General features: G+C 39.6%; 2 protein-coding genes across 3 annotated transcripts; one reads left to right on the top strand and one right to left on the bottom strand.

Annotated features, from left to right (window-relative positions):
- The first annotated feature begins 4,078 nt into the window (after nucleotides 1-4,078).
- On the top strand, nucleotides 4,079-26,789 carry LOC108700487 (thyrotropin receptor). The gene is made up of 5 exons (XM_041575213.1): nucleotides 4,079-4,379; nucleotides 6,150-6,424; nucleotides 20,550-20,627; nucleotides 23,620-23,808; nucleotides 25,394-26,789. Exons 2-5 carry the CDS (start codon nucleotides 6,249-6,251, stop codon nucleotides 26,787-26,789), a joined length of 1,839 nt encoding a protein of 612 aa, XP_041431147.1. The 5' UTR covers nucleotides 4,079-4,379; nucleotides 6,150-6,248.
- Nucleotides 26,790-42,044: 15,255 nt separating this feature from the next.
- gtf2a1.S (general transcription factor IIA 1 S homeolog) lies at nucleotides 42,045-143,536 on the bottom strand. 2 transcript variants are annotated; one of them, XM_041574134.1, is made up of 17 exons: nucleotides 143,384-143,536; nucleotides 143,150-143,240; nucleotides 123,886-124,014; nucleotides 121,672-121,902; nucleotides 119,440-119,622; nucleotides 93,804-95,594; nucleotides 89,252-89,454; nucleotides 77,518-77,581; nucleotides 57,609-57,649; nucleotides 51,392-51,493; nucleotides 49,506-49,707; nucleotides 47,323-47,387; nucleotides 46,925-46,991; nucleotides 45,645-45,778; nucleotides 45,159-45,470; nucleotides 44,967-45,056; nucleotides 42,045-44,552 (listed from the first exon to the last, which is right to left on the bottom strand). In XM_041574134.1, the coding sequence occupies exons 3-17, from the start codon at nucleotides 123,950-123,952 to the stop codon at nucleotides 44,445-44,447; spliced, it is 3,660 nt and encodes a 1,219-aa protein (XP_041430068.1). In that variant the 5' UTR covers nucleotides 123,953-124,014; nucleotides 143,150-143,240; nucleotides 143,384-143,536; the 3' UTR covers nucleotides 42,045-44,444.
- Between the last annotated feature and the right edge of the window lie 643 nt (nucleotides 143,537-144,179).

Here is a 144,179-nt window from a genome sequence, read left to right as displayed (position 1 = left end):
TAGTCGCCAGGCGACAAAATCTTCCGTGTGGCCTTATCGTAAACAGACTACTTTTTTCTGCACAAAACATTTTATTTCTCCTCAAATAACCTGCATATTTGCTACTCATTAACCATTTGTAAATTGGCTTTCCTCTAAAGTTAATTGAATTAGTCTTCTTTGTTTTTTCAACACAGTCATTTTTAGCCCAACTCTGGTAACTAACCCTTCTGAAAGGGCTTGCTCACCTTCCAACACTTCAGTTCAGTTGTTTTCAGATTGTCCACCAGAAATAAAGACTTTTTCCAATCATTTTCTCTTTGCAATCGTTTTTCTAATATTGGAGTTGAAGATTTCATTTTTCACCATCTTATGTTGTTTTTGGTGGGGGTGGGGGGGGTCACCGACTCTGTAAACTGTTCTAAATCCATACATTAGTTGATACATTTCTTATCTTTGGCCCTGCCGAGCAGAATCCTAAGTTGCATTAAAGTCTAAATTCCATTTAGAATTGATATAATCGTTCCTAACGTTCCACAAATGGTGCTGAGAAATGTAGCAACTAATGTAGCAAATTATAACTGTTCAGAATCTGGATCACTGAGCAGCCAGACTGAAACACTAGAAAGATAGGAACATTAAACTTGAATTTTTGTATAAAATAAAAAAAGGAAAGCAATAGAAAAAACGGTCTTTATTTCTGGTAAACATTCTGAATACAACTAGGCAAAATGAGCCCCCTATAAGATATATTGGATCATTCATCTGACATGCAACTCCTGAATGAAGACAGAATGAGGAGAAACAGAGCTGAGAGTGGAATTATGAAGATAAACTTGATTATTTCAGAAATGGTACAGATTTTTTAATTGATTGTATTTAGAAAGTTTCTTATTTCAGTATGCCAACGCTAATATTACATTTTCATTTTTAGCAATAGATCCCCTTTTAAAATGAAACTGCACTCACAGACCATTATTTTGTCAGAGTTCTTTTTTAACATACACTTCATAATGTTGCCTTGGAGTCTACAGATTTATTGTAATGTAGAACTCGAGTGTCCGTGCTTGTGCTGCCCCAAACAGAGCTTTGATGGTTTCCACCAACCTGCCAGGGAAAGGATGGTGTAATTCTTGTCTTTGCACTCACCCCACTGCTAGAATAAAGGAACGAGTGATAATCACATAATGGCTTTTTACAGATACTGGGGCTAAACTACACAATGAGGTTGTCCATAGTAGCCAGTAAGCAAATACTTTTCAAAAGTTCTCTCCAGGTTAGAAATAAAGGCAGAGGTCCAACTGATTGTTATATGAATTTAGAACCTATCTACTATGACCTATGTTAGCTCATGAAAGGCTGTTACTTTTACTTCCCAAGTTTCTAAAGTGTATGGAACTGATTTTTGAACTGGTGTTCTTATATTGTTTGACTTGAGTGCTTCAGCATTGCTATGGTCGCTGCTCTGACAGTAATGTCTGTAGAAATGCTGTATGTCTGTGCTTTCTGATGAATGTTGTACATGCACCATTTATTAGGAAACAACATAGGTAGTTAAACATAGATACAATATTTAAATAACTGCATTGTGATTTTCTCAGTTCACAATGTAGAAAAAAATTGGTTGATTCTTGCTTTTGAACAATAAAGTGTTAAAAGTTATGCTTTCGAGTAAAATACGTTGCTTTGCTACATTACTTTTACTTGCATCCAGGCATTTTGGCTATTTTGTTGGGTGAGGGCTTCTGGAGCTACCCCACTATATTAACATTACATTACGACAGAGAGGAGGGTGACAGGAGGAAGGGGAGACAGACGGAGGGGAGGGTGACAGGAGGAAAGGGAGAACGACAGAAGATAGATGGAAAGGAGGGAGGGGAGAGTAATCCGGAATTCCAGCCAGGCCAGGTGAAATCATACCAACTAGACTGGGCAGCATATGCATATCATAGGATCCACGATTTTATAGACCCATTGAGAAAACGGCTGTATACATATGACGAACTTGCATGAAAATGTAAGTGGAGTACTGGGAAATGGCTGGAATATCTTCAGGTTATGCATTATATTACAACTTTGTATGGACAGCAAACCCAGATACTGTTATCTCCATTTGAGAGAATTCTAGGAAGCAGCTTTCCATGTAAAGGCCTTATATGGCAATTATATAACCTATTAAATGCTTTACCGGATGAGCCATTTCCTAAACATGCCTATATGCAATATTGGGAAAACGCATGGGGGAAGGAATTGACCCAATCCCAATGGGGAAGAATGTGGGAGAATGCACGTAAAATGATTGTTTGTACCCTACAGAAAGAGAGTGTGTATAAATCCATGATGAAATGGTACCTCACCCCGGATAGGCTTTCCAAAATGTTCATGCAAAGCAGCCCTTTATGCTGGAGAGGTTGTCAGCATAGAGGTTCTATGGGATTGCCTGAAACTGACTTGCTTTTGGAAGGCAATTGTTGATTTAATAGCAGCGGTTTTTAAAACTTCCCTGAATATAGAGATGCCGTTAGCTGTTAGCCCTCCCTATTGCCGGACTCAAGAACGCTGCCCAAAAGTGGGTTAACCAGGTAGCGACGGCAGCGCGATTGGCAATCACTTCCAAATGGAAGTCCTCAGAAATCCCATCACTTAATGAGGTTACATTCAGGCTTGAAAGCAATAGGAGATTCAAGGAAATGACTGCTCGAATAAGCAATACACTACAATTGCACGATAAAATTTGGGATAACTGGGTCTACTATATCACAACCAACAGAGTGGAGAGTAGATCTGCTTAAAACATATATGTTGCAGAGGTGGGCCACTTGTCTCACCTTTCTCATGTGTACTCAATGCCACTTTGTGGGGCTCATTTCTTTTTTCTTTTTCTGTTAACCTTTTTCTCGCTGTTTTACTGTCTATGATTGTCCTTCTGACAGACCTGTTTTATGTGTAAGATGCAATGGCTAGTATTGTGCAATCTTACGCATACATGGATAACTAGTACGATTGGAAATGTCTGTACTATTTTTATTTTATAAAACATGACCTCTTTTGCCAGAGTTTCGTTCACCAGCTTAGACCTGGCGAACTGATAAGATTAAGCTACATCCTCCTCAACCTTATGGCAGTGACATCATATCCTGTATGCTGAAAAGTCATAACAATTTTAAAAAAACACTGATGTATTTTCATATTTGAAAGCAGAATTGTCTTTAAAAGCTGTAACTATAAAAAAAAAATTGTTTTAACATTTTTTTTAACATTTGAGGGGCATGCCACATTTGTTTTAGTGTAGGCTCATGTCTAGGGCATTAGAGGATCTCTAATTAGAGGATATTTATTTTGCTTCCTTGGACATTTTTAATAATAAGTGGCCACTTGTAGCATTTGCACCAACATCTCTAATAAAGACATATATATGACCTACTGTATATGTACCCACCCTATTCTAATTGACCTAAACGTAATCGTACTAACGAAGTTTCGCTAGGTAGAAACGGATGCTAACGAAAGTTCGATATGAAATGCGCGTGCTGACAAATTTAGGCTATCGGAACTTCGCAGCGTTCTGCTGCAGAGACTCCACTTTGAATTTTTGTGAATTAGCATAGCGAATTTGTGCCTGACGAAGTGACGCAAAGTGTGGTGGAGCCTTTGCAGGCGAAAATTCGCACTTTAGTGTATTTGCCCCATAGTGATGTTGGTGATAACAAATTTTAAATATACAAGCTGAAGTTGAAAAATATTGTTTACACTCAGTAGCCTTATATACTTAATGGGAGTAGGTACTGCACAGAAGACTCCTCATTTCCCGAATTACAGCATGTCATTTGCCACAGAATTCAATTCATATAAAACTGCATGACAGAACAATGCAGCAGTGACATTCCTGAGCATTCCAATCCTTTAGCAGTGTTCTTGCAGTGATGGAGACGACTGCTTAGACAAGGCACGGTATTTGCTGGTAAGAGCACATAGGTCATATGTCGCATCAAAAGTGTCCAGCAGATGGCACAGCTTCACTACATGTGATATAACTGTGCGCAGACTTTGTTGTGCTTGCCTATGAAGAGAGACGACCTAAAAAATGTAAGGGGTGGAGATGGTTCACTAAGTGTTTATAGGGAAAAGGCTACTTGAGTTTTAAAGAAGCACTTGAACTGTTGCAATGAAACCAAGAGCAACAGCAGGGAGGCTCAAGCAGCATAGACATCTGAAACACCAAGAGCATCATCTAAAGAAGAACAGTAGGACAACACTGGCTGTAGTACAAGATCAACTTAGAGGCCACTGTCAGATTTGGTACCTGAACCCTTATTACAGCACCAGCAAGTAAGCAGAACCCAAAGGAGCAGTTGTTTGTACCAAGCTGTAGAATAAAGACCAAGAGAGACTGGCAGACAGTAAGTAAATGACTTCAACACCCGGGTTATTCTAGAAACAGATTGTCTGTTGGTTAGATGTGTTGTGTGCTTCATTGTTTTGCACCCCAATACACATAGTATATTGAATAGTAACTTGACCTAAAAGCCCGGTTAAACGTTATCTAAGGGTGACAGTTGGATGCTGTGGAATGAGCCATTATACAATGGACCGTTTCTAGACCGATAAGCACTGGAATTATAACCAGGATTAGAAAGCGTACCTCAGTCTAGGATGTGATCAGAGCACAATTTAGGAGGGTTTTACTTGGTTATATAGTGATTCCTGTGTAATAGAGATTAAGTACTTAAGCAATCATGTCTACCATCTGAAACAATGATGTAGTTTAGATTGTGATGTCCAAATATTTTTAGTTTTGCATGTGTTCCTTTATAACTGATAATGTAAATTCATGCCCTAGCCCAAAATCTGTTTAACATGTGTACCTTCACATTTGATAACTTCTATTCATGCTCTTGATCACTCTTGTTGGCCAACATTTGGTTTATTTAAAAAAGCTTATAGGAAATCCTCTAAATTGTGTAGGCACCAGCACACACACAACTAATTGTGCAGTGCACAGAACATTTTGCATGCACGCCCAATCCAGTACTTAAAATAGCAAATAGTTCTCAGTCATCTAGATAGTGTTCTAATAATATGTCTATTGGCAAATAAGAGTTCAATTGAATGGATTTTTTGGTTGCCTCCATCCAAACGTGCAGGATCTTAAAAATATAAATAGTGAGCAATTTGAATTACTCACTATTTATATTTTTAAGATCCTGCAGCTATAGAATTAATTTAAAGTATCTAGTAAGTGGATGAATTTAGAATTTTGAAATTTAGTAGTGAACCAATGAATTACTAGTCAGAAGAGGGGTTTTTTCTGTTCTTTTTCGTTATTTACAATTGCACTGATTGAATCAGACCTCTCTATTGACTGAAGCAATACATTAGTATTAAGAGTATCTTCTCTTGCAATTAGATTTATTTTAAGGGTTCATCTGTTGTTCATTTTCATAGTCTATAAGCTGAAATTCAGATTATTTACAATTCTCAGGCAACCCTCATTTCCAGCTCTTCTAACTTCTAACTTCTTCTAACAATAACAGTGAAGAGCTGAAAACAGCTGGTGGCTCACATTCAAGTTAACTTTTGGTGTGTTATATAATGGCCTATTCTTAGCAACTTATCAATTGGTCTTTTTTTTATTTTTTATAGCTTTAAAATTATTTGCCTTTCTCTTCTGACACTTTTCAGCGTTTAAATGGGGGTCACTGACCCCAGCAGCCAAAAAAACTATTCCTCTGTGCAGCTACAATTGTATTGTTATTGTTACTTTTTATTCACTATCTTTCTTTTTAGGCCCTTCTCTATTCATATTCCTGTCTCTCTCTTATTGGACCCTAGCAACTAGATAGTTGCTGAAATTCCAAACTTGAAAGCTGCTGAACAAAAAGCTAAATATTTCAAAAACGGCAATTAATAATAAATGAAGACCAACTGCAAATTGTCTCAGAACAGCAGCCACACTCAAAGTTCATTTAAAGATAAACAACCCCTTTAATTTCTTTTTTTTCTTGACAACACTGCTACTGCTTTTAAAAATATAAGCATGACATACAATTTGTCCATTTTTGGCCATATTTGTATTTATGTCCTGTTATTAATATTGTTATTTGTTGCAATCAGTTGTAAGAGTTCAGTGTCTAAATGTGCTAAGGAGCTAGTGTGATTCTCATTCGCAGATCTAGAGGAGAAAACTGCTAAACAGGAGGCCTAGAGAACTGCTGCCGCATAACATATTTTTCCAGATCATGTAAAACCTGGTGCACTCTACTTTTGAGATGGCTCCTTATCAAATGCTCTACTTGCCCCACTGCCTCCTGCATCTGATACTTTTTCCACCCTATATTGGTGCCACCTGCCCCGTTGGCTGTGAATGCACAGAAGGGACGAACCACAAAACCACCTGCAGGAATGTGCATGAACTTCCAGAGGTGCCTCCATATACAGAGACATTGTAAGTATTTACTGGGCGGAGGGCAATGTAACTGCTGGTACTCATAGTCCTTTGTAGCTCTTCTACTCCCATTATACTTCTCATTTTAAATCTACAGTTTCTTCTCATTATACTGTCTCTAATATACAACCTTTACTTTGTATCGTTTCTCCCCATTACACTGCTTTGTAGCATATTGTATTTTTCCCTATAAAACTGTTTCATGATTACATAGTAAATGTTGTACTATACATTGTCAGCTTATTGTTACATTGTTCACTGCATTATCCTCTGTAACTGTTTTTTTGGCAAAACACATACAGTTATTGTCATCAGATACAAGGTTTCTTTTTATAATCTGTTTGCATGTGTCAGGAAAAAGTTTTTTGTGTCATAGTTATTGATTGTTTCTAAAAGAGGATTCATTAAAAAAAGGTAGGATATGTCTCCTCTTCATTGATAATATCTGAGAACTATACCAAGCTAATCTTGTGATAAAAATGGTTGAAAACTGGTGTAGCCATGGGTATCCTATACTGTTTCACTAAAGGGAGGTACCAATTTTTAGTCCAAGGGCTCCTGCTATGCAAATTGTAACAGCTGGTTTCAGATCTGTCTATTTCTTTTATTTATTTATTTTTTATAATGGGCAAATTCAGTAACTTCCAAAAATTCGCCAGCGACGGCTTCGCTCACAGAGCAACACTTCGCCAGGCGTAGATTTACTAGGACAATGTTAATTCATTAAAATCCAAAGTTGTGTCCAGGGTGCCGAACGCTGGCGAAGTTGCGCTAGCGTTACTGTGCCAAGCGAAGCAAAGTTTCGCTAGCGTTGCCTAATTTGCATACAGCGCCAAGTTAAAGTTCAATGGACATATATGTTGCAGCAAATACATTACACTACACAAGCCTGGGAAATCTAAATAAAATAAAGTTGTTATATTGCCCTACACATGAGCCCAGTGTTTAGTTATGTGCCATATGTTAGGAAATGTAGAGGGGAAGCCGGTTACCCCCAAAAAAATTATGCTCTTTTTCAGCCTATCACCCTGAAAAAAGGAAAAGACGCCAGCGTTTTTTGGGGACTTTTCAACAATTTTTTAGGAACTCCTATCTACTCTATTGCACTTCGCCTGGTCTGAGGTGGCGAAGGCAAATCTGGCTCAAGAGGTAACGTTCAGTAAAATCCGCATCTTAGTGAATTCGCATAGTTACATCCATTCACCAGAGCATTAGGGAGCGAAGTACCGATAGAGGCTACCTCCTTCACTAGTGAAGTTTTTGGCGAAGTACCGAAATGACGTCACGCTGGTGAGTTTTCACCCACGTTAGTCACTTCACCCTTTGGTAAATTTGCCCTTAAATCTTTATTTTTGTTTTAGATTTGCATATGTAACAGTAAAAACTTTCAAATACATACATCTTTCCAAAAATGTTATGATGGGGGCGACAACGACAGTAGGCCTAGGGGCGCCCGCTATGTAAATCAGGCCCTGGGTTTAAACAAGCTGCTGGGTAAATGGGGGGGCAGCCATTCAAAGCTCAAAAGAAGTAGCTAGAAATGTTGTACATTATGTTTTGGTCTTCAGTACCAACCCAAGGCAGCCACAGTCCTTTATCAGTAAAGATATGTGACTATTAAGACGCCCCTAGTAATTAGTACATGGCACCTCTGAAACCAGTGCAGAATTTAATAATCAGCCCTGTAGCATCAGCTTTTGTGACAGGCAAATCTTATTTTCTGCTTGATGATCTTGCAACAACCCCACTCCAAATGTATATAGTGCATTTTCATTTCTGTGTCCTATTGAACCTTTTAGCCCTCCTAGTGATTTAAAAGTCCCCTTTTCTGAAATTTTTTCTTATCTTTGTATTAATGCTTTCCCTACAACAACTTTTCATATACAGTAGCCTGTGTAGCCTCTGTGAACTCACCCCTGGTTGTTACATCATGGCACCATGTTTACACTAACACTGATCTGAGTGACCTTTTGGGACCCAGTAGGGGAATGGGATTGTTCTCTCGGTCCTGATACATGTATTTGTGTCCATTTCTAATAATTATATTCTATGCATTGACCATAATGTATTGTCTCCTTCCCATTAGTACATTTGTGATGTCCCATGCTGTAAATTTGTATATATTATATGAGTTATATAAAATATCATTGTACAAACTGGGCAGAGGCTTTATATATTTTTTTTTTAATACCCCAGATAAGCTCATCAGGAACATTCCTGATGTGTGAGAACCGTCTAAGACAGCCCCTTGGCTTAGCTCATAAACTTATTCATTGTCTGATGCAAATTCAAGGATTCTTCAGTAGCCTCTTCACTTAGACCTATTATACTCCTAATTGGGCTGCATATTTATCTAATTAATACCAGATTAAAGGCATCTTAGCTAATTATTGTTGGAAATTGGTGAGGCAGCATACATAATTCTCAATGAACGTATTAGTGCGAAAGATCCTATCAGATTATTGTATTTAGATAAACACTGCTCTAGATTTCTCTACCATAGGTTCAATTAACCTTTACCACGGCACAAATTCATATTGTGGATCTTAGTAAAATAGACAGTTAATTACACAAGCTATCATGCATTGATCTGTACACAATTAGTAAAACATCTTGGCATAGATCATTCTACAACAAGGGCTTCCTTTTTGTCTTTATTGTGCTGGCTTGGTTTATTCAAGCAAATACATCTTGAACAAACCATCTCTTAGGGTAATGGCACATGAGAGGTGGAGGGGCTGGTTGGTGTGTTTGGTTTCCCAATCATTTTGTAGCTCTGTGGACAAGGAAGAAAACACTCAAAATGTGCACAGGTACCCTTTTTTATGTATTTAAAACCTTTCTAAATTGCACCCTTTTCACTTAAATTGGAATTGTCTGAAAACACTGGTGCAGTATTTATAAATGACAATTGCCCATTCAAAAAATGTGCCCAGGTTTCCTATTTAAGTGAATAGGTCCTGTGTTGCCTCCCACCTGTGAAGCTACAAACTGTTAGAAGTGAACCATAATGTTTAGAACAATGTTGGTTTTATAATTTCTTTTATGGTCTGTAGATATAAAAGCGCTCTGTTTCACCGAGTAGTTTTGTAAGATAAGGGTGTTCAGGGGTGTTTTAGGGGTGGGTGGCCAAGCCAATGCTGCCCCCGTTAGTATTTTTGTGCTGGAATAGGTCAAGGGAGTCTACATTGCTACTGAAGAGAGCAAAATTGCACTCACTCCCCTAGAAGAGCAGGTATTCTGATACTACCTGATACTATTCTCATTACCACCCCTGAAAACTTGTGGGGTCTGAGGCAAGATTGTCAACTTGCCTGGGGGTAGCGGTGCCTCTGTGGGTGTTTATAATTGTGCAATCATGAATAACAATGCCAGTATGCCCACATTTGTAAAATGTTGTAGAAAGAAGTGTCTGAAATAAATGGTATATGGAAGAATTCAAGCGTATTTGCACAGTTGTACATTGTGTAACATTCTGTACAGCATAAGTATCATGCCTACACAGATTCTCAGTCCCCAAGCATTCCAAATATAGATATTAATGTTATTAACAGATAGTCACAACATCTTTAAATTCATAGTTGCAGTTGACAGCCTGCAGTAGTGAATTTAGTACCATAGTTTCATTACATGAAAATGAGGGAAACTGTTGAGCTTTTGAACAGCTATAAGCAACAATATCATTACATTCTGAAGATATTCTGTATTCTGTCAGTTGAATACTTATATCACAATAAGTGACCTATTATTTATATATATAGTGTGTGCGTATATGTGTGTATATATATGTGTGTAAATATGTTTTTACACCATTCATATTGAGCCTAAAAATGTTATAGTCTAAATGCTCCCTCAGAAGTCACATGACGCTAATTCACTAAAATGAGAGGTTGCGTCCTGGGCACCGAGCGCTGACGACTTTTCACTAGCGATACTTGTTTAGTGCGAGAATTTCATATTGAAGATTCGCTACTAATCTTATGCTTAGGTCAATTTGACTAGGGGAGGCGCATAAAAGTCGTATACATGTCTTTTTTAGAGATGGTGTAAATGGTTGAAGTGGTCACTTTTTATTTTAAATGTCTAAGGGAGCTTAATAAAGACATAAAAGCTCCTCTAATGCCCTAGACATGAGCTCACCCTAAAATATATGTGGCAGGCCCCTCAAATGTGTTAAACAAATCTTTAATAGTTCGGTCTTTTGAAAGCAATCTCACTTTAAAAATAGAAAAGTCCCCTGCGTTTTTTACACTTTTTATGACTTTCTGGGGTACTGGATAGATGTACCTTCGTTTCAGCAGTTTGCCTGGTCTGAGGTAGCGAAGGAAACTCTGGCGAAAGAGGTAACATTCAGTAAAATCCGCAATTTAGTGAATTTGCAGAGCAACGAGCATTCGCCAGAGCGAAAAGTCACCTGGAGATAGAGTGTGAACGAATGCTAACGAAAGCTATTCTCTTTGGCTATCGAATTGTCGTCTGCGCCTGTTAGTGAATTGGCGATGTCTTTGTGGATGTGATTTCTGGCAAAAGTCACGAGCGTTAGCCATTTCGCCCTTTAGTAAATCTGCCCCATTGGCTGATATAACCTAGCACGTATGTGTGCCCTTATGTATGTAACCACAGTGAATCGCACAAGCCAGGGGGCAGCCTTAATACTTGAAATAGTGGTTATAGAAAGTATATTTGTTTTTTTTAGATGAAACAGATTTTTGCATATGAATTATTTTATGCAGTATATCTTTATAGAGACCTGTAGTGTTCCAGGACATAGTTTCAAATGGCAGTGTTTTAATAAGGGATTATCCAATGGCACTTAAGATGGCCATAGACGCACAGATCCTATGGTACGAATCAAGGATTCGTACGATTTTCGGATCGTGTGTGGAGAGTGCCGACATCTTTCGTCCGGCGGAGATCGGTCGTTTGGTCGATCGGACAGGTTTTATTTTGACCCGACCGATCCCGCCGGAGCCCATTGCACATCGTAATCGGATCGTTCGACCATACGGCCGAACATTCAGATTACCCCCGATATAGCCATGCTCATTAATGGCATATCGGAGAAAGATCCGCTCGTTTGGCGATGTCGCAAAATGAGCAGATCTTTGCGTCTATGGCCACCTTAACTGTTGGTAATATATTCAATGCAAGGGGGCGTTTGGGTCAAAAACATGTATCCTAGCCTCCCTGATTTCTACCTCTTACCCTTTTTAGTCCTTCTTAGTCCAATTTCCCCACCCTTCCCCAGTGATAACAAAATAAAGAATGCTAACGTCATTGTACAAAACTACATATATTGTCAAAATGGTATACAACATAATGACAAATATATGTACTGCCATACGGGCAGTCGGATCGCGGGACCGCATCAACAAACAGATGTGGCCGCGATCCGACTGGATTTTTTACACTGCCCGATCAACACCTGGCCGACTTTCATCCGGATATCGATCAGGGAAGCCCTGATCGGTCTGTCGGCAGTTTTTATCGGCCTGTGTATGGGGGCCTTTACTCTCTCTATAGCAGAAAGTGAGGCACAATCTGTGTTATCTGTTGCAATCAAACTGGGGAAATAAAAGGGAAACTTTATTTGCTGATTAACCTCACCTTTCTTATGCACAAAGGGGCCGATTCACTAACTTCGAGTGAAGGATTCGAAGTAAAAAAAACTTCGAATTTCTAAGTGTTTTTTGGGCTACTTCGACCATCGAATGGGCTACTTCGACCTTCGACTACGACTTCGAATCAAAGGATTCAAACTAAAAATCGTTTGACTATTCGACCATTCGATAGTCGAAGTACTGTCTCTTTAAGAAAAAGCTACCGAACTCTATGTTAGCCTATGGGGAAGGTCCCCATAGGCTTTACTAAGTTTTTTTGATCTAAGGATATTCCTTCGATCGTTGGATTTAAATCCTTCAAATCGTTCCATTCAAAGGATTTAATCGTTCGATCGAAGGAATAATCCTTCGATCGTTCGATCGAACTATTTACGCTAAAATCCTTCGACTTCGATATTCGAAGTTGAAGGATTTTAATTCCCAGTCGAATATCGAGGGTTAATTAACCCTCGATATTCGACCCTTGGTGAATCGGCCCCAAAGTGTACTTTGTTGTTTGTTAGAAGTAACAACCTGTGTTGTACATAGTGGCTGTTTTATACACTGTATTTTTTACAGTACGTTTCACCTGCAAAGGCATATAGTTTACCCTTAAATATGTACACACAAGAAAACTAAAAAATATCAAAAGGGATTCTGTCATAATTTTAATGGTGTAGTTTGTATCTCTAAATTACACTGTGTACATTGAGAATAATTAATTCTACCATTTACATTTGTATTCTTGAACCAATAATTGGATTTATTTAGTTGTAATATTGGAGTGTAGGCAGCCACCTAAGGACATTGTGTCTGATTCTGCCAGCACTTCACAATGGAACTGCTTTCAGATAAGCTATTGCTTCCCCTACTCAGTGTAACTGAAGGAGTTGCTGTTGGGCTTGGGTGTTTTACAAATAAACATGTTTTTTCATTACAGAATCCCTTGAAATTATTATTTTATAAACCTACTTTAAATCATATCAGATCTGTGTGGTTCAGACTTCTGAAATTCAGGTCCTTCTTGGGCTAGAATTTCTCCAGCACCCCTTAACCATAAGGTTACAGATATTTGAAGACAGTCAAATTCGTTTTCCTAGTTTATGCTTATCATTTGGTAACCTGATTTTAATCTTAACGGCCTTTCAGGAGTATCTACAAGAGAACATATCCTTCAAACCTTAGCTGGTCTTTTGGGCCGGGCCCCAGTCGGCTACATTGAACCCTCTTGGAGGTGCACAGTTTGGAAATCTATGCATCAGATTCTAGATGGGAAGTAATGATACAGTCACACCAGGTATTTTGATTGCTGCAGTCTGAAGAAAACCAGGGTAATGAAACATGTGATTCTTATAATGCATGTATCATGGAAAGCAGTTTCTGGCATTTTAATTGCCAAATGAAAATGATTGTTGTGGCTTAACCCTTAAGATATCCAGGTTGTTAGCAAAATGCAGTCCGATGTGGGTGGAAATCTCTTCCACCCACATTAAGGACTAGAGATGTCGCGAACTGTTCGCCGGCGAACTTGTTCGCGCGAACATCGGGTGTTTGCGCTCGCCGGAAGTTCGCGAACGTCGCGCGACGTTCGCCATTTTGGGTTCGCCATTGTTGGCGCTTTTTTTTGCCCTCTCACCCCAGACCAGCAGGTACATGGCAGCCAATCAGGAAGCTCTCCCCTGGACCACTCCCCTTCCCTATAAAAACCGAAGCCCTGCAGCGTTTTTTCACTCTGCCTGTGTGTGCTGAAGAGATAGTGTAGGGAGAGAGCTGCTGCCTGTTAGTGATTTCAGGGACAGTTGAAAGTTTGCTGGCTAGTAATCGTTTTGATACTGCTCTGTTATTGGAGGGACAGAAGTCTGCAGGGGTTTGAGGGACATTTAAGCTTAGGTAGCTTTGCTGGCTAGTAATCTACCTTCTACTGCAGTGCTCTGTATGTAGCTGCAGTGGGCAGCTGTCCTGCTTCTGATCTCATCTGCTGACTGCTGCAATAACAGTAGTCCTTGTAAGGACTGCTTTTATTTATTTTTTGTTGTTTTACTACTACTACTACTACTACTACTATAAGAGCCCAGTGCTATTAGTCTAGCAGTGTTGGGGAGTGGGACTGGTGTGCTAATCTGCTGCTCCTAGTAGTTCAGCAGCACCAACTTTAATTTTTTTTTTTTAATATTCATTTTTTTTTTATTTTACTTTTTTTATTTTACTACCGCTGTAGTAGTGTATAAGTTGACCTTTTAGGCATTATTTGCCCTGTAGGCATTATTTGCACACTGTTTTCTTCAACCCGCCATCGAGCTGTGTGACCTTGTTCCCATTCTGTCTAAATATCCATAATATTACCGTCTCCAGAAAAAACACCGGAGTCACTTTTTTCAAGCAGCCATAATATATTTTACGTAATCCGTATCCACCGCTGTAGTAGTGTATACGTTGGCCTTGTAGGCATTATTTGCACACTGTTTTCTTCAACCCGCCATCGAGCTGTGTGACCTTGTTCCCATTCTGTCTAAATATCCATAATATTACCGTCTCCAGAAAAAACACCGGAGTCACTTTTTTCAAGCAGCATTCATATATTTTACGTAATCCGTATCCACCGCTGTAGTAGTGTATACGTTGACCTTGTAGGCATTATTTGCACACTGTTTTCTTCAACCCGCCATCGAGCTGTGTGACCTTGTTCCCATTCTGTCTAAATATCCATAATATTACCGTCTCCAGAAAAAACACCGGAGTCACTTTTTTCAAGCAGCATTCATATATTTTACGTAATCCGTATCCACCGCTGTAGTAGTGTATACGTTGGCCTTGTAGGCATTATTTGCACACTGTTTTCTTCAACCCGCCATCGAGCTGTGTGACCTTGTTCCCATTCTGTCTAAATATCCATAATATTACCGTCTCCAGAAAAAACACCGGAGTCACTTTTTTCAAGCAGCATTCATATATTTTACGTAATCCGTATCCACCGCTGTAGTAGTGTATACGTTGACCTTGTAGGCATTATTTGCACACTGTTTTCTTCAACCCGCCATCGAGCTGTGTGAGCTTGTTCACATTTTGTCTAAATATTGATAATATTATCGTCTCTAGAAAAACCACTTGAGTTACTTTTTTTCAAGCAGCATTCAGATATTTTACGTAATCCGTATCCACCGCTGTAGTAGTGTATACGTTGACCTTGTAGGCATTATTTGCACACTGTTTTCTTCAACCCGCCATCGAGCTGTGTGACCTTGTTCACATTTTGTCTAAATATTGATAATATTATCGTCTCTAGAAAAACCACTTGAGTTACTTTTTTTCAAGCAGCATTCATATATTTTACGTAATCCGTATCCACCGCTGTAGTAGTGTATACGTTGACTTTGTAGGCATTATTTGCACAGTGTTTTCTTCAACCCGCCATCTAGCTGTGTGTATTATCGTTTCCAGAAAAACCAACTGAGTTTTTGTTGTTGTTGTTGTTTTTTTAAAAATAATGCCAGGCAAAGGCAGGCCGCCACGCAGAGGCCGTGCTAGGGGCCGTGCTGCTATGCAATCCTGTGGCCCTAGCAAATTGCCCAGTTTTAAAAAGCCAATGACCCTGAACTCCCAAAATGCTGAAGAGGTAGTTGACTGGCTTACACAGCACACCCCATCCTCTACCGTTTCTAACTTTACCACAACATCCTCCTCATCCTCCACTGCTATGGCCACCCCACGTAACACTTCCTCCACCACCGGTGCCCCTTCTTCACTGGGGTCAGAGGAGTTATTTTCCAATGAGTTTCTTGAACTGAGTAATGCGCAACCATTATTGCCAGAAGAAGATGAAGGAGATGAGGACCTTACACCAGATTTAATTCTGGCAGAGAACACGATAGAGATGGACATAATGAGTGATGAGGAGGAGGTCCCCGCTGCTGCTTCCTTCTGTGATGTGTCAGAAGAAATTGATGCATCTGAGGAGAATGATGATGAGGAGATTGATGTTTTGTGGGTGCCTAGTAGAAGAGAGCAAGAGGAGGGTAGTTCAGATGGAGAGACGGAGAGTCAGAGAGGCAGTAGGAGAATAAGACTTAGAAGAAGCAGGGAGGACAGCCCGCAGGGATCAGCAGGGCAACAACATGTATCGGCACCTGTGTTCAGCCGGCCAACGCACCCGCCATTGCCGCCAATACCGCCAACTCCGCCAACTTCTACTGTTACCGCCAGATCGCACACTTCCAAAAAGTCAGCAGTGTGGGATTTTTTAATGTGTGTGCCTCTGACAAAAGCATTGTAATTTGCAATGAGTGCAGTCAGAAACTGAGCCTTGGTAAGCCCAACAGCCACATAGGTACAACTTCTATGCGAAGGCACATGAGCGGCAAGCACAAAGCACTTTGGGAGCAACACCTCAAAGGCAACAGGCAAACTAAAAGCCACACTCCTTCTGGTCCAGCATCTTACTGCTCTACCTCTGCTCTCCTTGACCCGTCTGAACCACCCTCCACTCCGCCTTCCACCTTGACCACCTGTTCCCATTCCCAGTCATCTGCCACCAGCCAAGTTTCTGTGAAGGCCATGTTTGAGCGTAAGAAGCCAATGTCTGACTGTCACCCCCTTGCCCGGCGTCTGACAGCTGGCTTGTCTGCACTCTTAGCCCGCCAGCTTTTACCATACCAGCTGGTGGACTCTGAGGCCTTCCGCAAATTTGTAGCAATTGGGACACCGCAGTGGAAGGTACCCAGCCGCAATTTTTTTCTAAAAAGGGAATACCACACCTGTACCAACATGTGCAGAGCCAAGTTACCGCATCTCTGTCACTTAGTGTTGGGCCAAAGGTCCATATGACTACTGACGCATGGTCCTCCAAGCATGGTCAGGGCAGGTATGTCACCTACACTGCCCACTGGGTGAACTTGGTAATGGCTGGGAAGCAGGGAATGGGTAGCTCAACAACAACAGTGGAGTTGGTGTCACCGCCACGGATTGCACGCGGTTCTGCCACCACCTCTACTCCTCCATCGCTCTCTACCTCGTCTTCTTCTTCTTCTTACTCTGCTGCTGGGTCCTCCTTCTCCTCCTCCACACCTGTGCACCCCCAGCTCCCCCTAGGCTATTCGACGTGCCAGGTACGCCGTTGTCACGCTGTCTTGGGGATGACGTGCCTGGAAAGCAAAAACCATACCGGATCTGTACTCCTGTCATCTCTGCAGTCACAGGCCGATCGGTGGCTGACCCCACACCAACTGCAGATCGGAAAAGTGGTGTGTGACAATGAAGCAATCTGTTGGCAGCGTTGAGACTAGGCAATTTAACACATGTGCCCTGCATGGCACATGTGTTAAATTTAATAGTCCAACGTTTTGTCTCCAAGTACCCAGGATTCCAGGACGTTCTCACCCAGTCCAGAAAGGTGTCGGCCCATTTCAGACGTTCCTACACAGCCATGGCACGCCTTGCTGACATTCAGCAGCGCTACAACATGCCAGTCAGGCGTTTGATTTCTGACAGCCAGACTCGCTGGAATTCAACGCTCCTTATGTTGGAACGTCTGCTGCAACAACAAAGGGCCGTCAACGAGTACCTTTTTGAACTGGGTGGTAGGACTGGATCTGCACAGCTGGGGATTTTTTTCCCCCGTTACTGGGTGCTTATGCGCGATGCCTGCAGGCTCATGCGACCTTTTGAAGAGGTGACAAATATGGTCAGTCGCACCGAAGGCACCATCAGCGACCTAATACCCTTCGCTTTCTTCCTGGAGCGTGCCGTGCGACGAGTGACAGATGAGGCTGTAGACCAGCGTGACGAGGAGCTGGAAGCGCACGATTTCTGGTCGGAATCACCAGAACGAACCCAGGCACCTGCTGCAACGCAGGGAGAGGTGCCAGAAGTGGAGTCAGAGGAGGAAGGTGGCTTTGTGGAGGAGGAGGAGGAGGACCAACAGGAGCAGGCTTCCCAGGGGGCTAGTGGTGACCTTTTGGGGACCCCTGGTCTTGTACGTGGCTGGGGGGAGGAGACCGTGGATGATGCAGTCCTTGATAATGAGGAAGCGGAGATGGATAGCTCTGCATCCAACCTTGTGAGAATGGGGTCTTTCATGCTGTCATGCCTGTTGAAGGACCCCCGTATCAAGAGGCTTAAGGAGAAGGACCTGTACTGGGTCGCAACGCTACTAGACCCTCGGTACAAGCATAAAGTGTCAGAAATGTTACCAACATACCACAAGTCCGAAAAGATGCGGCATTTACAAACCAGCCTGCAAAACATGTTGTACAATGCTTTTAAGGGTGATGTCACTTCAGGAACTCATCAACATTCCAGGGGCAGAGGTGCCAGTAATCCTGCCACGAGCACACCTGCAAGGACAAAGCCCTTTGGCCAGTCTGTAACGTCAGACATGCAAATGTTTTTCTGTCCAAGGCAGCGCCACAACCCTTCTGGATCCACCCTCAAAGAACGCCTCGACCGGCAGGTAGCGGACTACCTGGCATTAACTGCAGATATCGACACTCTGAGGAGCGATGAACCCCTGGACTACTGGGTGCGCAGGCTTGATCTGTGGCCAGAGCTGTCACAATTTGCCATGAACCTCTTGTCTTGCCCAGCCTCAAGTGTGCTCTCAGAAAGGACCTTCAGTGCAGCAGGAGGGATTGTAACTGAGAAGAGAACTCGCCTAGGTCACAAAAGTGTCGATTACCTGACCTTTATTAAAATGAATGAGGGGTGGATCTCGGAGGGTTACTGCACGCCGGAAGACTTGTTCTGACTTCTATGCAGCTGTCCTTCTCTTCAAGCCTCATGACTCCACACACAGCTGTCCTTTAGCGTCCTCCTCCTCCGTCCGCCACCGTTACAAACTAGGGTGCAAACCCTACTGGTTTAATTTTTTCTGGCCTCTGTGCTTCAGTGGCTGCGACCAAAAAATGCCTATTTTCTGCATTTATATGACATAATTTTTCTGGCCTCTGTGCTTCAGTGGCTGCAACCAAAAAAATTTATATTTTCAGCATTTATATGGCATAATTTTTCTGTCAACTGTGCTTCAGTGGCTGCGACCAAACAAATGCATATTTTCAGCATTTATATGGCATAATTTTTCTGGCCTCTGTGCTTCAGTGGCTGCAACCAAAAAAATTACTATTTTCAGCATTTATATGGCATAATTTTTCTGGCAACTGTGCTTCAGTGGCTGCGACCAAAAAAATGCATATTTTCTGCATTTATATGGCATAATTTTTCTGGCCTCTGTGCTTCAGTGGCTGCAACCAAAAAAATTTATATTTTCAGCATTTATATGGCATAATTTTTCTGTCAACTGTGCTTCAGTGGCTGCGACCAAAAAAATGCATATTTTCTGCATTTATATGGCATAATTTTTCTGGCCTCTGTGCTTCAGTGGCTGCAACCAAAAAAATTTATATTTTCAGCATTTATATGGCATAATTTTTCTGGCAACTGTGCTTCAGTGGCTGCGACCAAAAAAATGACTATTTTCAGCATTTATATGGCATATTTTTTCTGGCCTCTGTGCTTCAGTGGCTGTGGCCAAAAAAACTGGGCAAACAATGCCTACAAGGTCAACGACGTTGACCTTGTAGGCATTGTTTGCCCAGTTTTTTTGGCCACAGCCACTGAAAGTTTATGTGTTATTCCTTAAATAGTGGAATAACATATAAACGTATATATATCTCTTTTTCGCCATATTTTCAGACCTGTGAGTGCCTTGCTTTACATGATATTCTATATGACTTGCTGGTTTGAAGATATTTGGTATATATATATATATATATATATATATATATATAGTTTTTTATATTTTTTATTTTTAGGCCAAGGGTAGGCTTTAATAGCTGTGATTGCTGTTCTGGGAAAAGCTGGATATTTCCATGGCTTGTCTTGTGCACCTGCCAAACCACCAACTCCTTATGGATCCACACACAAGTATATATAATCACCCATCATTATTTGTAGGTCTGGTGTCAGCAGCCCCCTAGTTGGGAAGGCTGTGCTTTCTCTGAGAGCCAAGAACATTTGTTTTGCTCTTCCAGCTGGAAAAAAAAAACGTTTTTTTGTGGACTATGGATTTTGGATTGAAAACCCAAGGGAAAAGGGGTAGAAGGCGTGATAAAATGTCAAAAGGAATTAAGGCTGACAATCACCAGACTGCTGTCCTGTTAAAAATGTTCCTCCCTCCCACACAGTTCTTCCTGTTCCTACTGCCAGGAATCACTCCCTTGGCTCTTTTAATACCTTCACCAGCATCTCTTTTAATACCATTCCTATACCGCTGCTATGTAACATTGGCCATACATTACTCACAGACCTCTGCCAGGCAACCACCTGCCAAGGTGCAAATCTCTACCATAAATTAGGCTATTGTAGGCTTTAGATCTGAAGGAATAATAGTAGGCCCAAACAAGAATGTTTTTACTGAATAAATCATGAATCTCAGTTTTGCATCAGGCCAGTAAGCTAATATACCATGGTCACTACTAATTCAATGCAAGGACCAACATGCTTATCATGTCAGTGTTCTTCTCTTTCCCTACTAGGTACCTGCATAAGAACAACCTTCTGGATGAGCTTCATGAAGAGCTGTTTTTGGGGGCTATTAGTGGACCAAATTTATTGTAAGTGTTTCAGCTTGAGAATTGTATTTTATTTATTAGCAATATGAAGAAGATAAAGGAAGCAGGACGGCTTTTATTGATGCAACCACTACAATTTTTAAGCAGGCATGCCCTTTATCAAGTGTACATCATCATATTCATCACGCACAACATTTAAGGCATATCAATTAACAGAACCACATCCTCAGTTGAATGTCCAACAAATTGAAAGTCACTGTACAGGTTGGTTACTACTCTTGGGCAATTTTCTTAGAGCCTAACCAAATCCAGTCCAGCAGAACATATTCAGTTGATAAACCCAGAAATGTACCCATAGTTGGTCTTCCTAAAGACCATCCCAGAACATCTAGCAATGCACAATTCAGTAGTTTACAATTAAGCATTTTACTTAAAATGCTGCCTCTAATACAAAGCATAGAGTCATTTTACCATATTAAGCTAACTAGGGCCGTACAAGATTTATCTGTGAAAAAAGAGTGAAGTATTAGTAATTTAATTTTATTTTTCATTCTGATGCTTGCACAAACCCAGGTTGTTTACATACTTAAGTTGAAGGTATTTAATGCTATGGGAGACAAAGACCAGCAGTATTGTGTTGCGCAATATGATTACTCCATGTACAGTATACTGCCTCAATATCACTGCTTAAGATGGTTTCGAATACAAATTTAATAAGATGTGCGTTGGTCAAAAACAGATTAGAAGTTTTTGATTTCCTCTCACCGCCTAGGACAATGTATTGGATGGGCACTGTATGTTGATGGTGGAAGTGGATATTTCTTTTTTCCCTAAGTCTTTGAATGATGTGATCTTGACTTATACCAGCAGAGACTTCAGTTATTTCATCATCTTCTTACCTTATTCCTAAATAAGGTGTGATAAAGATACCATAATCGGCAGATCCAGGCTTTATCCTCAGGATAGAGATAACAGATCCCCATCTCTCCGGTTATTGTTATTCTCTGTCAAAGCTCTTATTTGAATGGCATATATCAACATTAGCTTCCATAGTTCATCAAATACTGTTTTAAAATAAGCTACTCTATGACAAATCAAAATAGACAAGATAATTAAAATATAATTGACAAATAGTTGGCTTTTGTAATGTAATAATTATCTTTATACTTTACAGACTTTAATCCTTCCATATAATTAAATGAATGTCCTGGTATATTCAAAGCTACTACCACACATGGAGTTAATTTAAAATGACAAAACTGGTCTCTCCAGTCCCCAGCATTTTATATTTACAATTTCCCCAGCAGTGAAGCACATTTCCACATTTTTAGGAAGAATTCCCCTGTTCCTGCTGCCTGCACTATTGGTGTATGCACCCTTTTTACTCATTGGATAGAGAAGAGAGTGTGATCAAATGTCAAATATCATATTCTCTTCTCTGTCCTATGAAAAACATGGCACAGGATTAGTGATGGGCGAATAAATACGCCTGGCACGAATTTGCGGTGAATTTTCATGTTTCGGAATAAATTCTCGAATCTCCCGCAAAAATTCAGCAGCAAAATTCTGGACACGCGTCTGAAAAGTCGCGACTTTTTCATCAATTTCCGTTTTTCAAGGTTTTTTTGCAGAAAAATTGATTTTCACGATTTTTCATGCAACTTTCTGATTTTCCTGATTTTTTCGTGAAATTTTTAAGATTTTCTAAATTTTTTCTGAAACTTTCTGATTTTCATGATTTTTGTGAATTTTGAGAAATTCGCCCATCACTACACAGAGGGGCAGATTTACTAAGGGTCGAATTTCGAGGGTGAAAAAAATTGATCGACCGAAGGATTTTTATTCGACCACATAAAACTGCTGGGGAAGGTCCCCACAGGCTAACATTGAACCTCGGTAGGTTTAAAGTGGCGAAATATGTATTCGAAGTATTTTTTGAAGAGACAGTACTTTGACTATCGAATGGTCAAATAGTCGAACCATTTTTACTTCAAATTATTTCATTCGATCGAATTTGATCGAATTTGAACCATTCGATGGTCGAAGTACCTAAAAATTACTTATATTCGAATTTTTTATCATTCGAATCCTTCAGTGGAGTTTAGTAAATCTACCCCAGAATGTTAGCTCTGGTACAGATATGGGACCTGTTATTTAGAATGCTCGGGACTTGGGGATTACCAGATAATTTGGATGACCATACCTTAACGCTACTAAAAAAGCCTCTAAATAAACCCGATAGGATTGTTCTGCCTCCAGTAAGGATTAATTATATATTGGTTAGGGTCAAGTATAACGTACTGTCTTATTATTACAGAGAGAGTAAATCATTTTAAAGAATTTTAATTCATTGATTTAAATGGAGTTAATGGGAGATAGCCTTACCATATTTCAGAACTTTCTAGATGAAGGGTTTCCACACCAGGGGGCAGATTCACCAAGGGTCAAATATCGAGGGTTAATTAACCCTCGATATTCGACTGGGAATTAAAATCAACTTCGAATATCGAAGTCGAAGGATTTTTGCGCAAATAGTTCGATCGAAGGAATAATCCTTTGATCGAACAATTAAATCCTTCGAATCAAACGATTTGAAGGATTTTAATCCAACGATCGAAGGATTATCCTTCGACCAAAACAATTTAGGAAAGCCTATGGGGACCTTCCCCATAGGCTAACATTGACTTCGGTAGCCTTTAGGTGGCGAACTAGGGGGTCGAAGTTTTTCTTAAAGAGACAGTACTTCGACTATCGAATGGTCGAATAGTCGAACAATTTTTAGTTTGAATCCTTCAATTCGAAGTCGTAGTCGAAGGTCGAAGTAGCCCATTCGATGGTCGAAGTAGCCCAAAAAACACTTCGAAATTCGAAGTTTTTTTACTTCGAATCCTTCACTCGAAGTAAGTGAATCGGCCCCCAGGTGTAACATGGATGTGCCCTTCAAGTGCATGAGATTCATGATTTGTATCCGACGTTGTGCTTTGCACATTGCACATGAAATAATAATCTGCCCTACTTTTGTGTATTCATTTAGAGACATGTCACAGACAGCAATCACCTCCCTGCCAACAAAAGGTTTGGAGAATTTAAAGCATCTTCTGGCCCAAAGCACATGGACTTTGAAGAAACTTCCCCCAATTAAGACTTTTGCACATTTAAGGAAAGCAGATTTGTCCTACCCAAGCCATTGCTGTGCTTTCCAGAACTGGACCAAAAAGAAAAGGTAATGTGATTACTGAACAATCTGTATTCTAGCATGTCCTACATCATGCAGAATTGGACCTATCATTGCTAAAGCAGATGTACAGTAAAATACCCAGCACAGTTAACAGTCTGTTTGGTAAAAATTAGAATAATGTAGGCTATGGATATCATGGTGGCACAGTGCTTAGATTAAAAGGTTTGTGTCTAACCTGGTTACTACACATTGGCAATTCTTATATACCTTCCAATTTCTGTGGATTTCTTACTGCTGTTTTTTCCTGGTCAGACTATTAAGCTTTTTTATTAATTTTGTGTTAGTTTGTGTGTATGCGCTAAGGAAATATTATCCCTACTATGACACTTTTGCCCCTGATAACATGCCAAATGTAGTTTACTTCAGCTAACCATGTAGGTTAATAATATCACCTGAGGTTACCCAGAGTTCATTAATGCACATAAATAAATATTAAAAAAAAAAAAGCTTTGAAGAAGGTCTGTTTGGACTAGTGCTTATCCCCATGACACCCGTTGCCAGTTGACTACTAGCAACATAGAACAACAAGTAGTCAGCACAGCGATTGTCAGAATCTTGTTGAGGCGGTGCACCTTACTTCAATGGCCACTTTCCATTGGAATCACAATAGGTAGACATTTTTTCCAACAGCACCACCAAATTTTTCTTGTTTCTTAAAAGCCTTTATTAATGCTTGTGGGCATCACAGCAACGTTTCAGGCCATGCGGCCTTTTATCAAGCTTGATAAAAGGCTGCATCGCCTGAAACGTTGCTGTGATGCCCACAAGCATTACAAGTCATTAATGCCAGTTGACAAGCAGACTATGGGGGTCATTTATAAACACTGGGCAAATTTGCACCTGAGCAGTAACCCATGGTAACCAATCCGATAATTGTTTTCAATGCTCAACCTGCAGCTGGCTGAAAAAGCTAATCACTGATTGGTTGCCATGGGTTATTGCTCACGTGCAAATTTGCCCAGTGTTTATAAATGAGACCCAATGACTTTTTATCCAGCTTTACCCACTTGTGTAAGATTTATTGCCTATATCTCAACACCTTGTATCCAAACTGGAACCCATTCCTTCGCAGTCTTAAACCCATTTTCTATTCTCCAGCACCATACAGCCCATTTCCCATTCCTAAGCAATGTACAACCCATTCCCTATTCCTCAGCAATGTACAGCTCATTTCCCCTCCCCCAGCAACGCAGCCAATTCCTCTTTTCCCAGCAACTCACAACCTATTTCCCATTCCCTAGCAACATACAGCCCATTCGACATTAATTTACAGCCAACTCCTCATTCCCTAGCAATATACAGCCAATTTCCCATTTCCCAGCAATGTACAACCCATTCCCCAATTCATATGCCTCTTATCATTATAGTTGAATTTTTACAATAATTTTACTCAGTGCTGCTCATTCTGTTGCTTCATATTCATTGCCCCTTATTTATTGGCAGTTGCCATTTTACAGCAGTTGCTATAGCTGATGATTGTCTAGTTAATGAGTCTATGTTCATCCAGTGAATAAGTAAGACAGATTATTGGACAAATCTCATCATATTATTATTTATGTTTTAATTTCAGTTACTTGGAGTCAGTAATCTGCAATCAGTCCATGTTGCACAGCCCCACCAGGAAAAGGTCACTTGGTACGTTTGTGGGTCCTTACTACCAAGATTACCTGGAGGGGTATTCTGATCAGACAGAGAATTCTAAGGTGACCGACTTCCATAGCAACAATCACTATTCTGTTTTCTTTGAAGAACAAGGGGAGGAAGAGGTGGGTTTTGGGCAAGAGATAAAGAATGCTCAGGGTGAAAATGCACCAGCATTTGAGAATCACTATGAAATCATCATATGTGGGGGCAGTGAGAAGCTGGAGTGCACTCCAGAACCTGATGAGTTCAACCCATGTGAGGACATCATGGGGTACAACTTCTTGCGCATTGTTGTTTGGTTTGTAAACCTCCTGGCCATACTGGGGAATGTGTTTGTATTGTTCATACTGGTCACCAGTCATTATAAACTGACTGTCCCTCGTTTCCTCATGTGCAACTTAGCTTTTGCGGACTTCTGTATGGGTATTTACCTTCTCCTTATAGCCTCAGTAGATGTCCACACCCGTTCGGAATATTATAACTATGCAATTAACTGGCAGACTGGGCCTGGCTGTAATGCAGCTGGATTCTTTACCGTGTTTGCAAGCGAGCTTTCAGTTTATACACTGACTATGATAACTCTGGAACGTTGGTACGCCATCACGTTTGCCATGAGGCTGGACCGTAAAATCAGGCTGAGGCATGCTTCATTCATCATGTTGGGTGGATGGACATTATGCTTTTTTTTGGCACTTCTACCATTGGTTGGGATTAGCAGTTATATCAAAGTCAGCATCTGCTTACCCATGGACACAGAGTCAGCTCTATCTCAGGCTTACATTATCTTTGTACTGATGCTCAACATCATTGCATTCATCATCATCTGTGCTTGTTACATCAAAATCTACATCACAGTCCGGAACCCTCAGTACAAGTCTGGCGACAAAGACACAAAAATTGCAAAACGTATGGCTATACTAATCTTTACTGACTTCATCTGCATGGCACCCATCTCATTCTACGCTTTGTCTGCCATTATGAACAAACCACTCATCACTGTTTCGAATTCTAAGATTTTGTTGGTACTTTTCTATCCACTTAACTCCTGTGCCAACCCGTTCCTCTATGCCATATTCACCAAGGCTTTTCGCAGAGATGTCTTCATCCTTCTCAGCAAATTTGGTATGTGTGAGCATCAAGCACAGGTTTATCGGGGACAAACTGTGTCAGCAAAAAACAGCAGTGGATCCTGTTGCCAGAGGGAGAGTGGTGGGACTGGGCAGACACTGGCAAACTTGAGCGATTTTCAAAAACAAGAACAACCTGAGGGGGCAGTGCAGAACCCTCTCCTCCTGGAAGACTGTAGCCTGACAGCATTTTAGCACTGTTCTAAAAGACTTGGGACAAACAGGTGACTGGATTTTTTGAACCTACTACTATTAGTGTTTTGCATATCATAGCATCAACGGCGTTCCATTGGATGGATTGCATGAATGGAAACCATGGTCTAGATGTCACCGTTCTTTCATTTTTAGATGGCATACTGATACAGTGGCAGACCACCAACATCGTAGGCTTTTTCAACATGTGAGCTCTAACGTTTTTTAGAGTCCTATTGTAAGTACTCGAGAGTCTTACAGTAACTTCTGGTTATCACCTTCATTCATTAACTAACTGCTGAATGCATTTATTGTTTCCAGTCATTGTACTAAAAGTATCAGAGCCTTAAACGTCTACTAAAATAAAAACTGTCTATATATACATGTAACTTCTCCTTAAAGGGATTCTCTCATGATTTTTATGGTGTCATTTCTTTTCCAAATTATACTGTTTACACTGCAAATAATTCACTCTACAATATCAAATTTCATTCCTGCAAGTGTATTTTTTTTAGTTGTAATATTGGTGTGTAGGCAGCCATCTCAGGTTATTTTGCCTGGTCATGTGCTTTCAGAAAGAGCCAGCACTTTAGGATGGAATTGCTTTCTGGCAGGCTGCTGTTTTTTCTCCTACTCAATGTAACTGAATGTGTTGCAGTGGGACCTGGATTTTACTATCAAATGTTGTTCTTAGATCTACCAGAGAGCTGTTATCTTGTGTTAGGGACCTGCTTTCTGGTTACCTTCCCATTGTTCTGTTGATAGGCTGCTGGGGAGGTGGGAGGGATGATATTACTCCAACTTGTAGTACAGTAGTAAAGAGTGACTGAAGTTTATCAGAGCACAAGTCACACGACTGGGGGCAGCTGGGAAACTGACAATGTGTCTAGCCCCATGTCGGATTTAAAAATAAAATATAAAAAAAACCTGTTTGTGCTTTTGAGAAACGGATTTCAGTGCAGAATTCTGCTGGAATTCTGCACTATTAACTGATGCTTTTTTTTAGAAAAAAAAAAATTACCATGACAGTATCCGTTTAAGATTTTGTTTTGCTTGCAAAGAAATAGAAAAAAGACCTTGACTCAGTTACTTGATAGCCACTGATTCTGCTGGAGATAAGCCAGAAATAGCATGTACTGAATTCACATGTCTCGCTGATAAACATGGAGATTCCTTGTTGAGTAAAACATAGATTTAGCCAAAACACTAAAAATACTTTGAAACTAATAACACAACATTGCTATAACAGTGTTAACATGAATCAATTCAGTTTGGTCTCCCATGTGTAGAGCGGTTTATTGAAAAACACGCAGTGTCAATACAATTACCCTATTTACCATAAAGTGCACTTGTTGTGCTGAGTGATATACAGAAGAAATCACCAGTGCAAGCAGAATCTGGCATGTATGTAGAACTTTTCTGTAAAACAATCACTTACCTTTTTATAATCCAGTTTTACAAGGGTTACTAGTTCCCTGTAAATTCTGTCACCAACCAATCAGTGAGTGTCTTTTTAGCCAGCTGCAAGTAGATCAATGAATGAAACAATTTGACCGTTCAATCCATTAGTGCCAATTTACCTGTTTGAATATGAGGCATTAAAGGGATTGTTTGAGATAACTTTTAGTATAATGTAGAGAGTGATATTCTGAGATAATTTGCAATTTGTTTTCATTTTTAGCTTTTTATTCAGCGGCTCTTCCATTTGCATTATATGCAATCTGGTAACTAGGGTCCAAATTACCCTAGCAACCATGCATTGATTTGAATAAGAGACTGGAATATGAATGGGGGAGAGTCTGAATAGAAGGATCAGTAATAAAAAGCAGCAATAACAATACATTTGTAGCCTTAGAGAGCATTTGTTTGTTAGAAGGGGACAGCGCCGCCCATTTGAAAGCTGCAAAGAATCAGAAGAAAAAGACAAATAACTATAAAACTATAAAAAAAAAAAATAATGAACACCAATTGAAAAGTTGCTTAGAATTGGTAGTTCTATAACATAATAAAAGTTACCTTAAAGGTGAACCACCCTGTTAATATTTATAGATATTGGAGTCTGCTCATTTATACTGTAGGCTCTTAATTTTATAGTTATAATTTAGATTTTAGGTTACAACTTGTGCATTTATATTAATGTACCAGTAGAATAGCTGTGAATACTGAGCTTCCTTTTAGAAGTATGTATGTTATCTCTGCTTTAGGTCATTAATAGTAACCTGGCAGTCTTTTCAGTAGAGCAAGTACACAATTCCTATTCAAATGCTGCTGCAACCAATTTTCTTTTTCCGGAATAGAACAACCTTATAGTGGACCTTTAACTCCACTGAATAAATAAATAGCAAAGGTACAAGCTAAATCTACTCAGGACCAGGTAGCAAAATGGCTTCTCGCTAGAAATGATTTTAACATGTATGCATTCAATGTAAAATGAGAAAACATCTCTATGAAAGCATTGACTGGTGACTGTGAGCAATCATTTAATAATATTCCAATACAGTTCAGATGTGCTCTTACATACACAGCATTCAGAGACACTATTCCTGCAGTCCTGGGGGAAGTTGAAAAAACAGATATTTTTGCATTAACCAACAGATGTGACCTGATCTGAATTTTTAAGCCATTTGTAGTGGAATTTTTTTTACAGGAAATACAATATTTTATTAGAAGGATGTCTATTTTCATATGATAAAAAGGCTCATATACTGAGGAAGCTGCTGTTTGTGATTATATATAGTGTACGGTATGTGTGGCTATTTAATCACTCTAATCCAGTTTAATAAACTGGATTAGACAATGCATTGTAAGGAGCTCATTAGAGAATGCATGGAAGGAGCTCATTTTATTACCTGGTAAACACCAACTACCCATACTCTCTGTATTGAGACAAAAGTGTTGCATATGTCTGTAATACTTTCCTGATGCTGCATTCTGAAGATGGCCACAGACGCAAAGATCCGATCATATGAATTAACATACGATCGGACTTTCCCATCTCCCGACCTGCCACTAACCTTTCCGACAAATAAAGTACAAAAGATCAACCGATGTTCTGCCCCTGACAACAATCGTACGATAGTTATGTCCGACCAAAGCTAGTGACAGTCTCCCACTGAAAATCGTATGATCGGCAATACATGCAGAGATATTACCCGCAGCCAACAGAAATCTTTTAACCTGTCCGATCGACCAAACGACCGATCTCCGCCGGACGAAAAATGACGGGACTCTCCACACACGGTCCAAAAATCGTACGAATCGAGGATCAGATCTATGGCCAGCTTAAGGGCAATGGGACATTTTGTTGCCCACGATAAACCTTGGCTATCACAGACAACAAAATATCCCTTGTTTCCTTCCCACCGGCTAAAATGCAAAAGTTTCCTGGCCAAGGTTTAGCAGGCAAAAATATGTCCCATGTGCCCAGTGTTGGACTGGCCCACCGGGATACCAGGAAAACTCCCGGTGGGCCAAGGTGTCAGTGGGCCCTCTTGTAAACAGTGGGCCCTCTTGTTCTAAACATTTAGCCTATTTCACGGTCATTCCCTATTTATTTATGGAAAACAAAAAGTGTAATAATGGAAGAATATAGTAAGAAGATATAAAAGGGGAATAAAGAGGTTGAGTGTGGAGAGGAGGAATAATAGCTTGGAAAGTGGGCCCACAGTCTGAGGTTGTCTGGTGGGCTCCTGGCATCCCAGGCCGACACTGCATGTGCCATGGCCCAAAGGTAGAATTATAGTCCTTTCTTGCTTGCTGGCAGTTGGGCAGTTCTGTGGTGTAGGTGATAGAGACCAGGACATAAATAGTGCCTCCGATGCTCTAAGAGATTTAATGGAGTAACACTGAAGATAAAAATACAGCAATATAGGTTTAATGATAAACGTGATGTTAGAAAAAGAATAACAAAACAAATTCTATGGTCAAAAGTATGTGGATACACCTGACCTGTCCAACATCTCAGTTCAGAGTCATGGGTATTGAAACTGGTTCTTTCTTTATTGCTGTGACAGAGTTTGTCCTACTCTTTTGGGTAGGCTCTTCCACTAGATGACATTATACCAGGAACATTGTTGATGGCATTTGATTCCATACGGCCACAAGAGCAAGGTCAGGGATCAAGCCTGGCTAACATCAGTGTTCCAATTCAACTCGTAAGAATGTACGGCTGTTCAGTTGAGTTAAAACTGTCTGCAAACCAAGTTTGTAAAGCGCCAGTGTCGGACTGGCTGGTCTGGGGCCCACTAGGGCAGCCACCTGACACCTCCTCCAGGCCCCCTCCTCAGTTCTCCACCAATACTGCAACACCCCTTCCATCGCACAAACCTATTCCTGGCGTGGCTGTGATCAGGTGACCCATGGTTTCAGGTTGGTAACGGTCATGGAGCCCCATACAATAACATTTTTTGGGCCCCCTGGGCCCTGCCCACAACAGCCCCCAAGCCCCACTGCAGATTACACCCACACCACAGTTAAAAGACCACACCGACATCAGCGCTAAAAACGGTAACCCCCTCCCCACATACAAGTTATAAAAAGCCATTGATGCCCCCCTATAAGTTAAAAAAAAACATTGGTGCCAGGGCCCCCCATAAAAGTTTTTTAAAATCATAAGTGATTAGGGCCCCCCATAAGTTAAAAGAAAATGTTAGCGCCAGAGAATATTTTTGGAAAATTTGGTGGCAGGGGCCTATAGAGTATTAAAAAAATAAATTGCTGGCTAGGGGTTTAAAAAAATAACGGCAAACGACAAACACCTTCTGTCCTCCAGATAAGTACCCCAAGGTTATGCCCAAACTCTAGGTACTTGCAGCTGATTCATTTTAAGAGAAAAGTCCATATTGCGTCCTCATCTGAATTCCCAAGCCTCAGCGTTTTCCACAGTTAAAGCTCACATTTATTAAAACAGAAAATTATTAACTATTGTCATACTTCTGCAACTCCTATAATACCATTGGTACCAGGATGCTAGTTTATTTTGTTGTTAAATCCCAGCAGATGCTGCTAAAGGCAGAGGCGGTAATAAATCTGAGCAATTATAGCAAAATGGCCATTAGAGACTGCACAATAGATGTTCTGGTCGTGAGTAATTTGGGTCCGGTTAGTTGTTTTTACCCAATGCAGAATGACTATACAGAAAGTAGACTGGTATGGTGTTCATAAGACCTCTTGCTCTTGGTTAATGACTAGATTTATATTTGCAGGAGCATCTTGTTTCCCCAAGATATGGCGCCTCATCACAAAAACCAGTATATACAAGAAGCTATTTTTATGGAGACAAACTTTTCTATATAAAACAGATATCACTGCTCAGGATTCTCACTTGCTTGGAGATCTGCAGCCTCTCCCTCATTCAGAAGACAATAGCTGCCTCCAGGACAACAAGTACTTTGATGAGCCCTGATGAAATTTACACACACTTTCCTCACATACTTTCCACACTATTTTCCAAAAATCTTTACTGGTACAGTGATTCGAAGCCTCTTACGGTGGCCATACACGGGCAGATATCAGTCATTTAGACCAATTTGACAGCTTGTCTGCCCGTGTATGGGGGCTTCCAACAGGTCTTTCCGATCAATATTTTTACCCGACCGACCTGTGGGAGCCCCTTGGCGTATCGTAATCCAATCATTCGACTATACGGCCGAACGTTCGGATTACCCCCGATATAGCCATGGCGTTAGTGGCATATCGGGGGAAAGCTCTGCTCGTTTGGCGATGTCGCCAAATGAGCAGATCTTTGAGTCTATGGCCAGCTTTACTCACAGCAAAATCTAACTTCCACCAGGGCAACCAGTACATCTGAAGCACTCGTATGAGAGTAACACAAAACTATTGCATTCCATTTCTTTGTAAGAATTCGTAATCCACTAAACAATTGGCAGGATTCTCTCTGGTGCAGTGATATGAACCCTTTTGCATTCAGCAAAGACATAGCTTCCACTAGGGCAGTGATCCGCAACCAGTAGCTTGTGAGTAACATGTTGCTCTCCAACCCCTTGGATGTTGCTCCCAGTGGCCTCAAAGCAGGTGCTTATTTTTGAATTCCAGGCTTGGAGGAAAGTTTTGGCTGCATAAAAACCAGGTGTACTGCAAAACAGAACCTAAATGTGGCTTGACAATACACATATGGGCTACTAAATGGCCCATCCCAGCCCTTATTTGGCACCCCAGGAACATTTTTCATGCTAGTGTTGCTCCCCAACACCTTTTATTTACGAATGTTGCTCACAGGTTCTAAAGGTTGGGGATCCCTGCACTAGGGTAACCAGTACATCTTGAATAGTAGTGCATCCTATTGCAGTCTGTTATTAGTAGAAAGCAGCACAAATTAAATTTGTTTTCTTAGAACATTGTGTTCTCCAGAATAGGAGGAAATATAATATCAGACATCTTGGGTGTTATGAAATATGTCTCTTAGCTATAGGTTCACTTTGAAGATTTAGGAAAAGGAAGGAGAATTATTCATGGTTCCAGGCTCCGTGTGACATGATATAGCAGCAGAGACGGTTTGAGATTATTTAGATGTTTCTAAAGTGGTTATTTCCTGGAAGAGGATTCTCAAGCAATTAGGGAAATGAGCAGAGGAGCAAGTCTCATGGGGGCAACAGATAAAGAAGAAGGGTCAGCCCACAACTTGAGCCAACTTCCCACGCAGGTCCTGATGTGAGCACTCGTCTTGTTTTTATTCTATGTGCCTGTATTATGGGCTAGTGAGGGATGAGAGTCTCAGTAACGTCACACAGGGAGAAGAAAGCCTTGTTCAGTGCTCACTGGACTATTCAGCCATTATGATTGTACATTAACCCTTTTGCTACCCACTGGTGCAAGTAGAGGGCAACAGAGTTACCACAGGGAGATTGTAGAAAGAAACTAGGCATAAGCCCCATATTGCATTTATTTTCTAAGTAAGCCAAGTATTTCTACTACTATTTAAAGCTAAAACAGAACAGTGCAATAGAGGCTTCCGGATTCTATATACTGTACAGCATTTATATGGCTCTCTGTTTAGTTCCTGTAAAAATAAATCCAATGTTGCAAATGATAATGCAGGGAATGTGACGGTAGTCAAACATATTGTATAGTTTTCTCCTACATTTAGGGGCAGATTTACATACGGTCGAATATCGAGGGTTAATTAACCCTCGATATTCGACTGCCGAATGTAAATCCTTCGACTTCGAATATCGAAGGATTTACCGCAAATAGTAGATCGAACGAAAAATTCTATTTTAATCCATCGATCGAACAATTTTTCTTGACCAAAAAATTGCTAGGAAGCCTATGGGGACCTTCCCCATAGGCTAACATTGCACCTCGGTAGGTTTTAGGTGGCGAAGTAGGGGTTCGAAGTTTTTTTTAAAGAGACAGTACTTCGATTATCGAATGGTCGAATAGTCGAACGATTTTTAGTTCGAATTCTTCGATTCAAAGTCGTAGTCGAAGGTCGAAGTAGCCATTTCGATGGTCGAAGTAGCCAAAAAAAACATTCGAAATTCAATGTTTTTTTTTATTCTATTCCTTTACTCGAACTAAGTAAATGCTTTTAATTGTAATACTTTAAGGGAAAGCCTGCTAGTAATAAAGGTTCACATTACATACCAGAATACTTCTTTCCCCAACACACTCCCACCGTTGGACTTTCTGCCTTTTTTCTCTCATAAAGGAATGTTTGGTTATTTATTATAAATCTGAATATAAAAAAATATTTGAATAGAAACGTGAAAAAAAATGTGAATGCCTCAGATTTGTTTTTATTGGTTTCAAAAAGTCGCAATGAAAAACTTTTTTTTCCCCCTAGATGGCTCCCACTGATTTCTTTATGAATTCAGCAGCTTTTAGATGACAAAGTTAACATTCGAATATTAGGAATTATTTGTGCTTAAAGGGGTGGTTCACCTTTAAGGTAAATTTTATTATGTTATAGAATGGCCAATTCTAAGCAACTTTTCAACCAGTTTTCATCATTTATTTTTTTTATAGTTTTATAGTTATTTGCCTTTTTCTTCTGACTCTTTGTAGCTTTCAAATGGGCGTTGCTGACTCCCTTCTAAAACACAAATGCTCTGTAAGACTACATGTATTGTTATTGCTACTTTTTACTACTCATCTTTCTGTTCAGGCCTCTCCTATTCATATTCCAGTCTCTTATTTAAATCAATGCATGGTTGCTAGGGTAATTTTGACCCTAGTTACCAGATTGGTTAAGATGCAAATTGAAGAGCTGCTGAATAAAAAGCTAAATAACTCAAAAACCACAAATAATAAAAAAAAATGAAAACCAATTGCAAATTGTCTCAGAATATCACTCTCTACATCATACTAAAAGTTATCTCAAAGGTGAACAACCCCTTCAATGCATTTTTTACATACTAGTTTTTGAAAACAAAATTCAAATTCAGAAGTTTTAGAGCAAAAAAAAAAAAATTTGTGGCAATAATTTGAATTAGTTAAAGGGCATGTAAAGTCTAAAATAGAATAAGGCTAGAAATGCTGTATTTTGTATACTAAATATAAACATGAACTTACTGCACCACAAGCCTAACCAAACAAATAATTTATGCTTTCAAAGTTGGCTACAGGGGGTCACCATCTTGTAACTTTGTTAAACATCTTTGCAAGACTAAGACTGGGCACATGCTCAGTGTGGTCTGGGCTGCTTAGGGATCGTCATAAACAAAGCTGCTTGAGTTCTGCACGGCTGGGAAGTAAGCCGGGGGCTCCCCCTGCTGTTCATAAGTATGATTGTTTCGCTGCTCAGCAGTTAGGGACCGTCTGACAATTCCTATTCACAGCAGTAAATGAAGGGAGAATTTCACTGCATACAGTCAGGTTTCTTATAAAAACAGTAACCATTTTTTAATTTATATTGGAGGTTTTTTTTTTCATCAAAGAAAGTAAAAATGGGATGTTATTTTTTTGCCTTTACATGCCCTTTAAAGCCAAAGTAATCTACAAGCTCAGTATACTGTAAGTGAAAAGGTACCAACCAAACTATTGGAGGCCCATTTATCAAAGGTCGAATTTCTAATTCATGTGAGTGCATGTGAGTTTTTTTAATTCAAATATACTCGAAAATTCAGTTGGGAGAGTATCTTAGGAAAAAATTGAATGTCTAAAACTCGAACTAATATTACAGACCCAAAAACTCAAATTGAATTCGAATTTGACTAAACTAAATGAATCAAGTTTTTTCTCCGAAAGAAGATTTCACAATTAGCATACAATGGGCTCACTACTGTAAGGGCAGTTGGCTTTTAGATTTCAAGAGATGGTAATCAATAGTTCTTTAGTTGAGTGTTCTAAATATAGGATGAATGCCAATCTAGTCAAAAGCGGTATATATACTGTATGTAGCGCTACAGTAAACTGACTTGTGCTAGGACAGTTTAGCTACTTTCCTTGGTGGGCTGAGACCACCGATGAGCTCTCTTTCTCAGGGGTAAGCCCTCGCAGCGGGGTGGAGGCAAGGGTGTAGTGTAACTGTAACCTGATGAGATAGCACAATGATGGGCGCCAGTAGTTCTTTAACAGTTGAACAAAGAACGGTATTTATTGAACAATAGCACATAGATCATTTAGCACATTGATCCACAATGGAGTATAGAATAACACAGCAGCATAAAGGAAGCATATACTCACAGCACGTATAGGCTGAATCCCCACAGGCTAGGGAATATACAGCAGAGAGTAAGTTGACAGCATGCGATGGGTATTGCCCAGTTTTCAGGATATCTTCCAGTGGCAGACTAGGGGAACTCCTGGCATCCCTATATCAACACTTGGTTCCTTACTCTGGGTCAGTAATACCCTGGGATCTTAATCCCTCTAATCTCCTCAGCGGAGCCTTGAGCTGCTCAACTAGATAACCTCTCTATCACTCCTAGAGCGATCTATAAAACGAGTATAGCTGTCTAATTACTAGGGCCAAGGCGCCTAGGGTCAGCATCACCCATTCCCTTCCAGCCTGCTTGGTTGGGCTAAAGTAATGGACCCAGAGCACATGGTTCCTAAACCTTTTATACTCTGGCACAGTGCCATCTGGTGTACACTGTGTGAACTGCAGGGGTTACATAAGCACAAGGTCCCCAGGAATTTCAAAATAACCTACACATAAGATACAATGCCACTGAACATTAGGCACTGGTATAACATTTACACGGGGAGGCACATTTATCAAGGGTCGAATTCACGTGAGTTGTTTTTAACTCCTATGAATTCGACCTGGCAAAATGTATTAATAAAATCGAATTGTTAAACCTCGGATAAATTTAAACAACCCGAAAACTCGAATCAAATTCGATTTGAATTAGATCAAACTTGAATTGAGTTTTTCCCCCCCCAAAAAAACGTGAATATCAGGAAGGCTGCAAACATCTCTAAACTGATCCCTGGAGCGCTCCCATTGATTTAATATAGTCGAATAGTCAAATTCAAATTCTTAAAGGGCCAGAGTATGGTAAATCTCGAAAATCTATTTTTTTTTTTAAAGTTGGAATCGAGTTTGGATAATTCCCTAGTCGAACTTGACAGTTTTGAACATAAAAAAAATTCTAATTCTCAATTCGACCTTTAATAAATCTGCCCCTTGATGCGGCAAGATTCCACAAGGGATAGACTTTTGAAAAGGTGTGAGGATCCGCCACCCCCCCCCCCCTCTGGAATATACTACAGGTGTGGGATCTGTAATCTAGAATGCTCAGGACCTGGGACTTTCCGGAATAACAGACCTTTCCGTAATTTGGATTGTCATACTTTAAATCTGCTAGAAAATCATGCAAACATTCAATAAACCCAATAGGCTGGTTCTACTTCCAATAATGATTCATTGTATCTCAGTTTGGGTCAAGTACAAGCTACTGTTTTATTATTTCAAAGAAAACTAAATTAATCATTTTTAAAAATTTGGATCATTTGGATTAAATGGAGTATATGGGAGTAATTTTAGGTAATTTTAAGTTTTCTGTATCCCAGGTTTCCAGATACAGTAACACATCCCATACCTGTACTACTATTTTGGGGGTATAGTGTAGTAAAGTGTCCCTCCATTTTTGGACTACTGCCCATCTTATGTTAATACAGTATTATTATTAACATGTATTTATATAGCGCCAAGTCAGCTGCTATGCAACGGCCGAGGCCGCGCGCCCCGGCTGCCCGTGCCCCGTCCCCCGACGGGGGACGGCGCGGGGGAGAGGCGCACGCCGCAGCTGGGGCGATCCACAGGAAGGGCCCGGCCCGCGTCCGGAGTCGCAGCCCCGGGCGGCTCCCGGCGCCCCCCCTCAAGGGGAGGCCGGAGAGAGGGGGGCGGGAGGAGGGAGGCCGCCAAGGCGCCTCGTCCACGTGCCCAGCCCCGATTCGCGCCCCAGCCCGACATACCCAGCCCTTAGAGCCAATCCTTATCCCGAAGTTACGGATCTGACTTGCCGACTTCCCTTACCTACATTGTTCTAACATGCCAGAGGCTGTTCATCTTGGAGATCTGCTGCGGATTTAGTATTTATATATCATGCTTTTCTTTGATTTTCGCGCTCAGCATGCGTTTGAAATATGCAGAAAAAAACGCCCATTTGTAACATTTGTAAGAGCCCTTATTTAGGAAGGCTTATTAAGGGCCCCTACACACAGGCTTTTTGAGCTGCGCTCCGATGCGTTCCAGTTTCATGCGTTCAGCCGCAGGGGAGCGCAGGAGTAAACACACGCCATTACTGTCAAGGGGGCTGTACTCACACAGACGCATGTTAGCACCAAACGCAGGTAAAATGCAACATGCTGCATCTCAACCTGCGTTCGGCACTTACATGCGTCTGAGTACAGCCCCCTTGACAGTAATGGCGTGCGTTTACACCTGCGCTCCCCTGCAGCTGAACGCATGAAACTGGAACGCAGGGGAGCGCAGCTCAAAACGCCTGTGTGTAAGGGCCCTAAGGAAGGCTTGCTCACTAACACTTGTGTGAAGCTGAATTATTTCCCCAGGTTGATTTCTATAAGGCTACAGCTCCCATGAAACTCAAGTGCTATGATACCCAAAGCATTTGGATTGCTTTTGAATACTTTCAGTGTGTACCTCAGCAATCTACAGCAAGACAACACACAAACATACATACAATACATATCGATACGTGAATAGGCTGGACCACTATACACAGCAATGTCCCACAGTCTGGGAACCTCTGCTCAATTTCAGCCTGTATTTTATTTGAATTGAAACACTGTATGGCTCATTTATGATGACTGGGCACATGTGCACCAGTGGTTACCCAAACCAAGTAAATTGCAATTACCTTTGATCAGTCTGCTGTAGGTAGAGTACTAAAGGCAACTGATTATTGGATGCAATTGCTGATTGCACATGGGGCAAAATTCTACTTTGAGGGGCCTATTTATTAAACCTCAAAATTCTCAAGATTATTATGCTCTGAAGCTGCTAAAAAATCAAATCTGAAAATACTCCAGCTAAAGCCTGACGAAATGATGTAGAAGTCAAGGGCTGATGGTCCCTTTAACAATTGGAACGTTTTTAACCTTCAAGATTTTTGACAGTTTTGGGCTGTTTGTGCTAGTTTTGTTCGATAATCAGATAAATTAAAATTTTCAGGGGACAATTCGATAGTCGAGTTTTTGAAGCGGCAATTTGAAAAAGTTGCACTATTGGAATTGATGCTCGATTTTGTCACACTGATTTTTTCGAGACGTTTTGTTGGTAAATTAAGGGGATTCAGGTTTGGGAGCTTGGTCGATTTTTTTAAATAAAGTCCAACCAAACTAGAATCCACTATTTGACTTTATTTATCTATTAAGAAAGCTCAATTTAATCAGTTTTGGCAAAAACCTTGATAAAATCAAGCGAAGCTCCAAATTGTAGGATTTTTTTTAAGTTTTTCCCGAAAAGCCAGAATTTTTAGGATTTTTGCCTAAAAAGTCCAAAAAGTTCCGATTTTTGGGCTAATTACAAAATAGGATAGGGACCTCTGCCATCATTATATACAACCTCAGCAGGTCTGAGATGATGGGTTTGTGGATTCAGGCTTTTTGCTGCATCAGGCTTGAATACATTTTGAAAAATTTGAGTTTTATAAAAACTCTCCCCAAAAAAACCCCAAAGAGTTGCGTTTTATATAGTATATTTGAAAGTTGCTCTGGATTACTCTTCCTTATGCTAAGAAGTTTTTGGCAGAAGGACCTCTTGAATAATAGAGTATTTGTGTTTAGCAGATAATAAAAGATGCACAACGGCTATTGAATGAATGGCTACCGTTTAAATCCAATTGAAATGCTCTTCCTTTGAGAACGTTTTATACCAACAAGACTTTGGGGTTATGTGGTTAACTACTTTCTGAAAAACTCTGTACAAACCCTTTCATTTTATTTTAGTGGTCTATATTTTCTCCCATCTGAAGAGTTTTCTAAATCAAGCAAGACTTTGTCAATAAGTGGAGCTGGGAAAAGAAAAAGACTAGTGACTCAAACTAGTTTCTCAGCATAGCACTTGTGCCTCAATTGCACCGTGAAAAAATCCCAAGGAGGAAAGAGGTTGTATGGGAGAGTTATTGTGTAGATCCCATAGAGAGAGAGAGATTTGGGGGCAAATTTACTAAAGGGTGATTTACCAACAGGTGCTGGCGTAAATTCGCTAGCGAAGTGGACCTACTCTAGCACTACTTTGCACCCTTACGCCAGGCGAAGTTACACTATGGCAAAGGGATGTAACTACGCTAATGCACTAACTTGCACGTTTTCGCGGACGTTACCCTCTTGCGCCAGACTTTACTTCGCTACCTCAGTCCAGGCAAAGTGCAATAGAGTAGATAGGACTTGATTAAAAAAAAAAGTTGAACGTTTTTCTAAAGGCCCAAAAAACGCTGTTGTCTTACGCTACAGTTTCCCTGCACCGTCGCATTCTTTGAACCATTGCGCACGGACTAACTTGGCGCCCATTTTTTCCTGTATGCGCTCTTCCTGATACCAATGCGCATGCGTCAATAGCGGCTCGATTGTTTTGCCGACTCTAAACACAGTCATCTGCGCATGTGCTAGATTTTTTGTGAACTGCGCATGTGCGTATCGCCAAAATACAGCGTGCATTCCTAAGGGAGGGGGGAGAGATGCTGACCGTGCTGGAAACCAGCCGGAAGGGAAAAACAACAGTGCTGCTTAACGGTTTACTTGTCGAGGACTGCAGTGGTCGGTATGCAAATCATGCTAAAAGGCTTTTCTCAGATAAAATTTGTGTTGGGGGGGGTTGACATGTCCTTTAAGGGTGATATATCGTAAATTTTTTTGGGGGCACCCTCCTTCCCCCCTACATTTCCTAACATATGGCACCTAAACTATACACTGGGCACATGTGTAGGGCAAAATAACAACTCTATTTTATTTGATGAAGCTTTCCCAGGCTTGTGTAGTGTAATGTATTTGCTGCTACATATACGTCCATTGTACTTTAACTTGGCGCCGTATGCAAATTAGGCATCGCTAGCGTAACTTCGAACTGCTGATCGTAACATTGCTAGCGCACCTTCGCAAACAATCGGTAACTTGAGCGCAATTATGGATCTTCGGGGATTTGCGCAGCCCCGGCGAATCTACGACTGGGGAAGACAACACTGGTGCAACTTCGGAGGTAAGTAAATTTGCCCCATAGAGATAAATATATAGTGAATAAAGTACCCCCTTTTGTAAAATATAAGGATATTATAAGTTACCGAGGAGTTTCATGACCATATAAAAACATGAGGCCGAAGGCAGAGTGTTTTTATACAGGTCATGGAACTCCGAGGTAACTTCTAATATCCTCATATTTTGCAACTGGGGGTACTTTATTTATTATAATATACAAATTATAATACACAAATTTTAATGAGTCATGTGACAGAAATGACATCAGAACTCACCATTTATAACTGATGACATCAGAACTCATCGTTTATAAGGATATAATTTACAGGATATTCATGGCTTTTGTGTATTATAGAGAGATAAGAGAGTTATAGAGATAGATATATGTATCCCACCTCGTACCCTCACCCCGCTAAGAATATATAAATATATATCACAGCTTTCTGCAGCAGATTATATTAAACTCTAGCATCCAGTGTACACAGTACTAAAACTTACACTAATGTTGATGTCAACAAGTCCAAAGCTTTTGATTTGATAATTTAATCATGTTTTGCCAGATGAGTCAGTGTAAAATAAGGACACAAGCAGATCACTACAGAAAACTCCCTAAAGGGAAAGACATTCAAAAAGCGCTCATTTTTAAAATAACTTTAATTAAAGTTTTTTTGCAAAGGTAAAATATTAAAACTTAAAATAGATCAACAGTTTTCTAATCGAATCCTAAGCATGGCATTTAAAAACATTCGTTAAGACAAAAAACAAAAAACTTTATCTGCAAATTTTACAGAATTTTACAAACATAATAAATAGATTTGTCCGCCCCTTCCATACAACTGTATGTACAACAGCAGTTAACAGTAGCGCAAGAGTTCCCACAGACCAATAGAAAACCCAAATCTAGGAACACCCCGATTCACACAGGAGCAGCACTTCTTAGTCGCACACTTAAACGGGTAACTATCGCGAAAATGAAAATTTAATAGAAGATCCAGCATACTGAAATACGAAACTTTGTAAATACAATCACTTAGAAAAAAAAAAAATCGCCATAGTTTGATATAATCAAGTTTATCTTCACTATCAGTATCTGTTTCTCTTCATTCTGTCTTCATGCAGCAGTTGGGTGGCAGATGAATGATCCAATATATCTTATAGGGGGGGGGGGGCTCCCTTTCCTAGCAGATGAATTAAGGCTCACTCAAATAACTGATTCTAGTTCAAACAAAATAACTGCCTTTTGCACAAATTTGCATGTAGAGAGACAGGATTTCTGGTGATATTAATAGAGTGGGTTCTAATACTTCTAGGCAAAAGGAGCCCCCCTATAAGATATATTGGATGAAATGGTCAATGAATATCTGACACCCAACTGCTGCATGAAGACAGAATGAAGAGAAATGGATGCGGAGAGAGGGATAGTGAAATTTAACCCGATTATTTCAAAAACTGTAATGAATTTTTAATTTATTGTATTTAGAAAGTTTCTTATTTCAGTATGCTAAAAATGTTCATGATAATTCTTCTTTAAAGCTGCTCCATTCTGTCTCCCAAGACACAGGTACATATTAACATGGAAAGTCTTTGGGCGTCATTACGGCAAAGTCTGAGCTGCAAGATAGACCAGTAGAAAATTGCTCACTGTGCAAGGGATTCTGGGAGCACAGATCCTACAGCATTAACAAGGTATCCAGTCTCAGTTTAAGGCACATTAACAGATGCACCTTTGGTCCCATTTTGCAGGCCAGTTTTGTTCTACAAACAATTGAACCACCTCCTAATCAAGCAATTTAAACGAGCAACCGCCATGATGCCAGAACCAGACATTACCCTCAGAATGAAGGCGCATTTCCACTGCAGGATCGATATAGTAAACCTTGAACAGATTGATGGTTATTTAGAGCTAGTTTCAAATGCAAAGGTTGCATGAATTTAGGCACCAATCACAAGGCAGTTTTTGAGCAATGCTTTACTTCATTTAAACCATTCTAAGACTCATTTCTGGTAATTTTATTTAATGGGGATATCAATTTTGTAAGATTGCAATGCAATACAGAATTGGGCAGTCCCTTCTGTATCAAATAAAATGGCCTTTACAGCAAAGTGTCCTGCCAAGTGCCAGCAGTGCATCAACCACATAGAACAAGAGCAAATTTATATAACGTCTTGATCCATTTCATCTTAAACAGAAAAGGATGCAAATTTTAACAGGTGAATGAAGCAAGACTCATGGCAAATTAGGCTGGAAATCAAGTTAGTCGAGGATTCACTGAAGCACAGGCAGCAACCAACTGAAGTAGTTGAACTAAACCGGCACTGCACATTATGTGCTTAGCCAATATGGGACTGATCTTCCATCCTCCAATAAATCATTACAGTAATGTGAGAACACTGCCTGTTATGGAATACCTGCCCACTCAATGCATTGAGTCCAGTGAACTGAAGGTCTTAAGACAAATTTGAAAGCCCTAATGCTGAACAGTAAAAAACAATACAACAAAATGGAGGACTTTGGGATCGTCAGTGAAGACTGAAGCTCAATACACTGTCACTGAAAGGGAAGTGGTTCTAAGAATGGCCAAAATTAACCAGGAGACATGTAAATGTGTCCAGAATAAGCTCAACAGCACTATTAAAATATAGCAACTGTGTATTCAGAGCAGAAGTTAATATAGATGTAGCAGTATGGCTGCTCAATGCCTGCTGGATTTGCGTAGCAAAGGAGTTTGAAGTCTGCAGAGGTTTAAGTGAGCAAGTTACACAAAGTCGTTGCTGCAATTGGAGGCGTTGTCCACTATAGCCAGTGCCAAGTTACTATTGCCCCTTTAAAGCCATCTTAGGTGATTTAACAAATCCTTTAAAGTTGGTAAATTCCGACTGATGAGCCATTGGGCAATTGGACACCTTTGCTTCAGACAGGCCCTGGGATGGATAAAAGGAGGCAATCTGCATAATTTAGGTATATCCCCTTGCATTCATCAAAAACAAAAAAACCCTAAAGCTCTTCCATTTGATTTATCAAAAGCTGGTGTATCTTCACCATTCTGCATCCCCAATGGCTTTGGAGAAGACAAAATCTCGCCCGTTCAGGTTCATGATGCCATCTTTGAGATGAAATTTCCATTTGTTTTTGCTTCTGTGGATCTGAAAAGTAGAAATGGAAGGAGAGAAAAAAATACCCGATTAAGAATGACTTGTTGTTGTTATGGATTATAAAGTGATATGGTTGGATAGTCTGTATTTTCCCACGTCAAGTCAAGGAACAGGAAGCTAGAAATACCATGCTACACAAAACTTTGTTCAAAATCTGTCCTACTTTTAAACTTTAGATCTCATTTAAAAGAAAACTGCACAATGTTTCTCAGTATCAATATGTGCCATGCTTGCATCACCGATAGAATTAAAGCCCTACAGGAATGCCAGGAATGGAAACCTAAGCTAAAGTCAGACTTTTAGTATACTGCACATTGAAAGCTATTATGATTTTTACATACAGCCCTATACCTACAACAGCGTGCAACATATGTGTACTGTAATGGCCTGCCCTCTCCAGTTTACCTTGTCATACTGGCAAACTACAACATTCTCTGTGTCAAAGAGCTCCTGCCCTTCCTCATCGCTTACATCATCTTCACTGTTGAGTGGTTCCTAGAAAAAAAATAAAAAGCTGCTGGAAACACCACTTCTCAAATGCATTGGAGTATTAGTTATGGCACTACATCACACAGAAAGCAAACCATTTCAAATTACCTCTTCCACTTGACCATCTTCTCCATCTTTCTCCTTGTCCTCTTCCTCCTCATCATCATAGTCTTCATCCTCATCTTCATCCTCCTCAGAGGATGTGTCCCCAGCACCATCAACTTGCAGGACGAGTGGAGCCTGCTGCTGCCCTTGTTGCTGCTGCTGACTTGTCACAGTAAGCTGTCCCTGTATTGGTGCTTGAGGAGCAGACATGGTATTGGGTATAACTTGAGTCTTGTTACCTGTAAACAAGATCTGTTGCGGCTGTATGATGACACCAGTCTGTTGAGAGAGACCTCCCGGCATTGGAGCTAACACCTAATTAGAAATATATAGTTTAGATCCCATTCAGAAACTGAAGAGACCACTAATCAAAAACTACATTTCACCATTGCACATGTAGAGAGACATATGGCCAAACTGTGGAAAAGAATTATACATTTCAGACAAATATCAAAATGTGTGAACAAAAAGGAACAGATTGATATTTACCTGTTGAATAACAGGGGCTTGCACACCACCTTGCTGCATCTGAGGAATTACTTGCTGCTGCAGCACCATCGACTGCTGAGGCTGGATAAGGTACTGAGCACCATTTGCTGCCCTGACCACCTGTAATAGTTGTCCTGTCCAAAAAAAAATTAAACATACACATTAAAAGCCAATATAAAAATATACATGTATATGTTTAATTACATAGCACTATGTACTGTATGTATGTATCAGTGCACAGCAGAAAAATTAACAGGCATCAACACAATACAAAATACAGTTACATTTAAGTTAGACTTGACAAACCTAAGGAAACAGAGCTTACAATATACATGGGTGGGTAACTTACAAACATATAGAAGGATTTGAAATGCAGCGATTGTCACTGCATTAACAGTGCCTATACAGAGTCAGATGTTACCCAAGTAGACCAAGAGGTAGTTCAGTTTATTTTTTGAAGTGCTCTCTGAAGGAATTTAGCAGTGGCATTCCAAATGCAAGGAGAGGTGAGAGAAAGTTTTAAGGCAGGAATAGAGGAGTCAGCCAAGAACATATGTTGACAAGCCATATAGTAAATAGAGGCACGACAGGCTTTAAAAGTTATGAGAATGGGTATAAATGTGATTCGCTAAACGAGAAGCCAAGATAAGGATGTCAGCAGTGGATGGGCCTTTTCTCTCGCAGATGAGATGAGGATTCTTGCAGCATTTGGTACAGACTGTCAAATGGAGAGGTGGGAAATAGGCTAGTTCATAGCAGGTTACAGTAGTACTAGGTGTTATAGGATGAAAATATACACAGGTCTTAGCTGTTGCCAAAGAAAGAGATGGAGTCAAAGACCACCCCTCATGTCAAGCACAGAGTCAACAGGGTAAATGAGCATGTCACTGGTAGAAATAGTAGAAAATAGGACCAGGTTTAGTTGGGGAGATGATCAGTTTGGTTTTTGTTAAGTTTGATGTGAGATGGTGTTGATTCATCCAGGAGGAGATAGCAAGGAGGCAGAGCTTCTTAATTTTGGATGTTAAAGTCACTAATATGGATATCACCATACAGATGATATTTAAAGTCACCCCTGCATTAGGTTGAACTGGTGATACACAATATATTGTTACACATATATAATTCTCTGCGCACCAAAGGATTAGAAAAATACATAGGCAATTTTTCAGACCATCAGCCATGGATTTTATCAAGCATGTAAGATTCTCCTGGTGCAAAGAATGATTATGCCAATGAATGCACATAGTAAAAAGAAGTGTATGTGGCAATGAACTCACCAGAGTTTGTGATCAGCTGTTGAACTGGTGTAACACCTGCAGGCAGTGCCAGGGTAGTAGCAGCACTCTGTAATGTACAAGTATAAAGATAATAATTAACATTGCTTAATTTGTTCTAAATAATCAGTCCAACAACTAAAACTCTATACCAGTCCTATGGTCATGCAGTGTAGGATGAACTTTACTATCCACTGTACACAAGACTGGGTGGAGCTTTGTTATGGTCAACAAAAGCAAAAAAGTGCTTTCTATTAAAAAAAAAAAAGCAAAAAAACAACACATTTTATAAAAAACAGTTACTACTTTAGAAAATAAGAAAAATTTCAATTAGATTTTTTTGGTTCTACAATTATTGACATGAATGCACATGGCAATGAGTAGGAACTGCCATATCTTACCATTCCCTGAGGGGTCATGTGATGAATCATCTTGGACTCTTGTACAAGTACTTGCTGCTGTTGAGCTGCAGAAAAGAATACATTTAGAAGGAATGTTACCGACAAGCAAGAAACTTCAATGTGTTTTTGGTTATGTTTTAAACCTTGATTTGTTTTCAACTATTATTCTAACCACTAGCCTGTGTGCAGCTCTTACTTCTTTAGTAAAACTTAATAGAAATCAGATTTTTCCTGTGGAACTACAATATGACATTTGACAGAAATAATTTTCCATATAAACCTAATCTTCATTCTTTCTTTCGAGCTTTGGAAAGCTGACAAAATGGATTGCTGCTTGTTAATGACATATTTCCAGTTAAAAGCCTTCCCTCAATGTTACACATTTGTGAAGAGACCTTCAACCAACTGGGCCCAGACACAACCAATGGTGCAAACTGGATCTTGTTGGTTTTCTTTAAACTTGCACACTGGCCGACACTTTTTCAGGCAGTATCATTCTCTTTCCTGTCTCATGCTGGCTTAAATAGAAGGACCTTCCATTTCCCCAAATAATCAGATCTGCACGGTAACACACTTAAGGCATTTATTTGAGCAAGTTCACCCTAATAATCATATTACAAATGTATAATAATGAATTCATATCATACAACATAGCAGTGCCTCACCCCTGTCTCCATACCTCATGTAAGCCACTCCCTCCTGACACGTTTCACACCATTGGGTGCTTCATCAGAGGTGTGGCTATTACAGGTCACTACCCTTATATACCTAAACAAATCTTTTATGCACATTCCAGGGTTACCAATTCAATATCAATTCCACAGGGTAACAGCCTATTTCACTCCCTGAAACCTGGATAAATCAATTACTTAATGCCCATTAGCAAAAACTATAATCTTCCTTCCACCTTCCATTTTCCCCACTATTTGCAGCTGAAAAGGGGGAGAAACCCGCTTCTTCAACTTCAATCTTTTCAAAGGCTTTTGTCAAATTATGTAGGATCTCCATGTTTCAAAAAGTTTACTTTCAGGTCTCTAGGCAACGCAGTTAAAGGAACAGTAACACCAAAAAAGTGTGTTTTAAAGGACTGACGATATACTATTGCCATGGACTGGTAAAACGGGTGTGTTTGCTTCAGAAATACAACTATAGTTATATAAACAAGCTGCTGTGTAGTCATGGGGTCAGCCCTTCAAACACAGAAAAAGGTAGCAAACAGAAGCTCTGAAGAATCACATCGCATTGTATACTACAGAGCTTATCTGTTGTGTACCCTGTGCGTTTTCAGCTGAATAGCAGAATTATTTTAGAGTTTCTTAAAGGGATACTGTCATGGGAAAAAAAAATTTTTTCAAAATGAATCAGTTAATAGTGCTGCTCCAGCAGAATTCTGCACTGAAATCCATTTCTCAAAAGAGCAAACAGATTTTTTTATATTTAATTTTGAAATCTGACATGGGGCTAGACATATTGTCAATTTCCCAGCTGCCCCAAGTCATGTGACTTGTGCTCTGATAAACTTCAATCACTCTTTACTGCTGTACTGCAAGTTAGAGTGATATCACCCCCCTCCTTTTCCCCCCCAGAAGCCAAACAAAAGAACAATGGGAAAGTAACCAGATAACAGCTCCCTAACACAAGATAACAGCTGCCTGGTAGATCTAAGAACAACACTCAATAGTAAAAACCCATGTCCCACTGAGACACATTCAGTTACATTGAGAAGGAAAAACAGCAGCCTGCCAGAAAGCATTTCTCTCCTGAAGTGCAGGCACAAGTCACATGACCAGGGGCAGCTGGGAAATTGACAAAATGTCTAGCCCCATGTCAGATTTCAAAATTGAATATAAAAAAATCTGTTTGCTCTTTTGAGAAATGGATTTCAGTGCAGAATTCTGCTGGAGCAGCACTATTAACTGATTCATTTTGAAAAAAATGTTTTTTCCCATGACAGTATCCCTTTAAGCAAACACTCCAGTTTTAACAGTATATAATAACATTACCTTTAGAAAAAGAGCTACAACTGGACTACAAAGCTCAGTAATACTATCAGCATGTATTTATAAAACATACTTCAATGTTGTATAATAAATGAAAGTATGTATTAAACATGCAGCAAAATATATAAAAAACACGATAATCAAAACAAGAGTTTAAACTCTTGATAAGGCAACTTAACTGACCCTGGTGTGTGGCGGGGATGAGAACCTGTTGTGTCTGGTGAGATGCTGCCTGCTGCTGCTGAGGGTGCTGTTGTACACGGTGATGCTGAGAATGTTGCTGCTGCTGCTGCTGTTGTTGTTGTTGAGCCTGCAGTAAAAGTTGCTGTTCCTCAGTGTGAAAACCATCCACTGCTTTAGATTGCATCAGCTTGCTTTCCCACAGCTGCAAAACAGAAGACTTGTAAGTCTGAAGCTCCCACATAAGTTCTCTTGCAGTGACACAGGAAGACTGCTTTGTGATTTTTGTGTTCTTACTAAAGTATCTAGTAGAATTAAAGGGTAACTTTCGCAGAAAATAAAATTTAATATAAGCTTATAAGAAGAAGTTTTCTAAATATAATTAAAAATTCTGTACAGTTTCTGAAATAATCAAGTTTATCTTCACTATCCCTCTCTCAGCATCTGTTTTTCTTCATTCTCTCATCAAGCAGGAGTTGGGTGTCAGATAATTTTTCTGAGCTTTAATTCATCTGCTAGGAAAGGAAGCCCCCCCCCCCATTAGATATATTGGATGTAACCGTCAATGACTGACACCCAACTGCTGCAGGACAGAATAAAGAGAAACAGATTCTGAAAGAGGGATAATGAACATAAACTTGATTATTTCAGAAAATATGCCAAAGCTTAGATTAAATTTTCATTTTCGTGATAGTTCCCCTTAAAAAAAAAAAAAGATACCGACACCAGAAATTACATTTTTTTTTTACATTATAATATTGCCTTTGAAAGCTACTTATAACTTAAAAAGTCAACTGGACATTTAGAGATTTTCTGGAAAATGTTTCAACAGTCATCCAAGTGGCTTCTTCAGTTTAACTGGAGTGGTAGGGAATTCACCGGCATCTAAATCCTTGAGGGTAGTAAAGTCACAGATATCCAATCACAATGGTTCCATTGAACTTCAGTAAGGTGTTGGCTGAAACTCACAGATGTGTGAAAGGGTGATTGAGTCACAAAGGTAACATGATTTTCATTGAGAAAAGAGCTCTGAAAACTTGTGGTTACCCGGACTGGGCATTTAACAAAAACGAAATCAAAGCCAAAAACCAGGAGAAGAAATAAAAAATAAATAAATAAATTAAAAAAAAAGGGGAGGAGCATAAGAGAGGAAGCAGCATAGTCATTTCATATGTGTCCATATGTGACCGTAACATCAGAAAAACTTTCACATTCCTGTGTATTTCAAACCTAGCAACACCCTAAAACAGAAGTTGGTGCACCCTAAATGAGGTCTATGCTGTCCAGTGTAGAGGATTGCTCTGATCTTTGGGTAGACTAAGAAACCACTCTAAAGCTGGCCATAGACACACAGATCCTATCGTACGAATCGAGGATTCGTACGATTTTTGGACCATGTGTGGAGAGTGCAGACAGCTTTCGTCCGGCGGAGATCGGTCAGGTTTGATTTTGACCCGACCAATCCCGCCGGAGCCCATTGCACATTGTAATCAGATCGTTCGGCCATACAGCCGAACAATCAGATTACCCCCGATATAGCCATGCTCATTAATGGCATATCGGGGAAAGATCCGCTCATTTGGCGATGTCGCCAAATGAGTGGATCTTTGCGTTTATGGCCACCTAAATGGCCCAAGACAGAAGAGCCAACTCCTCAGGACTAGACTCTGCAGTCTCTTTTACATTATATACAGATTGGATATCTGTGAGTTTATTAAGCTCAAGGGTTTTAATCCCGGGGAATTTCCCTACCACTTCAGTTGAACTGAAGAAGCCAATTGGATGAGCGGTGAAACTTTAAGAAATAAATATCCAGTTGACCGACTTCTACTAGATACTGTATATCATGATCTAGATATATGAGACTTCATAAGACTCGGAATACTTACTGTTTTCAGCTCCATCAAGACTTGTTCATCAACTCCCTCATCCAGAAAAATCTCCCTCACATCATTGATAACATCTTCAATCACAGATCTGTACAATTTAGGCTGTAATATAGTAAATCATTTTAGAAATAAAGGACAATAAGGTGCGCATAAAATAGCTAATTGATATGTCCCCACATATGCCATCTACCCTGTAACTTGAGCAATTACTAGTTACCCTATACGTATACTACTAGACTGTCCTCTACTTGATGATTTTCAAAGCATATAACCTAATATTTCATGAGCTTTTGTAGGAAGTTTTAGCTTGTAATTCATATAGTGTTTTTCTTTACAATCAATATGAAGTAATAAGGATTGCGGAGAATAAAAATGGCAATCCAAAGCAAGGAACCATATTATTGGTTTCTCTACCATCGTAAACCTTAGTTATCACTGGTGCTCTGGTATGTGGTACCCAAACCTAGTCAGACAGTTTTATACTTTACTCAACAGCAAATACTTTGGAAACATGTAAACAGAACCATGTCAAAGAGGCTGAAAGTCACACTGAAATAGAATCTGTACGAACATCTAGGTAAAACAAAATTGCAATGGAGCAATTCAAATCCTTCAGTGCACAACTTAACATATAGTTCATAGCTTTTCCATATAACCGTAACAGAAGATAAATCTTTAGAACTCATTCTTAAGTCTACAAACAGAAAAATTGTATGGCATAAACCAGGGCCACCAAAGCAAAGAGAATCCTGGTCCTACCAACAGATAAAGCGGCTACACATTTCCAAACCTTGTAGCCCCATGACAGCAGTTTCGTGCCTACTTTATTTCTGCAATATGCCCCATCACTTATTATATAATCCAATTAGTCCTACCTCAGAGCCAACGGCTGCAAACATAGACGCATCTCTTTTTTTTTTTTTTTTTAACCTCTCGTTCTTACCATGGGCAGTTCAGCTTGTTCATCATTCCCATGAATACCTGCCCATTTGGGAGAAAATATACTCCTGAGACATATGAAGAAAATACCAAACTGAGTTGTAGGTGCCGATTCACCAAGGGTCGAATATCGAGGGTTAATTAACCCTCGATATTCGACTGGGAATTAAAATCCTTCGACTTCGAATATCGAAGTCGAAGGATTTTAGCGCAGATAGTTCGATCGTACGATCGAAGGAATATTCCTTCTATCGAACCATTAAATCCTTTCGAACGATTCGAAGGATTTAAATCCAACGATCGAAGGAATATCCTTCGATCAAAAAAACTTAGGAAAGCCTATGGGGACCTTCCCCATAGGCTAACATTGAGTTCGGTAGCTTTTAGATGGTGAACTAGGGGGTCGAAGTTTTTTCTTAAAGAGACAGTACTTCGACTATCGAATGGTCGAACGATTTTTAGTTTGAATCCTTTGATTCGAAGTCGTAGTCGAAGGTGCCCATTCGATGGTCGAAGTAGCCCAAAAAACACTTTGAAATTCGAAGTTTTTTTACTTCGAATCCTTCACTCGAAGTTAGTGAATCGGCCCCGCAATGTAAGTCAAGACTCCAGTGCTGCAAGCAAGTCGTGAAAATCACCATCAGATCTTTTGATTCTAATTCCTAAAAGTGGGCCAAATAGAGCCAATGCCTGGTTGCTATGAGTGGAGCTAGCTGTACTTGCCCACTTACAATGATCAGTGGTGTATATGCATATCTGCATTATATTTTTAAAGTGACATTCTTCAGAGCGTCCAATATTAGAGTGTTTACAACCACACACATTAGATGTAAGTACTGACCAATGCAGGAGGTCCCACTCCTTATAGAAGAACAGAAAGAGCTCAGCACAGATCAAAACAAGCTATTCTCTAGCCAAGCAACAGTTACATTAGCCGGTGTATATGGATTTGAAATGGACTACAATAACTGTGCATGTTTCATGTGCCCTCAGGAGGTGTTTTGGATCTGCTTGTAGACTGCATGAGCTGCAATTGATTTGTGATTTTGCCTTCACCCAGCATGTTGTTAATGTGAATGGCCATTTAAACAACCAACTGTGCAGGTTAAAATACAAAATCAAAGTAAAAAATAAAGGGGACCTGTCACCTACACATAAAAAGCTGTATAATAAAATTTGCAAATTAAACATGCATCCAAGGTGTTTAAATATCTGAGGTGTCAATCAAATATTACCTGCCCCACCTCTATGCCCGAAGCAATGAGGCGGGGCAATCAATTACTTTCACTTTCCATTCAGCACTTCCTAGATGTCACTGAACTACACATCCAGGGTCGGACTGGGCCAGCAGGACACAGGGAAAAATCCCGGGGGGCCCCGCCTGCCGAGATCCGCCCCTACACTCTTGCACTGCCGCCACCAGCCTGAAGAACACATCGTGCAATATCCGTGTGCGCCGACGTATGCACACACTACACAGTGAGGAGGCCCTGAGACAGCAGCCCGGTGGGCCTCGCGCCCCGCAGTCCGACCCTGCTCCCATCTAATGCTCTATAATGGTGTTGGGCACTGTGTATGGACATTAGGTCCACCATTCTGGTGCATACACAGGATTTTGAGGTGATACACAACTTGTCATGATAACATTGTCCACAAAATGGCTGCTGCCTGTGTGCTATGATTACGCCAACTCCAAGACTGAAGAAAACTAATTTTAAAATAATAAAGGAAGTATAAGTACATTATATTTTGCTCAACGAATATGATAGAAAATAAATCATCTCATCTTGTTTGTGCACCAGAATGGGGGACCTGATGTCCATCCCCATGAACTGGCTACACAATTAAATGGTAAAGAGAATGGGGGAGCAGCGACATCTAGGAAGTGCTGAATGGAAAGTGAAAGTAACTGTCTGCCCCGCCTCTATGGCCTATCAATATTTAATTAACAGCTGAGATTTTTTAAATGAGTTTACAACAGCTATGAATGCTTTAATAAAAAATAGAAATTGGATTTCATGTTTAATTTGAAAAGGACTTTTATTACACAGATTTGTGTGTCTGGGTGACAGGTCCACTTTAATAGATTTACAGGTCTCTACCTCAATGCTGACCAACTGCACAAAAGTATAAATAAAAAAAAAAAAAAAAAAAACACTTTATGCCCCCTAATGTCCAAAAACCAGTTCTGTGGTAATTAACATGAACACTTCTGCGGCATCACTAAATAATTGCTTTCAGCCCTTTAGCATCTAAGTTTTTACACAAATATTGTGGTCCATTTATTTTTCTTTAACATTAAAGTCCCAATTTCTCACTAAATGCATGCAGTGTGGCATTAAAAAATCCTGCTTTAGGCCAAGGATCCAAAGGTGGCACAAAACGGGACGCCCATGCTATTTATGTTGGGGCTTGTTTTAAGATTGTTCCCCAGAAATAAAAATTTTGTTAATTACTTTACATTAATTTTTTACGTTTTTTTTTTCACAATCTTTAATTGAAAGTTTAACGTCCCTGTCTAGTGTTTCAGTCTGGCAGTTCAATGATTCAGGTGCAGACGCTAAACGGTTACAATTTTGTAACATTTAGTTGATATTTCTCAGCAGCATCTCTGGATTATTAGCAACTATTGTATCAATTCTAACAGCTGCCTTTAATGAAACAGAGATTCTGCTCAGCAGGGACAAAGATAAGAAATGTATCAAGTAAATGTAGCAATTTAGAACAGTTTATATGGTCGGCGACCCCCCTACAAGAGTTACTTTAGAAGGCTAAAAATGGACAATTTACACCTCCATATTAGAAAAATGGACACACACAGAAAATAGAAAGTAATTGTAAAATGGGGGTTCTACTGTTCCAATTTCCATCTCCTGATTTTAAGTTTCCCATCATTTTACATTATTGTTTTGTGATCCCACCTATGTATTATGCATAATACATTTCCCTGATTTTACACCATTTTTTCTGGTCCCCTGAAAAACGTAAAATGGGGGTTATACTGTATCTGGTTCTACTGTACTAGTTGTTTGAAGGTGAACCACCCCTTTAAAGGGGTGGTTCACTTTTTAGGTAAATTTTAGAATGTTATAGAATGGCCAATTCTAAGCAATTTTTCAATTTGTTTTCATTGTCTATTTTTTTATAGCTTTTTCTTCTGACACTTTACAGTTTTCAAATAGGTGCCATCTAAAAAAAAAAAATATTCTGCAAGGCTACAAATGTATTGTTATTGCCAATTGTCATCACTCATTTATATTCAGACCTTTCCTATTCATATTCAAGTCTCTTGTTCAAATCCGTGCATGGTTGCTAGGGTAATTTGGACCCTACTTACCAGATTGTTTAAAATGCAAATTGAAGAGCTGCTGAATAAAAAGCTAAATAACTCAAAAACCTTAAATAATAAATAACGAAAACAAATTGCAAATTGTCTCAGAATATCACTCTCTACATCACACTAAGAGTTTATCTCAAAGGTAAACCGCTCCTTCAAGGGAGATGAAAAGCAAATGTAGCAATACAGGTTGGCTCTATGGCAGCAGCACATTCTCAGCACATCAGATTATTAGATTATAAAATTGATAATCTCCTGCTTGACAGGAAGTAATGTATAATGGAATAATAGAGCAGCAGCAGGGTACAAGCCTTTTGCTAGGCCCGCCCCCACCTAGTTCCGTTACTGGGGACAGATTCACCCGTCACCAAGGGGGTAAATACAGAGGGGGACCCAGGAGGTATAGGGGCCCTATAAGGCCCTAATACATATACAACTTCAATAAATAGTGGTAAAACAGTTTAACCCATAGACATTTCGGTGGCTAGCAGATTTTTGCACCCAAAATTGTCTGAAATTGAGGAAAGTCATCAGAAAATGTGAGAATGCTTAAGAGTGACGGGAGACTGGGGTACAGACCCCAAAATCTGTTAAAGGAACAGTAACAAAAAAGATTTAAAAAAAATTTTGTTTCTTTGTAACGGAAAAAAAACCCAAGACAGTTTTAACTTTTAAACCTCAAAGCTTTTATTAAGAAACGACTTACCGATTCTCTGCATGCGCTCCTCTTCAGAAACGGCGACAGGGCGATGATCCATCGTGCAGGGCTCAATTTCTCCTCCCTGCCTTCTATAAGAGATAGCCAGGGAGGAGAAATCGAGCCCCATGCAATGGATCGTCCTGTCGCCGTTTCTGAAGAGGCGCACATGCATACAACCGGTAAGTCCTTTCTTAATAAAAGCTTTGCGATTTAAAAGTTGAAACGGTCTTGGTGGGTTTTTTTTTCGTTACAAAAAAACTAATTATTTTTTAAAAAAAAAAAAATTTATGTTACTGGTCCTTTAACTCCCGACGTCTACACACGTCAGTCCCACTGCATGCTGGGTATTGTAGTCTTCCATTAAACTTGGCAGCTGTCACATTGTTAAACAAAAACTTCATTACCCAACATGCATTGGGAGACTAGGCACATTAGGGCAAACTTTGAATGTTTTTTCAAAGTATAAATCAGCCAAAGGCACAAAGAAGTAGCCCCCAAATCCCCACCTTGACTAGTTTGTACTTTGAAAACCAGCCTGGGCTTTAAATGAATAGCTAAATTTGTCTGGAAACCCCACCAACCCTGGCGCTATGTAATGGAATACGAAGGCAGCAGACTATTGCAGGATTAAAGCAACAACAGTGATCGGTTGTTTCATGCCATCGCTTTCCATGTAAAAAGCGTCCGAGTCTCCCCTCACAGACGATTGAAATAAACACTCTCGAAGCCGTTCCACCAGCACTCCACCCCTCCCCCTGCTATATATAAAGGCTTATTATAAGCAAAGGGGGAGACGGTGACGTCAGCTGCCCAAGCCCCGGCCCCTCCCGGCAGAGTCTATATTAGACAGGGAGATGACTGTATATAAACAGGGCCGCCTAGGGGAGGAAGGACACATCGGGAAGCCATGATGGGAGGACGCGGTCGGAACAAGCGGGAGGACGTGCTCTTTGCTTTGTACATTTACTTATGGGATAGTCACCCCTTAAGTTAAAATCAAGCTTATCGCTTCGGAGTAGCAGCAGTAGTAGTAAGAAGAATCACTATCTACAGTGTTCCCTCCAGCACTCGCCACCATTACACCGAGCTGCTGCCTCCTCACAGCACATACACACACACATATATATATACACACAGCTATCAGCAGTTGTCTTATTGCTCAGAGGAAAACTACAACTCCCAGCAACCCCCCGCCCCCCAGCAAGCCCAAGTGGGTCCGCTACTTGCCCCAGGGTCCTTACCACGGGGTTTGCGTTAGCCGAGGCCGCCATTTCCAACAGAAATTAGGGGAAGGAGACCCTAAACCTAAATACCCCACACACGGGAAGCTACCGGCCCTCTACTGCCCCCACACCCTGTCTGACCCGAGTGAGACTATTTAGTGGCTGTTAAATGAAAGGGGAGAGGGTGCCCCACACAGATAAGACTCTCCTCGTGTTAAATCTATCAGTGATTTGCTCCTGGGATTAAAAGGTTAATAAAAGCCTGGGTTACAGGGTCTGGGGAACGATAAAACCGTATTACATCTTAAATAGAAAATCCCTTCCGCGGAGGGATAAAATAGTTCCCCGCTTTATTGTGGGCTACTATCAATTAGCTAATAAAATCAAGCAACAAGGCTAGTCAGAAGGGGATTAGAAAGACTTAAAAACTGTACTCCCGCAGGGGCTGTTAGAGAGGGGGCAACTAGTGGGATTTCTGGGAAAGGTGGATATGGCATTAGACGGCAGCTTCCTGGAGTACAAGCGGGCTCCGGTGTTGCTGGGATGGGGCCGCCGCCGCCAGCCGTCTGCTCTCAGTCGCCGCTCTCCTTTATATACCGAGAGATCGAGCTGCGAAGACACGGCTATCAGGTCAGGGGGGAGGGAGCTCTCGCGAGAAGAACGTATTTCTGCGAGGTGGGGCTTGTGAGATCTTGTAGCCGGCTGAGGAGCGTAGGAGGGGCTTAACGCAGAATGGTTAACTGTTTAAGTACCAAAAATAGCGAGGAAAAGGAAAGAGAATGGCCACACAGATTACATTAACTATAAACCAGGACTGGACTGTGATTCAAAATCGGCCCTGGTATTCCTAGTACACAAAGGCCCGGCCCACTTAATAGTCACTTTCTGTGGCAATTTACAGCCTCCCCACAGATTGCCAGTCCCGGCCTGCTATAAGCAAATATAAGGGGCCCAGAAAGGGACAAACACTTTATTCATGTTTCCAATATGGGTCTCTACCTGAATTATATGAACTATGTCATTTATAACCAACGCAACTAGCGGCAGTCCGTCCATTTGGCCTCGACTAGGGTTGCCACCTGGCCCGTGTTTTACTAGCCTGGCTGGTAAAAATGATGGTTGATCCCAATGTTATTAATAGGGAAAAATATAAATATATAGGAAGGCCGGTATTTTTTCCAGAAAAGATGGCAACCCTAGGCTCAACAGACTGACGGCTGCTGCACTACAACATGAAGCTTATGAGAAATATGACCACCTACAAACAGGAAGGGGCTGACTGAGCTATGGAAAGTAGAAATCGTTTGAGTAACAATCAGTACCAACAGGATATAGTCACTTCATCAACACAGCCATAACCTTTCATGATCATAGATACATTGTTCTGCTTCGCAATGTACACAAAGCTGCTGCTGCTGCAGTCACCGGCCAATGACACTGTTTATAGGATGAGGGGAAACAAGTGAGGCGGAGTATTTGTGTTGCTTTCTCACACTGTCGCACACTAGGGTCGCCAGATTTACATTTTAAAACCAGCCAAAGACTATCAAAAAACTAACCAAAAAGTAGGGTTGCCACCTGTCCAGTGGTGGAACTACCGGGGGAGCAGGGGGTGCGAGCGGGCCAGGGCCCGCACCCCCTCAGGGCCTCCCGGCAGTCCGTGCGCCACTGACAAAAGCGGCCAAATGCGGCCGTACGGAGGGGGCGGGGCCCGGCTGCGCGTCATGCACCAGGGCCCGCCCCCCTCTGCACCTGTCCGGTTTTGATCTGGACAGCCCGGTGTCAAAACTGGCTGCCCTGTTTTCCAAATTAGGAAAACAGGGCAGGATTTCCTGAGATTGACGTGGCCCACGTAGGGTTGCCACCTGGCCGGTACTTTACCGGCCTGGCCGGTAAAAATGATGGTTGATCCCAATGTATTTAATAGGGAAAAAAGATAAATATATAGGAAGGCCGGTATTTTTTTCCAGAAAAGGTGGCAACCCTAGGCCCACGTCATAGCCCCCTCCTGAGATTGTACACTAGAGGGATAAAACTTTGACTAGTTTTTAAAGTACAAACCTGCCATGGCTCCAAAAACAAGCCCAAATCCGTACCCTGGCTAGTTCGTACAGGCTAGTTCGGCAGGAGGAGAGGTTACTCTACTACCTGCATCCAGAATGGCTGCTGTTTTTGCAAAATGGTAGCAGCTTTAGCCAATAGAAATTTAAAGGAGAAACAAACCCTTTACCAAAAAAAAACCCTACCCCCCCACCCCACTTTAGAATGTTCTAAAGTTCAGAGAGCAGGGCCGGAACTAGGGGCAGGCAGAGTAGGCGCCCGCCTAGGGCGCAATCATGGGAGGGCGCACTTTTAAGGGGAATGTTCTTTCTTTTCTTTCCTAAACCCTGATTTGCTTGACCCTTAATAGTTTTTCAATTTTATAAACCACCTGTTCCAACCTCCCCTTGACCGTGATTTGTACTGCAGGCAGAATCACTCCAGCCAGCTCCCTCTAGGCAGCTGTTGGCACAGATACATATTTGTGGGCAATATCTTGGCTGCTAGTTGCACAGGTAAACAGATTTTGGCTGCTGCTGGCACACGTACAGATTGGGGGCAATATGAGGGATTGGCTTTGCTGTTGGCTCAGGTATATGGGGCAATATGGTGGCTGCTGACACAGGTACACAGATGTTTGGGGCAATATGATGGATCTTTGGCTCCTGCTGGCAGAGATACAAATTAGGAGCAATATGATAGGGTTTTTTCGCTGCCGATGGCATAGGTACAGATTGGGGGTAACAATATGATGGATGTTTTGGCTTATGCTGGCACAGGTACAGATTGGGGATTTAGGCAATCTGAGGGACAGATTGCCATTGGCATAGGTACAAATGGAGGCAATACAATAGGTGCTGGCACAGGTACAGGGGGCAATATGAATGGTAAGGTGGGAAATAGTAATTCAGGACCTGGTGGGGGAGCACTGATTGAAGCCCTTGCCTAGAGTGCCAAAATACCTTGGCCCGGCCCTGTCAGAGGGCACAGTAAATGCAGCTCTTCTCACTGCCCCCACCGTTCCTGCACTCTCATTTGCAGTGGGCAGCGAAGATAATACCAGCAGAAGGGGCTGGGGAGGGGGACAGCCATGCAGCTTGGCAGTCTCAAAATGTAAACATCTCATCAACAGCTAAAACTAGAAATTCAATAAATATTGCAAAGTGCTAATAGAAGCACTGTCAGAAAGTTTCCACGAGTTCAGATTTAGGGGTTAGATCATTTCATAATATCTAGCCTTACATACACACTCACACATGCCTCACTTATTACTAATAATCAAGTCTTTTTTTTTTTTATTCAAATACCATAGAGCTCTTTGCTATATGAATTTAGATATTTGGCAGTATTATATATATTCACTAGCATATCTCTTAAAACACTGGCTAAGGCCAGGGCAGCTATTGAATGAGAAGGAAAGGCATACTCTTAAGGGGACGGGCACCGATTTGTATAATTTTACAATTTGTAAAATTGCTATAATCACTAACCTCAGAACCCAGGCCTCACTGAAATATGTGCTGGTCCAGGGTAATATCGTAGTGACCACTCAACTGCCATCTTCTTTCTTTTTCTGGTATTGTTGTTGCTTTTCTGGGCAGCACTTTCAGTAGAGCAGAACGTCTGCTTTTTGTGTCGGCCTTCAGGTTTTACTCAACACTTCAAGAGTCAAGAAGTTGGCACTGACTAGAATTGAACTCTCAGCTGGTGCATTTTCAGCAGATGTGTGCCGGGTCTGAGGATAGCAATTATAATCAGTTGGGGTGCCAGTTTGCTAGGCACACCCCAGTGATTATAATTTCATCCCCAAGCAGGCACTCCTCTTTGCAAAAAAATGCACTAGCCCAGGTTACAACACTATTATGACTTATCTTCGCCTTTAAATGTTTACTAACAATCTATCCTTCTAATTACATTACTGACGATTTGTAAAATTGCTATAATCACTAACCTAGGAACCCAGGCCTTCACTGAAATATGTGTTGGTCCAGGATAATATCGTACTATTATGGCTTATCTTCTCCTTTAAATGTTTACTAACAATCTTTCCTTCTAATTACATCACTGAGAAATCACTTCATGCAGACCTCCTTTTAACTGACTCAATTCAATAAAATTAAGTATAAGTGACTTGTTGATTCAGGAGAAAGTTCACAAGAGACTAGCTCTATGGTTGCCATTCCACTTAGGCAATTACTTTTACTTTCCATTCAGCACCTACTAGATGTCACTGTTCTCTTTACCATTTAATTGTGTAACCCATACATGAGGATGGACATCAGGTCGCCTATTCTGATGTACAAACGAGACTTTGAGATGATACAAGGCTTGCTTTAATAACAGTGTCCACAAAATGGCGCCTGACTGCTTGCTGTAATTATGATTTCCCAGACTGAAGGAAACAAGATTCAAATCATTTATATAGTTTAATTAAAGTTTATTTCACTTGACTAATGTAATAAAATAGGATTTGGATTTTTTTTTTCTGGGTGACAGGTCCCCTTTAAAGGAAAACTATACCACCAAAATGAATATTAAGGCAACAGCTTGTTTATATCATATTAAGTGGCATATTAAAGAATCTTACCCAACTGGTATATATATTTAAGTAAATATTGCCCTTTTACATCTCTTGCCTGGAACCACCATTTTGTGATAGTCTGTGTGCTGCCTCAGAGATCGCCAACGAGGCGAGTTGAGGCTGTCGCCTCAGGCGGCAGCGCCCCAATAGGTACCAGGGGCAGCAAAAATGCTGCTCCTGGTACTTTAAGAGCGAATTTCCGGGGGAGGGGGGGCAGCAGAAACTGCCTGGCCAGAAATCCTGTAACAGGAAGAAGTGTTGAAGCAAAAGACAGAACTCTGTCTATTAATTGGCTCATGTGACCTAACAAGTATGGTTTGTTTGTGTGCACAGTGAATAGTATGATCCCAGGGGACAGCCCTTATTTTTTAAAATGGCAGTTTTCTATTTATGATTACCCAATGGCACATACTACAGGTATGGGATCCGTTTTCCGAAAACCCGTTATCCAGAAAGTTCTGAATTACGTAAAGGCCATCTCCCATAGACTCCATTGTAATCAAATTATCCAAGTATTTAAAAATGATTTCCTTTTTCTCTGTAATAATTAAACAGTATCTTGTACTTGATCCAAACTAAGATAAAATTAATCCTTATTGGAAGCAAAACCATTTTATTGGGTTTATTTAATGTTACATAACTTTCTAGTAGACTTAAGGTATGAAGTTCCAAATTATGGAAATACCGGTTATCTGGAAAACCCCAGGTCCCGAGCATTCTGGATAATTGGTCCCATACCTGTACTAGAAAAGTATATTATTATAAAAATGGTTTATTTACATGAAGCAGGGTTTACATATGAACTGTTTCATGCAATATCTTTTTATAGAGACCTAAATTGTTTGGGGCGTATAGTTTTCCTTTAACAGGTTCCAGTGGAACCTAACTGAATGCTTGGGATGTGTATAGAAACCCTAAAATTCAAGATGAAAGTATTTAACATATATATGTATAGTCTTCAGGTCATCCAATTTGTGTCTTTATTAGCAATAGTGCTGTGCAATCATCCTGAATATATATATATATATATAATACACAAAAGCCATGAATATCCTGTAAATTATATCCTTATAAACGGTGAGTAGTGATGTCATCAGTTATAAACAGTGAGTAGTGATGTCATTTCTGTCACATGACTCACTAAAATTTGTGTATTATAATAAATAAAGTACCCCCAGTTGTAAAATATGAGGATATTAGAAGTTACCTCGGAGTTCCATGACCTGTATAAAAACACTCGGCCTTCGGCCTCGTGTTTTTATATGGTCGTGAAACTCCTTGGTAACTAATAATATCCTTATATTTTACAAGAGGGGGTACTTTATTCACTATATAATACACAAAGGCCATGAATATCCTGTAAATTATATCCTTATAAACGGTGAGTTCTGATGTCATTTCTGTCACATGACTCACCGAAACTTGTGTATTATAATAAATAAAGTACCCCCAGTTGTAAAATATGAGGATATTAGAAGTTACCTCGGAGTTTCCTGACCTGTATAAAAACATGAAACTCCTCGGTAACTTATAATATCCTTATATTTTACAAAAGGGGGTACTTTATTCACTATATATCTTGCTGAACATCAATAACAAGGTATTTGATCTTTATAGAGTAACAATAAATTACGGAACTAAATTTCAGTTTATTGAAACTATAGGCCATGGACCATGGTGTCAGTATTTAGAGCTACTCCTGACGAAAGCATTCCTAGTAAAACCGTCTGAGATATTGTACATGTCCAGTCATGTTCCCTAGTTGTACTCCTGAATGACGCATATGTTTAGGAGCCATTTGCACACAGGTTAACAAAGAAAAATTGCAAAATACCTCCTGATTGTGTACTTGCATTTATAAATAGCCTTTATTTATTGATGACACACGACTTACTCACCCATTGTGAGGACCAGGAAGGAAATGTGTATTTTATCTGACATTACCTGGTTGTTCATGTTCAAGCAAACCATGTAAAACTTGCAAATCTCCTGATGCAGCAGTTCAAAGCAAGGGTATGTAACAGATTTGTCTATGCACTAGAGGATGCGCGGGCAATATTTAATATAAAACAAATTTTGCTTCCCTTACTAGACCTTACAGGCTATCTAAGTATTTTATAAAGGAGAAAGAGAAAAAGGCCGACCCATATAACTGCACCTTCCCACCTACCTAATGTCCGAGAAACTCAGAAGAGTAACTTGAAGGGGCAGATTTATCAAAGGTCGAGATTCATTTTTGAATAAAAAAAAAAAAAAATTTTGAGCTATTTTTGTGTACTTCGACTTGGAAATTCGATTCGAATTTGAAAAAAATGCAAAAATTCGAAAATCAAAATTTATCATGTACTGTCTTTTTTAAAATTTGACGTCGACCATTCGCCATCTAAAACTTGCCGAATTGCTGTTTTAGCCTCTGGGGGACCTCCTAGAACCTATCTGGAGTCAATTGGTGATCTTTGAAAAATTGAAGTTTTTTGGGAAATGCGCTGTTCCTTCGATTCGTACAAATCGACCTATTCAAACTAAATTGACCTATTCGACCAAATACAACTTCGACTTCATTTCGGTTGGTCTTTTTGAATTCGAATTTCAAAGTTTTTTCAATTTGAAATTTGACCCCTGATAAATATGCCCCTTAATAAATATATTAAAAAAGAAAAATGTTTAGAAGCAAAAGAAATTGAGGTTAGGAGTGGGGACGGAATTACTTAGAGACTGTAGGTTGACAGTATGGGGGTTATTTACTAAGCTCTGAATACCCAAAATTCCCCGAAATCTGAAAAATTCGTGATTTTTTTTATTATAAAATCGGACTTTTAAAAAAATCACGAATTTTTCGGAATCTAAAAAACCCAGAATATAAAAACACGGCATCTCAAACCTGTCGAGGTTGCATAAAAGTCAATGGTAACAGTCCCATTGATTTTTGGTTGTGTCGGGGGTTTCGGGCAATTTTCACGATGGTTTCGGAGCTTTCGGGTGCAAACTCAGGAAAATTCGGGGAAAATTCACGGAAAAAAATTTGAAAATCTGAGCTTTTCCCACAAAGCAAATTTTCGGGAAAATGTAATAATAAATAAGCTTTAAAAACCCGAGCGGGTTAGATCAGAGTTTGTAGCAACCGATATTGAGATAAATTCGGACCTTGATAAATAACCCCCTATATGTGTATTGGACCTGCCTAACCTATTTTACTATAATTCAAACTGCAGCCTGAAGCATAACCTGACAGTTTCTATTGTGAGTCATTAAATATACCCATGCTGCCCACACCAACCATCACACCCCTTCACTCCCACTGAGTCCCCTCTCTGTTCGACAATAGGTCACTGCCCCATTAAAGCAAAGTTCCGACGCCCTGCCTAACCGTTCTAAAACAAAATGAGCGTGGCGCGCGTTTCACCCGCTATGTTCAGGCTTTGTCAAAGGCAACGTTATCTACATTATCTAAATATTTCCCTTCATTTTTTTGCATTGTTTTCCCAACGGACACAGAAAATGTACTATTGGATCTTATTTATCCTTATGGCACATTTGTACAGCAGCTTCGTATGTAACATCCGGTAACTCTTAGGGGCAGATTTACTAAGCTCAAGTGAATTTTCGAAGTCCAAAAAGTTCGACTTCAAAGTAATTTTTTGGATACTTTGACCATCGAATAGGATACTACGACTTTGAATTTACTTCGACTTCGATCCGAAGTAAAGATCGTTTGAATGTTCGACCATTCGATAGTCGAAGTACTGTCTCTTTAAAAATCCTTCGATTTCAATACTTCGCCAAATTAAAGCTACCGAATTGCTATATGGCCTATGGGGACCTTCCAGTGCATTTTTTAAAGTTTTTGGCATCGAATAAAAACCCTTCCATTGATCGCTAAAAATCGTTCAATTCGAAGGATTTAATTGTTCGATCGAACGTTTTTTATTCGATCGATCGAATGTTGTTTTAGCGCTAAATCCTTCAAATTTGATATTCGAAGGATTTCAATTCGATGGTCGAATTTCAAGGGTTTTAACCCCTCGAAATTCGACACTTGATAAATCTGCCCCTTAGTAATAGGTAGACAGTACCACAAGAATAACTCATTTTGGATCATCTCTAGCATAGTGAGGTTGTATATGATCCTGATCTATTTTCCTCAACCTGCCTCTGTCCTTACTGCATCCTCCCTTTGGTCTCTTTTTGCACTACCCAACCTTTCTTCCACACACATAGAGGCCCATTTATCAAAGGTCACATTTCAAATTCATGTGAGTTTTTTTAATTCTGATGAATTCAATTATACTCGAAATTTGATTGGGAGGGTATATAAGAAAAAAAAAAACGGATATCTAAAACTGGAACGAATATTACCGACCCGAAAAAAAACCTCAAAAGTCATGAAGGCTAATAACATCTTGTCCAAAAAAAATTCTAAAATTCGAATTCTTATTTCCAGTTCGACCCTTAATAAATCTGCCCCATGGTATAGAAAAAGTGCCATGAATTGTGACTAGGGTTGCCACCTTTTAAGAAAAAAAATGACCGGCCATGGTGGGGGGCGGAAAAGAAAGGGGCGGGACGTGATGCAAAAGGGGGCGGAGCCGATGAGGGGCACCACAAAGGGGGCGGAGCCATTGGGAGTAGTGTCGTGAAAGGGGAGGGCCATGGGGAGTAGCGTCGCGAAAGGGGTGGGGCCATGGGGAGTAGCAAACAAGGGAAAGTTGTGCTCACCACTATTTTTTAAAACCATTAGGCGGGGGTGCAATGAGGGTGTGACCACAAAATACATATAGTCAACTACAAGAGGTCCTCTGCACTCAACCCATTATCAATATATTTAAGACAGAGACAGTTGTTGGCCATGGGGAGTAGCGTCACAAAAGGGACGGGGCCACCGCCCGAAGCCACCGAAAATGTACGTTTTCATCGGCGGGCAGGGGATTTTGTAAATGTTATTGCAAATTACCGGCAGCTACATTGCCGGTAAATTTGTAATACCGGCCCCGGCCCTGGCAGGCGTTTTACCAGCTAGGCCGGCAAAATACCGGCCGGGTGGCAACCCTAATTGTGACCCACTGTGCATGCAGCACTTCCCATGCCTGGCAGCAATGCATACATGACTAGGGGCACATAAGCTGGATGAAGGGTCTTGTGATGTCTAAGAAAGGAGAACCAGGCAAGAAGCTCTTTAGAGCCCTGTATTTAAAGTCATATTCTGCCACTGTCTGAAACTAGATATGACTCATCCTTCCGGCATTTTCTGTCAGGGATTTATTCAACTTATTCTATATATATATTCTGCAGGTGTAGCAGTTAAATGATGACACATAATACAACTGATATCATATACAAGGTTACCACAAAAAAAGTAGAAAGAAACTCCTTAAATGATTATGTACTTCTCCCTCTGTATCTGTTTTTTAATTTAATTACTGATAGCTGGGCATGAAAATACTGCTATATCATTTTGTAAATGGTTTTTCTTATTTCAATGGATGTAATATGGGTTTCAGAGACAGAAAATATTTAATATCAAAGATAGAGAGCTTATACCCCCGAACAAATACCTTTTGCATTATCAGGTGCTATGCTGTAGGACCCACGCCTGCTTCAAGGGTCAAACTCTCAATGAAGAAAAGGTCAGCAGCACACTGGAAATTTGAATAAGTGTAAGGTTTATTGAAAAGACATCCAAAAATAGGGCAACGTTTTGGGCCCCCCGGGCCCTTCATCAAAAATATTTGTCACATATGGCTCCCTAAATTCAGGACAAGTGCTAAGCTCCCTGGTCACAGCTCAATCTTCTGCCTGTAGCAGTCGCCTTTGGCTTTGGGAGGAGTCCTCAGCTACTCAGATGCCGCCAGGTCTTTCCTTGAGAGGAGCAAAGCAGATGTTCTGAACGAGTAAAGGGGCACGCGTTTTTCCAAGGTTTTGGATGGAAGGCAACAGTTCAGGGAATAGATGAAAAAAAAGAGTAGTCTGGCAGGCCGGGGTCGGTACAGAGAGAGCTCAAGCAGGGTCAGACAGGCAGTGGTCAGTTCAATCGGAGTTCAAGCAAGGTCAATCAGGCCGGGATCGGTACAGGCAGCATTCAAAGAATAGTCAGGCAGGCAAGGGTCAATACTGGTAGAGTTCAGAGTAGTCAGGCAGGCAAGGGTTAGGATTGGCAGAGTTCAGAATAATCAGGCAGGCAAGGGTCAAAACTGGAATCAAACAAGACAGAAATTGCACCCAGGATACTAACAAGTTAGACCTAATAACGGGCAATGAGTTTGGATATTCAGAATTCACACCAAACACGATACCGTCATGACGTCATGGCGCTCGCGACGCACAAAAGGTGGAAGTGCGCGCGCCATAGGAGAACCAGCAAGCGAAGCAGAAGGATCACAGTGGCCCACTAGACCACCAGGGTGAGTCCTCACAATATTCTGATAATGTTTTGCACTGAAGTTGTTGTGACCATCTCAGGTCTCACCCTGCCATGAATTCTAACCCACAGTTTGAAAAAGACTGTATTTTACACTTTTGCACAGCATTTCTTCAGTCACTATTTGATAGATGTGCTGTCCGTGGGTAGGATCATTTTCTTCTATATCAAAGATTTATTTTGGGGCCATTTTATTAAAATGATGATGTAGTATATAAAGCCTCTGAAGAGGAATTGAGAAAGACAGATGGCAAAGATTCAAATAAAGTGTGGTTGCAACAAAGAAATAGGGGAAATGTATAAGTAGATATTATCTATATGTATAAACATGTTTCTGTCCAGCAATCAAGGGATTAAACCCATCTGCTTGGTTGTTATGCTAACTAAATAATGTCCTAGGACAAAATTAACCATCCACAACAAATTATTTAAATAATCTCATGATAAAATAAAAAAAAAACATTTCTCAGTATCTGCTCTTATTCTGTAATTAAAGGGATCCTGTCATCGGAAAACATGTTTTTTTTCAAAACGCATCAGTTAATAGTGCTACTCCAGCAGAATTCTGCACTGAAATCCATTTCTCAAAAGAGCAAACAGATTTTTTTATATTCAATTTTGAAATCTGACATGGGGCTAGACATTTTTCTCAATTTCCCAGCTGCCCCTGGTCATGTGACTTGTGCCTGCACTTTAGGAGAGAAATGCTTTCTGGCAGGCTGCTGTTTTTCCTTCTCAATGTAAGTGAATGTGTCTCAGTGGGACATGGGTTTTTACTATTGAGTGTTGTTCTTAGATCTACCAGGCAGCTCTTATCTTGTGTTAGGGAGCTGTTATCTGGTTACCTTCCCATTGTTCTTTTGTTTGGCTGCTGGGGGGGGAAAGGGACGGGTGATATCACTCCAACTTGCAGTACAGCAGTAAAGAGTGATTGAAGTTTATCAGAGCACAAGTCACATGACTTGGGGCAGCTGGGAAATTGACAATATGTCTAGCTCCATGTCAGAGTTCAAAATTGAATATAAAAAAATCTGTTTGCTCTTTTGAGAAATGGATTTCAGTGCAGAATTCTGCTGGAGCAGCACTATTAACTGATTCATTTTGAAAAATTTTTTTTTCGCCATGACAGTATCCCTTTAAGATTTTAGAGAAGGTGCTTAAAATGAAGTAGTGTTGCTCAAATAATGATCACTGGCATGTCCTTTGGAAGGTGTGGCTTTATTCCCCTTTTAGCATGGCGCAAAAAAACAGCACCTAAAATGTACCTGGAAATGTTGCTATGAATTGGGTCATTTTGTTTCTTTTTTATTGTTGAAAATGGTAATCTAATCCCTATCAAATAGAATATTAGGTGTGTTTTGTAAAAAAAAAAAAAAAAAAAAAAGTCAAACAAAACAACACAGCTGAACAAATTTCTCTATTATTACATTGTTTAAAATACAGGACATGGAACAACGTTGCAGCATGAGAGTCACAGCAAATTCTTATGGAAGGAGAATGCCATACCTAGTTCACAAGCAACTACATTAACTGGAGAGATTCTGGGCAGACCGCCAAATCCTGCAAATGGGAAAACGAAATTTCAAAGAAGTGCAGAGAATGATGTACTCAGAAACAAAGTGGCCATTTAAAGCAAATGACCGTTTATGCTGGGTACAAGTTTATAACAGGTCAAAAGAGGTCCAAATATAAAAGGAACCCGGAGCGAAACTGTAGAATCAAAGTAGGTAAACAGTCTGGGAGAGTTTAGCTAAATGTTGTTGGAAACATTAAATGAAAATAATATTTCATGCAAATCCACTTATTTGGCGGACATTATTTTTAAAATCTCATATCATAGGGACACATTTATTACAGGCTAAAGTCAGAGATTCTTATTTTATTTAAGTGATCTAATCAAGTTTCTCCTTGATTTATGAATGCTGTACGCTTCAATTTTGCTAAATTTATGGTAATAAATAGGGATGCACTGAATCCGGGATTCGGCCAAGATTCGGCCTTTTTCAGCAGGATTCGGATTCGGCCGAACCAAATCCTAATTTACATATGCAAATTAGGAGCAGGGAGGGAAATCGCATGACTTTTTGTCAGAAAACAAGGAAGTAAAAAATGTTTACCCCTTCCCACCCCTAATTTGGTTGGATTCGGTTCTGTATTCGGCCGAATTTTTCACAAAGGATTCGGGGATTTGGCCGAATCCAAAATAGTGGTTTTGTTGCATCCCTAGTAATAACAAACTACCATCAGTCAGAAGTTTCATCTATCCAGCTTAGCTGTGCCATGATACCACTGAAATCAACAGGACTTGGATAGTCTTGTTCTGGGAATTGACTACATTTGATTTTTTTTTAGCAATTAGTTTATCAACTGGTGCACTGGGGCCATTAGTTCTTCAGAACTTCAGAAGTGATTCTTTTATTCAACCAAACCATGTTGCAAAATATCTGATAGCAGTGATTATACAATTAGCAGTGAGATCCCATAATACTATGTAAAATATCTGAAACCTCAATATTGGTGCTGTTCTTATTACTCCTTACGGAAGAGCACTGGGGCCAGCAAAAAAAAAATTCTGATGAATTATGACTTTTAGGGGCACATTTACCTAGGGTCGAATATCGAGGGTTAATTAACCCTCGATATTCGACTGCCGAATTGAAACCCTTCGTCTTCAAATATCGAAGTCAAAGGATTTAGCGCTATTCCTACGATCGAACGATTGAAGGAATAATCGTTCGATCGAACGATTAAATCCTTAGAATCGAAGGATTTTAATCCATCGATCGAAGGATTTTCCTTCGATCAGAAAATTGTTAGGAAGCCTATGGCGACCTTCCCCATAGGCTAACATTGGCCTCGGTAGGTTTTAGGTGGCGAACTAGGGGGTCAAAGTATTTTTTAAAGAGACAGTACTTTTTAGTTCGAATCATTCAATTCGAAGTCGATGTCGAAGGTCGAAGTAGCCTATTCGATGGTCGAAGTAGCCATATTCGACCATTCAAAATATTTTTTCTTCTAATCCTTCACTCGAGCTAAGTAAATGGGCCCCTAAATCTCATAATTATGACTTTATCAAGGGTCGACTCTCAAAGTGATAAATACTTCAAAATTCGACCCTCGAATTGAAATACTTCAAATATCGAATTTGGCCATGGAACGATCAAAGTAATATCCCCATAGGATCCCCATAGGATATTATAGGTCCCCATAGGCTTTTCCAAGCTTTTTTTGATCGAAGGAAAATCGTTCGATCGATGGATTAAAATCCTTCGAATCGTTCAATTCGAAGGATTTAACCGTTCGATCGAACGATTTTTCCTTCGATCGTTCAAACGAAGGCAATGCGGTAAATCCTTCGACTTCAATATTCGAAGTCGAAGGATTTTACTTTTAATTAACCCTCGATATTACCAATAGTAAATGCGCCCCCTAATGTGTTACTGGCTTACCCACAATGGATTTTAGTCCTGTGCCCACCACACACCATTCTAAGCACACAACTGTAAGAAATAATTAGTGATGAGCAAAATTTTTCGCAGGGAAAATGACGCCCATAGACTCTAATGGCTGAAAAAAAATGTTGCCCATAGACTTCAATGTATTTCAGCGAATTCTCGCTGTTTCGCCAATTTCTGGCGAAGTTCGGGTTTGCCCATCACTAGAAATATTGCTACAGTACCTGTGAAAAAAACACACAAAACAACAGAGCTGTACAAATATCTCTATAATTACATTGTTTAAAATACAGGACATGAAACAAAGGTTGCCAGTGTATATATAAAGTGCGGAGCGATCAGTAGTAACATTGTGCCTTTAAGAACTAGGAAACGAGAAAACAAAACAGCAAACTCCTTTTTGTGTTTCAGTTTTATGCCTTGAAGTAATCAGTCTCTGTAATTCACCATCTCCTTTTGGGCTACACAGGACTATAATGTAGTCAATGGAGTTTATTATAACAGCAATTTAATACGTTGATTTCTGTAAAGTAGACCGTTACCCAACTAAGCTTCACTGACTAGAAACGTTTCATCCGTTTCATTGCTGCATAACAGAAGGCAATGTTGTTCTCCTGCTTTCTACTGCTTATTTAGGAGAGGGTTGGGCTGCAGCAATTTCCCTCTAGACACTTTGCTGAAATGTAAAAGACTTGGGAAGCCTTAAGCCTCTCTCGAGATGAGAACTAAAACTGGGTTTTTCTTCAATTTCTTCATTTTATGCCACTGGCCATTATTACATTGAGGCACATTACATTACACATAAAAAGCCCTTCCAAATTCGGTAGTGAAACATTTCACATGTAAAAAGAACTACGTGGATAGTGCAATATCATCAGAGGAAGAGTAGAATAAACAAGAGGAAAAAACAACAGGATTTCAAGTTCTGTATATAGATGAGCCAGACAGACTAAGAATCCCCTCCTTGTCCAGCAGTCTGAGATACAGATACGTAGACATGCAGGTAGCAATACACTTGCCATGTTAGGATCAACAGTTTTGACAAACTTGGTCTTATACCATATTTATATATATATATGTAAAACAAACGTGCCTATGAAGAGCGCTGAACTCCTTTACTTCTTTTGGACAGGAATCACACAGAATGCACAAAGCAGTACTAATTGACATTTGTGTGCTGTAGATCTTGGCTTAGGTGAGCACATATTACACCTAATCATGTTAACATTGCTACAGAGACAAAAGCCTTGCCTTTGAGGTGACATGAAAAATAGCAGATTATACTTATATCACACGTTACTAAACTGTGGGGAGCATTTAGCACATATAGGATAATACTTCCTGCAAATTTCTCCAAGTTCCCTGAAGTATTTGGTGAGGAAACATTTCCTCCCTTGTCTGTATAAGAAAATCACAAGTATGCCAACTTAAATAGTTTCTCTTGGGCAAATTTACTAAAGGGTGAAGTGGCTAACGCTAGCGAAAATTCGCCAGCGTGACGTCATTTCGTTACTTCGCCGATTTACTAACGGGGGCTGGCGTAAATTCGCTAGAGAAGTGGACCTACTCTAGTGCTACTTCACACCCTTACGCCAGGCAAAGTTTCGCTATGGCGAATGGACGTAACTACGCAAATTCACTAAGATGCGGATTTTACTAAACGTTACCTCTTGCGCCAGACTTGCCTTCTCCACCTCAGACCAGGCGAAGTGCAATAGAGTAGATAGAGCTTGCTTCAAAAAAAAGTTAAAATTTTTTCTAAGTCCCAAAAAACGCTGGTGTCTTTTACTTTTTTAAGGGGGATAGGCTGAAAAAGATCATAAAGATCGTACATTTCCTAACATATGGCACCTAAACTATACAGTGGGCACATGTATAGGGCAAAATAACAACTCTATTTTATTTGATGAAGCTTTCCCAGGCTTGTGTAGTGTAATGTATTTGCTGCTACATATCCGTCCATTGTACTTTAACTTGGCGCCGTATGCAAATTAGGCATCGCTAGCGTAACTAATTAACGGTAGCACAACTTCACTACCTTTCACCTCCCTGCGCGCAACTTCTGATTTTAGTGAATTAGCAGTGCCCTGGCGAAGGCGTCACTAGCGCATTTTCGGCGCTTACTGAATTTACCCCTCTGATGTTTGAGAGTCTGTGATGTGCTACTCTGCTGTCCCAAAACAGGCATCACCCTTCTGCATCTACCCATTGGCATTGAAAATGAGAATAATGTGTATGCTTGTATATTCCATTTTATTTGGTCTACTTTTAGAAACACAATTCCTTTCTTTGTTTGTGAAGATCCTCATTCATCCAGGTCATGGTATATCTATAGTAATAATGGTGGCCATAGACACACAGATCCTATCGTATGAATCCAGGATTCGTACGATTTTCAGATCGTGTGTGGTGAGTGCCGACTTCTTTCGTCCGGCGGAGATCGGTCGTTTGGTCGACCGGACAGGTTTGATTTTGACCCGACCGATCCCGCCAAAGCCCATTGCACGTCATAATCGGACCATACGGCCGAACGGTCAGATTACCCCCGATATAGCCATGCTCGTTAATGGCATATCGGGGAAAGATCCGCTCGTTTGGCGATGTCGCCAAACGAGCGGATCTTTGCTTCTATGGCCACCTTAAGTCAAATCAACCGGACTTCTCAATTCAGAATAACTTGTAAATCTTCCTTCGAGAATATATATCCTCTGGAATGTTGTTCCAATTAGCATGAGAAAGCCAGTTGGATGACTGGTGAAACGTCTTCAAGGAAAAAACACAGCAAGCCCAGTTGATTTGACTTCTTTCTATAGATAATTTCTTTCTTTGTTTCATTATTCTACAAAGAACATTTAAAAAGACTTTCACCTGTTTCTTAATAGTTCCTCATACCTTAGGGCTTAGGCTATTTAGTATAAATGAGGATAAAACCTACCTTATTAAACCTTGCACTCTTTTAACTCATTAGAAACAACTAGTAAGAGCTTTAACGGAATATTATGTGTGGAGCAAGTGACAAACCCCAGTGTAATAGTGCTTAATTCATAGTGTGCTTTTGATGAACTCTTCAGTATTTGTGGCTGAATAATGAATGAATGAATGAAGCAGATTAAAAACTCTAAAATATCAGGAACTACCCAACTGATTTAAGTTAGTTCACATCCCTGCACATATAGAGGGTTATTTACTAAACTCTGAATACAAAAATCATGAAAAATTCATGATTGTTTTTTATAAAATCGGATTTAAAAAAAAAATAATAATAATTTTTCAGAATTTATCAAACCTAGTATGGAAAAGTCCGAATCAGAAAATCCGGCATCTCAGACCTGTTGAGGTTGCATAAAAGTCAATGGGAGAAGTCCCAATGATTTTTTGATGTGAGCTGGGTTTCGTGCAATACCCCGAAGTTTTCTGAGTTTTCGAGTGAAAAATCCGAAAAAATCTTGAAAATCAAAGGAAAAATCCAAAAAATCTTGAATCCCTGCACATATAGAGGGTTATTTACTAAACTCCGAATGCAAAAATCATGAAAAATTCATGATTGTTTTTTTATAAAATGGGACTTCTAAAAAATCAATAATTTTTCGGAATTTATTAAACCGAGGATGGAAAAGTCTGAATCAGAAAATCCGGCATCTCAGACCTGTCGAGGTTGCATAAAAGTCAATGGGGTAAATTTATCAAAGAGTGATGTTCCGCCACTAGAGTTAAATTCCGCAGCTCTTAATTCATTTCTATGGGATTTTGAAAGGCGTATTTATCAATGGGTGAAAGTTCACCCTTTGATAAATACGCCTATAAAAATCCCATAGAAATGAATGGAGAGTGGCAGAATTTCACTCTAGTGGCGGAACTTCACTATTAACTTCACTCTTTGATAAATATACCCCAATGGGAGAAGTCCCAATGATTTTTTGATGTGCGCTGGGTTTCGTGCAATACCCCGAAGTTTTCTGAGTTTTCGAGTGAAAAATCCGAAAAAATCTTGAAAATCGGATGAAAAATCCAAAAAATCTTGAATCCCTGCACATATAGAGGGTTATTTACTAAACTCCGAATGCAAAAATCATGAAAAATTCATGATTGTTTTTTTATAAATCGGACTTTTAAAAAATCAATAATTTTTCGGAATTTATTAAACTGAGGATGGAAAAGTCTGAATCAGAAAATCCGGCATCTCAGACCTGTCGAGGTTGCATAAAAGTCAATGGGGTAAATTTATCAAAGAGTGACGTTCCGCCACTAGAGTGAAATTCCGCAGCTCTTAATTCATTTCTATGGGATTTTGAAAGGCGTATTTATCAATGGGTGAAAGTGAAAGTTCACCCTTTGATAAATACGCCTATAAAAATCCCATAGAAATGAATGGAGAGTGGTGGAATTTCACTCTAGTGGCGGAACTTCACTATTAACTTCACTCTTTGATAAATATACCCCAATGGGAGAAGTCTCAATGATTTTTTGATGTGCGCTGGGTTTCGTGCAATACCCCGAAGTTTTCTGAGTTTTCGGGTGAAAAATCCAAAAAAATCTCGAAAATCGGATGAAAAATGCAAAAATTCTTGAAAATCTGATTTTTTTTCCCGCAAAGCAAATTTTCGGGAAAATGTAATAATAAATAAGCGTAAAAAACCAGAGTGGATTTGATCAGAGTTTGTAGCAGAAACTATTGAGATAAATTCAGACTTTGATAAATAACCCCAATAGAGTACAGGTTTGTCCTTAACAGACTGATACCCCACCATAAAAATGACGGCTGTTGCAAGTCATACTTCAAATTCTATCTGTGCAAATCTAAATTCTTTATATTTTAAAATAGCCCATGCCTACAAACCCCTCCGAACCTTTGTTTGGAATTTGGTGGCAACTAACAAGCATGTAACTCCCACCCCCTCTTTACTACACAGTCACCCATAATCTTGGTTTGTCACATACTCACTTTTGGTATCACAAAAAAAAACCTTAATACAGGCTTCCAGGTCCAGGGCTAGTGTAAGCGGGCTTTAATCTCCCCTTAAGTGCAAACCCTAAAAACGCTAAGAAGATTTTTTACACTATAAAATACCACACGGATTAGAAAATACCAAAAATCAACGAGAACCCAGAAAAGGATACCCGGGGTTTGAAGGTTCATTAGACACCCAAATAGGCCTACCATGTTAATCCTATCCTAAGCTTCAGAGTTTTTGCACCGCTGCAGTCTAGTAGATGGGAGACTAAGGCATAACTTTATGTGCTTATTCTTCCCCCTACCATTATGGGTCTTCATGCTGGAAGACAAATCTGATCACAGGAATAAAAATGTTCCTTTTCCTTATGCTCCTGCATGAAGAACTGCCTGCACACACTTAGGTCCTGCAGGTTACATGTGCTCACATGTTTCTCTCTCCCCTAAAGCCAAGTATGACAATTCTTATTGGACAGAACATTCACTTGACTTTTCCACATCGCCTCCTTCCATGTCCTGGTTCAGTGTTTTTTTCTGCTCTATTTCCACCTGCAGAAGACAAAAAGAAGAGGTGTTAAATTACCGGCATATATAGTGTGTTTTTCATCTCTGACATAATAAAACTCAGAAAACTACAACTTCATCTTTCATCAAAACAACATTAAATTACATTACTACCTAAAGGTGGCGATGTCGCCAAACGAGCGGATCTCTCTCCGATATGCCCACCTTGAGGGGGGCAATATTGGGCTGATCCGATCGTGGGCCCTAGGGCCCAACGATCGGATCCTAACGAATGTGAACGGGCGGTTGGATCGCGGGACCGCATCAACGAACAGATGCGGCCGCGATCCGACGGGATTTTTTGTCCCATCCGATCGAGATCTGGCCGACTTTCGGCCTAGATCTCGATCGGGGAAGCCCGTCGGGGCCCCATACACGGGCCAATAAGCTGCCGACTCGGTCTACGGCCTGTGTATGGCCACCTTAAGACCTGGCGCATACCTCTATTTCCATACACATAGGGGATCATTTATCAAGGTTCGAATTGGGATTTTTGCCATGATTTAACATTTTTTGCACAAAAACTCACAAATCCAAATTATATTTTCAAAAACTTGAATACCTGGTATATATTAAGCAAAAAGAATTGAATGTAAAAAAAAAAAACGGCACCTAAAAGTTGGCGAGTTCATGTAGAAGTCAACGGGAATTGTCCTAAGCAAAATTCAAGCCATTTCATCATAGCTTTAAATTTTAATACAAGTTTTCGAGTTTGTAATAAACTCACAAATTCGAGTTTTTTAAGCCTAGAAACTCGAAAAATTTGAGGTATTTCAGTTTTTTTCACAATTGTATTCAATTGAGTTTTATACATTCAGATTTTTTCATAAATAAGCAAACATTCAAGTTTTTAGAAAAAGCTCTAAGGGCCAGAATTATTAAGGGTCGAATTGAAACTTCGAATTAAAAATTTTGGACATATTACGGGTATGTGATCTGTTATCCAGAATGCGCGGAACCTGGGGTTTTCTGGATAAAGGATCTTTCCATAATTTGGGTCTTCATACCTTGAGTCTACTAGAAAATCCTGTAAACATTAAATAAACCCAATAGGCTGTTTTTGCTTCCAATAAGGATTAATTATATCTTAGTTGGGATCAAGTACAAGCAGGGTCGGACTGGGGGGCCCGGAGCCACTGGGACTACTGTCCAGGGCCTCCTCCGACCCCCCTACCGTGAGTTGAGCGTGCTCGGTGTGCCTGCTTGAGGGCGCCGCTCCTGCTTGAAAGGCACTCGGCACTGCGCGCATGCACACATGGCGCTTCGCAGGGCGCCCAAGGAAAACTTTTTTGTGTACACTTTGATCGGGAGAGGGGTCTGGCCCAGCGGGGGGGCCATTAAGGGTCGGGGCCCACCGGGTTTTTTCCTGGTATCCCGCCGGGCCAGTCCGACACTGAGTACAAGCTACTGTTTTATTATTACAAAGAAAAAGGTAATCATTTTTACAAATTTGCATTTATTATAATGGAGTCTATGGGAGACGAACTTTCCGTAATTCGTGAACTTTTTGGATAACGGGTTTCTGGATAACGGATCCTGTACTAGCCTTCCTGACATTCGCGTTTTTTTCAGGAGAAAAAACTCGACTTCAGTCGAATTCGATTCGAGTTCTTGAGTCTGTAAAATTTGTGTTTTAGATTTTTTCATAAATAACCCCCCCAATCGAATTTCGAGTAAATTAGAATTTTGATAAATAGGCCTCATAGTATATACACATATAGGGGCATATGTATTATGCTGTGTAAAATGAAATTCGTCAAAAAAAAGTGTAAAAAAATGTGTAAAATAAACAGCAAATGTATCAAGGTGTGTTTTATTTTATGCCATGTAACTGCCAGTTTTGTCATTGTTATTTTACATTGCTAAGAAAAAAAAACATGTAAAAATGACCAGAAGTGTGGTGAATTGTCCCGCTGTTTTTTTACACCACATAATAAATATACCCCATAGTATATTACATTTAGGACACATGCCTCTTTGTACTAAACATGTAAGGATAAGTACCTGCCTACTTCTATTCCTGGCTGCACTCCAGGATCACTTATCAAATTGTTTATCCCATGTAATTCAAAATAAAATGGCTTTTCTCCTAGAGCAGATGTGCACACCTGCAGACAATGGTAGCTAAAAAAAATCACCGTAAACATAAAAAGTAACTTCTGTACTGCCAGTGTTTTCTATTGTTAAAGTGCTGTTATGTCGCTACAGGTTGATTGTTATGTTGAATCAAAGGCTAACATTTTTAAAGGATATTTATTTGGCCATGGTACTAAGGGGCAGATTTATCAAAGGTTGAGGTGAATTTTCGAATTGAAAAAAATCGTATTTCGAGCTATTTTTGTGTACTTCCACTAGGGAAAAATTCGATTCGAATTTGCAAAAAATTCTAAAATTCAAATAACGAAATGTACTGTCTCTTTAAAAATTCGACTTCGACCAGTGGGACCTCCTAGAACCTATCTGGAGTCAATTGGTGGACTTTGAAAAATCAAATTTTTTTTTGGGGAATACTTTGAATCGAATTTGATCGATTGCGATATTCCTTCGATTCTAATTCAGCCAAATATGATGAACCTATTTGATCGAAAACGGACCTTTTCGACTTCATTTCGGTTGGTCTGTTTGAATTCGAATTTCAACGTTTTTACAATTTGAAATTGAACCCTTGATAAATATGCCCCTAACTATAACTATACATACACAAACAGTACTGGGTAGTTCTTGTTCTCTATCCTTAATAGGGAGTCTATGTAACTGATTCCTATGGATCCAGGCTGAGCCAAAGGGACTTGCCCCTGTTCCAAAAGCTCCCGCAATGTACTAAATAAATATATATCCAAGATATATGTCCCAAGGCTCAATTCTTATTTAAAAATTGAAAATGTATTAAAAATCACATTTAAGATGGCGCATACTGACCCCACATGGCCCACATTACGCATTTCATACCCTCCGGTACTTAGTCATAGGTGTCTTTTTTAAAATAGACACCTATGACTAAGTACTGGAGGGTATGAAACGCTTAAGTTGGGCCATGTGGGGTCAGTATGAACCATTTTAAATGTTATTTGTACTAAATATTCAATTTATATCTAAGAAATGAGCCTTGGGACATACATCTTGGATATATATTTATAGAACAATATGTACTTTGTCATGAAAAAACTAAGAGGTTATTGTAGTCAGGCTCTAATTTTGATTTTTTGTGGTAAAACAAAGTTTTTAAAATTATAGCTTATGTGCTGCAGTACCACATTTAACCAGCAGATGGTCCAGTTTCCTTTCATCACTGTAAAGCCTTCTGAATAAAGAAGCTATTTACATGGCTCATGCTACACACATAGCACTGCCTTCATACCAGAAATGTGCTACTGTATGTGTATAGCATGAGGCATGTAAATACCGTATGTTTTCAGAAGGTTTTACACTGCATGTCTTGCATTGTGAAGGGCTTTTTAGCTCATTTTAGCCTGTCTCACCCTAACCAGGTTGGTTTCTATGCTTTGCTACAATTAATAATTTGTATTTATTTATTGTTTGATATACTTTGCAAGCTACTGTATGTAGGCAAATGTATTTTGTGTAAAATATATATGATATATGTCAAACTTCATATAACTATGCAACTGGGGGGAAGAAAACTTCTCCCGCTGAAGTGGTAACAGTGTGAGACTAGGTCAACATTTTCAAAATAAACCCCCTAATGGTGTACAATTGGGGCCCCAAAGAATATTTTTTTTAAAAAAAAACATTGGCACCAGGGCCCCCCTTACAAGCTAAAAAACAATTTGGTGCCCCAAATGTTTTTTTTTTAAAAAAAAAATTGGTGCCAGGGCCCACTTACAAGTTAAAAAAAATTGGGGCCCAAAAATTAAAAAAAAAAAAAAAAAAAAAATATTAGTGCCAGGGCCCCCCTTACAAGTTAAAAAAAAAATTGGGCCCCAAAAAAATATTTTTTAAAAAAAAACATTGGTGGCAGGGGCCTATAGAATATTAAAATAATACATTGGTGGCCAGGGGGTTAAAAAAAACACTAATTGGTGTTCAGTAGAATTGAATTCGTGGCTTCAGGACTTCAATTTCGCCTCCTTTCGTGACTTTGGATCTTTTCGCCGCTTCAGGACTTCAATTACAGCTGTTCTCGTGACTTCGGTCTTTTCACCGCTTCGGGACTTCGGGTCTTTTCGAAGCTTCGGGTCTTTTCGGCTTCGGCACTCTCAAGGGGGGCTCGGCTCTTTCCAAAGTTCAGCCCGGGACACTCATCACCCCTGATGGCGGCCCTGCATGGAACCCTTGCAGATGTTGGTGGACTATGACTTTCAGTGCCTCCAATGGCAAGTTTGAATGTTAGGAGTTTTGATTCATTAACATCTAAAGGGCTGTGATTTCTCCATTAACAACATACATCCATTGTTTGATAAACTGAATACAATCATGACACAGAGTGGGGTGGGTTTTGGGAAGATGTTCTCACTGTTTATTTTCATGGTTTTCCCAACTGTTTTAGGATTATGTCCCACCTGACAATCACTGGTGGAGAAATGCCACTGCTGCTTGTAAATGTTTAAAGGAGAACTACTGAAAGAAGAACTACTGAACTTACTGCATAAGCCAACCGTTTTAGAATCACTATAAAAGTAATAATACCAAAAAATTAAAGTGTTGTAAAGTAATGAAAATATCATGTAGTGTTGCCCTGAACTGCATTGCTGCAGAAACACTACTATAGTTCATATAAACAAGCTGCTGTGTAGCAATGGTGGAAATTGGAAAAAGGCTATATGGCACAGGATAAATAGTGGATAACAGATAACACCATTATGTTCTACAGAGCGTATCTGCTGTATAACCTGACCCTTTTCTCCTTTGAACGGCTGCCCCCATTGCTACACAGCAGCTTATTTATAGAAACAATAGTAGTGTTTCTGAAGCAAACTCACCAGTTTTACCAGTGCAGGGCAACACTGCATTATATTTGTATTACTTTAAAACAATTTCACTTTTTGATGTTACTGTTCCTTTAAGGTCTTCAAAGTTGTACATAGGGGTCACCATCTTGCATTGTGTTAGAAGAATCAGTGAGACTCACATACTCTGTGTGCTCTTTGCAATTGTTGAGAAGCGAAGCTTAGGGGTTTTCACAAATGATTAACTGGAAAATTAGGTTTACCTGTCTTATACACTGATGCTACAGGGCTGATTCAATTCTAATGCAGACTGCACTGGTTTCTGAGCTGCCATGTAATGAGAATCTGAGTTAATTACTAACCAGCCTCGTATTGTGACATTTATATTCTGTATATACAGTGTATTGTGAGTCAGCCCCTAAACTCAGGTAACTAATTAGTACAAATCATGTGCAGTGAATCAGCAGAATGGAAGATGCAAATATTCAGAGACACAGATCTTCTCTGCTAAAGGGCTGTTATTGCCTTGGGCTGGAACAGGAACCCAAAACATAATATACAAGTTTTCTACACTAAGGGGCACATTTACTATTGGTCGAAGTAAAATCCTTCGACTTCGAATATCAAAGTCGAAGGATTTACCGCAATTCCTGCGATCGAAGGATTTTAATCCATCAATCGAACGATTTTCCATCGATCACAAATTGGTAGGAAAGCCTGTGGGGACCTTCCCCATAGGCTAACTTAGACTTCGGTAGGTTTTAGGTGGTGAACTAGGGGGTCAAAGTTTTTTTTAAAGAGACAGTACTTCGACTATTGAATGGTCGAATAGTCGAACGATTTTTAGTTTGAATCAGTTTCGGACTGGCCCACAGGGATACCAGGAAAACTCCCGGTGGGCCCAGGTTTCAGTGGTCCCTCATGCTGCTAAATATTTGGCCTATTTCATGTCCATTTCCCTATTTCTACACTAAGGGGCACATTTACTATTGGTCGAAGTAAAATCCTTCGACTTCGAATATCAAAGTCGAAGGATTTACCGCAATTCCTGCGATCGAAGGATTTTAATCCATCAATCGAACGATTTTCCATCGATCACAAATTGGTAGGAAAGCCTGTGGGGACCTTCCCCATAGGCTAACTTAGACTTCGGTAGGTTTTAGGTGGTGAACTAGGGGGTCAAAGTTTTTTTTAAAGAGACAGTACTTCGACTATTGAATGGTCGAATAGTCGAACGATTTTTAGTTTGAATCATTCGATTCGTAGTCGAAGTCGAAGTAGCCAATTCAATGGTCGAAGTAGCCAAAAAAATACTTCGAAATTTGAAGTATTTTTTATTCTAATCCTTCACTCGAGCTAAGTAAATGTGCCCCTAACTCTCTGTTAAGCATTAGTTCTCTTTTAAGAGTGCATTTTTTGGGCCAAGATCTGACCCTGTGCACAGAAAGGCTGACAGTTGGGGGGTAATTTAATAATTCCATTTTTTTTCTGGTCAGACTTTTAAAGTGAAAAAAAGCACCATTTTTTCGCGGGAGAAAAAAAGATTTCTGTGATTTATTAAAACCCGATGGTGTTAAAAGTTAGGATGAAAAAGTACTCCAACTCAGACCTGCCGAGTTTATGTAGAAGTAAATGGCAGATGTCCTGTTGATATCCTGATCTGCACTTGGTTTAGTTCAAAAATCCAAAGATTTCATGGTTTTGTGACGTCAAATCCGATAAACGTTTCGAGTGTCAAATTCGAAAAAATTCAGTTTTTTGGGGACAAATCCCAAAAATTTGTACAACTTTGATTTTTTTTCATGATTTCAGGAATTTTTTTCCCACACAGTCTGTGCAGAATTGGTTGGAGTAGTTTTCAGAAAATAGTGAGAACTTTTCAGATTTTGATAAATAACCCCATTGGTGTGTCATATCTCTGCTGACCTATTTCCCCCCATGGACTGCACTAGGCAAATCCATAATGGAAAAGGACCTTGGAGTCCCTGTAGATGATAAACTTGGCTGTAAAAAGCAATGCCAGTCAGCAGCATCAAGGGCAAATAAGGTCTTGAGCTGTATTAAAAGGGGCATAGATTCTTCCACTGTATAGAGCACTGGTAAGGCCCCATCTAGAATATGCCGTACAGTTTTGGTTTCCATCACTCAAACAGGACATTATTGTATTAAAGAGGGTACAGAGAAGGGCAACTAAGCTGGTAAAAGGTATTGAAAATCTTAGCTATGAGGAAAGACTGGCCAAATTGGGAATGTTCAAGCTGGAGACGAGGCGCTTAATGGGTGATGTGATAACTATGTATAAATATATAAGGGGATCATATAATAATCTCTCTAATGCTTTATTTACCAGTAGGTCTTTTCCAGCTGACACAAGGTCACCCATTCTGATTAGAAGAAAGGAGGTTCCGCCTAAATATTCTCCCTGAATCAGTGGTACAGGCTGATACATTAGATAGCTTAAAGAAGGGGTTGGATGGCTGTTTAGCAAGTGAGGGAATACAGGGTTATGGAAGATAGAACATAGTACAAGTTGATCCAGGGACTGGTCCGATTGCCATTTTTCCCCCTCTGAGGCAAATTGGAGAGGCTTCAGATGGAGTTTTTTTGCCTTCCTCTGGGTCAACTGGCAGTTAGGCAGGTTAAAATAGAGTTAAAATAGTTGAACTTGATGGCCGTGTGTCTTTTCTCAACCTAACTAACTTACTTACATACATAGCACTACTGTTTGGCACTTGGGGAGCAATTTGATAAATACAACTGTTAATTGTTTGTTTGCTCACTGTTCAATGAACAGCAGTGACCTTATTATTCATTCAGGAGAGGTTTAAGCCTGGAATATGAACAGCAACAATAATGGTTACACTAACTAACACAGTATGTCACCTGGAAACAAATGCATCATTATTTAGATGTAGGTGTGAAAAGGTATTTTACGTAGTCCAGATTGTGCAGGACATGTTTGTGTGCTATTCCCGATAAACAAAGATCAACGATATTCATTATTTCTACACTTTAATCTTGCTTTTTTTAAACTTACAGAAGCTCTCATTAACTGATCATTTGGGAAAAGAGAGAGAGAGAAAAACATTGTGGTGGCAGGAAAATGCATACTAGCCAGACGGCTTTTAATGGTCGTAGCCATGGTTACTAACCGAGAAGAGAGCAAGATCTACTGCAAATGGTTGATTAAGAAATAAAAGGAATACAGACTAATGCCTAGAGTAAAGTTCTGAGCAGATCTGTTAGTGCTACAAAGTTTCTAGTTTTGACAATGCTTTAAAACCCTTTCAGAAATCGTAAAACCTGCTTTGGCATAAATACCAGCTCTGTTCAAATAATGTTATGCCTCTCCAGTGTCGGACTGGGACACCAGGAGCCCACCCAAAAACCTTTTTCACCAGGGGCCCACCAAGTAATCTAAGACCAGGGACCCACTCTCAGTACTATTATTCTTCCTCTCCTCACTCAACCATACTCTATTGTTCCATCTATTTAGCCACTTTGTTCTCATAGAAATAGGGAATGGACATGAAATAGGCCAAATATTTAGCAGCATGAGGGACCACTGAAACCTGGGCCCACCGGGAGTTTTCCTGGTATCCCTGTGGGCCAGTCCGAAACTGTGCCTGTCAATTACTCTCTATTGTAACCTGGCATTACCCAGATGGGCACAAGAAGCAGACATTATGCTACTGCACACTGCACCAGGGCCAAAAATAATGTTGTATGGGGCTGACAACACATGTGAGATTTAATAAGGCCCATTATCATATTTAGAAAACAGAAAATGTACTGGCAGATATTTAGGGGCCCATTTACTTAGCTCAAGTGAAGGAATAGAGGAAAAAAAACTTCGAATTTCGAATGTTTTTTTTGGCTACTTCGACCATCGAATATGCTACTTCGACCTTCAACTATGACTTTGAATCGAACGATTCGAAGTAAAAATCGTTCGACTATTATTCAACCATTCGATAGTCGAAGTACTGTCTCTTTAAAAAAAACTTCGACCCCCTAGTTCGCCACCTAATTAACCCTCGATATTCGACCCTAGGGAAATCTGCCCCTTAGTTTAACGTTTATTTCTTTCTAAAAAATGCAAGCAATTTGGTATTTTTTATGAATAAGTAGCAACTTTATGTTCATCTAATTATCAATGTAATTGTCATGTGGAGCTGGAGCAAAAGACAGCACTTTTGTTATGAGAATTATCTACATTTGTAAAAGCTTCCATTTTCAATTGCATTTCATATATATCACCACTGGAGGGTGCACATGTATTGCCTTTCATTAGACTGTACTACCCAGTCATTAGTCCACGACAGCACAAGTACTCATCCCAATAATTTGCTTCAAACTGGCTTTAAAACAAAAATTAAATTAAACAAAGGCTTATTATGAGATAAAAGGCCTTATTTACAAGCAATCAACGCAGTTGGCACAAAGTTTGAGGCAGAACTGGGCCCGTACCCTTTTGATGTAGAGAGCCAGAATAGAAGATGTTCAGCACAATTGCACCTGATTTCCTTAACGAAAAAAAAATTACATCATATTTTCCATATTGATTGGTTGGAAACACTAACCAAGACACAGCAAAATCTTTCAACATGTGGACAATGTACATAAAATCTCTTCCACAGCAAATCAGACATTTCATGGTATATACATTAACTAAACTCTGAATGCAAAAATCACGAAAAATTCGTGATTTTTTTTTTTTTTAAAAAAAACTGGACTTTTGAAAAAAATCACAAATTTTTCGGAATATATTAAACCTTGAGGATGGAAAATTCCTAATTTAAAAATCTGGCATCTCAGACCTGTCCAGGTTGCATATAAGTCAATGGGAGAAGTCCCAATGATTTTTTGACGTGCGCTGTGTTTTTGGCAATACCCTGTAGTTTTTGGTGTTTTCAGGCAAAATTTTAGGCAAAAAAAGTTTATTTTATACAGACGAGGGACCTGTTATTCTTAATGTTTGGGAAAGTGGTTTTCTGGAAAATAAATCTTTCCGTAATATGCATCTCCATACCTTAAGTCTACTAAAAAATAATTAAAATGAAACCCATTTGGATTGTTTAACCAGCAATAATGATTAATTACATATTAGTTGGGATAAAGTACATGTATAGGACCTGTTATCCAGAATACTCGGGACCTGGGGTTTTCTGGATAAGGGGTCTAGACATAATTTGGATCTCCATGCCTAAAAATAATTTAAACATTAAATTAAAAAAGACTCATATAAGAATTAATTATATCTTAATTAAGATCAAGTACAAGGAACTGTTTTATCATTACAAAGAAAAACAAATCATGTTTACAAATTTGAATTTTAACTCTTAAAGCAGCCCCAGGATTATACATCTGAAAAGCTAATGCATTTTATGCATCTAAACAAAGAGAGTATCATATCTAGCACGACTAATAGTATTGTGATGCAATATATAGTAAATATCTGATAGCTTAGCAGCCTGCTCTTTCCAAGAGGTAATAAAAAGCTACTTGAAAGAAAGCTTCAGCATTAATTACTGTAGCCTGTCCTTCACTTTGTTGAGACTTCAAAAGAACTGAAAAGCTTCCTCATGCAGTAGAAATTTCTCAATGTTTAGATTTTATCTATTCAATTTCTTAATATCAGCTCCTAAGCAGCTTAAGTGTAGCAGAGCGAGAAGTAAGAGAAACACACAAAAGGAGATTGTGGGAGCACTCCAAGTAAAATATACAAGTTAATACAATGGAAGTGCAACTGCTTTGGCCAAATTAGCCACAGGCATACGAAAGAGAGGGGATGTTCCCTGGTCCCCTGTTTCACTAGTAATTTATTATCTGTGCAAGTTCTTATACTTTCAAAAAAAGGATTTTAATTATAAAATTGTGATCATAAAATTGTCTCCATTCCATGTCAAGGTAAACCTTGATGTAAGAGAAGCATCTGCTTGGAGAAACCAGTGAATACAATGCAAGCAGCTAATGTGTACTGTTAAATACACCCTAAGGGGCAAATTCAGTAACCTGCGGAAATTCGCCAGAGACGGCTTTGCTCACATCGCCACACTTCGCCAGACGAAAATTCACCAGAACAACACTAATTCACTAAAATGCGAAGTTGCGTCCAGGTCGCCAAACGATGACAAAGTTTCGCTAGCGTTAATTCGGCAAGCAAAGCGAAGTTGCGCTAGCGTTGGTTCATTTGCATACGGCGGGAAGTTCAATTTCAATGGATGTATATGTTGCGGCAAATACATTACACTACACAAGCCCAGGGAACCTTAATAAAATAAAATTTGTTATAATGCCCTACACATGTGCCCAGTGTATAGTTTATGTGCCATATGTAAGGAGATGTAGGGGGGAATCCAGGTACCCTAAAAAAAAATTTACGATATTTTGCAGACTATCACCCTGATGGGACTTAGAACATTTTTTAATTTTTTTAAGAACTCCTATCTACTCTATTGCACTTCACCTGGTCTGAGGTGGCGAAGGCAAGTCTGGCACAAGAGGTAACGTTCATCCGCATCTTAGTGAGTTTGTGTAGTTATGTCCATTCACCAGAGCAAAAATTCGCCTGGCATAAGAGTGCAAAGTAGCGCTACAGTCTATCTCCTTCACTAGCGAATTAACATCAGTGCCCCCGTTAGTAAAATCGGCGAAGTCCCGAAATGACGTCATGCTGGCGAATTTTCGCAAGTGTTAGTCACTTCACCCTTGCCCCTTAGTTCTGCCTGCCTTTTTTATGTCTTACCTTGTAAAAATAATGGGCAGAGTAGTTAACCCACTTTTTGACACTAGTTTTATCCTCCACAGATAATGATCGTACAGCCACCTTTGATGCTGATGCTGCTGGCATGTCAAATTCGACCTCAACATAGGGAACAAAACTATGGGCAATATCCCGGTCTGAACCCAGATCAAGGTGGCAGTAGAAGCAGTGAGGTTGATTCCAACCTGCGGAGAAAAAAAATATTGAAGGTCAGTCATCTTATATTACAATTCCGACACAGAACAGGAATTAAATGAGAAGTACATATTATAGCCATCACGCATTCAGATTGCTTTTTAAATCTGGAACAAATGTACAATGTTGCATGTGTCTTTGTCGATAAAATGTTTTCTACAAAGCCTACAATTGTTAATGAACAGTTATTACAATAGAAGTACAATTCAGTGCTGAGACCAGAAGTTAGTTGTTGTAAGAAAATTACAGAAGAACAAAACTTAAAGGAAAACTATACCCCCAAACAATGTTTGCCTCTATAAAAATATATTGCATAAAACAGCTCATATGTAAAAACCCTGCTTCATGTACAGTGGTGTGAAAAACTATTTGCCCCCTTCCTGATTTCTTATTCTTTTGCATGTTTGTCACACAAAATGTTTCTGATCATCAAACACATTTAACTATTAGTCAAAGACAACACAAGTAAACACAAAATGCAGTTTTTAAATGAGGTTTTTTATTATTTAGGGAGAAAAGAAATCCAAACCTGTGTGAAAAAGTAATTGCCCCCTGAACCTAATAACTGGTTGGGCCACCCTTAGCAGCAATAACTGCAATCAAGCGTTTGCGATAACTTGCAACGAGTCTTTTACAGCGCTCTGGAGGAATTTTGGCCCACTCATCTTTGCAGAATTGTTGTAATTCAGCTTTATTTGAGGGTTTTCTAGCATGAACCGCCTTTTTAAGGTCATGCCACAACATCTCAATAGGATTCAGGTCAGGACTTTGACTAGGCCACTCCAAAGTCTTCATTTTGTTTTTCTTCAGCCATTCAGAGGTGGATTTGCTGGTGTGTTTTGGGTCATTGTCCTGCTGCAGCACCCAAGATCGCTTCAGCTTGAGTTGACGAACAGATGGCCGGACATTCTCCTTCAGGATTTTTTGGTAGACAGTAGAATTCATGGTTCCATCTATCACTGCAAGTCTTCCAGGTCCTGAAGCAGCAAAACAACCCCAGACCATCACACTACCACCACCATATTTTACTGTTGGTATGATGTTCTTTTTCTGAAATGCTGTGTTACTTTTACGCCAGATGTAACGGGACGCGCACCTTCCAAAAAGTTCAACTTTTGTCTCGTCGGTCCACAAGGTATTTTCCCAAAAGTCTTGGCAATCATTGAGATGTTTTTTAGCAAAATTGAGACGAGCCTTAATGTTCTTTTTGCTTAAAAGTGGTTTGCGCCTTGGAAATCTGCCATGCAGGCCGTTTTTGCCCAGTCTCTTTCTTATGGTGGAGTCGTGAACACTGACCTTAATTGAGGCAAGTGAGGCCTGCAGTTCTTTAGATGTTGTCCTGGGGTCTTTTGTGGCCTCTCGGATGAGTTGTCTCTGCGCTCTTGGGGTAATTTTGGTGGGCCGGCCACTCCTGGGAAGGTTCACCACTGTTCCATGTTTTTGCCATTTGTGGATAATGGCTCTCACTGTGGTTTGCTGGAGTCCCAAAGCTTTAGAAATGGCTTTATAACCTTTGAAATTTAACTCAGGTGTGATAAACCACAGTTAAGTTATTTTTTAACAAGGGGGGCAATCACTTTTTCACACAGGCCCATGTAGATTTGGAGTTTTTTTTCTCCCTTAATAACGTAAACCTTCATTTAAAAACTGCATTTTGTGTTCAATTATGTTTTCTTTGACTAATAGTTAACGGTTTTTGATGAGCAGAAACATTTAAGTGTGACAAACATGCAAAAGAATAAGAAATCAGGAAGGGGGCAAATAGTTTTTCACACCACTGTAAATACACAATTTTTATAATACTATACTTGTTTAGTAGTGTGCCATTGGGTAATCCTAAATAACTGCCATTTCAAAAAATCAGTGCCGCCCCCTGGGATCCCCTGGCATCATGGTGCGCACAAACAAACCATTCGTGTTAGGTCACATGAGCCAATTAACAGACAGAGTTCTGTCTTTTGCTTCCACACCTCTTCCTGTTACAGTTAGAGCTGCAGTATTTCTGATCAGGTGATCTCTGATGCAGCACAAAGACCATTACAAAATGGTGGTTCAAGACAAGAGATGTAAAAGGGCAATATTTACTTAAATATATATTCCAGTTTGGTATTCCAGGTATAAACTTTTGCTTAAGTATTCATTTTAGGGGTATGGATTTCCTTTAAGCACTTCTAAATCCTATAGAAGTGAACAGAGTGCCTCTGATGAAGTGATGCTAGGTTTTGTTTTATGCTACCAGAACTCAAATACATGTCACTATAAAACAAATGCACAAAATACCAAAGTCCAGTTATGATCTTTGTTTGAATGTTTAATCTAATGGGTGACCACTTAAAGGAGAAGGAATGCTATGGAGGCATTTTATTGCCAATAGATTAGCTGCAATAGTGCAAGCTAGAATGCTATATTTATTCTGTAGAATGCTTTACCAGACCTGAGTAAAAAGCTCTAGAAGCTCTCTGTTTATTTAAGATAGCAGCTGCAGTATTAGCTTTGTGTGACATCACTTCCTGCCTGAGTCTATCCCTTCTCACTTATAGCTCTGGGCTCAGATTACAGCAGAGAAGGGCATAGTCATGTAAATGTGGACCATGTAAGTAAATAAATATTACCTTAGAATCCCTAATTCTTCCTTTTATAATGTTCTATTATCATTTCTGCATATTTCTCCCTTTTCATATACCTATCTGCTTATGTCCTTTCTTTTCTATCCATTTCCATTCATTTTGTGTTATTATGTGTCAATAATATAGGTCACAGTAACATAAAAACTATGAAAGTTATTGCGTAATGAAATCATGCATTCAACAGAAGGCAGAAAAATGGAGAAGGGCAACAGTTTAAAAATGTAAAAAAGCCGTGTAATTTACATAGTACTTTTAGGGGCCCATTTACTTAGCTCGAGTGAAGGAATAGAATAAAAAAAACTTTGAATTTCAAATGTTTTTTTTGGGTACTTCGACCTTCGACTACGACTTCGAATCAAACGATTCGAACTAAAAATTGTTCGAATATTCGACCATTCGATAGTCAAAGTACTGTCTTTTTAAAAAAAACTTCGACCCCCTACTTCGCCACCTAAAACCTACCGAGGTGCCATGTTATGGGGAAGATCCCCATAGGCTTTGTAACAATTTTTAGGTTGAAGGAAAATCGTTCGATCGATGGATTAAAATCGAAAAAAAATATCGAAGTCGAAGGATTTACCGCAAATAGTTGGAACGAACGATTAAATCCTTCGAATCGTTCGATTCGAAGGATTTAATCGTTCGTTCAAACTATTTGCGGTAAATCCTTCGACTTCGATATTCGAAGTCGAAGGATTTACATTCGGCAGTCGAATATCGAGGGTTAATTAACCCTCGATATTCGACCCTATGTAAATCTGCCCCATAGAGTAACAAATATATCTGGATGGAAATGGAAAAATCCTTTTACATGTTCCATTTTTATCTGAGGGCATAATACTTTCACGGGCTCACTAATGCTATAGCAAAGTACAACACCTGAGCAAACTTTGCAATAAGGTTCAGTTACACACAGTACTTGATAGTTGCCTGCCAAGTTTTGAACTTCCTCTGTCACACAAGTCCCTTATTTAGCAATTTATACATTATAGTATGCTACTTTGTCTGTGCTGGACTGGAAAGTTATATCCTGAATAATGCAACTCATCCTTTATATTAAAATGCACTAAATATAAATTTATTTATTCAAACACTGAACTGCTATAGAATTTCCAATAGCCTGAGGGCCTACATAACTTACCTGACAACAGTAACGGAACTAGGTGAGGGCGGGCCCTGGTGCGGGCCGTGCAGCCGGGCCGCCCCCACCCTCGTCCGTGTGACTTTTCTCTGCAGCCGACTCCAGACGGCTGCAGCGCGCGCGATCTGCCGGGGGGGCCCTGCGGGGGTGCGGACTCTGGCCCAGTTGCACCCCTGCTCCCCCGGTAGTTACGCCCCTGCCTGACAATGGTAGGGCCACATTATCTGCAAGGGCCACACTTGTTTTATCTTATTTTCTCACCGATTTTACACAAAATAAACCATATAAAATATTTTTGGATGGGTGCCATTGCAGAAAAAAAGCCTTGCCAGGGGTAAAGTATTAACAGTATTGGAAAAATTAATGTTTCCTTTTCTCTGACCTTAATATCCATACTTTTTTACTTTGCAAAAAATGATCCTACCTAAATCCATAAGCATTGTATAGCAACACAAAATTAAAATGTAATTCAAAGTATTACATCATATAAACGCCTTATTCAATGGATACAATATATGCTTAGCTTATAAACATGCAGTACTGTTAAACTGTTCTGGTTTATGCCCCTCACCTGAGTTTTTATCTGGCAGCCTGTTAATCCTCCATACGACAGCATTATAAGCATTTTCATACTTTGCTGTTCCCAGCGTAACTCTCATGGCTGGTTCTGACCCAGACAGGCCGGGAGAGCCAAAACTTGCTTCCCTGTTGATTTTGGCCTTCAGTGACCTTTCACCAAGCATACTGTCCCTACGGAAATAATTAACCCACTCAGCAGGGACAGGGTGTCGAATGGTAATATTTTCACAGGGAACTTGTAATAAATTGTCCCGATTTGAAGAGAATCCAGCTGACATAACCAACCAACTCTGTAGCTGAACTTCAGCTCCACGTACACAAACTGCAGTCCTGAGGGTAAATGGCAAAGTCTTCTCAGAAAATACTGTCCGAAATCTCATTAGTTCATACCTGCAGGAATCCAGTGGAGTGAACACAACCATCCTAGAGCTATGAAACATTTTTTCATCTACAGATGCATGGAATTTGCATTCATGAAGTTGCACCCACTTGGTTGTTGTTGTTGGCATGATGTCATTTCTGGCAACGACTTCATTCCCTTTAATAAGGATGTCATTAAGACCCATCCTACAATCAGCCATTCCTGAGATAAAACTAAGAATATAGATATGAGTGACTACGGAATGAAGAATGAGTTGGTTATCCCCTTTGCCCAGGATTCCATGGAATTCATCCTTAACATCCACAGTGATCTCTTCTTCAGTGTAATGTTGGTGCACAGTGCTAAGATCTATTGTGGCTGGTAGCATAAACAAAATGTCTTGGATGTTAGCAATAAAACTAATAAAGTCAGAATAGTCTGTTGTACCCAGCTTGACTACTTGCTCCTTTTCTCCTGTATGAGTGACTAAAGGCATAGGTTGGTATTTCCGTTTTTCTCTGTATATAACTTTATCAATCCTAACTGTGTGAATCCTCCCATTCTCATCATAATTCTGGAGTTTGGGTTCTGATATCTCATGATTCTGCTCAAGTTTATATTCTCTGAATGGTTTCTCCAGACCCTTTTCATAGAAAAGCTGCAGGATCCCAGATTCCTTAACCTTGACATATATGGGACCCCAATGTCTGGAAGACATGATATTCTTCTTCTCTGGTATTCTCAGCATCATTGGCCAGCCATCCTTTGGCTCAGGTTTAGTGAAGCTTAAAGAAGGTCCAACAGAATCAACATCTTTTAGAGGATCATCTTGCAAAGTTGGACTACCAGGAGAATCTGGGTCTTCCAGTTGAATTTGCTTGAGGCATTCTACAGCATCAGCTTGCAAACTTTTTTTCCGATAGTCCTCAAATTGTTCAGTATCAAGTTCTTCAGAGAGAAGAGAAGTGAAATTTCTTTGGCATGGTTCCTGGTCACTGGATACAGAGGAGCACTGAGAAAGTTGGTCTTGCTTTTCAAAATAAGAACTAAAGGGATTAATTGGGGAGGGTAGGACATGCTTTAATGTCTCATCATGAAATGGATTAGGAGTTTTTGTGGGAGGTGAATTTAAAGAGAGTTGCCTTTGTAGTGATTTAAAGTCAAGTCTCTGTGCTGTTTGGAAATCAACCAGTGAACTCTTAGGCCTTTCCCTTTTTTTAAAGGGGGATTTTGGACTTTCCAGTTGTTTTTGGTTGGAGTTTTTTGGAGAAGGTTCAATAACCTCATCTTCAAAGGTGACCCAGTTTGGAAATGTAGGCTTTGTTGGTGAGTCTGTATGCCCGTTGATGGTGAAACTACTAACAGGCCAGCCAAGGTTTTCCATATCTAAGTCCTCATCCTCTTGAAACGAAGAGCAATTGTCTGTCAAATGGGACGAGATAAGAAACATTAGAATATTATTTTAATTCAGTGCCATTTAAATATATTCAGAAATCAGGTTTTCATTCATCCTGGAAAATGTTCCACAACTCTGGTCATCTTTTTCAACTCAAGGGTAAGAGTCGCAAACATCCAATTGCAATGGATCAATTTAACTATCATAAATATATCTACATACTGAATTATTAAAATCCGTTGTTTTTTTAGTCCTGAAAAGTTGTAATTGAACTTTAGAATCCACAGTCTAGACTCTAAACTATAAGTTCCCTTTCTTACATTGTGTCGGTCTAAATTTATATCTTTCTTTGCATTTCCCCATTTTGTACAGAACGCCTTATTGCTTGGTAATGAGCAATAACAACAACAATGTACAAATGTATTGAAAGCATGTCAGCCCATGCACTTCCTGGGGTTGGGAAACTAGTTAGAGATATTATATTATGTAAACATGACAGTAGTCATCTTTCCTTGCAGGAAGATTCTCAGACACTTTCAGCCATAACAACAGGAACTATGACCTCTGCTACAGCACATTCTGGAATTCAGGAAGTCAATGACCTGAGTTGGGGCTGCCTCTTGTGATAATGAAAAAGAGGAAAAGAGACTCACAGGCCATTGAGCTGTGCTGCTGATAGATAGATGGTCATGTGCAGGAAGCATCTTCGTTGGCTCTACTTGAATTCCATCATTCTTTGTTAACCCTTACACTTGGGTCTTGTCATTTGTTGGTAAGTTACATCCATTTAGATCACAATTGTTCTATTACATTATGACAAGGAATCCATTTAAAGAAGAATAAATTCATATTGCTCATATGTTTAAGGTGTTTGATTAAAAACGCTATAATATCTAGCCCTAATATATAGCCCTCGTTGCCCATGAATTATCTGAAATCCTAAATTGCTTAGAAGGAACACATTTGTGGTATAAAAGCGAAATAAAGTATCTAAGTAATATGTAAACATGTGTTTTATAATATTTTTTTTACATTTATTTGATGTCTACATGCAATATTTTGTGTTAATCATTTTTGTTTTGCAAAGCAGTAAAGGCTGTCCTTGCCTTCCTCATTACTTGCATGTAAGTCAATCCACCATTAAGTTACATTTGAACTTTATATACTGATTGTAGGGTAGGGTGCAACGAACAAAAAACAGGGGCAAACTGCCACGTTTTTCACACTTTGCCCATAACTGTAGACAGATGTGAAGCACAAGGACTTGTGTTTCCCTCATGAATTTAGTTCAGTCTAAGTTGGCAACGACATATTCATGAGAGTCTTGTGTGGGAAGGCACGTAGGTGTGAAAGGGGTGAGTGCCCTATGTTCAGGTTTACCCCAATGACTTATTATTACACACACATTCCCTAAGATCTGGCAAATAGCCCTCTCAGCTGAAATGATGGGTCATGTTCCCTGCCAAGGGCAATGCAAAACACAAAGCAGAAGGTTATGTTTGTTTATTTATTTATTTATTTATACAATAGCATTTAAGGCGATGCTGTGTATAAAAAAGATATAATAGAACAAGCATTGCAGCATTCACAAGCCAGAGTAAAGCTCCCCATAGAAGCGACGATTCTTCTTGCAGAACGACCGATTTTAGGGAAGTCCGACAATCCTTCGAAATTATTGTGCGGTTAGTGGGATTCGAACGATCGTACATCTTACGATTTTTCGGCCGACATCTGTCAGGAAATTGATCGGCCAGGTCAAAAAATCTTTGTCGGCCCCAATGTAATCTATCTATGTTTGCAGGGCCAAGCAGGCAGCTCCCCTTTGTTTTCCTGGCAAATTGGTCTTTTTAGTTGATGGTAAATTCGTACGATCGTACGATCCTTCCGAGAAGATCGGGATCTGATCTTTTAAAAATCTCAACATCTATGGCCAGTTTAACAGGTGGGTCCTCAGCATAGAAACTTGCACTCTGAGAACATAACAATTTATAAAAGCTGAATCACATTGTGGTGCTTTGTGAGCTATACTGGCACCAAAACCGGATCTCTATGGGAAGGGCAGATATGAACAAAAGATTTATTAACTGATTGTTTTCATGTTTTCTTCCCTGTACTACTACTGTGTATGTGACATTTCCCTGATGTCATCATGTTAATTGTGGAAATAAAGATACATAGGTGCTCTGCAGCAGAAGTAGATTGTGCTTGTTTACTGAAAGGAGAGGAGATGGGATGACTCAGCCGGTTTTTGACAGAAGAGCAGGGACAGCTGCCCTGTTTCCGTTGAGTGGCCCCTGCTTAATCTCTTTATAAATAGATACCAGCCTTCAAGGTTCCTTATAAATGACAGATAACTGATCAGGTTTAAATCTATCATTAAAACAAACATGCAATGGCCTGCACAGTGCTTTCAGACCCCTCCTGCCTGTACTTACTTTACCTTTATGCCCATCAATGCATAAACAAAGGGGGCCCCAACATTTTTATTGTAGGGGGCCCTGTGATTTCTTATGGCAGCCCTGTTCACGTCAGTCCCTGCCCCAGTGTAGTTTAAAATTGAAGGACCCAAAAGCTACCTGTGTTTTTTTTTTTTTTTAGTATGGGAGGATACCAATGCAGACACTGGATTCAGAGTTGGGTCAAGTTGTATTTGTGCCAAGAACTCTCCCCCCTATTCACTTTCACTCCTGCTCACACTCTCTGCTGTATGCTGACTCACACCTGTCACTCGTTCCTCTCTTGTGCCCTACCCCCACCATTGTCTGCATCCTGCTACTCTTCTTTGCACTTTTGTGCAGACTCTCTTAAAGGGCATATAAATCCTACATTTTCCTACCATGTATATAAGTTGGGCATATCTTCCCCACCGAATCCACATCATTTGTACTGCATATACCCCTCCATTTGCCAGCGCCATCACATTTTCCTAAAACAAATAGCAGCTTTCACCCGGCGGCCATTTTCCCTCTGACACATCATCAGTAACATTGAGAAATGAATGCTGTAAAGTTCATGTCATGCAGAATGCAGGGTTACACAGGCACAACATACTTTGATGAAGTTCTGCTGGGGTTGAGCACTGTAATGGTAAAGCTGAGCTCAGGAGAGGTTGTTAGGAGAAAAAATAGGATCAGACAGCTAGAGCAGAGTTTCTATGGGAACCAGTAATGCTATCTCTTCATTGGCTGTTAGACTGGAGGGTGTGTCTAGTTTTCTGAGTTGAGAAGAACTGTCAGTCAACAGCCAAGTAAATTCCTGAGGGAGGGGGCAGAGTGGGTTAGAGAAGGAAAAGGAATTCTAAGTGATTAAGGAGATGCAGCAGCCTTACTGTTAACCTTTTAACAACCAGAGTGGCCGTTATACAAAGATTAAAAAGAGTCTGTACACTGATTACATTTTTGTGGAGGGGGTTTACATTTCCTTTAAAATTTTACCCCTAAATTCTTTAGGTTGCTGGCAAGGAATCAGGCTTACTCTCTGAAGTCTGCAAAGCTCATAGATATTCCCTTATAGTTCTCTAAAACATAGATTCTTTCCCTAAGTTTCTATCCCAATAGCACAAAAGCCCTTAAGGAAAAGAATACACTCGTTGCTTGTGTTTAATCTTTAAACTGCACTAGCAAAGCTGCTGAATATGTATAAAATGCTCAGCTGTCAGGGGTGAGGGGAACCTGTTAGACATTGAGGAATAACAGTAATGCTTCAGTTAACATTTGTTTTGTTTTGTTTTTGTTTACTGGAATAATGAGCTGACTGCCAATAATATATTTGCTTGCTGCAATTCTCAATGCCAGACAAGACTACAGCCTACAGAGCTGAGAGACAAAGAAACCCATTGTCATTTGCTCCCTCACTGCACTACAAGTTACAGGTCTGTTACCATATCAGATAACCAATGTATTCAGCCTTCATCTAATTAAAAAAATGTTAATTCTAAACTTTCCATTATCCATAAACTGACCTTCATGGATGAATATCTTTTTTTAACCTAATCTACTATAGTCGCAGAGTTCTATCTGTCTGTCCCTTTCAATAAGTAATAGAAGCAATCTGATTAAAACATCTGTGAAGAAGTGTGCTACACACAGTGTGATTTACAGTCTGGACCAGCAGTGCAGAAAGGGACAAAAAAAAATGTTGCTTACTATTATACCTACATTTACACTACCCATCGCTGACATCTAAGCTTTCATCTTTTACTCCCAGATAAACAGGCAGTAATATCCTGCTGCATTATAAGAGAATACTATAGATAATTGCCATAATCAGCAAATAATAGGCAAGTTCTTATTATAATAATGATAGAGATGGGAAGGACTGATAACATTTCAGAAAATGTAGCTAGGAAGGATTTGTGATGTTCGTTTGCACAAAAGACATGAATGAATGTTAGAAAACTGCTATTTTTATGCTAGAACATTCCTCTTGTTACACATAGGCATACAATCATGACACAGCTTTAGAAATATGTGTAGTCTTACAAAGACATGAGGGGGCACATTTACTTAGCTCGAGTGAAGGATTAGAATGAAAAATACTTTGAATTTCGAAGTATTTTTTTGGCTTCGTCGACCTTTGACTACGACTTCGAATCAAACTAAAAATCGTTCGACTATTCGACCATTCGATAGTCGAAGTACTGTCTCTTTAAAAAAAAACTTTGACTACCTACTTCGCCACCTAAAACCTACCGAGCACCAATGTTAGCCTATGGGGACCTTCCATTGAAGGATTTAATCGTTCGATCGTACGATTTTTTCCTTCGATCGTTCGATTGAACTAAATGCTGTAAATTAACTCTCGATATTCGACCCATAGTAAATGTGCCCCTAATACTGAGTTTGTTGAAACTGCATTTTTCCACTCAAAACCGAATTTCTGCCGAGCTCAGAATTAAATGTAGGACCTCAGCCCTGCAAGGCAGTGGTGCTAACCACTGAGCATTCCTGTTTGGGCTAAATGAAAAATCTTATAAACAATGGACCACTTCCATGACCGAGTTTGGTCCTTGGACAAAAATAATTCTTCCCATTCTTAAATGATAGGTATAGAGAAAGGCATAAATGTGGGCAAACAACCTGTCAACTGAAGTCAAGCAAGTCAGCAGCTGAAATCTGCCCATGTAGTGGTACCTTTAGCCATGTGAACAATTTTCTCATTATACAGGTATGGGACCTGTTATCCAGAATTCTTGGGACCTGGGGCTTTCTGTAATTTGGATCTTCATAATTTAAGTCTACTAGAAAATCATGTAAACATTAAATAAACCCAATAGGCTGATTTTGCCTTCAGTAAGGATTAATTATATCTTAGTTTGGATGAAGTACAAGCTACTGTTTTATTATTTCAGAGAAAAAGGGAATAATTTGTAAAAATTTTGCTTATTTGTATAAAATGGAGTCTATGTAGGACATTCACTAAGATTCGTTATTGCTCCAGCGTCCGCTTCGCCGCACTTCGCCAGGCGTATTTTCGCCAGCGCTACGCAAATTCACTAAAATCCGAAGTTGCGCTCAGGGGAAGTGTAAGGTTGCGAAGTTGCACTAGCGTTAATTCGCCAAGCAAAGCAAAGTTACACTAGCGATGGTTAATTTGCATACGGCGCCAAATTCAAGTTACAATGGAGGTATATGTAGCAGCACTACACAAGCCTGGGAAACCTTCAAAACATCAAATAAAATTTTTGTTTTGCCCTACACATGTGCCCACTGTATAGTTAAGGTGCCATGAGTTAGGAAATGTAGGGGGGAAGGAGGGGAGCCCCAAAAAATTTTTCGATCTTTTTCAGCCTATCACCCAAAAAAATTAAAAAACGCCAGCGTTTTTTGGGACTTAGAAAATGTTTTAACTTTTTTTGAAGCAATCCCTATCTACTCTATTGCACTTCGCCTGGTCTGAGGTGGCGAAGGAAGTCTGGCGTAAAAGGTAGCGTTCAGAATAATTCGCGCGTTAGTGAATTTGCGTAGTTACGTCTGTTGCGCAAATTCGCCAGGCGTAAGAGTACAAAGTAACACAAGTGAATTTACTCCAGGGTCCATTAGTGAATCGGCGAATTAACGAAAATGCGCTACACTGGCGTATTCACGCTAGCGTTAGGCGCTTCGTCGTTTAGTGAATTTGCCCCTATGGGAGACAGGCATTGCATAATTCAGAGCTTTCTGGATAACGGTTTTCTGGATAACGGATCCCATATCTGTACATATTTAATATGCATGTTGCAAATCCACAAACTTATTTACTGATTCAAAGGAAAAAATTATTGTGCATGTAATAGTTTGTGCAGTGCGCAGTGCATGAAACTTTGTATCATGAAACTTATGGTAACTTTGAACTATAACTGTAACCATGTTGTGCACAACTAAAACTCTATCTACATAACTACCCACTGAACAGATTACATTGCAGAATAAATTCTTATTTTTTTTTTAACTTTGAAGATCGCTTATTATGATGAACTGTGGTATTGAACAATATTCATACTAATTAATCGAATCTGTGGTTTATAACTTCGTTTCTTCATAGTTAAAAATTTTCTAAAGGAATTTTTTACTAAACTGACAAAAAATGAGCCACGTGAAACTACTGTATTTATTTGGCCTGCTTTTCCTCGTTGAAGTCTGGTCAAATTACACATACCTTTTTTTCCTAACTATATTATAGACACTTAGGGGGTTATTTATTAAAGTCAGATTTTTTTTCTGGTTGGACTTTTAGGGGCATACTTATCAAGGGTTGAATTTCTAATTGAAAAAACTTCAAAATTTGAATTCAAAAAGACCAACAGAAATTAAGTCAAAGTTTTTTTTGGTCGAATAGGTCCATTTTTGGCTGAATTTGAATCGTATTAATCTAATTAATAGCGCATTCGATCTAATTCGATCCAAAATTTTTCCCAAAAATAACTGAGATTTTTCAAAATCCACCAATTGACTCCAAACGGGTTGTAGGAGGTCCTTCATAGACTAAAACAGCAATTCGCCAGGTTTTAGATGGCGAATGGTCGAAGTCGAATTTTTAAAGAGACAGTACATGATAAATTTCGATATTCTAATTTTTGAATTTTTTTCAAAGTTGACTATTCCCCTAGTTGTTCACAAAAAAATAGCTTGAAATTAGAATTTTATTTAATTTGAAAATTCACCTCGACCTTAAAGGGGAAAATGATTTTTTCGTAGAAAAAAAAAACTAGAATTTTTCAAGATTTATTAAACCCAGATGGTGTTAAAAGTCCAAACAAAAATGTACTCCAACTCAGACCTGCCGAGTTCAAGTCAATGGCAGATATCCCGTAGACATTTTAAAGATATCCTGATCTGCGCTGGGTTTCATTCAATAATCTGAAGATTTTGTGGTTTCGGGTGTCAAATCCAAAAAAGTTGCAGGTTTCGGGTGTCAAATCCAAAAAAAATCGTACTGTTTGTATTTTTTTCATGATTTTATCGAGTCTTTTCTCGCACACAAATTTTTTGTATTGATGAATAGGGTAAGAAGTCTGTGTGGATTTGGTCGGAGTGGGATTCAGATAATAGTGATAACTTTTGGATTTTCATAAATAACCCCCTAAAAGTGAGCAGGAGCACTTTTATTTAAACATTTAAAATACAAACAATCAACAGCATACATTATATATAAGCAGAAAATAAACATGGATATAATATAGTTTTTGTTGTAAAAGCTAAGCTTTGAGGCAATTTATCAATAGAGAATTATTCTTAATAATTGCTATAGGTGTAGGTGAAATGTAGCAAACATTGTACCTTATATTACATAACCCACAGATTCAGAAATGAGCACTTTATTTATCCATGGTAAACAAGGAGACTTTTAGGCTTGCTGGACAGCAGAGTGGCTGGGTTGACTCTAGTGGGACTTTATGATTTCAGTTGACAGCTCAGACTTTGATCACTCTGTTAGATCTCTTTGGACCCCCATTAAGACAAAGGTTGGTAGCTCAGTACTACAGAGATAAATACTAATGTCGGTAACTCATTCACTGTGTGCATACTGTGTCCCCTGCAAAATGAAATGCTTACTAATAGTCACAGCATAAAGAGTTCCATATATGGCGAATTAGCCTTATCATTGGCTTCAAGTTGAAATACTGTAACTAATTCTGGAGATAGAAGTAGAGATTCTTTAATGATGAACTGAAACAAACAAAGTTACTCGGCTGCTACTAAGATTGAATCTCCCACTTCCATTTTTAGGATTTTTAACAGTGCTTGGACAATATCAATTTTCTGGACGATTTAGTTAATTAATTATTTGTGTTTCGATTAAGTTGATCGAATTAATTTTTCACAGATTTTTCTTTTTTGTTTCAATTAATTTACATACGAATTCATATATATATATATATATATATATAAACAATATTTATGTGTTTTTTCCTATGATATTTATGAACTTTGGGAGGTATGGAAATGGATCTGGGTAGTTCTATAACTAATTAAAATTTAATGAATTGATATTTAATATTTAGGGGCAAATTCACTAACCTGCGGAAATTCGCCAGCGCAGCTTCGCTCACATAGCAACACTTGCATCCAGGGCACCGAATGATGGCGAAGTTTCACTAGCGTTAATTCAGCAAGCAAAGCAAAGTTGTGCTAGCGTTGGCTAATTTGCATACGGCAGGAAAGTTAAATTTCAATGGATGTATATGTTGCAGCAAATACATTACACGACACAAGCCCAGGGAACCTTAATAAAAGAAAATAGAGTTGTTATATTGCCCTACACATGAGCCCAGTGTATAGTTTATGTAACATATGTAAGGAAATGTAGGGTGGATGACGGGTACCCAAAAAATTTTACGATCTTTTGCAGCCTATCACCCTGAAAAATGAAAAGTCGCCAGCGTTTTTTGGGAGTTAGAAAAACTTTTACATTTTTTTGGAGGAACTCCTGTCTACTCTATTGCACTTCATCTGGTCTGCGGTGGCGAAGGCAAGTCTGGTGCAAGAGGTAACGTTCAGTAAAATCCGCATGTTAGTGAATTTGCGTAGTTACGTCCATTCGCCAGACCGAAAATTCGCCTGGAATTAGAGTGCGAAGTAGCACTACAGTCTATCTCCTTCACTAGTGAATTTATGCCTGCGCCCATAAGTAAATCAGCGAAGTCCTGAAATGACGTCACGCTGGCGAATTTTCGCTAACGTTAGTCATTTCGCCCTTTAGTGAATTTTCCCCATGGAGTGCGATTTTTGAAATTTGGAAGGTTGGTAGCTAACAAGCTTTCTGACTTAATCTGCTTATATATAGCATTAGGCATCAATTAAATTCATGTATGTACATTTTTGGCATGTCTTGGAACATGCATAATTCAATGAAAACAATGACTTAGGTGGTATTACATTGTTCAGGTTTCCTATACACACACAGCAAGGAGTATGTACTGTATATTGTTTTTATTCTTGTGTAGGTTTCCTTGTCCTCTAGTCTCCTCCCACACAGCAATGGGTTAATTGGCTCCTTATAAAACTGACCATTGCGGGTCAACATGATAGGGATATTGATAGGGATACGATATTGTAATGCTCCACTGGGGCAGGGACTGATGTGACTGATGTACAATCTCTGTAAACTACTGAAGCATGTTGGTGCTCTATAATAATGTATAATAATAATAATTATAGTCAACAGAGTCTGGTAAACAAGCTCAAACACCTCAGAGAGAGGCTCAGGAATGCTGGCATTTGATTTACCAATGAGATAATCCTTAAACAGTTTGGGATGTCAGGCTCTTTGTGGTGTTATATTCTACTGTGAAATGGGCCTGGAATCATACAAGTCAGTTCTGACTCAGCAGTAGTGTCACGTGTGTATTATTCATGAAAAGCCACAGCTGCATATCCCTGGGTGTATCCTGCATGTTACAGAAAGAAAATATTTTATGTTCGTTTTTTTTATGTGCAGAATAAACATCACAGGGCCATGTTTATTAAAGTAAAGCACAATGCAGTTTAATATTACTGCAAATGCGCGAAAGTATTGGATAAAGTAAAACGTTTGAGTTCGGCAAGTATAAACCCAGGGCTCAGTACAGTAGTACCCTCTCCTATATTAAAAGGTGCTTGGGAATGACGTCAACAGTCACCTGATGCGTTTCGTCGCTTTCCAACTTCGTCAAAGGCTCGGACTGAGCAATCGGAGCCTTTTAAGAAGTTGGGAAGCGACGAAACGCATCAGGTGACTGTTGACGTCATCCCCAAGAGCCGAGGAACCCACGTGGAGGACAAGACACTGCGGGTCAGAGTCAAACGCCTAACACCGTGGTTTCATTTCAAAATCCACAGGCAACATTTACGGAAAAAGATGATACAAGATGCTTGATTTTAATCGCAAAATTCAAGGATTCCAGTTGGGGAGTTAGTTTGGATCTATATTTCATTGTTAAATGCTGAACACCATTTGAAACGTTTGTAAGTACCCACCTACCACCAGCACGGGGTGTATGTTTATAAATTCGAAACACGACATTGTGCAGTATACAAGTGGGTGAAGGTTTTGAACTACAACTTCCTAAGAATTACTACACTGTGGGGCAGATTTACTAAGGGTCGAATATCGAAGTGCTAAAACTACAAAATTCGACCATCGATTGAAAAAATTCAATAGTCAAAGTTTTTTTTGTTTGAATTTAGTTGTTTTCAATCGAATTAAAATTGTTCGATCGATCGTAGAAATTGTTCGAATTGAATGATTTTCAAAAAAAAAAAAACTTCGACTTCTAAAAACTTAGCCAAATATTGGGAGGAGGTCCCCATAGGCTAACATAGCAATTCGGCAGGTTTAAGGTGGCAAAGTGTTGAATTTTTAAAGACAGTACTTCGATTTTCGAATGGTCAAATATTCGAAGTTTTTTCAATTCAAATCGAATTTTGGCCTATTCGATGGTCGAAGTACCCAAAAATTACTTTGAAATTCGAAGTATTTAAATTCACTTCGACCAATAGTAAATGTGCCCCTATAAGTTTTTCCTCTGCTACATTTACATCTATTGATATTTGGTTGAACATTACGCTCGAGGAGAACGAGTATTCTGGTCAGATTAAAGGGAAAACTCCAGAGACCTTGGACTTTACTGCTATTTAGCATTTTTTGGTATATATTAAAAGGGCTACTTGAGTTGTGTTTTTATGACTGAGGGCTAACGAGAGAATGTAAAAACTAATATTCAATTTATTCTTCTCCATAAGCCCCAAAAGGTTGCACACATTATTAATGAGACATGACCCAGGGAAGCACAGAAAATGAAAAGAACGGTAAACAGCAAATTTCACCAGTTGCTATGGCAATGAATGTAAGTATCTCTTGTATTGTGTAGCTTTATCAGAGAATTGCTCAGGTTTGCCTGGTTATTATATTGTGGAGGCCCAGTTAGGGAGAGTTTTGAGGTGAATGTTGTTTGCTGGCCAAATGAGCGGATCTCTCCGATATGCCCACCTTGAGGTGGGCAATATTGGGCTGATCCGATCGTGGGACCTAGGGCCCAACGATCGGATCCTAACGCATGGGAACGGGGGTCGGATCGCTGGACCACATCAACGAACAGATGCGGCCGCGATCCGACGGGATTTTTTGTCCCATCTGATTGAGATCTGGCCGACTTTCGATCGGGGAAGCCACTCAGCAAATTCAGTAAGATGCGCATTTTACTGAACGTCACCTCTTTCGCCAGACTTGCTTTCGCCAGCTCAGACCGGGCGGAAGTGCATTGGAGTGCATAGATCTTCCTCAATCATCTGTTACTTACATCATATTTTTAGTGGAAACATTTACGTAATCCTAAAAAAACGCTGGTCGTCTTTTCCTTTTTTCAAAGTGATAGTCTGCAAAAGTCCCTAAATTTTTTTTGGGTAACCAGGTTCCCCCATTCATTTTCTAACATATGGAACATAAACTATACAGTAGGGCATTATAACAACTCTATTTTCTTTATTAAGAAATTGGACTTGTGTAGTGTAATGTATTTGCTGCAACATATACGTCCATTCAACTTTAAATTTCCTGCCGTAAGCAAATTAGCCTGAGCGAAGACCTCTAACGAAGTTGCGCTAGACATAATTTAACGCTAATTGCTGAAGTAACGCTAGTGAAAATTCACCAGCCTTCAGCGCCCTGGACACAACTTCACATTTTAGTAAATTAGCGTTGTCTAAGCGAATTTTTGCCTGTCGAAGTATAGAAGAATTTTCGCCGCTTAGTATATGGTAACATTGCTCAGAAATGGGCCCTCAACTAGCTTCACTATGGAAAAAACACAGCAGTAGTTCACTACAGCATTACAAAAATAATTTCTATGAAAAAAGTGTTACTGTAATGTCAGACACACACCTGGGGTGAAATGAAGGATTGCAGATTTGTCTATTGCTCTCCATGCCATTTAGAACAGCAAGGCAAGTCAGGGCATGCAGCAGACAGCATAGCTCGGGAAAATTGTATTAATAAAGAGGGAGTTTTTATTGTCTTCACAGACACAATCGTCAGGGTGCCATTTCTGCTCACAAAACTAGTGGCTCTTCATGATACATTTGATCACATTTGGGCAAAAGCAAAATGTTTATCCAGCACATGTAGGTGCTAGATGTGTATGCACATGATAAGAAGTGCGTGTATATATAACAGTTGGGTGAGGTATTCTACAATAGGTGATAAAGTGTAGCATAAGACAGAGCCAGGAAAACATGTCTGCGGCTTTACAGCGATTAGAGAGTCACCAGAACAGAAAAGATAGTTCTGTATCATCCTTGTACCCAGGGGCGATTCTGGCTATAATGCCGCCTGAGGCGGCCTTCTTTCGCCGCCCCCACCCCTCCCCACGGCACTAACCTTTATAGCGCCGGAGAGGGCAGGGGCGGTCCGCGACGCTTAGTGCAGAGAGCGCAATAGCACTCTCTGCACTAGAAGAGCCGAATTTCCGGTTTGAAAACCGGAAATTCGGCTCTTAGTTACCAGGAGCGGCATTTTTGCCGCCCCTGGCAACCAGGGGGGCGCTGCCGCCTGAGGCGAGTGTCTCAACTCGCCTCATTGGTGGAGCGCCCCTGCTTGTACCTGTATGTAACAATCTTAATTATCCAACTGGCAATGACATGACAATGTAAGAGATTTGTTGCCAATAGTTATGGGCGAATAAATTCACCTGGCGTTAATTTGCGACGAATTTCCGGATTTTGCCGCCGGCGAATACATTTTTTTTTTTCGAATTGCTCGATTTTGGTGAAAACGTTTGAATTTCTCGTTTTTTTTGTGAAAACGTTCGAATTGCTCGCTTTTAGTGAAACGTTCGAATTTCTCAATTTTTCCGTGAAAACTTTGAATTGCTTGAATTTTTTGTAAACACGTTCGAATAGATTGTGTTTTGTGAACTTTCCAATTTCACGATTTTTCGTAAATTTTTCTCCGTTTCGCGAATTTTGCATGAAATTCACAAATTTTTCGGTGAAGCTAAACGGGACAAATTCGCCCATCACTAGTTGCCAACTATGAATTATTAGCTACATAGTCACTGTGCAATAGTCTCTTACAAAAATATAGACTAAAGTACATGTTGGTGTCTACTAAGAAGAGCACCTTATTGTCCCTTTTTTTTAATTGAATAGTCAAACAGATAAACAGGGCCAGCTGATCCTAAGGTTTCATAGCGATTTTATTGTTGTTATTTATATACAGAACTTATATAACTAGATGATAATTCTGATGAATGTGGGGGGGGTGTCCTCAAAAACATTTTATTTTTTACAGAATCATGGCTAAAACAGATTAAGAAATCCTGCTGACTACGATTATATATTTTTTTTTCTGTAGAAATCCCTTTTTTCTGATGCAGTCAAGTATATACTGTAGATATACGCTAGAGACCTACATTTGTTGACCTCTCATTAGTCTCAGTCTAAGCATGACTTAGGTTAGGCCATGCCTCACTGAACCTTTACAACATCTCCAGCAGCAGAATCTGCAGATGCACTAAAGACTATCTTTATTGTGCCTTTCCCAGGGGCAATCTAGCATCTCACAATGAGAAGTTTCTCAATACAACTTCAGGCTCTTGGGTAACTGGTAAAGTCTTACTTCTGCAAGGGGAACAAGCTGAATGAATGTGTAATCAATCAGAACTAGGTGCTGAAGACCTGACCCGTCTATTGCTATTGTGGCCTCAAAAGAACTGCTTTTTTTTTCATTTTGGCCAATCAATTTGCAAGTGCACCACATGTTGATTGTAAGAGGTCACTCGTATTGACCAATGATTAGGCATTAATACATTTTATGGCAAGATTGTATATACAGTATATATAAAGAATGTGATGGTTTCCAAACTAAACCCATAGTTCTATTGTAGAACTTTCTCACAACCATCAAACATACGTTTATTTAACTTCTGCATATTGTGTTCTTACCTGCTCATATTAAAAAAAAAAACAGCTCCTGGATTAACAGGCACACCTTAAGGAGCCAGAAATGTGACAATATAAGTATGTTTTATATGCATTTACACTTAGGGGCCCATTTACTAACATCAAACTGTGATTTTTTTTTCTATACATCTTGAAAAATTCATGGTTTTCCTAAAGTTCAAAAATTTTTAGATTTAGGGGACTATTTACTAAAACTTTTCTCATTATTTTTCACCCAAAATCCATAAATTATTTGGATTCTTGTACGAAACCCAGCACAGATCATATCTTCCAATTGTAAAATTGACTCTTAAAGAGGGTTATTTAGTAAGCACCGAATACCCGACATTCCCGGAAATCCAAAAAATTTGTTATTTTTTGTGTTATAATAGGCTTTTAAAAAAAAATCACGAATTTTTCGGAATTTATGAAACCCCGAGGGCTAAAAAGAATGAATATAAAAACATGGCATCTCAAACCTGTCGAGGTTGCAGAAAAGTCAATGGGAACAGTCCCATTGATTTTTTGTTGTGTCTGGGGTTTCGGACAATTTCACAATGTTTTCGGAGCTTTCGGGTGAAAACTTTGAAAAATTCTGAGTTTTCAGGGAAAATTCACGGAAAAATCGTGAAAATCTGAGCTTTTCCTGCAAAGGTGATTTTCGGGAAAATGTAATAATAAATAAGCGTTAAAAACCTAAGCCGGTTAGATCGGAGTTTGTAGCAGCTGATATTGAGATAAATAACCCCCTTAGAGTTTTTTTCTTAGATTTTTTGTCTGCTAAGAATTCTCCCAAAAAATTTTTTTCAGGTTTTCAAGGTATTCATATTTTATACAACATCATGCAGTATATTTTTTCATTCGTACATTTTATATATCCGGATCTTTTTGTAAATTCAATAACAATCGTGGTTTTAGAGTTTGTGTGTTTAGTCGTGGTTTTAAAAACCTCTGAAACCACTAAAATTCAACCTTTAATAAATAAACCTCTTAATGTAAACTTCACATTTTCTCTACTTCCAAAAAGTCAATTCCAGATGTTCTGGGGCATCCCTTTGGAAATAACAAATAAAGTGGTATAAAGGTGAAACCATTATTGGCTAAGATAATCATAGCAACCTTCCAGAACATTTTCGTTTCTTTTTTCAAGCTGATTACGGTGTTCTGTAGTGCCCCTTTAGACTGCAGATATATAGGTCAATATTAGCTAAGACACCTGCTGGAGAACACTCTAGGGCCCCTTGCTCAGAGGTCCCCTGGCTACTAAGCCAGAAATCATCCCTTCAATTGTTTGTTTATGTTGCTAAAATAAGTGGACCCAGTCACAGCATTACATGCTCTGTCCGAGTTGTATAAAACACTGCAGCAAAAAGAAAACTTTTATTATAATTATAAGAAACATGTGCTATAACTGTTGCCTTCTCTATTGAGACATGTGACCCCAAGCACGTTGATTCCACTGGAAGGTTAAAGGGCATTCCTCTGTATAAGAAGAAAAGCAGATTCAGATGGTTTCACTTAATTCCCATGACTGGCCGAACAAAAGGAGTAACAGCCTCCATCTCTTTGCTCGTCTCAATCCTTTAGCATTTCATGAGCAGCCACTTGCTAAAAGGCTGCTCAACTCAGAAGTGCCAAAAGTAAATTGCTATAGTTAGGTGTTAAAAGCCAATACATACTAAACTGGTCCACCATCAGAAACCCAATTGGCCCTCTTGGAGGATCTGTACAAGTTGGGACCCAGTAAGCTACTAAACTGTGCTCAGGGAAGCAGTACAGCTGCACATTCACACCCACACTCTGTGCAATATACAGCTACTGTACAGTATACTTTTAAACATTGCAATTTGCAAACATATTAGTAGTTGTAGTTTTCATTTAACGTCTGCAAGTCAGAGAGTTGCTCAGTACTGTAGCCCAAACACTAAAACTGCCATTTAGAAATAACTCACTGATGAAGGAGTTTTTACAGGAATCCTACAAAACAGGTTTTTCTCCCAACGCACCTCTGTGCCAAGGAGGCTGCACACTTTCTACACTCTGCTTTGTAATGGAATTAAACACAGCTAAGGCAAAATAATGCAAAATGCATTTTACACTTTATATAGGGTACAAAATATGTATAAGGTAAGCGACAACGTCTTAAAATCCTTTAAAACACATTATGAAAAATCCCACAAAGAGATGTATTTGGTGGGCAGATATTTTTCTAAAGAGGTAACTTTTTTTTTACGAATTACCAACTCCCTTTCCTTCCTGCATCTCTGTGTCCTTCAAGAAAATCTGAAAATGCAAACATTAGTTTAAAAAAAAAAAAGCCCAAACACACTTTTTTATATGCTGCTTTGTTAGCTGGGGATTTACTAGTATTTGTCATATGCTTGGCAATTGCACAGCCATGCGTAAACAGTCCTGCTGGGTGGAGGAGCCTGCACTATATCCAACTGTATTGCTGAATGTAAGAATGTCTAATTTTTACCCCAAATAGCAATGTTTCATGGTAAATTCATTTAGCATTGAGTTCATTGGAGTTTGTGACAAGTGGGGGATGGAGTGTTGGGTGGCAGATGGTTAGTGGTATTTTTGGATTTCTTCAACATAATTAGCAGCATATTGTTCCTAGTATAAATCAAAGAAAGGCAGATTTAAATCCTGCATTTATATTTAATACTTGACATAACCTCAGTAACTGAAAAGCTAAAATACTTTATGCCACATCTACGGTTCACATCAGGTACACACACACACAAAAACCCTTTACTATCTACACACTGCAAATACAGATATAACGACTGGGCAAAGGAAGGAAAAAGAATAAGAAAGGAGGAGGTACAAGGTGAAAATCCACCCTGCTGAACTCACCCAGTGTCTGTATGTCCCGTTCCCTTGCTGTGCATGTGTGCTTTGTGAGGAGCTAGTGTATGCGCTGTGCATGCTTCAGCAAGAGCCCTGGTGGTGGTCTGTCACTCAAATGTGCTGAAGGGGTTGTGTACTCTCTCCTTCATCTGAGCAGACACAAGGCAAGTGAAGAGAAAGAAAGAAAGAAAGAAAGAAAGAAAGACAGAAAGAAAGAAAGAAAGAAAGAAAGAAAGAAAGAAAGAAAGAAAGAAAGAAAGAAAGAAAGAAAGAAAGAAAGAAAGAAAGAAAGAAAGAAAGAAGGAAAGATTGGATTTGTTGGGTTCCATGAGCTCTTCTATACGTGTGTGTATATGTATATGTATGTATGTGTATATATATATATATATATATATATATATATATATATTTGTTTATTTTTTTTTAATTTTCATAATCATCATTTATTAAGATGATATGTTGGCAAGATTATACAGAAATGCATATGCTGTAGCAACTGGTATTTGGTGCAGTCAAGGCTCCAGTAACCCCACAAAATATTACTTGCTCTGCAGAGTAAGTAGTATGTGTGTTTGTGAAGATTCTCATTCATCCAGGTCATGGTATATCTGTATAAATAAGTCAAATCAACTGGACGTGTGCTTTACCAGTAATCCAACTGGCTTTCACAATTCAGAATAACTTGTAAACAGGATCTTTCTTTGGGAAAATATATATATATATATATATATATAAATATTACAGTTTTGCACATAAATTAAGTCTCATAAGTGCAGTGTGTTCTTCATGCTTTATAGATATATACTGTAGGTGGTCCGCATTCCGAATATCTGTACTTCTCAAAGTGCTTTATTCGATGAATTATACCAATGTTTTGGCTCCTGCTTGGGGCTTTTTTTTCAAGGTTAAATAATGCAAAGTGAAACATACTACTTATACCATGTGACATTTGTTACTAACTACATAGATCTCAGATTAAGCAGGCATTAGACTCTAGATAACATTTTTCCCCCAGTGCAAGCGATTTATAAACCTCTCTCTGCATATATAAGCGCATATATAAAGTACATGCTTGACAGAGTATTATTACACTATTCTTTAAACTCTTCTCACCTTTAATGATCTCTCTCGGTATTCGGGTGAATTAGAATCGTACAAATCAAAGGAATAGCACTTTCGATCAAATTCGATTCTAAACTTCAATTTTCTAAGTCCACCAATTGACTCCAAATAGGTTCTAGGGGGTCCCCCATAGGCTAAAACAGCAATTCAGCAGGTTTTAGATGCCAATGGTCAAAGTCAAATCTTTAAAGAGGCAGTACATGATAAATTTCGATTTTTTTTTTCAAATTCGTATCGAATTTGGACTATTGCCTAGTCGAAGTACACAAAAAATAGCTCAAAATTCGGATTTTTTTTCATTTGAAAATTCACCTCGACCTTTGATAAATCTGCCCCAAGTGTCACTGCCACAGTAGCCCTTTTAGTGACATCCCTCTACCCTGTATAACTCCAAAATCACACCTCTGTGTCATCTGTTGAAGAAACCATTTAATATCTATATCATCATCTTGTTACTCTCTAGCAATGTTTCACTGTTAAAGTAGCCATGCCACTGACATTTATTACTATTTCACTGCAGAATAAATATCACAATTAGCACTATTACTTTCTAAAAGGTTGTCTTGCTACCTGCTATCCAATTGCTGGGGAAGCCATATTGCCATCCTTTGTATGTCATTGAATACGAAATCATCTTACAAATGTCTAAGGGGCAGATTTATCAAGGGTCGAATTTCGAAGTAATGGGAGTTTTTTTGAACTTGAAGGTTTTTTTTGGCCTAATAGGTCCGTTTTTGATCGAATTCGAATCGTATGAATCAAAGCAACATCGCATTCGATTTTGATTTGATTTTTCAAAGTCCACCAATTGACACCACATAGGTTCTAGGAGGTCCCCCATAGGTTAAAACAGCAATTCGGCAGGTTTTAGATGGCAAAGTCAAATTTTTAAAGAGAAAGTACATGATAAATTTCGAATTTTCGAAAATTTATGGCGATCTGCATAGTGGATTAGTGGTGATCATGTCTTCCTTACAGCGCAGGGATACTGAGTTTGAATCCAGCCTTGGACCTATCTGCAGGTGTTTGTATGTTCTCTCTGTGACTGCATGGGTTTCCTCCCACACTCCAGAATCATGCAGGCTGATTGGTTCTGATGAAATTGACTTAACGTGGTATGGACCTTAGATAGTAAGCTACACTGGAGCAGGGACCAAACGCTGTGTGGGTACGTGTGTCAGTTCTACATAAAAAACATTTCTTTTCTGGCCTGCACCTAGTATTCATTAACTATAATGTGCCACCTGCTGTGGGGCCTTATTTAAATTGCACACTGTAATGCTAAAGACTGTCAGACATAAAGCAAAGTTTTATTAAGATGTTAATAAGTTCCTTCCCATTTCTCCTCAACTGCAAGGATATGTTTTTATTATCTCACCCAATAGATAATCCTAAAGGTTCCCGCTGCAAGTGTATATGGGGTAATTCTAGTATCAGTAGTGACTGATACTGGAAAGTTTAGGTACATATATATATACACACACACACATTTATTAACACAGAGAAGCTCTTATCCAGAGGCAGAAATTCATAATCATAGATGGAATCATAGAACATTTTCAAACTTCTACTAGAATAAATATATTGTTATTTAAAAGTTAGTTATGACACCATTTCCATTTTTCCTCTGTATTGGTGTACAGCACCGATCTATAGTTAAGGTGTGCAGTCAATGGGTCAGATTCACTAAAGGGCGAACGCTTTGCACACTTCACGCCACTTCACCAGGCGAAAATTTGTTATCACTGCGCTAATTCACTAAAATGCAAGTTGTGTCCTGGGTCCTGAACTCTTTTCAAATCGAAATTACGCTAGCGATTGCCTAGAGAAACTTCGTTAGTCATCTTACACTTAGGTCAATTTGAATAGGGCGGGTACATTAAAGTCGTATGGATTTCTTTATTAGACATGTTGGTGCAAATGCTTGAAGTGGCCACCATTTAATTACAAATTTCCAAGGAACCTGAATAAAGACAAAAGAGATCCTCTAATGTTCTACACATGAGCCCACCCTAAAATTAATGTTCCATGCCCCTCAAATGTCTGGGGGAAAATGTTAACACAAAAAAGTTTAATAGTTAGGCATTTCTGGCAGACAGGATTTAATGTAACTGCCATAAGATTGAGGAAGATGTAGGTTCATTTTAGCAGTTCTCCTGGTTTGAGGTGGCAAAGTCAACTCTGGTGAATAAGGTAACGTTCAGTAATATCTGAACTTTACTGAATTTGCGGAGTAACGACCATTCGCCAGAGCGAAAATTCGCCTGGCAAAAGAGTGTGAACGAACGCCAGCAACGGTCCCGTTAGCTAGCAAATTGTCGTCTACACCTGTTAGTAACTTGGAGATGTCCCTGTGGATGTGATTTCTGGCGAAATGTCCCTAGCGTTAGCCACTTCACCCTTTAGTAAATCTGTCCCAATGTGAGCCTTCTCCTGGCTCCAGCTATGGCTCTGTAGACAAGCACACCAAAGAAAACAAAAAAAATAATATTGCATAGTCCATATCTAATCTATTACACAAAACAGAACAGTGCTATTAAAAATTACACAACTTGGTGCACTATGCCAGTAACTGTACCATTATAAATCAAAAAAGAAAAAAATGTCCAAAACAATTTATTGAAAGGAGAAAAATACTCACAGTTCACCCCCAGTCCATGCGTGCAAAAATCGGGAAGAGCAAAAGGTTGAGAGTATACCCCAAAAGTAAAGACCAAAACTAAAAATTCAAATAATTTATTAGGACATACAGATGGCCGCCTAACGCGATTCGTGCCTACTGGGGCACTTACTCATAGGCTAATGATCACACCCCTGAACATTTCACAAACAACATAAACCTCAACCAATTAGAATTGGAGGCAATTAACAGCACATGTGTCTCTTTACATAAAGAGCTAATTCAATTGCACAGAGTAAAAAAGACAACGCCATTTAAAGTGCAAGTATGCATATAAGTAATATACACGTTATTATTCACTCAGAACACACAAACAATAAATATCTCTATACAATATAATACAAAATAAGGAAAAATAATAAATAGAAAAATATAATAAGGACAAAATAATGTAGAAAAATGTTTTTCCTTATTTTGTACTATATTGTATAGAGATATATATTGTTTGCGGGTTTCACCCTTTATAGTCAACACACAGAATTGTGCATTTATTTCTCAAAAATTACAGATGGTATAATAATCTCACTAAAGTGCCACATGGAAAGCACTTGTGAAAATTCCTTTTGTTTTGACCAATGGCCTTATGTGCCACTAACCTAACACTTACCTCTTACTTGACAAATAACTTCCTACTTCACCATCATTTCTCAACTCACACTTATTTACAAAAATATAATAGTAACTCAGGTGCATAACTATTCTTCCTGGGGTTCACAGTAAAATTGGCTTGGGAGACGTTTTTATGCACCAGGCACATGTTTAGGTATGTGGAATGAAAGCTAGAGGGAGAAGGGTTTTATGGAATACATTATCACTGTTCTTCTTCTTTTTCTCTCATTATGAAATTCTTCCAGATCTTCCAGAAGCTTACAGGGAGCTAAGCCTGACACAAGCCCCCAATAACCCTCTTCAACTTTCAATACAAAATGTGCTTGCAGTTAGAACTGATGGATGTGAAACTTTGCACAAAAGTTGCTGCAGGAGACCTCCACTTTATTGTTCTCTTTAAACAAAGAATTCCTGATGGGAGCACTGTGTATCCCAGGAGACTGAGTACCCCCATTGCCCAGTCTGCACCATACACAGGATTCTAACAAAACCTGAAAAGGAGCCCAAACCTTCCTCCACACAAAAGAGTGCTGTTGGCGGAAAATTCTGTTCAGAGAGTTAAACCAAGATAAATGCAAAGAACCAAAAGCACAATAGCCTCATAAAACAGGGATATCGGAGCTTCAAGGTGAATTTATATTACAGATTTAATTATTATATGTGTATGATCTGGACGTTTTTATATTTCACATTTCATAATAAAGGTGCAAAGTCTTATATGTTTCAGAAATGAGAAATCCCAGCACTGAGTGGGTCTTCTACTTCACAAGGCAGCAGACCTCAAGATAGAGTCCTGCAGAGGGTCGGGTACTCGCGGGTTAAAAACCCGTGGTCACCTACGGGGTGCGGATATAGACATGGTTCTGTCGGTTTGCGGGTCGGGCCACAGGTCCTTTCAATAGTGATTTTTAATACTTCCGATGATGTCACTTCCAGTTTACAATGACAGCACTTCCTGTTTTACTCCTTTTTTCCTGATCACGCTTACGTCCGATTATGTCATTTCCGGTTTACACTGATAGCACTTCCTGATTCCAGCGGGTCCGGGTTGCGGATAAGGTACTTGCAGGTCGGGTCAGGTAGCGAGTCCAAGCGGGTAAGAATGTGGGTTGCGGGTCCGGGTTGCGGATTGCAGGTTGCGGGTACGAGTTGGGTAAGGGTTCCAAAAATGGACCCGTGCAGGACTGATGCAACTAAATGCTGTTACAGTCTCGTTGTAATGTTCCCTTTCGCTTCAAAAGCAAAGCATTGCCTGAAAAAACTTATTGCCTGATATCACAGAAAATGAGACCAAGGGCCTATATTCACAACAGTTTGATGTGATATAATATTATAGATGTTATTTTGTACTGTGATGGAAATAGCAGAAAGCTGGGGCCTGGGTCCTCCACTATATGCTATGGTGCTATGGTAGTGTTGAGTATCAACTAATGCTCTCATCATGAAGTACTTTTATTTTATTGCCAATAAAAATATGAGCAGGGGTAAACAGTCAGACTGCCACATGAGGTTTACCTTAGTTCGACATAATGTTTTAGCAACATTATTCTCTCTTAAAAGCTGCAAGTTAGCAGCGGGGAGGATTTAGCCCTCAGACAGAAACCAAGGTTCAGCAGATTTCTACTTTACTAATGCTATTATGCAGAGAGGCACAGGATCCTCAATACTATGACTGGAGGTAAACCAGTTAGGGACCGCCATCTGGGGTTTACCTTGACGTGGTATGGTGGCATTTCAACTTTATGATCATAACTTTGTAACTAAAAACCTCTGTCTTTGTTAACACATGCATTTGCATATCTACTGAATTACTTAGACAGGGGCACAGGGAATGTGCGCTGACCCATTTGGTAATGTCAGTAGCACTTCCCTTATACACATTTCTACTTAGCAATGTGAGTGCTCCCACAACCCCCTTTTTACATTATGATGATAAGAGAAGGGGTTAGGTACAGGGCTCCCTTGGGCCTCAGCCTGTTTTTCACACATCAGGCCAGATACAGCTTGAAATTCTAGATTTTCCTACAGAGCCAGATGCATTTCAATGAGAACAATTGTTCATCACATAAAACCTATATTAAAGTCTGTTGGGAGAGACTGGAACTAAATTAGGAGAAACGTAATATTCACGCTGCAAGTGCCAGACAACATTATTGGCCGTCAATATTCATCTACTTCCTATCTCCCTTACTGGCTTTACAATCTTACCTGGTGAGCCTGTGCCAGAGGCATCCTCACTGGAAACATCTTCTGTTTGAATAGAGCAGGGATCTGTGTGTGGCCCAATGCTGGCCATGCTGATATGCTCATAGTGGGCATCTGAGCTGCTCTGTGACCTTCCTGAGGGGCTCTGACCAAAGAATCTCTGGTCTGGTGCTCCAACAGAGGATGCTACAGAGAAGATATAAAGAATGTTATGTTGGATTTCTGTTTTCTTATCATTTTAATGTGAACTCTTATTTTCCTTTTTGTTAGTATACTTAATATAATACATGGGGAACAGCAGATTGCTAACTTAATATTGTCACATCTCCACACATTTCCATCTTATGAAACATGCAGGTTCAAGAGTTAATTACACACTCTCAAAACAATACATCTGGCACCCAGCAGCCATTTGATATTCTAATCCTTGCAGAGTCACATTTAGGGGCAGATTTATTAAAGGAGAAGGAAACCCTTTTGCAAAAAATTTCCATACCCCCACCCCAGGTAGAACCCCCTCCCTCCTCCCCCAGGCTAACTACCCCCCCCGGGAAATGCCCCATACTCCATACTTACCCCTCGTCGCAGATTCTTCCAGCGGAGTTTTACGCATCCATCTTCCGGCTCCTCGGTAAGCTGACTGGGTGATTGGCAATTTCCGTGTAATTTGCAAAAACGCAGTTGTCGCAAACCGGCAAACTGCTCCAACTGCGCATGCACAGAAATACCGATCTCCCAATCAACTTACAGAGGATGCGGAAGATGGATGCGTGGAACTCCGCTGGAAGAATCTGTGCCTAGGGGTAAGTATGGAGTATGGGGCATCTCCCCAGGGGGTAGTTAGCCTAGGGGGAGGAGGGAGGGGGTCTCCTTTAAGGTTTAAATTGTAAATTTGAATTCAAATTTTCGAGTTGGATTTTTCATCAAAACTCACAAATTGGAGTTGGGAATAATCCAAACTCAAATTCGAAATTTATCATACCTTGACCCTGGGAACAACTCAAACTATTCACCACCTAAAATGTGCCGAGTTCATGTAGAAGTCAATGGCAAAGGTCCAGTGACCCATTTGAAGATGTTAATAGATGGTTTTCAGAGAAAAAACTCGATTTGAGTTTTCGGGTCGGTAATATTTGATCGAGTTTTAGACATTTGAGTTTTTTCTTAAGTAAGATACTATTCGAGTTTCGAGGTCGATCAAGGTTATTCGAGTTCATTCGAGTTAAAAAAAACTCTAACATTCAACCTTTGATAAATCAGCCCCTTAAACAAGCAGATCTTAATTTCTGATAGATTTGCTCTTTTCTCACTTTTTACATTCGTGTAAGCCAGCATAAAGCCATGTTGATAGTAAAGCAATCGTAGTGGGTTTTAATGTATATAATGTATACATTGTTAGTAGCCTTAGGGAATGGCCCTTTAAATTGCATAATTCAAAATCATAAGGCCCAGAGAATACTGCATAATAGATCCTATACATGTTACCTGTAGTATAATGATATATGAGGTTATTAAAATAAAGGTCAAAAGGGTTGTTCACATAATAACATTGTTTTTTGTGCACCACAAATAATGTGGATTTTTTCAGTTGCTTTCTGTCTTTTAGTTTTTTTTAATGATTTATCTCATTTATCACTGCATATCCCCTTCTCCCTGGCTGACACTTTTTGTAATAAAGTGTTCTCTAGCTTTCATCAGTTAAATTCCATCCTTTCCTTTAGGCTAACATCTCGTAAATCTGCTCAACATTCTAATGCTGGACAAATTCTTTTTCTGTAAAAAATTTCAAATGCAATGCAAGTCTATGGGAAGTTTGTACAAACAGGTAAAATCCTTTGTCTTTTTTAATTTACGAATGCACACCAGAAAAGTTTGTAAATTTGGACTGGTTGTTATAACAATCATCATTTTGCCTAAAATGTTTTGTGAAGGTGAGCTACCTCATTTTAATTTAGAGCAGTGATCATCAACTAATGTTGCTCACCAACTCCTTGGATTTGGCCTCAAAGCAGGTGCTTATTTTTTAATTCTAGGTTTGGAGGCAAGTTTTGGCTGCCAGTCCTCATAGGGGCCTTCAAAAACCCAATTATAATTCTCCCCCCCCCCAATGACCTCTTCATGCTTGGGTTGCTCCCCAACTTTTTTTTACATTTGAATGTGGCTCATGGGTAAAAAAAATGTTGGGGGTCTCCTGATTTAGACAGTCCTTAGCAATAAAAAAAAGCTAGTCTGTACCTGTTTTTCCATTTTCATTGGCAGCAGGAGCAAGTGACTCTTCAAACTGAACCCAAGTAGACAAACTCAAATTCAGATGATCCTGCTGTTTATTTACATGGTCAGACACCAGATGATCAACTACTGTAGGCTTGATCTCATTCACAGGAGAACTGTGCAGTCTCAGAGGAGTTTTCTCTGTGTCTGAAAACTGTTTTGGGAGCTGACTGCCTTGGTCCTGCTTAGTGGCACCTAAAGTAAAGATGGAACAGGAGATCACAATTAATATAGCGTTTCTATCCTGTGACAGACCAGAGGTTCTAGCTAACCACTTTAAAGGCTAACTGTATATCACCAATTTCATGGTACATGCAATTTGGAATAAAAAATTCCTGGACCAGCACTTCACTTTGTTATATGCCTTTTTATTTCTATACACACACATCACACACATCACACACACACATATAGTTAAGTCGAAAAGGCCGCACTCCAAGGACCTTCTGAGTGAACAAAAAAGTGGTTTATTTCAACGTTTCGGCTCTACTACTTAGGCCGTCATCAGGAAGTAGAGCCGAAACGTTGAAATAAACCACTTTTTTCTTTACTCAGAAAGTCCTTGGAGGTCTTTTCGACTTAACTGTATGTATACCATTGACCTGCATCCGGGCATGTGAAATGTGAGGGTTGTGAGTGCACCAGGTATGCAAAACAGCAAAAAATTTGCTGGAAAATCATGAAATCGTACAGTTTCACAAACAAATTGTGAAATTCTGACATTTTCACGAAAAAAATCATGAAAATCTGAAATTTTTACAAAAAAATCTTCAAAATCACGAAAAATCTCTAAAATCGGATATTGACGCCCGATTCCAAGCTCATGCTGGCGTTAAAGTCAAAAAGCGTCCAAATAGCGAGCCAATTTAGATACAAGCGACTTTTAGGCCGCGCGTCCAAAGAATTTTTTGATTTTTTTTCGTGCCAGCCGAATTTATTTGCCCATAAATAATATATATATATACACACACAGTGGTGTGAAAAACTATTTGCCCCCTTCCTGATTTCTTATTCTTTTGCATGTTTGTCACACTTAAATGTTTCTGCTCATCAAAAACCGTGAACTATTAGTCAAAGATAACATAATTTACGTTATTAAGGGAGAAAAAAAACTCCAAATCTACATGGGCCTGTGTGAAAAAGTGATTGCCACCCTTGTTAAAAAATAACTTAACTGTGGTTTATCACACCTCAGTTCAATTTCAAAGGTTATAAAGCCATTTCTAAAGCTTTTGGACTCTAGCGAACCACAGTGAGAGCCATTATCCACAAATGGCAAAAACATGGAACAGTGGTGAACCTTCCCAGGAGTGGCCGGCCGACCAAAATTACCCCAAGAGCGCAGAGACAACTCATCCGAGAGGCCACAAAAGACCCCAGGACAACATCTAAAGAACTGCAGGCCTCACTTGCCTCAATTAAGGTCAGTGTTCACGACTCCACCATAAGAAAGAGACTGGGCAAAAACGGCCTGCATGGCAGATTTCCAAGGTGCAAACCACTTTAAAGCAAAAAGAACATTAAGGCTCGTCTCAATTTTGCTAAAAAACATCTCAATGATTGCCAAGACTTTTGGCAATATTAAAAACCCTCATTTAAAAACTGCATTTTGTGTTTACTTGTGTTATCTTTGACTAATAGTTAAATGTGTTTGATGATCAGAAACATTTTGTGTGACAAACATGCAAAAGAATAAGAAATCAGGAAGGGGGCAAATAGTTTTTCACACCACTGTGTGTGTGTATATATATATATATATATATATATATATATATATATATATATATATATATATATATATATATATATATATATATATATATATATATATATATATATATATATATATATATATATATATACACGTATATCATTCAAATGGATCAGCACTCTCTGTGGGTGAAAAGTCAAAATTTACTCAATCATGGTGGAACACACCTTAATTGAATTAACACGTGTTTCACCATATTTGAATACATTTTGACTATCTACACACACACACATTTATCTTTATTTCCCTAATAGGAAAACAATAATACACAGTAACCAATAATCCATAAAAAAAAGCCCACCACCAGTATACTACTAGGTAGAGCCAGAGTAAGAAAATATTTTCATAATGCAAAAAAAGAAATAAAATGGAAAAACACAACATTGTACCTCTCATTATTTCAGTACCTTGCAAAATTATGTCATCATTAAAAGAGATCCAGTCAGACTTCTGTGTGGCAATGATATGGGCCATTTTCACACTCCTATTCCCATTCTCATTCTGTGGTTCTAAGATTCAGGGCCAGCAAAGGAAACCTAAGGAAGTAATTAGGAGAAGATATAAAGAAACAATAATTGTTAAGGTTATTTGAATACTTGCACAATATAAGGTATTCTATACACCAACACATATAGACTACATACAAACACAGACTAATATAGAAGAAGGCAAAGAGAGTCTTCCTCATCAGAGCTTACAAACTAAAACTCTTGTATCTGCTTGACCCTCCAAAAATTACAAAACAACATCGCAAAAGTTAGTTAACGCTAACATATTTAACTATGAATATGTGTAGTTAATTAGCTTTAGGTTTGTATTAGCAACAAAAACTATAATTTACAGTTAATTAATCCAAATAAAGTGGAAGGCACATATCTAGACTATCCCATTAGAATAATAAGCATCAATTAAGCCCAAAAAATCTGGAAAGTTTACTCAAAATCTGGAAAATTATCATCTATGTAATCTGTGCTAGAATAGCTGCATTTGTAAACCAAACATTCTCCTCTAAGGGAGCTAGCACACGGGTAGATTCGGGGAGATTTAGTCGCCTGGCGACTAATCGCCTCTTCTGCAGGGCGACAATCTCCCCGAACTGCCTTCACTGTGCCTGCCGCCTGCTATAATGACAAAATGCTAGCACGGTCCCAGATTTTTTATTAAAAAGTCCCAAGTTTCTCTTTAATTTCCTGCACTGACGCGATAAATAGATACAAAGTTTCTGAAACTTCTTAAAGTAAGAGGCTTTTTGACAAAGAGCCCAGAACACTCAGCACCTGCACTGAGATACATTTGTTACAACTGAAGATAAGCAATAGTACAACTATTTAATAAGATAAGCAGGTTTCTTGGAAGAACTGATTGTACAAACTTAAAGGGCAATTTCACCTTCATTAGCTGAAAACTGTTATGACACAGAAAACATGGCCCTAAATCCCCCAGAAATGAGTTCAGACTTTCATAACCTGCTACATTTTGTTAAATGGTAATTAGGGGGTGCGGCCATAAAATAGGCATTGTCAAAAAATTCACTGCGCTATGCAACCAGATCTTTTTGTCCCTTTAACCATTTTTCAAATGTTGGGAGGTATGTTCTGTAATATGTTGTTTACTGTTTTTAATACAGTAATGCTAATAGAAATAATCTCAATGAAAAGGTATGATCTAACTTCAGATGTATAAAAGTGATTAAAAGAAGGGGATCTGACTTCTGTCAGTATTCAATTTTTGTATAGGAGAAAAGAAAGAAAGTATCCCCGTCTTTTTGATCAGGAAAAACACACAAAAAGTTATATATTGTCACTATGTAATTTGATTTCAATTAAACCATTTAATCTGCTAATAGAAATTTTATTATTACTGATGTTTAGTTCTGTTTTTAGTCACACTGATTTTTTTTATAGGTCTCTATTTAGTTGTTATAAATGTTTATCTATTTTAAGAGATGTTTTCTCTGCCTCCCTAAATACAATGTTATTGGCTTTGTTTTTTTAGCCCTTTCTGACTGGAAGTATTTGGGGTATTAGTGACTAATTACACAGTGGAGATCATTCGTTTCTTATTACTGTCCTTCCTAATAATAACTGGATATACCTGAATATAAAAAGAGTATTTTGTCCAGAATACATCAGTGGAAATCAGTGGAAGTAAATATAACAGTTCAAAGCTATATAACCTTTACTAGATATCTGAAAGGTCAGTTATATTACAGCTGTGTGCATAGAAATATTATCTTGGATGTCAGACTCTTGATACACTGCACTAAACACATAATATAAAAAAGGTTATATGTGTATAATTGCCAAACAAATATAACCCATATTTGCTGAACTGAGACATTAGAGATAAGTCACACTAGCAAATTGTAACTGACTTCATACTGCAGGATAAAAATATTTTGACAAACAATGGAGAAGAATGTTTCCCCGTAATCTATAGCTACGGTCACCCTTATAGCCCATTCTGGGGAGTAGTAGGCTATAGAAGAAAGAGTAAGCACAGCTTCTGGTCTTTTGGTGGAAGACTGTAGAACCCAAGGAAGTAACCCCACTACCACTTCCCAGGGATTCCATGGCCAAGGTTTTACAGGTTCCACAGCACTACTGTTGTCTTACCTATTGCTCATACTGGCCAATCTTTGGATTAGGCCAGCAAAGTAAATGAACATCTTATTACTAGAAATGTTATAGAAGAAGATTTTTTGTCTTATGTACTTGAAATAGTGATGTACGCAGGTCCGGACTGAGAATTAAAATAGGCCCTGGCATTTCAGGTACACAGAGGCCCAATCAGCCCACGAGAGGCCCACCCAGCCACTACCAGCCCACTAAGTATTGACTTTCTATGGCACCTTATAGCAGCCCCTCTGGCATTTGCCAGAACCCACAGATTGCCAGTCCGGGCCTGGATGTACGTGCCGCCCCGAAACCCGTGGGAGGGTTCGGGCCGGCTGCCGCACCAAGTCTTCAGTTCACGGACTGAGCGGTTCCTTCTGCTCTCCACGCCCTATGACCTAACACTTCCGGCTCCTCCATTTATAGATTCTCGTCTGCCCCACCACTTTTGTGACATCTGGGCAAGTCTTTAAATGGAGGAGCTGAGCCGGTCGGGTGCGGGTTTGGTGTTTGTAGGTTAGGGTCGGGTGTCACTTGTGACTAGGGATGTAACAAATCCACTATTTTAGGATTTGGCCAAACCCAGAATCCTTTGTGAAAGATTTGGCCAAATACAGAACCAAATCCGAACCCTAATGTGCATATGTAAATTAGGGGAAGAGAACTGTGCATGCAGCACACAGTTAAAAAATTTATGATTTCCTTGTTTGTGCGACAAAACGTCACGTGATTTTTTGGATTCAGATTTGGTAGGGCTAGTCACTTGGATTCGGCCAAATTCTTCTTGAAAAAGGAAAATCTTGGTTGAATCCTGGATTTGGTGCATCCCCAGCCCCCTGTGACCACCCCAATATATTTTTGATATTACTACCCTCAAGCAGGTAAATACAGAGCCTAACTAAAAGTGAGATTCAGATCCACCACCCTCGATTAACAGCCATGGGAGCAGATAAGCTATAATTAGTCTTTTATAAAGGTATCGAGTATTAAAATGAGGGATATGCCATTTCAGAGGGATCCTGCAGTCAAAGGTTATAGCAGATCACTGTTAGACAGAGAAATACATGATGCCATGAATGTAGTCGTCTGCCAACTAGTCTGCACACACCTGTAATGTAATCAGATCAGTGGCCTAGGGCCAAATGATTAGACCAGTTTGATTTGGCCTATTTCCTTGCTCCTGCTGCAGCGCTGCATTTGGGCCTTGTGCCTCCCTAGACACCGGACCTCAGTGTGCCCTCTGTTGTGGAAGTGATGTTGTGTGCATGACATCACATGCATAATGTATGATGTCACTTCCACTGACGAGTACAGGAAGTGCATTCCTACTCCCTCACACCACCCCCCACACCAGATTTGACTTAAAGTCTCTGGCGATGTCTGGGGCTGCCCCTTTGAAGCTGCGGCCCTAGGCACAGACCGCCGATAATGAAAATACATTTTAAGGGGTGGTTCACCTTTGAATGAACTTTTAGTATTTTTAGAATGGCCACTTCTACTCAACATGACAATTGGTCTTTATTATTTATTTACAGGTTTTTTAATTATTTGCCTTTTTCTTCTGTCACACATACATATTTATAATGGATTAAATACAAATATATTTGCGGTGCAGGTACAATATAGTTGATAATAATAACATAATATAGTTAATAAAATAACATCACTAAGTCATTGTATACTATACATTTCACCTAGGCCAGGAAGTACAATGGAATTCTAGGGAAAAATAAATGTGATAGCAACATGGCAAACTACAGCGATCTTTTGAAACAACAAGTTAAATGAGCCCACATGTATCAAAATTCTATGAAAATCAAAATAACTTTTGTTAGGACTTTTTTCACTTGTGTGGACTGGCCTTTAGAATGGGGGTTTATTCTACAGATGTTGCCCCTTTAAAAGGAACATTGAATTCTGAGTGGCTAATTTATTTTCTCATAAATTATAATCCCAAAATAGTAGTGTGTAAGCAAAGTATTGTTGCAAAGTATTTCTCTTCAATTTCTTTTGCAATGTACAGCTTTTCTTTTTAATTTTCCTAATAGTATGAATGCCTGAGCCCAGGTCATTTCTGGTCAGTCGCTGTTTTGCTCCAAAGGAGTGAATATTAATCCTTCACCATCATACACCCTTTCTCTAGGGAGATCTTACACATTTCACACTAAATACTTTTAGGTCCTCACAGAATATTACATTTCCAACCATAGTAGGTTGTGTATCTAAGAGGCATATTTTCAGATCAGAAATATAAATAAGCTCTTACATTGTATTGCAGAAATAAAGATGCATAACTATTATCCACAACTATTTGTAGACTGGTATTCTGTGAGAGTTAACAGACCTTGTTTACTAACATTAACTTGCCAAATTACAAAAACTTGGTATAATCCACCATAGTTTTCTGCTTAACAACGCAGCAGTATTTCTAAGAATTACCGTGCCAACTGGCTGCTAACATTTCTTCAATACTTTAGACTGCAGACAAAGTGTGCTTGTTTGTAAATGGCCAGTTATATTTGCCTAATCATGGGCATCATGCTAGGGAAGTGGCCACATAAAATAAAGAACAGGAATGAAGCCACATTTAGAGTAAAAAAAAAAAAAAGTAGTTTATTAACTCAAGGGCCATATGAGAATTCCGCCTCTTTTAATAGAGGTGCTAGTGTCTAAACACATGTCTTTCATGCACTATCATGTAGCGGTAATTGCCTTTGCACCTCTTCTGCCTCTTCTGCTGAGCTGTTCAAAAGTGCTCCCATTGACATTGGGGAAACTTAGAGATAGCTCCACCTTGAACAGTGCAGCAGTGGCCATAGACGTGACTATTACAATCTTTCCTGCGACCAGATTGTTCATTTTCAATACAGACTTGTAAAGTTGGCCATAGACGTGCAGATTTACCCTTGTATTCGATGAACGATAGGATGTTGCTAGGCACGGACTTACAAACGGGGCGCCCCTAGGCCGTTTACAATGATCCCCCGTATGCCTCCCCCTCTCTGTCTGTGTCCCCTTCCGCCTCCCCTTCCTTGTCCACCTCTCTCTTCCCTTCCTTCCCCTCCCGCGTCACCCTTCCCGTCCGCGTCGTCCTCCCGTCTGCTTGTGCCTGATCTTGGTCTTATGGATTATTTAATGTAAAGGTGGCCATACATGTGCCGATAAAAGCTGCCATCAGACTGAGTTGATAGCTTATTTGCCCCTTGTATTTGTTTACTGTCCAGTTAGGGAAACATGAAAAGATGTACAATCCGGCATTAGGGCCAAACTAATGTCTGGAGGAAGGAAGGTCTCTCTTCTTTAGCCTCTTGGCTTTGTGATCATATGCTCTATTACTTCTTCCTCCAAAGATGAAATAAAACCACAAAAGCAAGTCTCAGCAAAACGCCAACTTCCACAAGCATGAGAACGGCTGCACAAAACCTAATGCTGCAGATCTTTGACCTCTATATAAGAAAATGGGAACCCAGCAAACGTGTCAGACTTTGGCACGTGCTTCAGGACAGTGTTAAACAGGGGAACTCCATCCAAAATCAGTTTTTATTTTGTCTTTGCATAACGAGAGAATGTAATTCTAAACAACTTTCCCAATTATAATGTAATTGCTTATCTGAAAACCACGTATCCAGAATAAACGGAATGCTATTTAAGATAATATGTCAGGTTTCCTATTTTTCTGTGTGATGAAATAGTGCCTAGCTCTTGTTATTATTGTAACTAAATTACATTAATCCTTAATCCATAATGGCTGCAAAACAACGCTTTTGTATTTATTTAATGTATACTATAAAATTATAGGAGAAAATTTAGCAGATCCAAGTTCCTGAAAAACCCCATGTCCCAAACATACTGCATAATATCTTCTACAGTTTATCTGTATATGTCTAAAGTTTTTTATATTCTCAGCATATTTGCTACAATTCAGCAACAATGAATTCAGCAACAATCCTTGCACTGACTGCACTTTAGTTGGCACATTTGGTGCAAGGCACAAAGCACAGGAGCCCAAGAGAGCCTTGTAATCAAGTCTAAAGCTCCCCATAGACGCGACGCTTCTTCTTGCTGAACAACCGATTTTAGCGAAGTCCGACAAAAATTATCGTGCGGTTAGTGGGATTTGAACGATCGAACATCTTACGAATTTTTCGGCGGACATCTGTCAGGAAATTGATCGGCCAGGTCAAAAAATCTTTGTCGGTCCCAGTGCAATCTACCTATGTTTGCAGGGCCAAGCAGGCAGCTCCCCTTTGTTTTCCTGGCAAATTGGTCTTTTTAGTTGACGGTCAATTCGTACGATCGTACGATCATTCCGAGAAAATCGTGGTCTCACCATGAGGATCGGATCTTTTAAAAATCTCAACATCTATGGCCAGCTTTAGCTAGGTTTGTCTTCCAATTTCCCCTCCCCCTTTTTTATTTCAAAGACCATTTCGATTGGCAGGATTTTTGTAATATCCACTGACATTACCAGTAGCCTATGACTAGGGGGCCGATGCATCAAGGGTCGAATATCGAGGGTTAATTAACCCTCGATATTCGACTTCAAAGGATTTTGCGCAAAAACTGCAATCGAACGATCGAAGGATTAATCCTTCGATCGAACGATTAAATCCTTCGAATCGAACGATTCGAAGGATTTTAATCGAAGGATTATCCTTCGACCAAAAAACGTAGCCAAGCCTATGGGGACCTTCCCCATAGGCTAACATTGGGTTCGGTAGCTTTTAGGTGGCGAACTAGGGGGTTGAAGTTTTTTCTTAAAGAGACAGTACTTCAACTATCGAATGGTCGAATAGTCGAACGATTTTTAGTTCGAATCCTTCGATTCAAAGTCGTAGTCGAAGTAACCCACAAAACACTTAGAAATTCGAAGTTTTTTTACTTCGAATCCTTCACTCGAAGTTAATGAATTGGCTCCCAGGTGTTGTGAGAACACGTTAGGCTGTAATCCATGCTTGTACTTCAATAAAGGCCTTTTTAGTACAACTACCTGGAGGATTGCTCCTTGAGTGCTTATCCTACAAACAATATGGTGTTGTAATGAAGTCTGCCATCTTGCATTACAAATAATGCAAATGTAGGATATCTGCATTTAGGTGCCCATGTGTGACCCACATGTTACCTTACATGACAGGTGCAACATGCACCTGTTAGTATGCCCTTTTTTTGTGTGACACAAATCTTAGCCCCCCATACAGGAGATGCAAGGACTTTGTTCTAACAGTGGAAAAGCGCTCGTAAGGTGAATTGTGGGTAAAATAGACAGATACCTGTTTTTGGTAACTTGTAGCACCCTTATAGCTCTATAGAAGGAAAATGAATTACCAAACTGTTCTTTCATGTAACTGAGGTAAACTATTATAACTGGGTTTGGTGTTACCACTGTTTATTACAGATTGTAAATTTGTAAGGAGCAGATTCATCATTATATGTCAGTGTGCTTTGTGCAACTGTGATGTTCTGTTCAGAAAAAGGCCGGAAAATGTATTATCCAAAGACTTGTGTTTTCTTTGCTGATACATTTAGTATAATACCATATAATACACAAAAGCCATGAATATCCTGTAAATTATATCCTTATAAACGGTGAGTAGTGATGTCATCAGTTATAAACGGTGAGTAGTGATGTCATTTCTGTCACATGACTTACTAAAATTTGTGTATTATAATAAATAAAGTACCCCCAGTTGTAAAATATGAGGATATTAGAAGTTACCTCGGAGTTCCATGACCTGTATAAAAACACTCGGCCTTCGGCCTCGTGTTTTTATATGGTCATGAAACTCCTCGGTAACTAATAATATCCTTATATTTTACAAGAGGGGGTACTTTATTCACTATATAAACAAGAACAATCTGCAGTAGGAACGGGTAGTCTGCAGTCTGTGTGGGATGACATTCATTCTGTGTGGGATTATAGTGAAATCTATTGTCCCAGTTACTGCAAAACTGTTTCATCACTATGCACAGTGAGCCAGAGAAAGAGTCTGTAGATAGATATATACAGTATTGATACATACACTTTAGATATATAATTAGGTAATGCTGGCCAGACCAAGAATAATTAATATATAACACACAGATAGAGATCTGCAACTGAAATTCACCAGATGCCTGGTTTTGCACAGTGGAACACTGAGAGCAGTGCATTGCATATTGGGGGCTATCATAAAGCCTTAATCTGATTTGACTTCATCCCGAGTATGTGCCAGCACAGACTAGTAATCTATGTGGGCAGGGACAGGTTGTGGGCAGGGACAGGTTGTGTGCAGGTCTTGGGTTGGTGCAGTACATGGCATACTTATGAAAGATCACATATGTGAAACAGCAGCTCTGTTGTAAAAGCACCTTAAAGGAGAAGGAAACCCCCAGGGCGCTAAACCCCTCCCCCCCTCCCCTGTGCTGCCCCCCCTCCCTCCTCCCCCCTGGCCTACCTGTCCCCCTGGGCAAATGCCCCTAACTTTTTACTCACCCCTCTGCGCAGGTCCTGTCCACGGAGTACGCAGTCGCCATCTTCTCCCACGCGCGTCTTCTTCCTGCTCTGATCGGCGTTTTCTGGCGCATGCGCAGTAGGAACAGGTACCGGTACGGCTCTACTGCGCATGCGCCGAATGTCACGAAGTGAAATCGGAAAACTTCGTGACATTCGGCGCATGCGCAGTAGAGCCGTACCGGTACCTGTTCCTACTGCGCATGCGCCAGAAAACGCCGATCAGAGCAGGAAGAAGACGCGCGTGGGAGAAGATGGCGACTGCGTACTCCGTGGACAGGACCTGCGCAGAGGGGTGAGTAAAAAGTTAGGGGCATTTGCCCAGGGGGACAGGTAGGCCAGGGGGGAGGAGGGAGGGGGGGCAGCACAGGGGAGGGGGGGAGGGGTTTAGCGCCCTGGGGGTTTCCTTCTCCTTTAATGAACCAATGATTCCACGTTAATAGCAGGAGGTCTCAATATGGTTTTTAATTTGCTTAAAGGAATAGTTCAGTATAAAAATAAAAACTGTGTAATAGATTTTATTTTCACACTGAACTGTTCCTTTAAAGGGATTTTTGTTATGTATTTTTATTTCTAAATTACACTGTTTACACTGCCGATAATTCACTCTATAAAATAAAATTTAATTCCTGAACCAACAAGTGTATTTTTTAGTTGTATATTGGTGTGTAGGCAGCCATCCCAGGTCATTTTGCCTGATCATGTGTTTTCAGAAAGAGCCAGCTGCTTTCTGGCAGGTTGTTGTTTCTCCTACTTAATGTAACTGAATGTGTCACAGTGGGACCGGGATTTTACTATTGAGTGCTGAACTTAGATCTACCAGGCCGCTGTTATCTTGTCTTAGGGCTGCTATCTAGTTACCTTCCCATTGTTCTGTTGTTAGGCTGCTAGGCTGGGGGTCCATCCGTTCACTCCAGCTTGCAGTACAGCAGAGAGTGACTGAAGTTTATCAGACTACAAGTCACATGACTGGGGGCAGCTGGGAAACTGACAAAATGTCTAACCCCATGTCAGTTTTTAAAATGAAATATAAAAAAATCTGTTTGTTCTTTTGAGAAATGGATTTCAGTACAGAATTCTGCTGGAGCTGCACTATTAACTTTTTGAAAATGTTTTTTTCCCATGACCCTTCAAAGTCTCTCATCTCAGGTTTCTCGCTTCCTTTCTGTAATCTGTAATATGGCCACACTGCTGTTTTCTTCCCCTTCAATAAAAAAAGCATTTAGCCAGGATCTTTGCCATGCACTACTGGCCTGGCCATGTACTGTATTTAACGAATAAGGTTAAACAGTACTGTGTATTCTGCAAGCAAGGGCACTGCAAGCTCCCCTTTAGAAGTCACAGCTTTTCAAAGACAAAGGCTAAAAAATCCCTCTTCTTCTATCTACAAAATAAATACAGTTAAAGGCCTACACCAAGAGATCTTTGCTAGTCATGAATTTATTATAAAAAAATATCCATTAAAAACAAACCTGGAAGTGTCCCCAAACATTTCAAAGTGTAGATTGGAATCCGTGCAAGAATCACATCCCTGTACCACTGTTACCTGTAACTATTATCTGCTATAGGAAATAAATAAGGTTAATTACTATGAGGAGGCTCATGTGCTCGATCACCAGTAACCAGCAGAATGGCACCCACAGCATGATCATGTGAATCAAGATGGATTACCATGCCCTTCCTCACCTTCTGGCTACAAGCTTTCCAAGCAGCAATCTCACATTTTGTCTGGAATGAGCATCCATCCAAAATCAACAGTTTTATTCAGGAGGAAAATGGAGTATGGTTTAGCTCTCCCTTACTGTACTAAATATAAAGTATAAAGCAGCAGAATCCTGGACTGTCACACCACCTTGACACTAAGGGGCAAATTCACTAACCTCTGGAAATTTGCCAGCAAGGGCTTTGCTCACATAGCCACACTTCACCAGGCGAAAATTCGCCAGGACAACGCTAATTCACTAAAATGCGAAGTTGCATCCGAACGATGGCGAAGTTTCGGTAGCGTTAATTCGGCAAGCAAATCGAAGTTGCGCTAGCGAACAGCACCGAACTGCACCATGGTCATAAATATATATCAGCACTATATCAATAAAGGATAATAGCCTCTTGCACAGGTACTTAGATACTTACTGAGTTTTAATTTAATCAATAAAATCATACTGTCTAATCACTCAGGACAGGTTTAGCCACATCAGTGAAAAAGAAAAGTGGGGATGATATATGTCAGTCTTTGCACAGCTATCACTGGGGAATTGATATTATTACTAATCCTTTGCGAAAGATTCAGCCTAATACCGAATCTGAATCATGTGATTTTTCCCTCCACGCCCCTAATTTGCATAAGCAAATTAGGATTCAGTTCGGCCGGGCAGAAGGATTCGGCCGGATCCTGCTGAAAAAGGCAGAATCGTGGCCGAATCCCGAACCGAATCCTGGATTCGGTGCATCCCTAATTATTACTAAAACATTTTTAGTAATTAACTTTTATTCAGTTTATTCATTGAAGTTAAAAACCTAGTAGGATCACACTAGTGCAATTAGAATCTCAGTGTCACAAAATTTCTCCAAGTATAAGGCAACTCATTTTTTTTTTATAATGCAACTACCCCAATATAACAGGTGCCTTCGTGCTGTAGAAACTAGAGACTGAAAGTAACCTTTACCAACCGCTCACAAGTTCAGAGATCTTATTCTCTTCACAACTGGTCGGAGTCAAAGTACCTACCTAGTTCCAGTCTTATGCACCATTTACAAGTATATCATTTTCAGGATATTCATGGCTTTTGCAGTGGATAGCAATGTCATACTTCATGCTTAGTTAAAGGGGTTGTTCACCTTTGAGTTAACTGTTAGTATGATATAGAGAGTGATATTCTGAGACAATTTGCAATTGGTTTTCATTTTTTACTTGTGGTTTTTAGCTTTTCAGAAACACTACTATACTTTATATAAACAAGCTGCAATGTAGCAATGAAATTGAAAAAAGGCTATATGGCACAGGTTAAATAGTGGATAACAGATAACACCATTATATTCTGCAGAGCTTATCTGCTATCTGCTGTGCAACCTGAGCCTTTTCTCCTTTGAATGGCTGCCCCCATTGCTACACAGCAGCTTATTTATATAAACAATAGTAATGTTTCTGAAGCAAACACAACAGTTTTACCAGTGCAGGGCAACACTGCATTATATTTTTATTACTTTAAAACACTTTGTGCACTGTTCCTTTAAGTAACTGGTATCACATAACTCACTGCATCTTTTGGATTCTAATATACCCCCTGTTGTAAAATATGAGAATGTTGGAAGTCATCTTTGAATATGGCCTGTATTACATCTTTGAATATGGCCTGTATTACATTCTATTTATGTCATTTTTACTAATTCATTTAAATATACTTATTATTTGTATTTATTTTTCCTGGTCCCTTTCATGTGATGTGACCCAACACTATCCTAGCGGAGTGTCTCAAATATCCAGGGGATATCATCATTATTTATTTTGAGTTCTACCTCACATTCATTCTGCCCTGAAAAATATGTTCCCGGTGTAGATGTTCCTTCCTTTGTTAATAAAGAAGAAACAACCTGATGCCAGATTTACTTTAGGCTGTGGCATAGTTTGGTTTGTGCCAAGCACGCTATTAACTTTTTCCTTTTATCTGGGTGTTACTAGGTGTTGTAATGTTTATCTCCTGTACCTGGCGCCATCTTCGGGACAGTTAACACCTTGTCCTGTGACTCACCTCCCTGCTGGTAACTCATTAATAAGGTAAACATCCATTTTTGTAAAGGCAGAATCTCTATACAACAGCAGGAATATTAATGTTAGCAATAAACAAGTACAATGGTTTTTCGCTCCAGCTGACAATGATTTGCACAAAGGGAAAGTCTTGGTACAGTAGGTTAGAAGTGAGCAGGCTTCTTTATCTTCTATATATTTATATCTCTGAACAAAAGAAAACAAATCACAGATTCTTTGCATTTGCCCTCATCTAAGGTCTCTGGCACAAGGTTTATGAACACTGCAGTCCATAGAAGAACCATGGTGTTCAAAAATGTCTATGCTTTAAACTATGGGGCTACTTTGGCAACAGTAGCTGGTTTTGGGGAGAATGTCTCCCAGAAGCCCAGTTTAAAGGAGAACTAAACCCTAAAAAATAATATGGCTAAAAATGCCATATTTTATATATTGAACTGATTGCACCAGCCTAAAGTTGCAGCTTCTCAATAGCAGCAATGATCCAGGACTTCAAACCTGTCACAGGGGGTCACCATCTTGGAAAGTGTCTGTGACACTCACATGCTCAGTGGCCTCTGAGCAGCTTAGGGGTCCTCACAAATTATCAAGCAGAAAATGAGGTTGGTCTGTAATATAAGCTGATGTTACAGGGCTGATTATTAAATTCTGATGCTAGTTGCACTGGTTTCTGTGCTGTCATGTAGTAATTATCTGTATTAATTATTAATCAGCCTTATATTGTGAAATTTCTATTCTATGTGTGCTGTATATTGTGGGTGGGTCCCTAAGCTCAGTAAGTGACAGCAGCACAGAGCATGTGCAGTGCATCAACAGAAAAGAAGATGGGGGAGCTACTGCGCCATCTTTGTAGACACAGATCTTTTCTGCTAAAGGGCTGTGGTTGTATTGGGCTGGTACAGAAGCCCAAAACACTATGATCAACATTTCTAGCTACTTCTTTAGTTTAGCTTTAGTTCTCCTTTAACAGGCAACAAAAAGCAATCCTCAGTAACAAATTCACTGAAGTGTGTTTATATAATATGCTCCTCGAGTAAATTCAATGGCTAGGTTTTTATCTTCCAGAGCTGCAAGGCAGCAGTGCTAACTACTTCACACACTTTCCCACACTGCTGTTTTTATCTGTATGTATGTATAATTTTATTTTTTAAGTGCTGTTAAGGAGCCCTAGCACTGTACAATTCATAAAAGTACAATATATATATATATATATATATATATATATATATATATATATATATATATATATATGAGGGATGCACCGAATCCACTATTTTGGATTTGTCCGAACCCCCGAATCCTTTATGAAAGATTCAGCCGAATACCAAACCGAATCCGAACCCTAATTTGCATATGAAAATTATGGGGTGGAAAGGGGGAAAAAATTTTACTTCCTTGTTTTGTGACAAAAAGTCGTACGATGTCCCTCCCCACCCCTAATTTGCATATGTTCAGTTCGGCCGGGCAGAAGGATTCGGCCGAATCCGAATCCTGCTGAAAAAAGCCGAATCCTGGCCGAATCCCGCACCGAATCCTGGTTTCGTTGCATCCCTTATTTTATATATATATATATATATATATATATATATATATATATATATATATATATATATATATAGTGAATAAAGTACCCCCTATTGTAAAATATAAGGATATTATGTCACCTAAGGAGTTCCATGACCATATAAAAGCACGAGGCCCGAAGGCAGAGTGCTTTTATACAGGTCATGGAACTCCAAGGCTACTTCTATTATCCTCGTATTTTCCAACAAGTGGTACTTTATTTATTAAAATACACAAGTTGTAGTAAGTCATGTGACACAAATTACATCACTACTCACCATTTATAACTGATGACATCACTTATCACCGTTTATAAGGATATCATTTACAAGATATTCAATGCTTTTGTGCATTATATAAGTATACGCGGGGAAGACAAATCACACAATAAATATACACAGTTGTACAGCTGCTTATCACATGCAGTTGCACTAGCACTTTAGCCTTATTATTATTAAGTATTTTTTAGAGAGCAAACATATCGCCAACAACAAGGGGTTGTTCATCTTCAAAACTTTTTTTTAGTTTAGTTATTTTCAGATAGTCCACCAGAAATAAATACTTTTCCAACTACTTTCTACTTGTGACCATTTTTTCTAATATTGAAAAGTTAAATTTCTTAACTTCGTATGTCTTTCTAAAGTAGCTGGGGGGGTCGCAGACACGGTAACTGTTCTAAATTGATACATTTAGTTGGTACATTTCTTATCTTTGGCCCTGCCGAACAAAATCATTAGTGGCAGCTGTTATATAATTGATAGAGTAGCTGCTAATATCTCCACTGCTGAGAAATGTATCAACTAATGCAGCAAATTGTAACAGTTCAGACAATGCACCTGGATCCCTGAGCTGCCAGACTGTTGAAACACCAGAGACAGGAATATTAAAGGGGTTATTTACTTTGAGATAACTTTTAGTTTAATTTAGAGAGTGATATTCTGAGACAATTTGCAATTGATTTTAATTTTTTAAGGTTTTTGAGTTATTTAGCTTTTTTTATTCAGCAGCTGTTCAATTTGCATTTTAAACAATCTGCTAGCTAGGGTCCAAATTACCCTAGCAACCATGCATTGATTTGAACAAGGGACTGGAATATGAATAGGAGAGGGATGAAATGAAATATGAGTAATAAAAATTAGCAATAACAATACATTTGTTGTCTTACAGAGCATTTGCATTTGTGTTAATACTATTAACACTCTTTACAATTTAGCGGGCAAAGTGCTGACAGATGTTCTGTATGGATAAAGGGGACCTTCCATAGAATTTGTGTAGGTGTAGCTTATTTACTTAGTACCTAATATAGTGTCCTGTGCGGGTCCATTTTTTGGAACCCGTACCCGTCCTGTACCCGCAACCTGCAATCTGGACCCACAATCCGCATTCTTACCCGCTACCCGACCCACTGACCATCAAGAATCAGGAAGTGCTGTCATTGTAAATCGGAAGTGACATCATCTGAAGTAGGCGTAATCAGAAAAAAGGAGTAAAAATCGATATTGAGAAGACCCGCAGCCCGACCCGCAGAACCGCCGACCCCCATCTATACGCGCACCTTCAACCCGCAGGGTACCGCAGGTTTTTGCGGGTAACCCGCGGGTACCCGACCCACTGCAGGACTTTAACCTAATATTGGCCAGGCTTTTGCCAAGAATTCACTTATTTGCTGTTCATTTTTACTAAGCATGAGTACCCTATTTCAATGACAGGTATTTAATATGTAATTTGAGCAGTGGGCAGACATATATTTCGAGACTACTGACTGAACACTAGGAGTGGTGTAGCTCATAGGCATGTAGCAGAGTAAACGTACATACATTTAGGGTTGCCACCTTTTCTGCAAAAAAATACCGGCCTTCCTATATATTTAGCTTTTTTCCCTATCAATAACATTGGGTTCAACCATCATTTTTACCGGCCAGGCTGGTAAAATACCGGCCAGGTGACAACCCTACTTACATTCTAATGTGACTAGATTACTTAAACATTATTTGCAAACATGGGCTGATTATTTCTTAAGGCAAATAGGAGAACCTCTGTCTGAAGAAAGAGAAATACATAATGTCAAAATCCAAAACAAGGGGGGAAGGGAAACCAGAAGTGGAAAATGGGATCCAAGCTGAGATAGAGGCAACAGAAAGTTAAAGAACAGAGCCAAAAGCAATTAAAAGAAAAAGAGGGAAGAATGAAGGAGAACAGTTCTTTTGGCTTATCAGTCTTTCCAGTGAGCAAAAAAATTGATATTATTATTATTAATAATAATAATAATGGAAATCATACTATCTAACAAGAATGTATCTGCCAGTGAGTAAGTACTGCATCTCCTATAGCAACTGACTTATTCATCTCTATGCAACAGCCAATAAGAGATAGGTAGAAAAACACAGGGATGGCAAAGCAAGTGGACTATTAATTAATTGCATCAATTGATCAACTCACATTATCAACACCCCTCTGTGTCAGCTCTTCCACTTTCACCTTTGAACAACATATTTCATGCCTATCAAATAAAGTGTTATAACCTACCTGATGCCCTATGTGAAGTTAAGTTTTCAGAATTTTCTAAAATTATAAAATTTCATGTTTGCAATTTATGACACTCCAATATTAGCAAATAGCAAAAGTATTAGCTCGCCCTACACTGTCCCATTGCCTCTGTGAAATAAAGCAATAGTTCTTCTCTTCACTGCCACCTTGCCTTTATGGAGTAGAATTTTTACTCATCTCCCTTATTTAATACAGTGTAGATCTTTTCAGAACAGACAGCATTCAGGCACCTTGTAGATACAGTCTTTGCTCAGAACCCTCTTAGAGCATAACAAGGTAACATATATAGGAAAGAATCAGTGTTATTCTGTTGTGTTAATTGGTTATTCTGTTGATAAAAGAAAATCTTTCCCCAACTGATCTTCAAGCAGGGCATTCAGAAGTGTCAAGTAGACAATAGTATTCTCCTTAAATCTATTTTTCCAATTACTTATATCATGAAATATGTTACTGTGTAATAAATCAGCAGCGTAACAACTTGGCACTGGGCCCACCACAAAAAAAATCTGTGGTGTGGCCTGGCATATAAACTTGTCATTCGTGAACCTAGAACCACAACACTTATTAAAGTGAATAAGGCACAGTGCAAAGAGTTGGAATAGAAGACCTGTACTATACACACCAATGACCATGTGAAAGGCACAGTGTTTTTTTAAAGGAGACATACTGTGTAAAAAATAAGATTGTACCAGTGATTTATACTCATTTAGAAATAGACGAATTGTGCTTAAAAAAGTAGTGTTTCAAGCTGATTTATTGAATATTTCTGCAATAATCCCTCCCTTCTCTTCCACTTCCTGCTCCCTGAGCTCACTGCACTGTAGGACAGGAACCAATCAGCAGCTAGCAGGACCTGATAGGGAACTGAAGCTTGTGTGACTGCAGGATCCTAATTTGCATATACAAATTAGGGGCGGAGAGGGAAATCGCATGACATTTTGTCACAAAACAAGGAGGAAGTAAATAATGTTTTCCCTTCCCACCCCTAATTTGCATATGCAAATTTGGATTCGGTTCGATATTCGGCCGAATCTTTCGCGAAGGATTCGGGGGTTCGGCCAAATCCAAAATAGTGGATTCGGTGCACCCTGATAAAAATGATGCATTTTAGGGCACAAACACTGCAATGTGCGCTAACTTTGAACACTATAATAAATGAGCACATTGTCTGTGAAGGTTTTCATTATCCAGGTCATGATATAGACTGTACCTAGTTGCAGTAACGTAACTAGAGGGGGGCGGGCCCTGACGCGGGACGTGCAGCTGGCCCCGCCCCCTCCATACGACATTTTCTGCCACCGGAGTCAGTGTCGCGCGAGCTGCCGGGGGGCCCTGAGGGGGTGCGCGCCCTGGCCCAATCGCACCCCCTGCTCCCCCGGTAGTTACGCCACTGCCTAGTTGTATCAAGATTAAAGCAACTGGATTTAAGTAATCTCTTTCAGTAATCTTCAAAATGATTCAAAATCTATGTTTTAGACTTACTAATATACTAATAAATGAGCACCACATATGTTGGTAGCCTTTTTGTCAAAGAGCACACCCTGTGTACCTCACTTTTGCAAGAAACAGACCCTTATGTAGGAATAAATAACAGTAAGAACAGAACCTTCCTACACCACAAATTTGCTTTCATTTACTTCCGTGGGCGCTGTCATTACAAAATGCTATTTCTAGGACTCGAGCGTACCTCAACCAAGACACGCAATATGTCACTTCCCACTCTATTTCTAAATGTAAATAATATAAAGTAAATACATTTACCAACACTACCAACTTTGGCATGAACTATATGCATTTCGATGTCTCTAAAATTCCTGAAATGGACCTATGTCTAAGACACCGTAGGGCTCATTTATAAACACTAGGCAAATTTGCACCTGGGCAGTAACTCGTAGCAACCAATCAATCAGCCACCTGCAGGTTGAACAATGAAAACAAACCTTTCAGTGATTGCCTGGGTTACTGCCCAGGAGTAAATTTGCCCAGTGTTAGTAAATGAGCCCCTATGTCACCAAACTGACACCATTGTCCTTTAACACTCTCTACATGAATGTCCAGATGAATATTTCACCCACTGTTAATTTAACCTTCAGCTGCCCATAATAGTCAGTACCATAGACACAATAGCATGCATCTAACCCAAATGACCCCAAATAGCACAAGGGCAGGGGCACACAAAGCTACTGGGGGATATAAGTCGCTCAGTGACAAACCACTTTTTTTTCCGGGCGACTAATCTCCCCGATCTGCCTCCCTGCCGGCTAAAATCTAAATCGCCCACGGGATGGCACTCGGAACGCTTTGTTTTCTGAAGTCGCCCGAAGTTGCCTGACGCTCCCACCCCCATCCCGCCGGCGATTTAGATTCTAGCTGGCGGGAAGGCTTTTCGGGGAGATTAGTAGCCCTAAGAAAAGGTGATTAGTCATAGGGCGACTAAATCTCCCCAAATTTTCGCGTCTGTCTCTGCCCTAAATAGCATAAATGCCTGGCACAGTATCCTATGGAAATACCCTGAGCACTCCTGAGTACGCCAGTGCATTTGTCATAACAAGATTCCCTGGACCCACTTACTGTATGAAACCATCACAAGATATATTCCAGTTTTCATTTTGTGGCACCACACTTTAGACCTGAGCTTCATTCACACTCTGACAACGTGTTGCCTTATAGTGGCCATTTATCAGGTTACCTACCTGCGATTGTACGTGACATTTAGGACTGGCAGTCAGCAGGCACTTTGATGTTATTTCCTTCAGGCACTTTGATGTTATTTCCTTCAGGGTACTACGGAAATAAGGTGCAGGGGGGTTACTAGTACACGTAAATGAGGTACTTGGGTACTGTAACCAAAATGAAGTACTTAGTTGCTGAGTTATATCACCAGTCGTATGTTCTCCATATCCCACGTGACCGCTGATGCCACTTACCTACCCCTGTGCCCACAGGAAGCCTCTCCCAGCAGGACACCGTCCAGACAAAACGCATCCACGAACTAACTAGGAACTGTGAGCCGGAGACAGCTAGAGCTCCTAGCCCCGCCTCATCCATGTAAACACCTGCTGATTGGTTCTCTCTGGACAAAAGGGCTGGTGCTTTAACCCCATATATGTGTCCTGGCAGTAGAGCTGAGCTGTGGAAGTGTCTGGCACGACTGAGAGGGTTTGTAAACAGCACGGGATTATTTAGCTCAACACACACACACAGGGAAAGCCATTAGTGTTCTCAATGCTGCTGCTGCCTCACAGACTGACTCTGAAATCAGCTGCCAATTCCCACGCCCCAGCCTCTATATTATAAGGAGGTCCTGGGATAGAGATATGGTCCCTATGTGAAGAGCTACTTATTTAAATGAGGAGCCAATTACACATTTGCACTGTTATAAGAATGAGCCAGCAGAGCTGGAATTAGGGAGGGATGCCATGACTTTATTTCTGTGAAATTGTATCCCCTCAGTGAGGACACAAGAGTTTGGAATCCCAGAACTTTCTGTTGCTCCTCTCCACTTCTGCATGCAAATAATATGCAGAGGTAAAATATAATATAGTTAAATATATAGAGGATAAAAGGAGTGAAAAGATTGCTGGGAGTGAAGTAGAAAAGATAGAAGCGTTAAAAAGGGGTTGGTCACCTTTGAGTTAACTTTTAGTATGATGTAGAGAGTGATATTCTGAGACAATTTGCAATTGGTTTTTATTTTTTATTATTTGTGGTTTTTGACTTATT

Source organism: Xenopus laevis, chromosome 8S (genome assembly GCF_017654675.1).
Source record: "Xenopus laevis strain J_2021 chromosome 8S, Xenopus_laevis_v10.1, whole genome shotgun sequence".
In the NCBI taxonomy this organism is placed as follows: domain Eukaryota; kingdom Metazoa; phylum Chordata; class Amphibia; order Anura; family Pipidae; genus Xenopus; species Xenopus laevis.
This window is presented reverse-complemented; position numbering and strand designations above follow the sequence as displayed.

Coding starts and splice junctions, on each gene's coding strand:
- LOC108700487 (XM_041575213.1), top strand. CDS start 6,249: ATGGCTCCTTATCAAATGCTCTACTTGCCCCACTGCCTCCTGCATCTG. Junction 6,425..20,549: donor CCTCCATATACAGAGACATT/GTAAGTATTTAC, acceptor TTTCCCTACTAG/GTACCTGCATAAGAACAACC. Junction 23,809..25,393: donor AACTGGACCAAAAAGAAAAG/GTAATGTGATTA, acceptor TTTTAATTTCAG/TTACTTGGAGTCAGTAATCT.
- gtf2a1.S (XM_041574134.1), bottom strand. CDS start 123,952: ATGGCCCATATCATTGCCACACAGAAGTCTGACTGGATCTCTTTTAAT. Junction 121,903..123,885: donor TGATGACATAATTTTGCAAG/GTACTGAAATAA, acceptor TCTTTACTTTAG/GTGCCACTAAGCAGGACCAA. Junction 57,650..77,517: donor AGGCGATGTGGAAAAGTCAA/GTGAATGTTCTG, acceptor CCTTCCCCTAAT/TTCTGTTGGAAATGGCGGCC.